Source organism: Pteropus medius, unplaced genomic scaffold (assembly GCF_902729225.1).
Source record: "Pteropus medius unplaced genomic scaffold, Ma_sr-lr_union100, whole genome shotgun sequence".
NCBI lineage: Eukaryota > Metazoa > Chordata > Mammalia > Chiroptera > Pteropodidae > Pteropus > Pteropus medius.
Window position 1 is genome coordinate 6,000,131 of NW_024343733.1, and position 143,332 is coordinate 6,143,462.

The window sequence follows — 143,332 nt, forward strand, 5'->3', positions numbered from 1 at the left end:
AGAGCTGGCCTCACCCCGCCGTAGCCGCCGAGAGCCCAGGATGTACTGGTGGAAGGGGCCTGCCTGCACCCGGGGAGGTGCCCACCCCGGACCCCCACCCCTGCACTGTGAAAGACTCACAACTCCTGCAACTGGAAAAGGGGGTGCCCGCCGACAAGGAGGCCACAGTGCCAAGCCCGCAGAGGTCATGCAAGGCGCCAAGTGCCATGTGCCCAGCCACTGCTGGCTGGGCGGGCCAGGGAGCCGGCCAGCAGATCCCACACAGCATGTCTGCCCTGGGGCAAAGCCTCTTGCTGCCCTCCTTAGCTCTGTGCCCGTCCCAGCTCGCCTCAGCCCTGTTATCTCAGAACCAATAAAAATATTTCCAAGAGAGAGGCAGTCGTGGGGGCCTTTCCTTCTTGCGCTGGTTAGATGACACGTTTCCTGAGTACCAACTGCACGCCCAGAACTGTCTGGACATTCCGGCATTGAACATTCATTTATTGAGAATCTTTTAGATATCCAGCTATTTCCTCACTCATCTCAGAAGCCAGAACCTGGTGCCTCTAACTGAAAGGGAGACTGGGGGATGTAGTGTTTTTGCTGGGTACGCAGCTGCCACAAAGTCAAGTTCTCCAGTAAGCTCCTCACTTAATATCGTTGATAGGTCTGAGACTTTAAGCAAAACGTGTAACGAAATCAATTTTACCATAGGGTAATTGACATAAACGGGAGTTAGATTCCTACAGCATCTTGTGGAACAAAACGACGTTATTCCAGGATCTGCTGTAGAAGAAAAGGAGAATGGATATTGGGTAAGCATCCAGCAGGGTCTGCCCCACTTCCTGTCTTCTGGAGCTCTCATAGTGGTCAGGGAAACAGACATGAAATAATCACATCATTATATGGTTACAATTGTGATAACTGCTATTAGGGGAAAGTGCAGGGACTTTCAGGTAGGGTATGATAAGGAGGCCTGCCCTCCTTCTGAGGAGATCAGGGAGGCTTTCCCGAGGAAGTGATGACAAGGTTTTTGCCCCGGAGGAAATCCCAGTGTGTATGCAGAGACAGATGTAGAAACAGCTGCCATCGTCCCCAGCAAGCGGAAAGCAGGGAAGCAGGATAGCTGAGTAGTTAGACCTGGGTCTATCTGGTGTGTGACTTTGGGTGAACATCAGTTTCCTCAGTGTAATATAGGGACAACAAAGGATGTTAAAGTCCACAGTAAGTGCTCTGAGGGCATTGCATTGCACACCTTCAGGATCTACTATTCACATAACTGCAGTGGAATTGTGCCATGTGCCAATATTAAATAAGCCATCATAATCATGATAATTGATTCTGATAAGTGAAGAGTTAAAGGAATCTAAAGGAGAAGTCTGCGGGTGAATGTTGTCAAGAATCTTTGACAGGCATGGGACATAATTGTACAGGTGAGTGGGGTGGACCCAGGTACTCCAAGGCAGCGGTTCTCAAACTTTAGTGTGTGAAAGAATCACCTGGAGGATTTGTTAAGCCACAGATCTGGGCCCCACTCTGGTGATTCTGATTCAGTGTTTGAGGTGGGGTCCCTGAATTTGCATCTCTAACAAGCTCCCAGGGATGCTGATGCTGCCAGTCCCTGGACCACAACTGAATAACACTGCTGCAAATCCCAGCCAGGTGGGCAGCAGATATGCTTCCAGGCATCTGAGGGAGGCTGAAGACTAAAGGCTGGAAGTGGGAAGTGGGTAGAGAATCCTGTGCCCACGTGTTACGGCCCAGGGATGATCCTTGTTCTCAGACATGGCAGGGAATGTAGGAAAGACTGTGGACCTGGCCAGAGGCCTGGGTAATCCCCATGTCCCTGTGGCCAGCGGGGCTGGGAGCTCCAAATTCACTCTAATAATCCAATTCGGAGACTAAGCCCTTGGCTCCATGCCCTGCGAGGCAGTCCTACAGCCAGCCTTAACTGCTCCTGTGCCCACGTAGCTCTGCCCAGAGACCCCAGATCTGCACTGTTTCAGAAATGCAATGGCCTCAGAGTGTCAGAGGAGCCTTTTGTGGAAAGAGGGCTTCTGTGGGCATCTCTGTCAGCTGACAGGATGAGCCCCTGGGGTGCTACAGGGTAGAGTTAGGGTGTCAGCTAGGATGCTTCTGTTTCCAGCGTCATGGCCTCCTAAATTCATAGACACAGAGGCTGTGGGAAAGTGACTTGACAATATAGTCAGGCCACTGTTCAGAGGAACCATTATGCTCAGGACAAGGGAAGGCTCACGGGCTGGACTTCTGTCTCTATGCTGAAACTAAAACTCCTTCCCTTGAACTTGTCTTCTATTTAGGGGTACCTAATGTGCATGCGACCGATATTTATTGATCACCTACTATGTGCTGGGTCTTGTACCAGAGTTCCTATCTTCAAGGAGCTCAAACTCTAGGAATGAAAATGGATAGGGAAACACAGGTATAATGTAGCGATGGAAGTGCTCCTTACCAGGTTACTTAGGAGATAAGCCTAGGAGAAGTGAGGATACGTAAAAGGCACCCAATCGAATCTGGCTAGGTGGGGGTGGTTTGGAAGGGACAGATTTGCTAGGACCTGAAGAATCAGCCGTGCTTAGTTAGAGGAGGTGAGGGGAAGAGTGTCTCTGGTCGATGGAGCAGCATAAACAAAGGCCCAGAGGTAAGGGAGAGCCTGGCTCCTTTGGGAAGTGAAGTAGAATCCCATCTGCCTGGTGTCCTGATCTGGAGGGAGGGGTGGAGAGAGAAATGACACTCATTGGAGAGGCAGGGCCCGATCCCACTGCAGACCCTGGAGCATGCAGAGGCTCAGGTGGGACCTCTGAGGGGCTGCCTTGTTGTGTGAGCCAGGCCCATGGCAGCAGAAACCTCGATGCCTATAAAAGGCTCGACTTTGTGGCAGATAGGTCCAGAGTGTGGAGCAAATCACAGGGCAGCTGAAGGCAGGTGTGAAGCATCCCTGTAGCGATGTGGTTACGAGCATGGCTCTGATCAGACAAGAACAGACATTCTGCGCCCTTGATAGAACATACCCCTTGGGGTCCTGCTGAAAGGATTGACCTTGAGTCCGATCCGGCCTCTAGATCTAGCGGCCAATTGGTGGGAAATTCAGAGGGCAGAGGATCATGTTGAGTTGTATTATGTGTATTTCATCAGCAAAATCCAGACTGGGAAACTCTACAAGTCAAAAAGCTCCAGTTCGTCAACAGAGAAATTACAAGGAAAAGAAAGAGATGGAGGGAGGACTTGTCGATTTAAAGAGACTTAAAAGGTATCGAGTTAAAAAGAAAATGGGCCTGACTAGATGGCAGTGTCTAGGGATGTGTGCTCAGGCAAAAGAAAACATAAATACAAGTAAATTATTTCTAAAAAAGTCCAAATAGCAGTTGCTTTCAGAGAGCAGGAGGGAGGGCACTGTGGTTGAGAGGAGGGACAGATAGATAGGGGCTTCCAGGATGTCAGGCAAAATTCTACTTCTTGACCCAGGTGGTGGTTACAAGGGTGTTTGCCTCATAATAATTCACTAACTTGTACATTTGTTCTGTATACTTTTCTGTTTGTCCTATTCGACAATAAAAATGTTAAAAAAAAAAAAAGTGAACTCAGGAGCCAGCTACCTGGATTCAGATCTCAGCTCTGTCACTTAGCTGTGTCATTTTGAGTAAGTTTTAATACCCTCTGGGCCTCAGTTTCCTCATCTGTAGAATGGGGATGATGGTATAGGTTGTCATGAAGATTAAACAAGTTAGTGTACTCAGAGCCCTTAGAACAGTGCCTGGCACGCCATAAGCATTATCAAAGTTTTTGCAATAATTATCATTGTGTTGTTGTTTCCTGTTTCCATACGCCTCTCTCATGCTTCTGTGATTCCCCTCTCAGAGAACAGGGAAAGGAGAGCCAACTATGGCATTCTTTAATGGCTGTGGTAAGTGACAAGATAATCACAGCTTAAATCTGGCTCCATAACCACAGAAAGACTATCTGCACAGCCTGGTCCTGCAAGGTGACCCCGATCCTGTTGGCTGTGCCTGTGGCTCAGGCTGCAGGGCCAGAATATCCTGTCTCACTTTTGGAGGTGCCTGCCACCTACTCTTGTTCTCTTACTGACGCCTGCCTGTCCTAGAGAGAGGACAAAGGGGCTGAGTATCATGATGAAGGCATGGGCTTTGGAGGAACCATGATCCTGGGTTCTAACCACAGCTCTGCCACTTAAGGGAGTTAAGGGATGTATGTGTTAAGGGATTCCCTCTTCCTCTTTGAGCCTCATTATCCCTTATTAATGATAACAATTGCACCTCCCAGGTGGGGTGTTGTGAAGAAATAATCCATTCATGATGCTTAGTAGAGGGCCCGGCTCAAGGCCTTCAAGCATCCCATTCCCTCTGCCTGCATTTGTTGAATCTCTAGATCCTTCTCATTTCTTGGGGCTGGGCTTAAACGTCTCCTTGACTTTTCCACTGGGGAAGGAAGGAAGTCACTACCACATGTCATTTATATTCTTTACAGCATACATGAAAGTTATGATGTGACATATTTATTACATTATATTATGATATATTTTTATCTGCTTATTGTTCAATGCCCCCTGCCCTCACTAGAATGTAAACTCTGTATTGGCAAAGACCATTTCTACCTTGTTCACTACAATGTGTCTTCAGTGTCTAGTAGGTACTCAGAAATGATTTATTGAATAAGAAAATAAAATCCACGAATATATAAATGAATATATTTGTTCACTTTTCTATCGTGTGTCTTCCCTGGCTGGTGTGTGAGGGACATAAGTGCAGGGATCTTGTCTGACTTGTTCCCTGCTGTCTCCTGAACCCCTTGTGCTTGGCCGAGTGAGTACTGCACGGTCAGTAAATACTTGCCAAATGGATGTGAGCCTGGGAGTGCAGAGGATGGCAACCATTTGTGACTGCTGGCCTCAGGTGCAGGAAGGGCTCCAGGCCCCATCCCTGTTGGTTTCCTGACTTTAGGTCTCACTCTGCTCTAATGTTGGGTCTTTGGGGACAGTTTTCTTGTGCTGCAAGGGCCTCGAAGTCACAGGCGGTGCCATGGAATGGGAAAGAAAGAGTTGATGGTTGGACAGACACAGAGTCCAGTCCTTGATCAATCATTACCAATCTCTGGGCCCTTGAGCCAGTTGGTGAAGCTTCAATTTTCTGACCTGTACAAAGGGAGAGGATAATCAGAGCAACGACAACAACAACAACAACAACAACAACAACAACAACAACAACAACATCAACGAACAACATAGCTGCTTGAAAGGATAACTGTGATCAGATCAGGTAACAGACAGAAAAGCTCATGAGTTGAACAGTCCCATATACATGCGTGTTGTCACTAGTATTGGTAGCTAAAATATTAGAAATGATCACTAAGAACCAAGTCCTAGGGTAGAACTAGAGTTCTGGAGACATACTGCTGGGTTTCTGTCAACGTTCATTCTCCCCATCTTCCTTAGTAATAAAACTCTTGATTTCGATGACATTTATCTTTTTAAAAAATCATTTATTTATTTATTTATTCATTCATTCATTCATTCATTCATTCATTCATTTATTTATTTATTTTTGATGACATTTAGAATCAAGACTACATTTCATTCTCTCTGACAGCTAGCTGTAGCCTTGTGCCTAAGTTCTGGCTAATGAACAGAAACGGTGTGTGCAATTTCTAGTAAGCGTCCTTAAAAGGAGAGCCAGGCTTCCCTTGCCTCTCTTCCTTCTTCTTGTTAGCTGGAATGTGGCCTTGTGGCTTGGAGCTTGAGCAACCATCTTGGACCATGAGGGAGAAGTCAGCACTGAGAATGGCGGAACAATCAATAGGAGGAGCTTGGGTCCCTGACTCCTCTGGAAGCCACCCAAAAGCCCTGGAATGCCTCACTCTAGACTCCTTTACGAGAGAGAGAGAGAGAGAGAGAGAGAGAGAGAGAGAGACTCCTATGTCATTATTACTTTGAATTTTTCCTGCCCTTGCAACCAAATTTAAATATAACGGATATACACTCCAAAAAGGAAGAGTTCACCCAGGCTAGATATGTTTTATTTTTAATTAACAATCGCTTGTATAACAGTTATGTTGCTGGTATTCTAGTAAGCCTTTCTGAATATTAACTTGTTAATTCTCATAACTCTATGAGTAGGAACTACTATTATTCCCACTTTACAGGTAAGTCTTGGAAACTTCATGGGAAAGAGGAGGGAAACAGTTCTTGAAATGTTCTCTTTTCAGTTCCTGCCTCTGTTAATTCTTTCATTCAACAAATATTAGATGAACACAGATTATATGCCGGGTGCTCTGCTGAGTGTTAGGGACAGGGACAAAAACACAGATTCGATGGCTGGTCTTATGAAGCTTACAATCTAAGCTGGGCTGTCCGATATGGTATCCACTATCCACGTGTGGCTGTTTTCGTTTAAATTCATTAAAATTCAATAAAAATTTAGTTCCCTCGACATACCAGCCACGTTTCACACGTTCATTAGCCACATATGGCTGGTGGTTACTATACTAGATGGTGCAGATATGATGTATTCATCGTGGTAGATCATTCTGGTCTAAAGGCCATTTGCAATCCTGTGGGCAAGCACTGGCTATCTTCTTTCTTCTTCTTCCCTAATTTGCCCAGCTCTTAGGAAGAGAATGGAAAAAAATAGAGCAGCTGCTTTATTTACTTATGAGGTCTTGTTTGGCATTGCGTTAAGTTCTTTTTATTCACCATTTCACCCCATCTTTACAACCACCCTTTTTTACAGATGAAGAGACTGAATTCCAGAGAGATGTGACTTACCAACCTTACACCTATAGTAGATAATCAAATCTATTCTTGGCACTCTTGATCTTATAAATGTGTCCTTAACGCAATGAAAAGAGTCCGGGAGATCATAAGAACAGCTAACATATATGGAGTGCTTACAATGGCTGTGTGGGACGCTCTCCAGAAGTTTGCTTTATATAATCTTCATTCCAACCCTCGGAGGCTCTCAGCACCTCCTTTACAGGTGAAGAAACAAGTGCAGAAGGGAAGTGACTTGCCCAAGGCCATCCAAATGGGAAGGTGCTTGGTTTTTCTGTCGTTGTCCTAGGTAACCCTAGGCCTAGCTGGCTTCTTTCCTGTGACTCATATCCTCCTGGGGGAAGTGAAGAAAAGCCAAGTCCATTTTCCCTCTGGTGAAGTTGGAGACTCAGCCAGGTTTCTCTTGGTTCAAGTTGCCCATTTGGGGCCAGGACTAGGCAATACCTTGCTATACCACCCTGTCTCTCTGGGTTGCTCTCCCCTGCTGTCTAACCACTAGAGGCCCTGGTTGAGGAAACTTGGCTTTGAGACCAGACCACCCACTTTCAAGTCCAAGGGCTGGCAGGGCAGGCTGAGCAGAAGGCAGGGCTGGCCTCCTCCACCCCCTCTCTGTGTTTACCTTTTGAACTTTTATTGTGAGCTTATCTTTAAGGGGGAAAATATTCCATAAACTTAAAATAGGCAAGACTTAATTAATAGCATGCTTTGTTCTTCTGATCCATATCTGTACAGGAAGACACACCCCTTTTCAGTTTGTAGGTCAAGGTGAAACTGCCTCTGGGGGCTCAAATAGCTGCTCATTTTCCGCTTTTGAACTCTGGTTCCCTTTGGCTTTTCCCTCTCCTGGTTGAAGGGTTTTTCCCAACTCCTTAGCCTGAGCACTTCACCAAGGCCTTTGCAAACTGCCAGTATTACATGTTATAATTATTTCTTCTCGTATAATTAATAGTCACTGTGCACCGAGGACCTACTATGGGCCAGGCACTCTATTAAGGGCTCCTAACACCCTTCTATGGTGGGTGTTAGAATTATTTCCATTTTATAGATGAGAAAACTGAGAGGAGAAATGACTTTCCCAAAGCCATACAGCTCTAAAAAGTGGAGCTAGGCTTTGAATCTGGGGCTCTGTGCCTCTAAACATCCATGACTAATATTTAGTGAGCACTTAGCTGTGGGCTCAAAAGTCTCACAATGCTAGCTCTGAAAACATATCATTTTAATCTTCCTTGTTTAAAATATATCTTTTTATTTCTCATAATCCTGGAAGGTATGTACGTACAATTCTCTCCATTTCATGGATTAGGAAACAGGCTCAGAAAGCTGAATTCATTTACTCGAAGTCACACAGTGATTAATGGTGGAGCTATGATTTGCACCAAGCTGTGTCTGATAGGTAGCCTGGCTCAGGGGAAAAGTAGTAGATTAGAAGTCAATAAAAACAGATTTTGGCTCTTCATTGTGTGGGCAAATTACTTAACCTTCTGAACCTTAGCTTCTCATCTGCAGAATGAGAACACTATTTGCCCAACTTCTTGAGGTGGTTGCGAGAATCAAATGGCTGGGAACCAACAGCTATCGAGAACCTGCTCAACTAGGGTCTGAATTTACATGCCTTATCCCACAAACAGAAAAAAATAATTTGTGTTCATTTTGAAACAACCTCATTTAATCCTTAAACTGTGAAAGGTCTGATCTTTAAAACTTTTTAAAACAGTTTTTAAATTAATTTATTTTAAATTATAGTTGACGTACAATATTATATTAGTTTTAGGGGTACAACATTGTGATTCAACATTTGTATATAAAATACCTTACGAAGTGATCACCACATTAAGTCTAGTAACCATCTGTCACTATTCAATAGTTATTACAATATTATTGATTCTCTTCCCTGTGCTGTACATTACAACCTGTGACTTATTTTATAACTGGAAGTTTATACTTCTTAACCTCTTCCTTTTCTATCTAACCCCCACCCCTCTCCCCTCTGGCAACCATCAGTTTGTTATCTGTATCTAAGGTAAGGTGGATGATCTTATTTGCATTTTAGGAGAGAAGTGGTTAGAGAGAAGTCACAAAGCTGGGAAGCCACTGAGAAGGGAACTGAACCCAGATCTGTCTGACCCCCAAATCTTCATTCCTGTCACTCCACAGAGGGAAAATCCTCCATCCTGAAAGGGTACTGAAGAGTTTGAAGTAAATTTATTTTTAGAGTAGTTTTAGGTTCACAATAAACTGAGTGGAAGGTACATAGTGTTCCCATATTAACCCCTGCACACACACACCGACTGCCCCTACTATCTACAACCCTTGCCAGAGTGGGACACTTGTAACAATCGATGGACCTATACTGATATATCATTATCACCCAAAGTCCAGTTTACGTTAGGGTTCACTTGGTGTTGTACATTCTATGGGTTTGGGCAAATGTATAATGACATGTACTCTCCTTTACATTATCACGCAGTATTTTCACGGTCCTAAAAATCCTGTGTTCTGTCTGTTCCTCTCTCCCTGCATAACCCCTGGCAACCACTGACCTTACTGTCCCTATAGTTTTGCCTTTTCCAGAGTGTCATATAGTTGTAATCATACAGCATATAGCCTTTTCAGATTGGCTTCTTTCATTTAGTAAGTAATATGCATTTATGTTTCCTCCACGTCTTTTCATGGCTCGATAGCTCATTTCTTTTTTTTTTCAGCACTGAATAATATTCCATTGTCTGGAATGTACCACAGATTATTTATCCATTCACCCGAAGAGCATCTTGGTTGCTTCCAAGTTTTGACAATTATGAATAAAGCTGCTGTAAACACTTGGGTGCAGGTTTTTGTGTGGACGGAAGTGTTCAACTCCTTTGAGTAAATACCGAGGAGTTTGACTGCCAGATCTCATGGTAAGAGTATGTTTGGTTCTGTAAGCAGCTGCCAAGTTGTCTTCCAAAATGGCTATAACATTCCCACAGGCAATGTATGAGAGTTTCTTTTGCTCCAGATATTTGAAGTAATTTTTGCGTAAAACCAGCCCCAGCTGAAGGAGGTGGAAATGTAGCTACTCAAAGTGTCCTTGGGTTCTCAGAGATGACCTTCCACAGCAGGCAGGGGAAATTGGATGCTGGAACCCACTGTCCAGAGAGAAATGGCCTGGGGACTGACACCCTTCTCAGCTTTCCCAGTGCTCAGACTTCCTGCTTTGTGGTCTGCCAGCCCCAAGAGCAGGCCTGGGGCTATTTGGGGACTCCTGTAGGTCAGTGTCTTAGGATATAATCTTGTTTTGGGGTCAGGCCCTACAGTCTGGCTTGGCAGCTGAAACCCTAACTCCTTTGCCTCCTGCCTCCACCCCCATCCCAGCTCTGAGTCCTGCTCTTGATATGCCTTCAGCTGTGAGAGAAACTTGACTCCCTCCCCAGACCCCAGTCACTCCTTGCCCCTGGAAGATTGCCCCTGAGCTAGACCTTTCTGATGAGAACCCATTCTGTAGGCACTAACTTCTGCTGGCAGGAACAATGACTTCCATTTGAAAAATGCTGGCCCCTATCCCTCTGGGTTTCAGTTTTCTCAATTATAAATGGGGAGAGTGAGTTATGGGGCTCTCATAGGGTGTAAGACTCTCATGAGATAAGGCCACACAGTGAGAAAGCGCTGGAGCGGGGATTGGAACCTAGGCAGTGTAACTCAGATCCCATGCTCATCCTGCCTCCAAGGTCTCAGAACTTGCATTTTACCTAAGAGGTAGCCTTATTTACAAGCAGATGAATCTCAAAAATGGGGCCAGGCTCCTCAGTACAAGGGTAGCTCAGGCAAGAATGGAAGCTGAAAAGTCCAGTTGGGGCTGGCCAGGAATCTTGTTCACCTCCAGTGACCAAGGATCTGGGGGACTGAGAGAAGGCTTAAGGTTAAGGTTTAATCCGTATTTGTGATAGTTTTCTCCTGGACTAGGCTGCCTTGAGGATAAAATAAATGTGAGCTCCTGGAGGCAGTGTGGTATGTGGCTAGAACGCTGGCTCTGTAGGTCAAGTGCCTTGGTGGGTGGGGGGAGGAAGCCCCCATCACCTCTGCTCTGAGGGCTATTCAAGCTCTGACTTGTTAGGTTCCTCCAAAGATGACAGTTTTCAGAGAGAAGAAAGTGAGATTAGAAACCCAAATGCAGGGCCCCAGAGAGGCCTTGGGAGGGGAAACATGTCTGCGGGAGGGGAAACACGTCTGCAGGGGAGGGGGGAGGGAGCAAGTCCAGGTCCTTGCAAAATAGGCAGTGGTGGGGGAGTAGTGGGACCAGGAGGGGCCAGTCCAAAAGTTACTCCTGTGAGGTCTGACCTTGGGACTGGGGAAGGAAGTCTCGTGCTGTTAAACTCCCTACCAATGCTATTTCGGTACCCCATTTTGTTCCTTTTTAGCAATTATCACTGTTCTAACTAAACAATAAATTGAGTAGTGGGACTGATTCTCATGCAAGATGCCCGGTTTGTTTTTTCCTTGCGGCTCAGGGCTCACTGCCTGGCACCTAGTAGGGAGGGTTGTCATTTAAAACGCAAAAAGCCCAGTTAAATTTGAATTTTAGACAATATATAAGTATGTCCCATTTGTTTATCTGAAATTCAAATTTAACCGGGCGTCCTATATTTTTTTTCTGCTAGAATGACGACCCTGGTAGTAGGGGCTCTATAAGTATTTCCGGGACAGATAAATGGTTTTTTGCTTTGGCTGTTCCTTAATCTTGCAGTGTGAGTGACTCTTTGGACAACACTCCACCCTTTTCTCTGGCCTGTTTCTCTATCTGAAAAGCAGGAGTTCAGGTAGCGACCACAGCGCATGGATAGCCAATGTAGGAGAGCCCCGCGTGAACTGCCAAAGAGCGGACAGGGAGCTTGGGTTCTGCCTGTGCGAGACAGACTGAACCTCCAGCCTGCACGGCGGGGGAAGCCCCAGCCCACCCCGCCCCCTCCGCCGCTGGGGCTGGCCAGAGGCCGTCGCCATGGAGACACGGGTAATCTGGAACCCCTCCCCCACAAAGCCACGCGTTTCCGCTGCGTTGGAGCATTCTGATTGGATAGCCTTCCGGACGCTACCACCAGCCTCGAGGCCGCTAAGGGGCGGGGGAGGGTTTTTGCCCTCGTGGGACTCTTGTCCTGAAGACTTGTGCATGTGGCCTCTCTAGAGGAGGATGTGTTCTCTGCCTCACGCGGGGAAAAAGACTGAGTCTCAGGTCGGAAGAGTGTCCACTGCTTCTATTAGAGTTTATGTTCATGCTCCCTGAGAAAGAGGGGGCGGGAAAGTCGGCCACGCCTCCTCTAGAGCCTATTCGGTCCCAAGATCTGGAGCACCGGAAGTGCTGGCGACGTGTCGGTGCGCCCTACCCTAAACGTTCCTCCTTAGGCCACCTTTCCTATTCAGCTGAGGGATTCCGGGGCCGCCTGGGCACTGCACCCCGCCACTTCCGTATTGAACCGCCACTTCAACCGAACTCCCAACCTCCGCGCGCTCCCTCTTGTGCCTGATGGTTGGGCCGGCGCCGGGCAGTAGCCACGCCCTCCCCCAAGCCTGGCAGCCAATGGGCAGGCATCTCCCGGCAAGGTATTGGGTATTAATGAGGGACGAACGCTGATTGGCTGCAGCGTCGTGGCCGGGGCTGGGCGGCGGGGTAGGTTGTTCCAGAGGTGGGAGGCGGCACCCGTGGCTGTGAAGGAGGCCTGAGAGCGACATGTCCCCGGCAGCTGAGGCAGAGCGGCCCGTGGCGCTGTTTCTCTGAGTCCAGGGCGGCCTGGCGGCCGGCTGAGGAAGAGGGTCGGCGGAGGCTGCCCCCGCTGTAGTGGCCGCCATGCTGGGGGCCCGGGCAGCTGAGGGAGTCGCCGTGGCGCTTCTGAGGCTGCTGCTGCTGCTGCTGCTGTCGGCGCTCCGGGGGCCGGGGCTCGGCGTGGTCGGCACGGCGGGGGCTGGGCTGTCGGACAGCGTTATTTGGGCGGTCAACGCGGGCGGCGAGGCGCATGTGGACGTGCACGGGATTCACTTCCGCAAGGACCCTTTGGAAGGCCGGGTGGGCCGAGGTGAGAGACCCTCACGGAGCCGCGGGATCCCAGGCCTGCCGCGCCGGGCGCCGCCGGCCAAAGGCTGCGGGCCCTTAGCCTGCCTTGACCCTGGGGCCACGTCTCTGGAGCGAAGTTTCTTTCCGCAGTTTCCTCAGGGACCCGGTCACACCTCAGAGCCTGGCACTGACTGGAAGCTACCAAGAACCATTGAGGCAGAGAGTTGGCGAGAAGTTATATTTGGACCTCGCGTCCTGCATTTTCTTAACCCATAGCGTCTACTTGAGCTGGGGAAAAAAGTAAAGACAAGGGCGGCCTGTTGTCACCTCGAAGCCTCACGGTTGTAGGTTATCCGTGTCCCTGGCCCGGGTGGTTCTTCTCTCCGATCAAGTCAGTTCCTGGTAGATTCCTGCCGACCCAGACATCGGCTGCTTTCCTTACTCCTTTTGCAGGAGTGGGTCTTGATTCTTAGCCAGAATAGAAAGGAATCTTCGAAGAGGATGGGCCAGGAAAGTTTGATTGCAGCCTCCTCTCTCGCCCCCCTTTGGAGCGACGAATATATATGCTTAAAAGTAAAAGCTGCAGGCCGCCCCCAGAGGGTGGTTATATTGAAGCCATCCTGTGCTGGAGGCTGATGGTGTGTCTGCTGGGTCAGCCAGTGTAAATTCTGAATATTCCGTGTGTAGAACCTACCCTAAGTGGTCCAGAGAGGTATGATTCCAGCTTATGGGAAAAATGCTTTTGACTGAACTGACTGAGCAACAGTGGAGTGGTTTTCACAGAACTGCACAGTTCTCCAAGTTAGTGGGAGACTTGCCAGTGGAACTGGTTAAAAATGCAAACCCCAGACCTAGGAAATTAAACCCAGGTTTCTGTACCAGGTTTCATCCCCAGACCACTCTTTGGGAAATCTCCTCTAGACTCTTTCTTCTGTAAGTAGGATTGGAAACCAGGTTTAAGAAGAAGTTCTTTGCTTCACGTGTTGGAAGAAGATTTATGCTGTATGCTAAGTTCAGAGGCTGCCAAATTGGCAACACGCCATCTCCAGAAAACTAGGAGAGAGACTTTCTCGCACTCTTTCCACAATGCCCAGATTTGGCTCTTGCCTTCACTAAAGAGTTTAACTTAGATCTTCGAAGTTAATTGCAGTGTCCTGGAGTTTGTTATTTGAGGGAGTTTATGACTTCCATACGTGTGAGAGTCTTGGGACACAGGGCTTTCTGAAGTTCTATGTTTGTCTTGGAATTTATTTAGCCCTGGCATGTAAGTGTCAGAAGCTAGCCTGGGTTCAGCCGAGTCAGAGCCCTAGTCTTCAGCTTTAAAAGCCCCAAAGCCAGACTTCATAGCAGGAGGCATTGCTGTCTCCATCCTGGACCCTTCCTTTTTCTTCCTGGGTGTGGGCAGTGCAGAAGGAGCCTAGAGAGGAAACTAGAGACCGTTTGTGGACTTTGCCTCTTGAGATGGCTGTGGTGAGGACTGTGCAGATGGTTCCTTTCACTTAACAGATACCAGGCTTTACATAGGTTGCATTATCCTTTTAGTTCCATTGTGCAGAGAAGGCAGTTAAGACCACACAGGTTTAGTCTCTAGCTACTCCTCTTATTCAGAAATCCTTGTTTAAATATGCTGGTGCAGGTGGCGTTTTTTTTGTGTTTTAGTGTGGTCGTGTTTTGGTGTGGTCGCCAGTCAGAGTTTACTGTAGCAAGTAGAATTTCGTGAGACCTACCAAAGCTTATGTGCAGTGGAGTCCTATCTCGACCTTGGCCTTTGGGACGCTCACTCTGTCAGTTTGGTTTGGAATTGTAGTAGAATTAAGGCATGGATAAAGAGTTGAAGATGGTTGTTTTCCTGCAGCTTGGACCAACCTATTGCAACTTTGTACTTTTGGGTGCCTGAGAGTAGCATTTTGCTGGCATTAGGTCTGGGGCTGAGATGTGATTAAGCTTCCACTCTCAGGAGTCAGGTCTAGGTCTCTGGTTTCTTCTGTGCTAAGGAGTGGCACCACCCAAGGAAGTGCAGCTGTTCACACTGCTCTGACACTGTTTGGATAAGGGTGTGCCAACTAGTTGGAGACCCTTGCCTCATGTAGCTATTCACACTGATTTCAGAAGGAGCTGTATGTCTTATATCTTTTCCCATGTGCTGTGGTACTGTTTCCAGCAAGATGAAGAAAGTTCATTTTATGTTGAATGAATTCAGGTATTTCTTGCTACATTAATCCAGATAAGGGTTTGGCCTTTTGAACTCGCATGTTTCTTTTTAGTGTTTTTGTAGTCCAGCATTTGTATATCTGTGAGTGGCCCAGGGCACCTAGTGGCTTTTGCTTTCAAAGGCATTTTGTAATGTTTATATAATTTCATATCTGTCTTGAGGATAGTTAGTGTTAATAGGAGATATTGACAACCTGGGAAAGGCTTTTTCAACCTGTGTGCTTCAACAGATGGAAGTACCATTACAGAAAGTGATTCAGAAGTGCTCAATTTGGGATTTTGGCATGCTGCACATTCCAGGTTCTTTTTAACTTGCTCATTCTGGGTTCCTCTTTACTCTGAAGAGGAAAAGACATGGTTTTTTTGGCCTGAGGGCTTGATTTTAGGAGACGCTATTTCTTTTTCATAGAAAGATACCTGCTATTCATTTGTATTACCTTGAAGAATTCGCTTTACCTCTCTGAGTCTTATTTTCCTTCTTAATAAAACTTATGCTTTAGAAATTAGTGACATGGATCTGAAAACTCTCCTGCCAGGTTAAAGTGTCTCTGTCTTTTTCTTTGCTTGATGACCTTTTACAGGGAATTAAAAGTAAGGCAGAACATGGCTCTGGAGGGGAAAAAAGCTGACTAGAGGCCTGAGCCTATCAGGTTACTAATTCCATAGGCCTAAGGAAGACCCTTTTGGGGCAGCCATCCTTTTAGCTGAGGAAGGATTTGGCCTTGATGAGATGAATTTGAAAGATAGGATGCCTCTGATTTGCTTAGGGCCACAGAATTTGTTTAGAATTCTGTTCCAGTATTGTCACCTATGCTGTCACCTAAGATGCAGGCTTCATTTGCAAGCCCGTCAAGTAGCAGAAGTTCACAGAGACTTTAGGTAAGCAATATCCCCATTTTACAGGTGAGAAAACACCTAGAGAGAATAACTTGTTTTGAGTCACACAGTAGGTAGCAGAACCAAGATTCATCTCCACACCTGTCTTACTCTAAAACTTGGGCTGAATTTTTCAAGTAGCCTGGCTATTTCATTTTCTAGGACTAAGTAGTGGTAGACATAATGTAGGCCCTTTGGCCCCCTTCCTTTCTGACTTAACTGTCTGAGCTATATTGTGCCAACTTCAGCACTGTGCTGTGTACACTTCACTGTATTTTAGAGAAGTCTGATTAGCTGTGAATATATAAAGGCAAAGGAGGGAAGAGAAAATTCTTTATGCGGCTGTATATCTTGGGACTTGGGCAAATTCAACTTTGCATGTGGTAAATTCTTGGGAAAGCCACTGGGGCTTTAAAGGCAAATATTTAAAGGTAATCCTGAGGTTGTTAAGTACTTTTTGTTCACGTGGCTGAATGTTCTTAGTTGCGGGACTGAGACTGCCAGAGATTACATTACTGTCAGTTTCTCACATTTTCCACTTGGCAAGAAAAAAAAAAAAAGATTCCCTACACATGCACAAATTTTTTTGCGTGTATCTAAAAAGCAAATCTAGTTAATGTTCCAAATTTGTAAGGATCACAGCCCTCACGGAAGAAGGAAATTCTTAGAACTCAGTTGGAAGAAAAATAGCAGTCTTTTAATTTTCATGGGTTTATGCCCAGTGTGATAGTTTGAGCCTGGGAAAGAGCTGGGGCATGTTAGCAGTACATCCTTTGTAGTGCTTGCTGCCCAGCTCCCCTTCTTTGATTTCTTGAGGAGAAATAGGAAGAAAAAAGTCTGAAGACAAAAGTGCAGTGAGTTTCTTGTTGCATTGTCTCATCAGTCCATCTGATCTCCTCTACTTTTCACTTACAGGAACTGTTAACAGTTATGTTTATTTTTTTTAGGGCTTGACCTTAGCCACTGTTACTCTTTAATCTCCCTTGGAGATACAAGATCCTTTCCCTTGGTGTTTTGATGATTCAGAAGTTAAAGCTCCAGGGATGGCCACTCTTAGACATCTCCCAAAGGATCTAGGTGCCAAATGTCTTCTAGGTCACTGTGTGGGAAATCTTGAAATCTTAATTCCAGGCTGGAGGAGAGACTACGCCTGTGTACCAAGATCACTGTTTGCAAAGTAGATTTACGGAGTACTGGGAAGCCTCTTTGTGTTTTCAGGATAAAGGAATCAGGCTACTCTCTGAAGGAGGAAGCATAACTCTTCATCTCTGCAGCTAGAATGTGGTATCTTATATTTGAGGAAAGACCCCAGTTTTGTCAGTTATGTTGGGGAAGAAAACCATACACTGTCTTGTCTCTTACCAAGACTGGGGGAGGGGTGGGAGCAGTAGAGATTTTCAGCTATTCTGATAAAGACCCAGCACAAGTATCTTTACTTTTACCCTGCTGTATTCCTTGTCAGTCTGAGATGGGAAAGCTGGCTCCCTCAGGACTTGGGCATCTTAAGCCAGAGGTGCCAATAGGACTCTTGGCAGATTTTCTTTCCTTGCTAGGGTGGCTCTAGCCCTGTGGAGAGAAGAGCATGGCTTCCCTGCTTTATAGACACCTACTTTGTTGCCATTTGTTCATTCAATAAGTCATATTGAGGTCCTGCTTAACATGCCAGGGACAGTGTTAGGTGTGGGGAAAATACAGTAGGAACTTTTTTTCTTCTTTTGGTTTAACTGAGGGAGTATTCAAGGGAGCAGGTTGCACTGAGTTTTGCGTGTCTGTGAGAAGTAAGGTCCTTGGACCCAAAGGAAATTAGAGAGCATCACACCCTTATTTTTATGAGCATGTTTCTTTTTACCAGCCTTGGAACTTTTTGAATGAAATTATAAAAAGCAACTAAAGCTGTTAATCTTATTTGTGGTAAAGACAATGAAGAATGACTTTCCTAACAGATATCCTGTTTTTTAGACTCTGAGCTTTGCTGAATGAGAAAATATTCTTTTGAACTTAATCGTCTCGTAGAGTTCCTGGCCATCCCCCTTGTTTTATGAGGTCTCTCTGAAGCTTTTCCTTGCAGGGAACCAGGCAGCTGTAGCATAGTGCTTTGTTCTAATAAGGAGTTAGACTCGTTCTTTTCTTATAACTCTCCGTACAGTTGAGGAAAAGTCATTTTAACATTTTAAAAAGTTCCGCCAAGAGGGTTATAGGAGCTGTTGGTGATTAGCGTTTACTTTCTCTCGTTTTACTCTGACTTGGTAATGGCTGTGTGATTCTTGCCTTTGTGTCTGGTCTGTTTGGAGCCAGGTGCAGAGGGGGTGGCCCCTTTCACTGGGAGGGTTATTAGTGTTGTGCTGGAAATGCCTCTGGCGATTCTAGGGTCTCTGGTGGTCTTTTATGTTTTGCCTCTGATGTGGTTTCTCTTTGTCTTTTGTCCCCAGCCTCTGACTATGGCATGAAACTGCCAATCCTGCGTTCCAACCCTGAGGACCAGATCCTATATCAAACAGAGCGGTACAATGAGGAGACCTTTGGCTACGAAGTGCCCATCAAAGATGAGGGAGACTATGTGTTGGTGTTGAAATTTGCCGAGGTCTACTTTGCACAGTCCCAGCAGAAGGTGAGGCCAGATCAGGCTGCCGCTTGACCAGTGGAACATTGCCACTCTGCTCTGGGCCAGAGAGTATACAAACCTACCCGGAAGGGAGGAACAGATGAGCTTTGAGGAAAAGCTAGATTCCTTTTGCCCCTAGGGAATTTATGTCCTATTGCCCATGAGGCTGCACTTGCCATGGGATTGGTGACAGAGGGTTATACCAGAATCCTAGTTCTTGGCAACTCACTGATTCTGTTAAGGCCCTCCTGGTTATCTCTCCCTACTTGCTTGTCAGCACCTTCTTGTTTTTAACCTTGTTCTTTTTGTGTCCTTTCTGTGAATTTCCTTCCCATGTTGAGTTTTTTGTTTGTTTTCTTTGTTAACTAAGGCCAGTTAGAGGCCTCCTTGACAGTGAAGAACGTGGCTTTGGTTCGGCTCAGATAAAAGACGCTAGCCACCCCAGAATATATCCAGCCCTGTTATTTCTTAAATTATTTTTGAACTTGAAGCCCAGGCAGGTGTATAATTTCCACCTGCTGAAGGAGTGTGAAGCTGATGGTTTTGACACGGTCTTCTTTTTTCATCTTCGAAGGTATTTGATGTGCGATTGAATGGCCACGTGGTGGTGAAGGACTTGGATATCTTTGATCGAGTTGGGCACAGCACAGCTCATGATGAAATCATCCCTATGAGCATCAGAAAGGGGAAGCTGAGCGTCCTAGGGGAGGTGTCCACCTTCACAGGGAAACTCTACATTGAGTTCGTCAAGGTAACGCTCCTCCTCTGCCCTCCTCACCAAGGAAGAGCTCACAAGAATGGTGCGGGGGAATTATCTGTTGCTGCGCCGGGCTCACCACTGTTTCTCATTCCCTAGGGTTACTATGACAATCCCAAAGTATGTGCACTCTACATCATGGCTGGGACAGTGGATGGTAAGTTGTGTTTTTGATCTGCTTTTTGACTTGGGCTGGAGAATGTGGTTGAACAAACCCTTGGGGGATACTTTAGCTGTTCACTATTTAGAAAACTACTGTTACTTAAAGCCATATTGTGGTGAATCCAGAGTCAGATGTCTGGGGATGAATGTGATGTGGGGTGGTGCTAGCTCTAAGCTTTGGAGCACTGTTTTTAAATCTTGCTACTGCTGTTTAATCAGCTGTTTGGTTTTGGACAAATTCCTTGAAATTCATTGTAAATTGTGATTAATAATGGTACCTATTGGTGTGCCCTGACCCTTTCTGTCATTTGGAATTGCCTAAAACTTGTACTTTTTCTGTTTTCTTTGACATTTATTTCCTGAGGGCAAAAGGAGGAATTCTTTAGTGTTTCGGTATGCTCTGAGAGATTCCAGCATTGCCAGACTACTCTGGACAAAAGTTCATTTATTAATGTCTCCTTGTGCTTATGATCCAGCCTCAGGGTATGTCTCTTTCTCAAGGTTGAGATTATCCCGGCTGCCGGCTTCCCGGGCTGCTTTTTGTAGAGAAAGCTTGTGTCTTAGTGACTTTTCTCCCCCATACCACCTCTGCCTTTTCCCAATTCATCCTGAATACACTGAGAATCTCATCCTATTGTCTTGAGGTCCCCCACCTGCTAATATGATGACATCCAGGAGGCTGTCTTGACACCAAATAGATTCGTAGCTCGAGTCCCTAAGGAAGAGGCAGAGCAGAGGGGAGGGTAGTGTGTGCTGAGAACCCAGAACTCTGGATCAGCTTTTCCTCAGCAGCTTTGTGAATCAAAGGGGAAGGACGGATTATGGAAGGGGGGAGGAGGGACTTGAAAAGGTTAAGTTTTGGGTGTTGGGTCATTGACCCCAGTTAGATCATAGCCTCTCTTTATTGTGGCTCATTTCCTGCTCTTAAGGATCTCACTTAAATGCTTGGGGGTCTTACTTAAAAGGTGTCCTCTTCCTTGTGTCAGATGTACCAAAGCTGCAGCCTCATCCAGGATTGGAGAAGAAAGAAGAGGAAGAAGAAGAAGAAGAATACGATGAAGGGTCTAATCTCAAAAGACAGACCAATAAGAACCGGGTGCAGTCAGGCCCCCGCACACCCAACCCCTATGCCTCGGACAACAGCAGCCTCATGTTCCCCATCCTGGTGGCCTTCGGAGTCTTCATTCCAACCCTCTTCTGCCTCTGCCGGTTGTGAGGACAAATTACCATCCTGAACAGGGTGGAGGGTGTGGGAAAGAAACCAAACGTGTTGGTTTGGTTTCTGTATTTTTCATGGTGATTAACACACACACACACACACACACACACACACACACAAATTAAAGGAGATAAAAAGAGGCAGAGTGAGTAGAGAGCAGCCCTTGTCCACCACCTGGTTCCAGACCCGCTTCAGTCCTAGTCCTCTCTTTGTGGCTGGCCCCCAGCCATCTCTTTCCTCTCTAGGGTACTTAGGGTAAACTGGGTCCTACCTGTTTAAGGATCCTCGTCTGTATACCTACTAGAAAGGACTCGGAAGTTGGAGCAGATGCCTTTTTTTAGGTTAGCAATTAACAGCAAGGAAATGTCATCTTATTACCTGAGAAGACCAGTACTGGGAGTTGGGTATGTTCTGAAGTTATATCCAGATGTGTTTCCAGATGTCCTGGGATGTCTGTGGTTTGTGTGTCTGTGAAGGTGTATAATCTGTGTGATAAAGATGAAAATGGAAGGGGGATTTTAAAAAAGAATGAAAATTAGATACTTCCTTACTTGGAAGCCTTTCTGGTTTTAGTCCAATGATGGTTTCACCTTAAGTGTTTGAGCTTTGTCATTGCTTGTCTCCCTGACATGTGCCAGTTTGAGGACTCTCTGGTATCCAGGACGATTAGTTTATGTCAGGTCCTCAAATTGCCTCTGACTTGTTACCACAACAAATCATTTTGATTTCAGTGCCTGTTGGGGACTTGATTTCTTCTCTCTCTTTCCCTGTCTGTCTGTCTGTCTGTCTTAATGTGGCTCATTTGAAATCTCTTCGCTCAACCATCCTACTAAATTATTGCCAAGAAGGGAAGAACACATGAGGACTTGGGGTTCCTTCTGCTTGAATGTCTTAATGTCTACCACCTCACCTTGAAGGTACCTCCCTCCCTGGATCTCTGAGCTGGCAGCCAGGAGGACCCAGCAGTTCTTGTACTGGCCCCTTTGTAGGGTCTTGCTGTCAGGGGTCAGGGATGCTTTCCAGCTCGCAGCAACAGAACACTTGATCTTAAGAGTCTCTTCTGGTCTTTGGATTAGAAAAGGCTTTTGTTAGCATAACTTAAGAACAACCTCAGAGACTTGAGCCCCACTAAGTGACTGACCACTGTTTAGAGTATCTAGTATCTGATGTTCATTCTTATGTCCTTGTCTGTCATGGTTCAACCAGTTTGGGGTTATGCCTAGAGTTGTCCAAGGAACTAGACTGATTGTCTGTATCTGGCCCAGTGACGCTGCTCATTGACCTTAATAGTATGCCCCTCTGACCTTTCGTTTTCCCGTCCAAGTAGCAGTCAGGTTCTTGGTGTGACAGGGCTGAAAGATTTCCTGTCAGCTATAGTCCTGGCAGCTCTGAAGCCAACCTTAGCATCTAAGTGTCTGTCTTGAATTCCCTGGAAACATTTCTGCAGGAAATTAAGCTTCCTTATTTCCCTCCTTTCTCATCACTGTCATTCTTTTCCCAGCTACTAGGAATTTTGTGGATGGAAGGCAGCAGGATTAGCTTCTGCTTGAAGGCTGGAGCAGGATAGAATCTCAGGCAAGGCCCATTTTATCAGAGTATGTTTAATTTTGAGTTTGTCTTTTGGATATGTTTTTAAAGAGCTCCATGTATTCGGACTGCTCATTATGACAAATTAAGTAGCCTTGGGCTCATGTTCTGGATTTTGGCTCTTAATGAGTTACTACAGGCCAGCATTTCATCCTATGAGAGTTGTAGCCCTTTATTTTTGCTGTGACTTAGGCCTCAGTATTAGGATATTGAGTCAGGCAGCTGAACGGCTGTGGCCTGAGGCTGTAATCAGAGGAACACTTTTTGGAGTGTTTCACAAAGCTCCCTGCTTTAAAGGATGATATCCTGTATCCTTGATTCTGGGACCACCTGCCTGGGGCAGTGGACATCCTGACTGTTAATTGGACTTCTAACAGTGGCTTCAGTCCCCATTCCATCACAACCCCCAAAGCCGTAGGCCACTGCCAGTAGTACAATTGACAAGACGAGGAAGGAAAACTTGCCGCCTCCATTCTGCCTTGTTTGTTAGTTTGCCTGGGTCTCTCTGGGGAAGGAGGGGTCCCCGCCTCCTCACCTCAACCCATCCCTTCAGTGACTCAGAGTCTCAGAAGGAAACTCTGGCTCCTTGGGCCATTTCCTAATGGTACTGTAAGCCAAGCAGCTTTGCTTCTGCCTCTGTTTCCAAGCCCACCCTTTTCCCCTGAGCTCAGGGGTAGGAACGGGCACTTTCCTCTTTGGTTGTGTCTCAAAGGAAGGAACATCTTTCTATGGCTCACAAAAGCTAAAGGGGAAATAAGGAAACAGGAAGAAGTATGGTGGGGGCTGGGGTAGAGGCCCCTGGAGCCAAGCCCACCCAGCTAAGAGCTGCCCAGGGCTGGTCACAGCTGGCTCATGATGCTGAACTTGAAAGCTTTTTTTTTGGCTCCGCCAAGATGATATAGGTACGTGAAGTTTAGTTTAAAGGGGTGGGATGGGGCACTCTTTATTTTAATTTTCGTATTGTGTGTGTCAAGAATTACTCTGTAGTTCATCTTTTGCTTTTTGCACTGTTTGTTCCCATGCCTGTATTTTGAGCTAGTGCTAGGACTGAGAGGCTGCACTGTAGGGAGTCTGACTGGGCTTGGGGAGGTGATGAGTGATGCTAGCTAGGGGTGGGGAAGGAGACATCTGGGCTCTTCTACTGGATCTATGCTCTGTCCTAGGTTTTTTAGATTCCCCTGAGCCCAGCTGGCCAAAGCCAAGAGCAGAAGGCCAAGGTGAAACTTCTTTCTGGGTGGGCCATGCCATGATGTCTGCTGCAGATGGGCAGAGAGGCTGCAGTGTAGCCAGCCAGCCTCTAATGGGACATTTTTAGACTCCACTCATGCTGACTGAATCATTGTGCCAGGAAATAATTTGTGGGACCTATGTCCCCTGAACCAGATCCATTTTTCTGAAGAATCTCCGTTATTGAGGAGAAGCTGCTCGGTGGATACCTTGAGTTGTGGTGACTTGAAAGATGGTCATCTTCAAGTGTCAGTGGTGTTAGACTCCCCAGGAGGACCACATGACCTGCAGGGCCACCCGTTGGTTTGAGAGTGTGATCTTATTCTCTTGTTCCCATTGTTTGCCTAGGAAATACTTGCCTGAAATTGGGGATCACATGAGAGGTCACTTTAAAAAAAGCGGGGTAAAGTTTGAGTTAAGTTTACTTTCCCTTTTCTGTGCCTGGGAACTGTTTAATCCAGTTTCAGAATTGTGATTTGACTTCTTTATACTTTTGGAGAAGCTTCTGTTTTAAGGAATTTCTCTTCCTTCTTATCCTTCATCTACCTTCTCCTAGGAAAGCCTGGCCGTAGCTTCTAGAATCTCAGTTGAACGTCAGAAAACAGCAGCAGTATTTTTCCTTTCCTAGCACTTATATTACTTTCCTTAGAAATCGGCTCACCCTGGGAAGCCCAGGGAAAGAATCAGCAGGTTCTCTACCCTCCCTGGGGTTTGGGGAAGGACCCACCCCGGTCAGCACAGTGCCTTTTCCTCTCCTGCTCTGAGCCAGGGTGGGCATTCCCTCTAAATTCAGGTCCGGGCATGGGTCTTTCAGTCCCTGCCATGGGGCTGCTTCCCCATCCCTTCTTCCCCCTCCCCTTTGCTGGCCGGCTCTGACCTAATTCAAGTGTCTTCTTGCCTTGAGGAGCCTTAATGGCATCAAGTGGCAACATGTAATATTGTCCTCCAGGCCTCTCCAAAAGGACCCAGGAGAGCAGATGAGCTTTCCAAAGTGAGAGACTTAATAGGTTCCCCTGTTTAAAAAAAGGGGGAGATATGCTTTGGGCCTCGTCCTGCTGTGGCCCTGAGGGAAAGAAGCCTGGGATAAGGCTAAGTGACAGTGCAGAAGCAGAACCAGAAACACCACGGATCTGTGCAGAAATCTTAGAAGAAATCTGCTTCTCTTCTATGGAAAGATATAATTTAGAGATCAAAGAGCTCCAAGAAAATTGCAAAGAAGCCTTAATGTTCAAGCTTCCGAGGGCTCAGAGTAATTGTTCTGTTTCAGCCTGAGTTAGGACTCTGTCGGTATTGAGACCGCTCCCGGGGCGAGAGGGCTAGATTTCCTCATTTTGCTACAAGACTAGATTGGCACCAATGGGTCAGCTGCCCAGTGAGGGCAAGTCTCTTCTTTGTACACAGGTGGCTTGCTGCCGATTTGTTTGGCCTCCCCCAGCTGCCTTTTGGCTAGCCCGCTTTAGGGTGCCAAAGCATTTTGATAAGAACAGATGACTTGGGGACTGGCTGGGGTGGCAGGAAAAGAGCAGGATAGATCTCTTGGGACGGGTTCCCCCCCAGGAGTATAAAAGCAAGGAGCCAGGATCGTGCTGGCAGCCAGGGAAACAAGTAGTGCCTGTTAGTTGGCAGAGAGGGCCTTGGCACCTCTCGCATCCAGGCAGTCTTGTGAGATACGGGGGGCACACAGCACCAGGCAAAGCAAAACTCCATTCTCACCTCTATTTTGAGCTTCAGTGCTTTACTTCAGTACGAGAAAAAACAACAACAAACTGAAGTGTGCTTTCCGTCCTTTCAAAGGACAACTGTCGGGAAAGGAGAGCCGAGCTGCCAGGTGGGAGGGGAGAATTGGCAGGGAGAGACGGTACGGTAAAACCAGGAATGAGACATTCTTGACTCCTCTCTTCCCTGGTGTGTCATGATCCAGGGAATGAAAAGAAATTTGACCCTGGGTTAGTTTCCTCCGCTAAGTTCTCCCACGCTAGGACCAGCTGCCCATTCTGAGCTCAGGGCAGCCTCTCCAACCATTAACCTGGCTTGTCAGGGAGCCAACACTGCTACTCTAGATTGGGCCTGGTGGCTCTCTCTGTTCTGTACTAGGTACTAGAGAATAGTGTCAAGTTCTTCGTAGCCCGTTGTAGCTCCTACTTTAGATTTCCATCCTCTCCTTGCGGAAGTGAAACCAACTCTCTCTAGCTGCAACACACTTTTACAGTGGCACAGTGCGATGTGATTGAGGAGCTTTGAACCTGGCTGGCCCGGGAAAGCCAGTAGGGGTGGATAGAGCTGCCTTCTTTTCCGGGCTGTCTCCACCTGTCCTTACCCCTTCCATGCCCCACCCTATTCCCACCAAAAAAAAAAAATCAGGATGTTTTTCACTGTCCATTGCTTTGTGTTTTAATAAACAATTTGCAGTGACACTCTGTGTTGGGATTGAATCTGAACTTGATTGCAAAAGGATGAAGTGATGGGGTGTGAAAAGGGAGACCTAGGGGTTCACTTATCTGCATAGGGTGCTCCTGTGACCGGTCTAGGAGATTGTGTCCATTTAGTCCTGTGTCTCTTTTCTTTTTGGCGGGATGTTTGGTTAAGGGAATGAAGTTCTGCAAAACCCTGCCTGGCCAGTTCAACCAGCAGCACATTCAAGGAAAAACAAACAGTTGTTTTGTTTTGTTTCTACTTTCACTGGAACACCAGGCCATGACTGTCTAACTCCCAAGCACAACGAGCCTGTAGCTGCCTCTCTTCTCATCTTTCCCTCAGCTTCCACCGTAGCCCGTGGACAGACTAAGCCATTGGACAATTTTCTCTACTTTCTCCTTTTCTGGTATGTTGTCATTGCTGAGTATACATTGGGAAGAGGCAGAAAGAGCAGGAAGGATTTTTTTTTTCCCCTGTAACTTATCTGCCACGTTTTACCACTGAGGAAACTCAAAAGGCTTCGGTAATTTATAGAAGTCAGTAAATGGTCAAGCCAGGACTCAAACCCAGTCTATGCCTGCAGAGCCCATGTTCTTTCTAAGGCTATAAGAACATTACAGATATTCTTTATTGAATCTTCGAAATGTGTAGGCACAGTGCCGGGCACTTTTACAGATGTTATCTCTGTTTAATCTTAAGCAAACCAGTTGGTATTAGCTTTTAAGAGGTAAAGTGACTTGCCCAGGGCTACACAGCTAGCGAAAGGCAGGCAGAGCTGGAAGTTTATATGAGGATTCTTGCTCTTAATCATTATTCTCTATTGCCTTCCATTTCCCTAAAATGCTCTGTGACATGACTCCAGAGCCTACCTGCTGCATTCCTCCAAGCAGGATGGAGGCTGCTGGTTTGGGGAGCGAGAGGGAGAATTTGGCCTACCTCCCTCAGTTACCCCTTGAAGGGCAGAATTCAGCGCTCAGCTCTAAGAATGAGGCCAGTGTTGATGGAGTTGGTTCTCAGGGCCCAAATAAGCCAGGAGGCCCACAGAGCCTCTTTTCTTAGTTTGAGACCACCCATTACTGGAGTTCTTTACTAATTCAGATTTAGCTGTTACTATTTCAAGTAGCATTGCATGAGCTGCCAAATGGGGAAGAGACCTGAAGAAGCCCTGCTCTAGGGAGTTGCAGGCAGGGAAATTGTCTGACAGAAGATCTTGTGCCAAGTGCCGGGGGTTGGGTTAAACCACTCCTTGGGTCCAGATATTAATCTCGCTAAGGAAATCAGGCTCCCGGTTGGCTGGAGCCAATGTGTCGGACCTTACTGCATACTTGGTACCCCACCCTCCTTCATCCCCCATAGAGGAAGAGAGATGAGTTTTTCCAACGTTTACTGGAAATCTTGCTGCTTTAGCAGTGGGGAGGGGTCAAGGCAGAAAGGAGGTAGAGCGGGGAGGGTATGGAGCAGGCTGGCCTCTGCGCTCTGGCAACCTGAGATGGTAGACACCTCACTGCAACGCTCTGGCCCAAGAGTTGAATGAGTTCTGTTTGCTGTTAGCCTCTTATGTTAGTTAAAAATAACCCCATTTGCTTTTTGGCTTGGGCCTTGTACAAGGACACGCTCTCCTGGTTTTCCTCACTGTTTCCACTTGAATTTATCTGTTGATTCTTCAAGGTCTGGTCCCCAGCTCATTTCCTCTCAGCTCTGACTTGAGTGTTTTTTTTCAGCCACTGCATTTTGCATTCTAACTCCATGGCTTCTACCTGCGCAGTGTGCCTGCCCTCATCAGACGGGTCCTGGAGAAAGAGGCCACTTAAGTATACTACCTTAGCGACCATTTATGAGATGCTGTCATAGTGCTTTTCGTTGCTGTTTTTCATCTCCCCTCATAATAACCCTAGGAAAGATGTGTGACTAGCTTGATTTATAAATGAGGAGACGGGCTTAGAAGGGATAAATGACCTGCCCAAAGTGACATAGCTGATAAGTGACAGAGTGAAGACTGGAACTCGGTCCTGTCTCACCACAGGCTAAATTCCTGGATGTGGAATTGTAGGCAAAGGGGTTAATACATTTGAATACATTTGTCATCATCCCTAGTAAAGGAAAGCCTTTGCTCTTACTGTCATGATGTACTCTTCTTAAAAAGGAAACTTTTGAATGTAGATAACTGATGAAGGTGATGGTTAACATGGAGGTTTATGATAATCTTTCTCTGAAAAAGAAAGTAACCTTTTAAGACAGTGATATGAAATGCATAAGTACATTTTAAAAAATTGTATGGATGCAAAATGTGAAAACTCATTCCTACTCCTCTAATCCCTAGAGAATAATACAGGTGACAGTTTGGTGTCTATTTTTTGTTTTAATTTCACGTGTGTGTGTGTGTGTATTAATTATGTGTATTGTGTGTGTGTGTGTGTATGCATGCTTTTATATATTTATATATTTAAACATGTATTTATTGTGCACATATCCAAGTGTTTCTTTAGCATTCTATTAAGGAATTACCATATCAAACAGTATATGCATTTAAAATTTTGAAAGTACTGCCCTTGACAAGGCTACATGAATTTTCACTCACCAGTCTTGTGCTATATGACTTTGGAATATGCCAGAAATTCTTTTTTGGAAACAGGTGAGTTATAAATAAATTCATTCTTTTTAAAAACAGCCCCCAGCCAGGGAAAGAAGTGACTTGGGTACTAGAGAAATTATATTAGTGCTCTGTCACAGACCACAGGGCATGCCCACAGTCCCGGCCAAGACTCACTGATTCAATGCACGACACCTTTAGGGAGGCAGGAAGAAGGAGGACTGGACACCCAAGTCTCGGCGGAAAAAGCCCTCTTGCTTATCTTGGCACCAGGTCTGGGCCCTACCTCCCTGGCCTAATTTGAAGCAGACTGCCTGGCTACCCTGAGACTGCCACTGTCACACATCTAACGGTGAGGGAAACAACCAGCTGAAGGAGAGAGACTCAGCATGGAGCTGGGGTACAAGGGAGGCCAGCCTTTCTGCTCCAGTCTTCCCGGGTCTAGCCCAGGGAAAGCTCGAGATTACCATTTAATGCAGTAAATCTCTATTAGTATTAGTATATGTACCATTTAATGCAGTAAATCTCTATTAGTATTAGTATATGTACTTTTCAAAAAACTTTTATGAGAGCCTTTTGACATACCTTAAACAGAATGGAGGTTACAGCCTTAATTTTTCCTACTCCTTTTTAAAAAGGGATGTGTATCTATTCTTTTTTGTGTTTTCTATTCTCCTAAAGACATAGTCTTTTAACCACAATTCATAGGTAGTGATTAGAGAGAGTACAGGCTCCAAAGTCCTTTATACAGCAATATTTACTTATTTATTTTTAACAGAAAAAGTGATCTAGTTTGTTTGCTTTTAATTTTAAGAGAAAATAAGGCTACTTTGGCTTAGTGTCTGCCTTCCAGAAATAGATCCTAGTTTTTTTTTTTAATATATATAAGTATACAAGCGTCCCATGATCATAAGCTCGTTGCGATAAAATAGTACAGAAGTAGTTCTAAAGAATGTCTTAAGTGAACCTATCCCCTTTTAGTCCCTTCCAATACTCTTTTCTCCAGAGGGAACCACGATTAACACTTTAGTGTATATCCACACCCCTTCCTTTGCAGTTACAATACATATCTATATATTCATATCCTTTATTTTAAACAAATGGGATTCTGTTTTTTCTCCTCCACTTAATGCCTTTGAGATCTCTCCATACTAGTACATATAGGTGGATCTCGTTCTTTTTAATAACTGCATAGGGAGGGGAAAAAAATAAAATGTTAAAAATAGATATGTTCCCAGGGTGGGGGGCGGGAAATAACTGCATAAGGCGAATGCAACTATGATTGTAGTTTTTCAGTGTTACAAATGTTGCTGCAGTAAACATCTTGCATACATGTAATCTAAGTTCCTGGATGTGCAATTGCAGGCAAAGGGGTTAATACATTTGAATACATTTGTTATCATCCCTAGAAAGAAAAAAGCTGAGGTCCGGGTAACTAGTCTTGGTTTCTGAGAACAAAGTTTCAGTGACCAAGTGAATGCGGGAAGTGGCTGCGTGCTAACCCCCACTCTTGGTGATTCACAATAAAGTACCATATTAAAAGTTCTGGAAATTCTTCAGCAACCACTCACTGCCGAGTGGTTTAAAAGAGTTGTTTGCAAAAGGGAAGACTAATTTTTGTTCACATCTATTAAAATTTTCCTTAGTAGTTTGGTAAGTGCCACCCAGTGGTAATCTCTCAAAGACAGGACAGCATTTAGATAGGAACTTGTCCACACATTGTCCCACCAGGCTGGCCAACAGGTGGAGTCAGGTTTGGATTTTGTCCAGGAACCAGGCTAGGCTTGTCAATCCCTCCTGAGCCCCTCCCATCAGGTGAAAGACTTGCAGCAAGGCCTGGTATAAGTCAAGTCTTGAGGCTGATCATGGGGAGAAGAGAGAGTTTCACTCTGGATGAGAGATGAAATCAGATCTAGCGGACAGACTTTGTATCAGTTGGGCCCTGGCCACCAACACAGAAGACTGTGGATCCAGAATCTCTAGAGAAGGAGCCACTTGGGGGGTGTAAGGGCAGCTTTTCCCCACCCCTACCCACCTTCTCCAGCTGGTGAAATTATGGTTAACTTCCAAGGTTCAGTGCAGAAGTTACCCCTGTGAAGCCTCTCCCTGATCTCCCAGACCACTCATGTGTACTCTGCTAGTACCTTTGCTGTACTTCTGTTACAGCAATCAGCACTCTGATTTGTCTTCTAGTTCATTCGTATTTATTGGATTAATCAAGAGGAAGAGCCACATAATGAATTATGTACTTTCCAGTCTTCCCCAACAAAGTGGGAGTTCCTCCATAGTGAGGTGCTGTTCAGGCTTTCCTTTGTTGAGCACCCACCATGTGTCAAGCATTAGCTAGACCACCCAATACAACAGTGAATAAGACAAACCCAATCCCTAACCTCATTCATATTATATCCCCAGCCCTATGTCTAGCTCAAAGCTTAGCACAGTAGGGTTTAGGAATGACAATCTAATTGGAAAACTGCCTTTGCATAGTAAGCACTGTTTTAACTTACCTTCCATGCTACAGATTAAAAAACATTTAGCATGCCTTTCCACAATTTATATAACAGAATCATTTGACCGTACGAGGTATTTTAAAAAGCATTTGGGGTGACTTGGGACCTGATGGCATGTCTAAGGGTACTTAGTTTCCAGACACTCCTAGGGCCCACCCACCACCGGGCTGGAACAAAGTTGGTGAAAAGGCGGCCCGATGCAGCCCCGCAGGTCCCGCCCCGGCCCGGCCCCGCCGGTGCCACCCGGGGCACGCCCCCGTTCTCCATAGTTACGGCGCTGTGGAGGCGGCGGCCATCTTGGCGGCGGAGCGATGAGCGGGTTGAACCCCGAGGCGGCGGCGGGGGGCTCGACGGTTGGGTCCCGGGGGCTGGTGGCTGGCAAGGAGAAGAAGAAGAAAGCAGGCGGCGGGGTCCTGAACCGGCTCAAGGCACGGCGGCAGGCGCCCCACCACGCGGTCGACGACGGCATCGGGGCAGTGGTCACGGAGCAGGAGCTCCTGGCTCTGGACACCATCCGGCCCGAGCACGTCCTGCGCCTCAGCCGGGTCACGGAGAGTGAGTGCGGGGCCCGCTGCGTCCTCCCCTCGCGCCGGACCCGGAGCCCCTTGCAGCCTCCAGCGGAGCCGGCCTTTCGCCGCTCAATCGGCCTGGGGTCCACCTAGCCACCCTTCCCTCTCCGGCCGGCCGGGCCGCGCTGCCCACTGCTCCGCCCGGTCGGGCCTGCGCTCTCCACCGTCACCTACACCTGGTTGGGAAGAGGTTCTTCTTGAGCTTGACTGCATTCCCTTGGGTCTGGCCCCCGGCCCCACCGGGCTTCCCCTTGGCCGGCCCCAGCTGGGCCCTCAGGCTGGGCCGTTCCCCTCTTCAGCTTCACTTCCTTGGGTAGGGGGCTCCTTAGCTTAACCGGATCCTCCAGACCCTGGTAAGTGGGCCCACTGCTCCCTCATCCTGGAAGCCCCCCAGCCATCAATGAAGTTCCAGTTCTGCCCCGTCCCCTCACCCTATCTACTCTCGGCTTCTGCAGCCCTCTGCCAGCCCAGACCCCTACCTGCTTCCTCTGCGTTTCCCTCTACTCTGGATCCTGACAGCCCCTCTCCCCTTTTGGCCCCAAGCTTTGCCCTTTTGTGAGCTGGTGGGCTCTTCCTTCCTCAAATACATTGCGGTGGCATTTCATGCACATTTCAAACTGTGCCACATTAAAAAAAAGTTTCATTTTATGTACAAAATCCAAAATGTGAATCCTGCTTTTGACACTTGTTCTAGTGAATTAAGAATTATATCACTGTTTCAGAAATGTGTTTCTGGCATAAAATAAAACCATTCTACTCTTTTCATTGATTTGAAGGAGGGCGGGAAGAAATATATTGCCCATCCCCTACCCTGGACCTCTTCCCTTTTTCAGTTGTTTTCCAAGCCAAGCCTTGACCTGACTTTTCTCTTGCTATTTACCCTCTGAGAGTTTGCAGTCACCTGTTTAGGCCCTGCGTGCCCTGCCCATCCCCCTTGCTCTCCAGATTTCTAGCCCTGAAGCACTAGTACTCCTTTGGTGGATCTGAGGCTACAATAGTGTTATCGCTGAATTGCTTTAGTCATCAGCCCAGGGCTGCTTGGGTGTACCTCAGGAAGCTGGTGGCAGCTCCAGTGATTTGGGGATGGGAATGGGGAGGGTCTTGGTCCAGACTGTATTAAAGGGAATTCTCATTTCCTAAAATAGTTTTCACTTGATTCTGGATGTTTTGATGTCCCCATTTTCCATCACTGTTTGGGTTGAGACTATCATTTTCATGCCTAGTATATCTTTAGAAGGTCTCGCTATTCGTTTTCATTGAAATATTATGAAAAAGCAGCTCTGTTCTGACCCAGTTTTCATTTGGGGCTCTAAAGGTACAGAAATGCTTATCACTTGTTCTTTCTAACCTGATGTTTCCTCCTAATAGCAAGGGTGAATTAGGCCATTCTAATGCCTGACGGAGAGGTGGGCACTCAGGTCCTGTGTAGGAGCTTGGGATTGGTGCTCTGCAGTTTACTGCAGAAAACCACAGGTCAGAGCTTGGTGACTTCTGGGTGTTGTTATTTTTCTTAAAGTCTGTTCCCTTCAGCAAGTTATTTTTGAGTACCCTCTAAAGGTGCAGAACCAATCTCAGCCTTTTAGAGAGTTACAGGATTATCAGTAGCTCTCAAGTTTGCCATCTTACCAGATAGCATGTGAAACATGAAACAACTAACACAAGTAGGCAAGATAAGATAAAGTGCCAGAATGAATTGTAGAGAAGATGCATGCTGTCAGGAATCATCACAGAAAGAAATCAGTGAAATTTTCTATGATTAGTCCTATTTTGATTCGTTGCTCAGGTTTTTGTGGGCTCTACTCCACTTCGGCCTAATGTGCTCACCAGCAAATCTGTCCTGCTGCCTGTGTAGGTATAGTCCACCTGATTTCAAACAGCCCACAAGCTAATGGTTCTTACATTTTTAAATAGTTGGGGTGGGGGGAGGGCGCGGATACTACCTTGCAACACATGGTTATGTAAAATTCGTATTTCAGTGTCCTTAAGTAGTTTTATTAGAATGAAGAGATGCTCAGTTGCTTTTGCACTAAGTGACGGTTCAGGAGTTGTGACAGACTGGCTCAAAGCCTAAATTATTTATGATCTGGTCCTTTACAGAGAAAGTTTGCTGACCTCTTCATTGTGATATGGTTGGCAAACAAGCACTCTATTAGTCATTAGATTAGGGTAAGTGTTTTTAAGTAGATTTCTAAAAAAAATTCTGCTCTTTTGTGACATCCAGGTTGATAGATCATGAAAGGTTTGTAGGTCATTTTTGACGTGTTTCCAAAGCAATCTTTTTAAACTGTAAAAGTGTCATCATAATCTTATCCGAACCAAGTCCATGCTTTTTTTCTTTCTTGGATCCCCTAGTTCTCTCCCCACAACCTTTGCTTATAACATAACAGGAAGTTTTTGTGTATATTTTAAGTGAATCGCATAAGAAAAAAAACCTGAGTTTGCTTCAAAACCTGAGAAAAATGTGAATGGTAGTTTCAGAGGATTATTTAACAGCATTGGTCTCTCTCTCTCTTTCTCTCTCATTTTCAGATTATTTATGTAAACCCGAAGACAACATCTACAGTATTGATTTCACCCGCTTCAAAATTCGAGATTTGGAGACAGGGACAGTGCTTTTTGAGATTGCCAAACCTTGTGTTTCAGGTAGGCCTCTATATTGTAGTGGTCACTTGATAATTGGAGCAAAAGGCCTTTGAAGCTTGAATTTTTGTGTGCCATTGCATCCTGTGTCATGGACTCCGGCATTTACATGATCTCCTGAAGCCTGGCCTGCTGAGCCTGCTGGTTTGAAACTGTGTTGAGAGGCTGATGTTTGTTGAGTATCTGCTTGTGCTAGTTACTGTGTTCCACAGCTTTCTGTTACATCCGCTCATGTAATCCTCACACCTCTGAGAGGATTTATTTTTCCCATTTTTCAGATAAGGAAACTGAAGCCCAGAATTTCCAAGTGACTCTCCTAAGGTTCTGTGCTCTTTCATCTTCCAGATTGCCCCCATTTAGGAAAGGAATCCTTGAAATTAAACTGTAACAAGGAAAGCTCATATGAGCTTTGAGTACAAAGGACACTCTGGAAGGGTGATACTGAGGATTCCAGTCCAGACCATGAAGCAGTTTCACTTCTCGTCTCACTCTTTCTTTTAAATAGTGTCTCATATTTCCCAGTAAGTTCTAGTTTGGATTTTTCATCTCCACCATTTTCTGGATGAACAGAAAGTCCAGGCCTATGAACTCATCTACTTGGGATTCCTTAAAGTAGCCTTGAATAGATGGTTCCTGTGCTTGTGATGCAGTTCCAGGGTGATTCATTTCTGGCTGGGAGACCACACTGTCTTTGGAGCACATCTCTGGAGAGTCAGCACCCCCTGGAGTTTGTATTGGAACACCAGCACAGATAACTCTTCAGAGTATCAGCTGCAGTCTGTATTAATAACTCTTTTTACAAGCTTTTCTCATTTGATTCGCTACTCGGAAAGAGGCTGTAAATTTGATAAGGCAGGTGTTAGTACCCCAGATAAGTCAAAGACTCTCCTGAGAAAGTCTCAGCTCAGGTTAATTACACAGCCAAGGCTAGAGCCCTGGTCTCTTTACCCCACCAAGTATTCTTTACGCTGCTCTACTCTCATACTGGCCAAGGCGCCTGAAGGCTCAATACAAACCTAGCTGATATTAGGAGGTCAGGGCCAGCTAGCTTCCTGGGTCCATGGAGTTCATATCTCTGAGCCACATGTCCAGTACTTAGGATGTTTCACCCCTGGTACTACTTCAGGTATATAGATTTGAATTTGACTGGTCTCAGGATAGTCATTTCAGTACAAAACTGAACTGTCTCAAGAAGGTCAGCTGCAGATACTCTAAAAATACTTTGATTTTCAGGCTCTCCAGTCTTTACCTTTAAGGATCTTGATTCACTTAGAATATGCTCACACCAAGTCACACACATTCAGCAGCGCTTGTTCTGATGAGTTGGAATCTCTGAGAAATTTTGGTGTGACTTTGAATCACATTGTTGGAGCCAGGGTTCTAGAGTTTGGGTACAAACCCTATTCAGTCTGGTTGCCCAGTTGCTCTTGGGCTTGTCAGAGGCAGAGATGTTCGATGCGGAAAAAGACTTCAAATCTCTGCTGGACATGGGATGGTTACTTGAGGAAACTAACTCTTTGTTCTCATTTTATAAATTCCTCATTTCTGGGTTCAAGAATGGACTAGACCGAGACCATCATACCCTTGTAGACCCTCATTCAGGTCCCACACCTTGCTTCACTGTGCATCGGCTTCACCTTCTTCCGGGTGGTCAGTGTTGGGCCTGCTGTGGCCTAGAATAGGCATAAAAGGCATTAGTCCAAGGAAATGTAGTACCCCAAGGTAGTAGGTCAGTGTCTTCCGTTTAAATAACAGAATTATTTCTCGGGGTTTGTCTTTGCTGCCTGTCAGAAATTTTTGTGTTCTCTGAAGGAGCCTTTTGACTAGTTTCAACTTTTGTCGTCTCATTCTTTTGGTTAGTGACTAGTAGTACATCAGATTGGTCAACAGGCCTTCATTCAGATGGACCTGGATTCAAATCTCTGTTCATTCCGTTTACTATTTTGGGGACTTTGGACATGTTACTTAACCTCCCTTACTTTGAGCTTTCTGATCTGTAAAATGGAGCTAATAGTAACACCTCACAGTGTGGTTGTGAGAATTCTATGTAGCGTTTAGCACAGGACCTGGCATATAGCAAGTGCACAGTATGTATCAGCCACACTGCTCTCGATGTTAGCACTGTTGTGCTGTTTGGGCTGGTGGTGCTGAGATGGTTCGCTCAAAATTCCGTGTGTGCTTTCAGACCAAGAGGAAGAGGAAGAGGAGGAAAGTGGAGATGTGGATATCAGTGCAGGACGTTTTGTCCGCTATCAGTTCACACCAGCATTTCTCCGCCTCCGGACGGTCGGGGCTACGTGAGTACCAGTATTGCCTGAGGGGAGAACTTTCTGCTTGTTTACAGAGGAGAATGTTCTCAGTTGGGTTGGCTTTAGCGGGCGGCAAAGTGAGGCTCACAGAGATTTATTTTGCAGGGTGGAGTTCACCGTGGGGGACAAACCTGTGTCAAACTTCCGGATGATTGAACGGCATTATTTCCGGGAACGATTGCTGAAAAACTTTGACTTTGATTTTGGTTTCTGCATCCCCAGCAGCAGGAACACTTGTGAACATATTTATGAGTTTCCCCAGCTTTCTGAGGATGTCAGTACGTATCCCCTGACTTGTTCAGCGCTGTACGTCTTTAGGGCTAAAAGGAATGAACCTTTAAATCCATCTGATCCAACAAACTCATTTTGCAGAGGAGAGAAATAGTGACATGATGCATCTCTAGTCATTCGATCTCAGGTTTCTCGTTTCCTATCGATCCTATCTGATATTTCAAACTCTGACTCTGCCTGTATGGGAGCATGGAAGGTTTTAATAATACTTTTTAGATGCCTATTGTGGGAAAGGGCGTGACTCAGGGAGCCGAGAAGAGGCCCATGACGATCCCTGGGACTCTGATTAGATGAAGCTCCTCTCCTGTCCACTGTTGGTCATGGTTCCCACCCCATTCTGGTCATCAGCTTCTGCTCTGCACTGTTTGTCAGCCGTTCATTTATTCCTTAATCCCAGCTAGGCGGGAAATGGGGGGCTAAATAGAATCATAAGTCTGAGGACCTCTTCCTGCTCATTCTCTGCAAGTAGAAGGTTCATTAGACAAACTGTTAGAATAGACCCAGCAGGAAATAGGGAGCTGTTACAGGTTTTGAGGCACAAAGAGTGACATGATTGAAGCAGTTATGGGGGAAGAACTAGAGAAGGCACCAGAGGGAGAAGGCTTATTAATTAGAGAGAAAGAACTGGAGTTTTCAGTTTCTACGACTTATTAATGGGCTTATTAATTAGAGAGAAAGAACTGGAGTTTTCAGTTTCTACGACTTTGGTTTAGCATCCTCTCAGGTTAGCATCTCAGGTTAACAACCTCTGTTAGTAATTAGAGAAAACTGTTCCAGAACAATGAGGATGTGAGTGGGATCCTGTGAATAGCAGTAGAATTTATTTAGTTGGGTTTTAGGGAAGAATCTACATATACTAATTAGTTTTCTCAGAATCCCAGGTCCTTAAAATTGGCCTGTTCTGACCACCAGGTACTCTTTATTCATGTGGCAATGTTGTTCCCAGGTAAAATGAGGATCGCTGAGAATGTGGGGCAGGGTGTTTATGATAGCATCTAATCTTAATTTGAACCCTGCTCCCCAGGATCGGCTGGAATATGTAGATACTTGCAAGAAAAGATTATGTATAGCATTTCAAGTTTTTACCCAAGGCAGTTCAACTTTTCTTCTTGAAACCAAGAGTGTGAAGGTCAACATTCTAGATACAAACCAAATAACTTTGGCCTGGGTGGGTTCAAAGAGCTTTAATCAGTTTTACAATTTTCTAAAAGGTGATGAAAAATAGCATTTCCTCCAGAGGAGTCAAAGTAACGTGTAATCATTAACTCAAAACTGATCAGAGATAGTGACTGTTTAATTCTCTTGACTTTCCAGCATGGTTCAAGAGGTCTGGGCAGTTGCTTGAACAAACATTTAAATCGGGATCCCAAGACAGGCAGACCCTTTTGCTGGATCATTTCTGAGTTAATACCTTGAGCCATGTCTGGTGAAGGCTCCTTGCCGTTTGTCCCCATGCACTCATGCACACCAAGTTTCTTTGGTTGCCAGGGTGCCTGTGGGCACTGGCACATTTAGGCACAGCTTTCTGGATTTGGACCAGAATGTCTAGGGATACGGACCAGAAACACTAAGTATATAAGGTGCTGTGGTCCATGTTAGCAAAAGTGTAAGCACGTTCTCCTGGGGTGCTATCTATCAACTCAGAATCCAGGCTGGAGGTGACCTGGAAGGCCTGTCAGAGTTGATTGCATCCTTGTGTTGAAGTGAGTATCATGTTGAGTTTCAGGGCCTCTGTTCCTCAGTTCTCCCCAGCTCTCAAGGGTTGGATCCCTCTGACCTTATTATTCTGGGAAAGGGTACTCACATTTTCTGGAAGGCCCAGCTTATGAATTTTAGAGGGGATACTAGGTTACCACCTAGCCCGTGGGACAGGCTCACACGTCTTCGCTTTTTTCTTTTCCCTGATTTGCAGTTCGTCTGATGATTGAAAATCCCTACGAGACCCGTTCTGACAGCTTCTACTTTGTTGACAACAAGCTGATAATGCACAACAAGGCTGATTATGCCTATAATGGAGGCCAGTAATGCAAGACTGGACAGGAGAGGTGCTTTGCTGAGGCCCAAGGTCCTGGCACATGGAGGTGGTCGAAGCTACTGTTAGAGAACACACATCTGGAACCTGGCCCCACTAAGCTGAGGCTGGGGTGGCAGCTTCCTGTGCTCAAAGAAAGGTGCCAAGCAGTGCTGTGTTTCCTCCCCCAGTATTTTTTCTTCCCTTGTATTACCTGCCCCTTAGGTCACAGAGGTACTATAGTAAAGTAAAAGATTAGGATAAGACTCTTGGAATCCAGATAAAAAAGAAAGTTTATTCTCATGTAGTCATAGCTGCCTCCTGGTTGTCCTGACAAGCGCGGGTCTCGGTGGCAGAGCCATGCCTGGGTGAGAAAGCTCTGGCTGGCTTGCCTGCCAGCTAGCAGCTCTTCTTTAGGTTCCTGGGTGCTGTGGGAAGCTGCAGGGACAGCCTCTTCCAGGCATCAGTTCTCACTTCTGGTGTTGCCATCAGCACAATCTGACCTCAGCCTGTGCATCATTGTAAACTAATTGGAAAGAAACTCGAAAGTGGTTGGAGAGGAATGGTGCCGAGACCTGAGGCACTAGAGATGGAGACTGTTGCCAAACGGAAAGATCCATTTTATGGAGAGGCCTGCTTATCTGTCTGACTTCCAGGATCCTCAGCTAGTCTTTCTGGGGAGCCAGCAAGGTTTCAGCCTGGCAGTGCCTTCCTGTTGTTGTTCTGGAGGAAAGATATAAGCTTGGCTTGCTTCTCTAGACTCTTCACCTTTGAATATCTCCCAAAATAGGATGTGTCAGTTTTGTTCTTGCAACAGTAGTATCTCTCAAGGCCATAGCAAGCCTCATTGTGTTTTTTTAATTTCTAGGCTGCTTCTTGGGAGGTTTTATAAAATGTCAGTGGTGTTCCCAGCGTATGTGATGTGCAGTTAGACTTCTGGTAGTGCTAATCAGGCTCCAGAGGTGAATCTGGCTCATCTTGGGGCCAGGCGTAGTTACGAACCAGCAGCTACTTAAAGGAGGCATTCAATTTTCTCTACATAGCATAGCCTAGATGATTGGCTTCTGATGGGATTTGTCTCCAAAACTCTTTGTAGAGTTCTTATTTAGAATTTTCCTATCCACCTTTACTGAAATAGTTTCTGGCACTGTCCTGGCAGGTCAGATCTAAGTAATGCATATCTAATCCTTCAGACTGCTAGTTGGAATTGCTTTGGGTGTTAGGCCCCTCAGCCTGTTTCACTTGTTCCAGTCAGAAAGCTGTGTTCTCAGAAAAACTTCCTTGCATATCCTGCTACTTTTGTTCTCAGGCCCTTCCTTATTGGATAGAGTCTCACCTCATTTGCTCTGGGTGGTGTCTGACTGTGTGAGTGGCTTTATGTGCTAAGCCTAAAGTCCGTAAGATTGTTGCTGTGGCCAGGATTTAGCATTGATAAGAAGATGGCAGTAGGAAGGAGCCAGGTATATGGTAATAGTCACTGCATGCATCACAGTAACTGGCTGGATAGCCATTTCCCAAGGCACTTGGGAGGAAGGCTGCATGGGGCCAGGGAAAGAAGAGCCAGCACTCAGCCACAGTCCCTCCTGTGCATCACTAACCAGTGTTGCTCCTGGTTTGGATTCTAGAACGTGAGTGGCCCTGAACCTTGGCGCTCAGTGCTTTGTACCAGGCCAGAGTCTGGGCTGTGCCGGATATGGACAGCTTTTTTACTGAGAAAGCCCTAGGTTAGCCCTGTGTGCCAGCACTGGATCCGGCCACTGAGGGAATAAAGAGACTGGCAGACCGGGGGAATCTCAGAACTGGAGCTAGTTACAAATTCAGGTGCCTTATGTGGGGCTCTGTCCCATATGCTGCTGAGGAAAGCTGCATTGCCTTCTTTCCCTCCCCATCTGCAGACAGGTATCAGCACTGCCTCTTGTCCTTCTGTTTCTCATTGTGGCTCCTCCGAGACGTTCGCGTATTGCTATGGAGCTTCAGAATCATTCCTCTCAGTGACAGAAGCCCTATCTAGAAAGTTTCTACTATTTGCTATTTAATTACCCTCTAGGTTGTGGTTTCTGAAGCTGCTCAGAGCTGTGCTCTGTAGAGTTTGTCTTGGAAATGTGTCCCAGGGCAGATTGCATCTGTCTACTGTGGGCCCTTATCAGCAGTGTTAGCTTTTGCGAGGAGGAGGACCTCTGAGAAGGGCAGAGGAGGCAGGCCTCTGGCATGGATAGTGCTGTGTCCTCTTTCCTATTAGTTTGCCTTAGTCTCACTGGAGACCATTTTGAGGCCAAGTGCTCAAACTGTACCCAGCAAGACAGGGTTTGCCATCTTCTTTTACTGAAGGTCTGGTGGTCTGTTTCCAAGACTCTGAATTCTTGTGTCTAGCTACTCAGGAAATCTGGGGAAGCATTACCACTTTGAGGTGTTAACTAGGGTAAGTTTGAAATTCGAGCTTTTATACCTGCATTGGAGAGAGAATTAGAAAGTCATAACTTTCTCTGTAAATAGCTGAACCAATCAGAAGTTGAGTCAGGAGGCCATGTTATTAAGGAATCTACACTGTTGATAGCTGTTATCTTGTGGGTGATATAATAGGAGGGAAAAAACCTCCCTGTTTGGGAGATGATGCCTTCTGTTCAGAGCAGGCATCTGAGAGGGAACATGTCCCAGTGGACTGGCAGGCCCACCTGGCGCCAGGGGGCCTGCTTCCTGCACCCTTCCTCTCCTGTCTTGCCCTTGTCCCTCTGCCTTGTAATCTGGGAGAGAGTCTCTCTTTTCCTGGGAAGCCTTTCGGCTAAGATGCCCTTCGAGCTTCTCCAAAGAAGATCCTGGTTTTTTTAATTCTATATTCTAAAGAGTAAATAGAGGAAATAACTAACTGTAGTTCTGGGCTGAAGTAGGCTCTCCTTGCGTGTTAGCTCAGAACTGTCTTGTGAAGGCAGTTTCCAGGAGTATGTGGGACTTGTTGCGGATACCTGTAGTCTGGGCCTTCTAATTCCCAAATAGGGGCAGTGATTTGGGGATGTTGAGGCTAACCGTAGACTGGCGATTCTTGAAATGACAGTGACTGGGGAATCTTTGACTTACATTTTCGGTTGAAATGGAACTCATTTGTGGAGCAGATTTAATAGGCTCTGTCTAATGTACAAATAGAGTGAGTCTTGCCTTAGTTTGTCCTGCCCCCATGGTAGGCTCCCAGGGTACTCTTTTTTCCCTCTGTAAAGTCACTTTCTTCTGGTGGCCATTGTCACCATGATGTCAGTGAGGTTCGGGGAATGGGGACAATCTCCTAAAAACCACACCACAGACTCCTTGCCAGTGCACGAGGATTCCTGATACAGAGGGTGCTGCTGTACCTGGTGTGGGAGCCTAATCGTCAGACCATCACGTTATTCACATGCTGTGTTACAGAACATCTTAGCCACAGGAAGGATCTGGTGGAGGTGGATCTACCCTTTGTTTTACAAAGGATCATGTCAAGTCATTGAAGTTGTGAAAGTCTATTTTTTCCCTTGTAAATCTATTTTTCACAGAATATAAGAAACATCAATGACCCGATCTATCCTTCCTCCTCTTTCCCCTTCACTCGAGATCCTCATTCCAGTTTGTATTATCTTTGTGTCCAAAGTAAACTAGGTGATTTATTTGTATAAAATGTTATTTTGCCACAAGAGACAGAAATAAAAGATTTTCACAGTCTGTGTACCCTCTCTTGTATTCTGACTGGGCCCCTTGTGTTGCTGGGAGGAGCAGGTATGGGGTGAGGGGTGGCCTTTTTATATATAGTTTGAGCATAGCTGGTTTATAGGGAGATTGGGGAATAGTTTTGGGCTTTAGGTTTAATTTTGCTTTATTTTGCCAGGGGCTTCTGAGAATTAAAAATTTATGTACACATTTAAAAGTTAGGTTTATTAAGGTGTGCTTTAACTACAGTAAAATTCACCTTGTTTAAAGGTACAGTTTGATTTTTCAACAAATGTAAATGTATTCGGTCTTATTCCCCCACTGCAATCATGATACAGGGCATTTCCATCACCCCAAGAAGTTCTCTCAAGTTCCTGGTGTTTGTAGCCAGTTCCCTCCCTTTACCCCAGCCCCTTGTAAATGTGATTTCTATCTGTTGGAAAACTCATGTACCTTTACTATAAGACATGGACATGTTTAAGGTCACAAATGATACAATTTTAAAATGTCTGGTTTAGATGGTCTGGGGTACCTGAAGCAATTATTGGCCTCTGCCCACAGATACTATTCACTATTTCCCCCTTTCCCCTGCTTTCCCCTCTTTTCTTCCACCCAGGGTTGGTGATGGAAAGGTGAAGAAGACCTCAGAGTATTTGTCAATCACAGTCATTCGTTTGTAAAGTACTGGGGATTAGAGGCTTGCTTTTAAGTTTGTAAGCATTTCATCTCTAATGAAAGGTAACATTAAGAACTTTGCTGTGTCTTTTGGCTGATCATCTCCAGGAAGTAGAACCTCTTGTCTGGAGACAATTCTTGGCATGTGGGTCAGTGCTAAGGACAGATACCAGGCAGAGTTACGGGGGGTTGGGGGGAAGGCAGCTGGAGGGATGTGGGAGTGTGTGGGACGGTGTAGATAGATGTCTGATTCACATTTGTGCTGAGGGAAAACTGTTGCCAGGCAAGTGAAATCTCCATAGCTTCTTGAACAGAGTGAAGGCATCCTGAGGAGGATGCTAAGGACCAAATGCATGGCATTAGGTGGCAGTGCCCCAGCTCCTAAGGGGCTCTGTCCCACAGTTGGGAGTGAGACAGATGGGACTATAGTGGCACAGGGAAGTAGCAGCGCTGCCCCACTTTCACAACCTCTGGGGGGGGGAAATCTCCCTCCCAGCAACCCAATTTCCTGGGCCTAAATATTGAGCACCAGAGCAAGACGACCCTTTGCCCTTCGTAGAGTTGACAGACGAGTGGAAGGCTGGAGAAGATTTCAGATGCTAAATAAACCGTGGGTTGGAGAGTGTGTGGGGAGAGACACTAGCCTTCCGGGTCAGGGCAGGCCTCAGTGCGTGAGATCTGAACGTAGAGGAGCAGATGGGACAGTGATCGCAAAGTCCCGGAGGCAGAAACAAGCTAGAGGTGTTAGAGAAAAGCTGCCAAGTGCGGCTGGAGCAAAAACAGCAGGGGAATGGTGGGCGTGAGGAGGGAGGAGATCATATAGAGCTTTTTAGGTTGCGAAATTGGATTTTGGTGGAGAGGGGCCCGCCATCGAAGAGTTTTAAGAACGGATGAGGACCGACCTCGGAGACCTCATGAACGCGGGAGAGTTTGGTTTTATCTCCAGGCTGGGAAGCGACGCGCAGGCCCCGTTCTCAAGGCCTGAGGGGCGGGGCTTGTGACCCGCGGAGCCCCGCCCCCTTCAGCCGGAATCTGAATCGCAGGCATCTTCCGTCCTCCATGGCTGCTGTGCTCCTCGCCTGGGCCTGCGGCCCGGTCCGTAGAGGTGAGTGCACCCCGGCTCCGCACAGCAGGGCCGCGGTGCGGGGCTGGCTGACCCGGCGGGCGTCCCCACGGCGGGGTCTCCCCTGCTACAGGTCAGGGATGGGCGGTGAGCGGCAGCTCCTCAGGGAGCGCGCGCGTGGCCTTTGCCCTAGTTTGTTTGCTCGCAGCCTGCAGTGACCCTTAGATCCTGTTTTGACATTCACCCCTAAGCCAGTTCAGAAGGCTACATCTCCATGTCCCTCCTTTTATTTCACCCCCAGAGAATTCAGGAAGATTCAGGGTGCAGAGGGGTAAAGGGGATCAAATATATGGTAGCTGAAGGAAACTGGACTCTGGATGGTAATCACACACAATAGAATATATAGATTCTTTCTCCAGAGCCAGGGCTGAAATTGAACCCACACTCTGCACCTGTAAGCTTGGTCAAGACAGCCCGTGTCGGCCTCAGTTGGCCCATGTGTAAAACGGCCACAATAATATATTACTATTCCCATAGAGTTGTAAGGATTAAATCCTAAGGTGTGTAAAACACTTAGTACTATGCCTGGTAGGTAACATCTCAGCAATGTTAGTTAACTCTTATCATTTCTTTCCACCTGGAGCAGCTATGACAGCTAGGCCTTGTACTAAGTGCTACAGTTAGTATTTCTAATTCACCCACCCCCAGATGGTACTGTCGATTTCCACATTTTGTATTACTGGAGTCTCAGTGCAGTTAAGATCTATGCCTAAGGGCACAGAGCTGTGCTCTTACTATTGGCATTGATTGATGACTGAGTGGGCTAGTGTAGACAAAGTGTTTAGCAAGCATAATAAGCATTTAGTGCGGCAGTTCTCAGCAGCAGCACTGTTGATGTTTTGAACTGATAATTTTTATTTATTTAAGTTTATTGGGGTAACATTGGTTAATATAATTATATAATTTTCAGGTGTACATTATAATTTGACATCTATATATTCTATTGTGTGTGATTACCATCCAGAGTCCAGTTTCCTTCAGCTACCATATATTTGATCCCCTTTACCCTGTCTACCCCTTCCCTCCTCTTCCACCCCCTACCCTCTGGTAACCACTATAGACTGATAATTCTTTGTCATGGGGTCTGTCCTGTGCATTAAAGGATGTTTAGCAGCATCCATGGTCTCTACCCACTCCATACCAATACTGTTCCCACCTTCAGCTGTGACAACCAAAAATGTCTCCAAACATTGCCAAATGTTCCTTGGTGAGCAAAATCATCCCTGGTGGAGAATCACTGAGTTAATGGATCACATTATTATTATTTATTATTACTACTGCTACTACTACTACTACTACTACTACTACTACTACTACTACTACTACTACTGCTGCTACAACACAAAACCTCTTGCTGGCAGCTCTCTGTCGTCAATTACATACTGTCTACCAGTCTGTGAAACTTCCGGAGACACACCAGATACTGCGTCAGACATGTCGGGACTTTGCCGAGAAGGAGCTGGTTCCCATCGCAGCCCAGGTGGACAAGGAACACCTCTTCCCAGCAGCTCAGGTGAGAGTACCAACCTCAAAAGCCCATAATAGAGGTTTGTCTTTGGCTCCTGGATGAATGGTGACAGTTACAGCCAGACACACACTGAGCCTCTAGTGAAAGAACCCTTAGACGGGTCCTGGGACCCAGAAAATTCTCAGAGGTCTTTCTTGTCTAGCACAAGGCCTATAGCTTTTAGTATTTAACTTTTAGAATCACAGTAATAATGGTGGCTGGTTGATATGCTTACTGTGTGCCAGACATTGTGCTAATAATAATAGCCCACGCTTACAGCATGCTTACCGCGTGCTAGGCACTGTTCTTAGTGCTTGAGAAGTAGCAGCTCATCTGTTTCTCACAACAGTCCTGTGATGGGAAGGTGCTGTTGTTACATACCCTGTTGTACAGTTGATGGGAGTCAGATTGGCAAGAGGTTTAAATAATGTGCCCAAGGTCGTGGAGCCAGTGAACTGCAGAGCTAGGGCTTGAACCTGAGTCTGTCTTCTGAGATCACAGTCAGTATGCTCCCTCTCGAGCCATCGTGTTCTTCCATCTGCCTCAGTCCACCTGTAATTAAAGGTTTAAGATGTTTCTGCTGTATCCCCTGGACTGCCAGATGTCTGGCACATGGTGTAAATACTCAATAGATATTTGTCGAATAAATAACTGGTGACACAGTAAACCTTTTTGGCCTCTTACTTGTTTTCTAGTCTGAGGAATTCAAGAGTTGTGGTCACCATTTATATGTCTTCTAGGCTCTGTGACCACTTTTCCTAGTTAGTTAGTGTTGTGTCTTGATGGTATATTGGGCTCTGTGTCTGGACTGTGGGAATACCCACGGAGCTCAAAGCCAAGTAGGCAAATGGCCTTCTGGGCACCAAAATCAGTTGGGCGACTTTTAGGTGTTAAGCACATGACGTGTGTCATCTCATTTAAGCCTAAGAACATCCTCATTTGCGAATCTGATCTCCATTTTGCCTCATGGGATGCTTACTGGGATTAAAGTGAAATAATGTATGTCAAATTCATGGCGCCTGGTAACTGTTAATACAATTATTGTTATTTTCATTAGGGTTGAGAATGAGGCACAGGGAGGTTAAATGATTTCCCCGGGTTTACTGGTCTGTGGAGCTAGAATTGACACCCCAAGTCTGCTGGCTCTACAACCCATCTCCATCCACTATCCATGTGGTTGTCCCAGCAGCCCAGGTGGCAGGAAGGGGAGTCCTCCGTACCAGCACGCACTGCTCGAGTAACTTCATCTGGCACTTTCCTTGTCTTTCAGTGCCATCAACTGAGATGTGAAAAAAACTCAGTACCTTTGTGAGTAGAGGATAGCAATAAGCAAACAGGCCATTGAGAAACAATAACAGTTTAGAGGTGCTTTGCCCACAGCAGTTGTCCTAGAGATGGTTGTGTTGGGGATTTTCCTGCCAAATGACAGATCACCTACTTTTTGTATATTATTCTATTTCCTCGAATTATTATTAATATTACAGACATAGATTTGCTGTGGGTAAGAAGGCTGGCAGTAGAAGCAGGTTTTTTTTCTTTTAATTAAATGTATTGGGGTAACATTGGTTAATAATCATAAATTTCAGATATACAACTTTATAATACAACATCTATATATTCCACTGTATGCTCACTACCCAAAGTCCAATCTTCTGTCACCATATATTTGACCGCCTTTACCCACTCTGTCCTCCTCCCACCCCCCATTTCCCTTCTGATAACCGCCATCCTGTTGTCTGTATCTATGAGTTTGTTTGTTTTGTTTGTTTGTTTGTCGCCTTTTGTTTTGTGTCCCACATATGAGTGAAGTCATACGGTTCTTATCCTTTTCTGTCTGACTTATTTTACTTAGCATAATATTCTCAAGATCCATCTGTGTTGTTGCAAATGGCAATATTTCATCCTTTCTTATGGCTGAGTAATATTCCATTTTATATATGTACCACATTTTATATATGTACCACATCTTCTTTATCCAGTCATCTAAGGACACTTTGATTGTTTCCATCTCTCGGCCACCATGAACAGTTCTGCAAATAGGGGTACAAATGTTTTCAAATGTTGGGGGTAGATACCCAGAAGAGGGATTGCTGGGTCCTGTGGTAGCTCTATTCTTAATTTTTTGAGGAACCCTCATACTGTTTTCCACAGCGGCTGCACCAAGTTACATTCCCACCAGCAGTGTGCAAGCGTTCCTTCTTGTCCAACCTCTCCAACACTTGTTGTTTCTTGTCTTATTAATAATAGCTATTCTAACAGGTGTGAAGTGGTATCTCATGGACGTTTTGGTTTGCATTTCCCTAATAGCTAGTGATGTTGGGCATCTGTCTTTTCATAGACCTATTGGCCATCTGTATGTCTTCCTTGGAAAACTGTCCATTCAGGTTCTTTGCCCGTTTTTAAATTGGTTTGTTTTTTTATTGTTGTGTTGTATGAGATCTTTATATAGTTTAGATTATTGGCCCCTTATCAGAGGTATTATTTGCAAATATCTCCCATTCAGTTGGTTGCTTTTTTTGTTTTGTTGGGTCTGTCTCTTGCTTTGCAGAAGAAGCTTTTTAATTTGATGTAGTCCCATTCATTTATTTTTACTTTCCTTGCCTTTGGAATCAAGTTCACAAAAACCTTTTTGAGACCAGTGGGGTCCATAAGTTTAGTGCCTATATTTTTTCTTTCTCCTATGTATTTTATTGTTTCAGGTCTTATATTTAAGTCTTTAATACATTTTGAGTTAATTTTTGTGACAAGTAGCAGTCTAGTTTCATTCTTTTGCACGTGGTTTTCCAGTTTTCCCAGCACCATTTGTTGAAGAGGCTTTCCTTTCTCCACTGTATGTTATTGGCTCCTTTGTCAAAAATTAGTTGCCCTTATATGTGTGGATCTGTTTCTCAGTTTTATTCCATTGGGTTGTGTGTCTGTTTTTCTGCCAATACCATACTGCTTGATTACTGTAGCTTGTAGTATAGTTTGAAGTCAAGGAGTGTGATGCCAAAAAAGCAGACTTTTTACCATCCTCCTGTTAACTAATCTTCTGGTTTGATAATTTCCTACTTGCTTTATAGGGATGGGGTATTTCCAATATCCTCGTAAATATCCTCTCAGATAAAGACTTCTGAGCCACTCCCTGGCTTATAGTAGGTGCTTGATTAATGATATCTAATATTTTTTCCTAAAGAATTCCCTCCCTCCAAAAAAAAAAAAAAAGTGGATTTATGGAGGAAGGGTCGGGGGAGAATTGAGAGGAGGGTGGGCTAAGAATTAAGTGGCAGCCTAGTGCCACTTGCTTACTTGGATGGTTTTATAACTTAAATTGAACTTTAGTCTTTCTAGGGCCAAACCGAAAAATGAAAGGAATGATTAGGAATTTACAAATCTGTTTTGTTATAAAGGAAAATAGAAAATAGAATGGTATTTCCAACCAATTTTGGACTCAGCCTGGAATATGTGTCTATTTATATGTATAAAACGGAACCCAGTTTTTTCTTAGTGAATATTTTGTGTAACTTTAATATGTCAGGTGCAAAGCCTGCTCTTCCTTCTTTTCCCCTACCTCAGGTGACAGGTAGGCTAGGTGTCCTCGTTAGCCACATAAAAACGTCTCATGTCCTACCCCTTTTTTTTTCCTTATACCCCCTGGCTCCTGTTAATTCCATCCTGGAAATGTCTCCTGAATGCCACGCCCTCTCATTTCTCCCCACTGGAAGTCAGCTCTCTGTCCCAGGAGCATTCCATCCATAGTCTGTAATTCTCTAGCTGTGCTTATCGCATTATCGTGTCCATCTTATATCACAGTTACTTCAAAGGGTCAGCTTCCTGAAGGCAGGGGCTGGGGTCTTGTTCATACTCGTATTTCCCTGTTCAACAGGACACCATGCTTGACATTTAACAAATGTTTGCCGAATTTTATTGAATTGAACCAGATGGTCCACCCATCAAGTGATCTTGAATGTCCTTATTGTCCTAGCATGTAGCACACACTAGCACAAAGTGGGGTCGACTAGAGGTGGCTAACGGGGTTTCTTTACCTGAATTAGCAGCAAATCTTTAATAAGCTAGGAAGTGTTCTTCTTCCTTTCATTATTTTATTGTTATTATTTTTCTTTTTTCTTTTTTACAGGTAACAGGTCTATGTTTATTCTTTTTTAAAATTGGAAATGTTCTTCTTTAAAGGGAGTTAGTTTGACACTAGTGAGTACAGGCATACTCAGGATAGATTTGATTTGTTTTGAAAATCCGAGTTTTAGAAGCGATTCGAAGCATTGTTTTTCTAGGAAGGACCCTCTAAACGTTTCCCAGATATGAAGGCAGCGAGTACTGAAGGCTTGCTCTGTTTGTCACAACTAAGAAAAGGATCTTGCCCGTTTTCACATTTTCTCTTGGGAATTTGGAGACCACTAGATTTGGCCTAGTCAGTGATGTTGCCTCTTTTCAAGTTGCAGGTCTGGGTTTCTGGTCCACAGACACAAGGGGGGACCGAGAGTGACCATTGTGGATAGCTCTAAGAGGTGCCCCGTGAGATAGTTCTCAAGGTCAGGCCTCTTGCTAAAGTACTAGGGAGCCTGGCTGTCGTTAGCCATTGTCATCAGCCTGCTTAGATCAGAAATGATTCATTCAACTAGACACGTTTTTTTTTCTCCCCCCACCTTTTTTCATTTTGTTTTTGGTTTCTTCTTTTTGATTATATTGTCTCTTCTTTCCAAGGCCACCCTCTCTCTGTCCCTCACTGCTGGTCTCTTTCAGGATTTTTCAGGATACATTTCAGTGAATGTACATTGCCACTATTATCGATTATTGTTTCTATCTCCGATTTGTTTTCTAGAATGTTCCTGTGACTGGCCATGGCATATTGCCAGAAATCTAGAGATGTATTTCAGAGTGAGAAAGGTTGGGAGAAACAGTCCCAGCCGTCACTGATACACTTGGATGAGCGTGATTGTATACAAGCTCAGGGGTGGGGGAAGGAGTTCATGCCCAAGTAGAGCAGCCCCATCATTTGAGGGCAGCACCCCATCTCGTGAAATTTGCTGGTTCAGTCCTCAAGTGACAGTGAGTGGAAATGCTGTCGCTGCCCCTGATGGAGATAAACGTTTTAAAAGAAAATGCCGATGGCGAGAACCAAGTGGGAGATGAGTGGGGAATGAGGCGTGCTAGTGAGGTCATGTGGTGCATGACCTCATGTGACTTCCTACAACTGTTTTTTCCAGCACAGTGAGAACTGTCAAGACAGACAGAGGCAAATGGTATTCTTCCCTAGAGAGGAGAGTGCAAGACTTCTGGCTTTCTTGTGGCCTAGACGTGGCCCAGACTTGGCCTGACTCCGTGGGTCCTGTCAGTGGGTCCATCTCCACATGAGTTCTCCCATCCGTAAAAGGAAGATGGGTCATCCTTGTTCTGCCTGAGATCTTTTGGTTCCTTTTTTGTTTCTTGGCCTGAAATGGAGTCACAGGACGATCGACTAGTCTGTCATTTATTCCAAGGTTAGATACTGGAGAGCTAGAGGAGAAAGAGGTGTGTCTTAGTGTCCAGGGAAGTCAGATGGTGCTTGTAGGGTGACATAATTGGAGTGTCTTTTTTTTTTTTTTCTTAGCTCAGTCTGTTTTGCTGGTAGACCAGCGAAAGCCTTTCAGCAAGGTTCTTGCCTAGACCTGAGCACGAATCATAGGATACCTGAATATTTCAATACCTGGTAGCATATGGCCCAGGCTGCTAACCCAGCACCAGCATTCTCTACTAAAACATTATTTTCACCCTAGGACAGGTTAGTTAGTTGCCATAAGTATTGGTTTGAACAGGGTTTTGTTCGAAAGGGGCCATGCTTGTGCTGGCACAGGGCTCTGTAAGTCCCCAGATCTCATTGAGAGCACAGTGCTGCATACAACACACTCTGCTTTCGACTCCCCCACCCTCTAGTAGGTTCCTGCCCACTGAGATGATGCAGTATTTCTGAGCAGGATCACCCCCCGCTTCTTCTAGGTGTGTGGGAACCACAAGATGTTTGTCTCCTTAGCGATTCTCGAAATGACACATCCCCAGTAGCCCTGAGTCCCATGTGTCACTGTGTACTAGTTTCCTATTGCAGTTGTAACAAATTACTACAGAGCCAGTGGCTCAAAACAGTACACATTTGTTTTCGACAGATTCTGGAGGTCAGAAATCCATAGCAGGTCTCGCTGAGCTGAAATCCAGGTGTTGGCGGGGCCGTGTTTCTTCTGGTGGCACCCGGAGAGTCCCAGCTCCTCGCTCTTTCCAGCTGCTGGAGGCCACCTGCACTCCCCGGCTCGTGACCCCCGTCCAGCCAGTGTTTGTGTCATTCTGACCTCTTCTCTCATCGTCACCTCTCCCTCTCTGACTCTCCTGTCTCCCTCTTTCCCTTATAAGGCCCCTTGTGATGACATTGGGCCCCCTGGATAACCCACAGTAATCCCTTCATGTCACATCTTTAATCTCATCAGCAAAGTCTCTTTTGCCCGATGAGGAGACATCTTCGCAGGTCCCGGGGATTAGGACGCAGACATCTTTGGGGCTGTCATTCTGCTGCCCACCTGCCGGCCGTCTCCTTCCCCTCTAACTGCGGCCCAGTGTCTGCCTTGGGGGCTGTGGGGCTCGATCGGCACTTGTGGGGTCAGTAGCTCAGCGCCACCAGGCAAACAAGTCTCTGCCCCACTCGTGTTGTACAACTGGAGACTCTGAGGTAAGGTCGTTCCCCCTGGGAACAGTTCAAGGCAGAATCTAATGAGCAGTTTCCTAGAAGGACACACAGCTGGTTGCGGAAGTGCTGCAGTCCTGGGTACCACCTGTCTGCCACACGCTTGTCCAAATGAGACCTCGTCAGCCACTAAATGATAATAAATCCCATTCGCTGACCCCTCTACTCGTGCCAAGCACTGGGCTTAGCATTTTATCTATATTGTCTCAGGTCTTAATTCTGTGAGGTAGGTAGTATTTGGGGAAGAGGTACAAAACTTTTTAAACCACAGAAGCCATATTAATTGGATAAAAATGAGAAAATATTATAAACATTCTTATTAGCTGCTTCTTTTAAGTCAGAACAGTAAAAACATCATGTTTGCTGGGATCAAATACATAAAAGGGCTAATGAAAACCAACGGCCCCTTCTCCCCCAGCCCTGCTCCCCTAGTTGGTTTTAGTTGTTTCTTCTGGAAGCTAGGTTGGTTCTGTTCTGGGCCACATTTCTCAGGTGGAAAGCAGGCTTACAGAGGTTAAGGAATTTGTCTTAGTTCAGAAGGGCAGGGCTGGGCTATGTGCTGAGCTGGTTAAAATCCTGGAGTCATTGCCTGGTTTCAACCACAGCCATACCACTGATAAGATTCTGGGCTCTGGTTTCTCCACCTGTGACATGAAGTTGACTCATAGCATCTTTCTCATACAGACACTCAAATGAAAGAGTACACACAAAGAGCACTTACGCAGAGTTTGGCATAACGTAGGAACTTGGTAATTCACCGTTACTATTGCTGTTATTTCAAACCAGAAATCCCAAGCTCTTACCATACATTTATTCTCTCACTTGGGAATATAACAGGGAGCAAAAACACACAGTCTCTGCCCTCATGGTCAGGAAGAAAGACCTTAGTCAAAAGGAGCACAGCGATAGGTGTGACATTCCTGCTGCAGAAGCACTGCCGAGGAGAGGCACAGGGGCTGCGAGACTGTGTGATTGTAGGATTTGACTTAGTGAGGGCAGAGGTGGCAGCCCCAGGAAGTGGTGCTTGAGCTGAGATCTGAAGAGGAGGAGGAGATAATACCTAGTTGATTAAGGGCCTTGCTGGCAGTCACTGGCATGTGCAAAGGCCCTGTGGTGGGGTGTGGCGTGCTTAAGGGACTGAAAGAGGTCACTGTGGCACTCTGCTGTTATGCTTCTAACCTCGGAGGCCCCTGAAGGCTTCCTGCGCCTTCTGCCTGCTCACTGGTTGTGGCTGCGGACAGAGGTGAGCCAGTGCAGTGTGGGAGCAGGATGGCTTGAACGAATGGTGCTGCCATGCATACCTCAGCTGAGGCTGAGTCTTCAGTGTCTGTACTCGGGGATCATGGGCTGAGTGGGTGGGGCCACAGGATCTGAGTTTTTGCAGACACTGGCTCGGGCAGGAGGGTTTGGGGTTGGAGACGGTGGGCCCTGGCTCCCAGCTGCCGTTGCCATGACATCCTTCTCTGGGGCCAGGTGAAGAAGATGGGCAAGCTTGGGCTTCTGGCCATCAATATACCTGAGGAGTTGAGTGGTGCCGGCCTCGATTATCTGGCGTACGTCATCGCCATGGAGGAGATCAGCCGGGGCTGTGCCTCCACTGGAGCCATCATGAGTGTCAACAACGTAGGTTCCCCCTCCTGGGCTCCTGAGCCCCTGGGACACACCGGTGGAGGAGAGTCTTCTGTGGGTGGGCAGTTACTCAACCACGTGTCCCAGCATCTGGGGCAAAGCCAGTTTTTGGCTCCCAGACCCTGACCTCTTCTGGACTTGGTCCTTCGAGGGCTCTGAGAGAGGAGGCCTTGGGGTGGGGTCCACTGGCAGGCAAGTGTGTCCAGGCTCCAAGGTCTCCAGCCACTCCCCTCTGTCCTCCACAGTCCCTCTACTTGGGGCCCATCTTGAAGTTTGGCTCCAAGGAACAGAAGCAGCAGTGGATCACACCTTTTACCAGCGGTGACAAAATTGGCTGCTTTGCCCTCAGCGAACCAGGTATCACAGTGAGTCAGTGGTCTCCCCATCCCCTCACGTCAGAGTCAGGGTGACAGATCAGACTGGAGCTGGGCTGCCCCAGGGGAGAGCCAGGAGCCAGGGCCTGTGCTGGTTTGGGTCAGCTGCTCATAATTTATGGGCTTTCAGTGTGAGCAGCTGGGGGTGGGTCTGGCAAAGAGCACTTGGTCGCCTCAGCTGAGCTGGGCAGGGCACTTGGCCTTCGGGTTTTGGCCTGAAGCTGCCAAGCTGCTGCACTGCCTCCCTTTGCTCTGAGAGCTTTAGGAGCTGGCATTACCCTGGAGCTTTCTCCCCGGGGGCCAGACCCTGACTCTTTGGAGCCTGGTTGTGCTCACCAGCTGGGAGTTGAGGCTGGGTTACCTGCTGAGTTGACAGCAGTACCCTGGGTGGGGGTGGGGGTGGAGGTGGCGCTGGATTCTGAGTCTGTGTGTGGGGCAGGGAATGGCAGTGACGCAGGAGCCGCCTCCACCACTGCCCAGGAGGATGGTGACTCGTGGGTCCTGAATGGCACCAAAGCCTGGATCACTAATTCCTGGGAGGCCTCAGCCACCGTGCTTTTTGCCAGCACCAACAGAGCCTTGCACAACAAGGTAGGGACCCCAGAGAGAGGGCCAGTGAGACCTCTGTGCTGCAGTCATTTCATAGTTTCTAGATCTTAATCCTTGTGGCCTGATGGATCCGTGTCTGCTCTGGGGCACCTCGGGGCATTTGCTTTTCCTCCCCGCCTGCTGTTGGCCTGGGGCTGGAGTCTGCACCTTCCCCAGAGGGGCCAGCAGAGGGTGTAAGGGCCAGAGGTCTTGAGGGAAGCAGAGGGAAGGGACTGGAGTTTGTGTCTGCTGTGGTTTGTGAAAGGGGTGTGGCCTAGGACAACATCTGGGTGAGTCACTGAATGGGTTTGTCTGCCCTTTCAGGGCATCAGTGCCTTCCTGGTTCCCATGCCGACACCTGGGCTCACACTGGGGAAGAAGGAAGACAAGCTGGGCATCCGGGCCTCGTCCACAGCCAACCTCATCTTTGAGGACTGTCGCATCCCCAAGAACAACCTGCTGGGGGAGCCGGGAATGGGCTTCAAGATAGCCATGGTGAGCCCAGCCCAGGGGCGGGGACCCCAGGGTGAGGTCCTGGGGCCCAGCTGGCCACCACTGACCGGGGCATTCTCCATAGCAAACCCTGGACATGGGCCGAATTGGCATTGCAGCCCAGGCTCTGGGCATCGCCCAGGCTGCCCTCGACTGTGCTGTGAACTATGCTATGAATCGCAAGGCCTTTGGGGCGCCCCTCACGAAGTTCCAGGGCATCCAGGTAAGGAGGCGGAGACTTCTGGAGCTTAGCCTGGATGCTGGAGAGAGGGAAGCTCCGGCAGACAAGCTTTTACTTTCTCCTGCGGTCACCTTTCTCCCGGGTCCTGTTCTTGGAGGGAGGGCGGAGCACGAGCGAGGGACGGGCAATGACTGACTGGTGGGCTGGGGCCTGGTTGTTGCAGTTCAAGTTGGCGGACATGGCCCTGGCCCTGGAGAGTGCCCGGCTGCTGACCTGGCGCGCCTCCATGTTGAAGGATAATGGAAAGCCTTTCATCAAGGTGCCTATTGGGAAGGGGGTCTCCCCAAGCATTGGCCCTTTGGTGGGCAGAGGGACTGAGGGAGAAGTCTGAGTGGGGTCCCAGTTCCTAGGGGCTGTGGACCTATTGCTCCAAGGGGAGGCTCTCCCGGGCCCTCCCCTGCTGAGGAGCCCTGTGCTAGGGGCTCCCCACTAAATAAAGCTTTTGACCTCACCATCCCCTGTGATTAGGAGGCAGCAATGGCCAAGCTGGCTGCATCAGAAGCTGCAACTGCCATCAGCCACCAGGTGAGTATTCCGGGTGCATGGACGTGGTACCTGTGCGGGGCCCCGAGGTAGAAGAGCAGAGTGCGTGCCAGCTGCCCCTCCCCACGCTGGTCCTTATGGGTAGCTGATCCTGCCCCCGTCTTTCTCCCTCCTGAGCCTCTGCTTTCCACCTTAGGCCATTCAGATCCTGGGTGGCATGGGCTACGTGACAGAGATGCCGGTCGAGCGGCACTACCGTGATGCCCGCATCACCGAGATTTACGAAGGCACCAGTGAGATCCAGAGGCTGGTCATCGCGTCGCACCTGCTCAAGAGCTACCAGAGCTGAGCCCTGAGGATTGGGTGGGGGCCCGAGTAACCAGGCCTCAAAGTAGCAGAAGTTGTGCCCTCTCAGGCCTTGTGAAGGCTGTGAGGCTCGGTCATTATTAGAAGCACCGTTAACCTCTTCCTTATAAAACATAAATGAGTGCAGGTGGGTGGTCTGATTCATACTTTGGGAACTGATTGTAAGTAATAAAGCAAACCCATCCCCCTAGCCTCGTGTCCTTGCCTGGGGGCTGCTGGGGAGGGAAGATTGTCCTTTAGTCTGCTTTCTGACAAACCCCACCCTGAGTGTGTGGCTGACTGTAGGAGGGTCCTTCTCTGTCCTGGGAGAACTCCAGCAGGAGGCAGGGTTGACACAGTTCAGGAAAATAAGGAGCTGGGACCAGTGGGCCTGGGTGACTGTCTAGGAGGGTGACCACTGAGCCTTCAGGCTGGAGGAAGGAGGAGGGCAGGGAGGAGCAAAGCTGTAGAGGGCCTGGTATGAGGAGGTGGAGACTTTAAAGCATCCTTTCCACGTATTATTTGGGTGCTGCCAGGGAGCTAGCACGGAGCCTGGTAGGGAGATGATAATGGTACCAACAGGGCTGGCTTGGGGCCAAGGTACCTCTCTGGAGCCGGAACCCACGTTCCGAGTCACTGCGGCCCAATGAGGTGAGTGAAGCTGCTGGAAGAGAAAACAAAAAAAGGGAGGCGGGGAAAAAGCAATGACAAGATTTCAAAGGAGTTGGGGACAGCCCCCTGCAGAGCAGGAAGGGTAGGTGGGCAACGGAAAGATGACCACCGCCAGACAAGGCGGGCCATCGCCACGTGCGGATTTATGTGCCCCGCCCAGCGTTTCCCCTCCGTTCCCTTCCCCGCCCCTGGAAGCAGCCTCGAGCCGCTGGCTCCACCCAGAGGCTCGCTCCCACGCTCCGGTGCACCTGTGGCCACCAGCGCCTGGCCTTGGGTGTTCTGGAGCTGAGCGTGGAGAGCCGAAGGTGCCCCCTGCAGGGCGGAGAGGAGCTCCTCACTGGATTGCCATCCACCACGAGCGGCCGGGGCACACAGGTGAGGTCCTCCTGCTAAAGAGACACCTTGGGGGCGGGGGCTGGTATCAGCTTCCTGCTGAGCTCTCGTCGTCAGGCTGCCTGGGCTGCAGGCCAAAGGCTGGGTGAACTGTGCCAACTCTTGCTCCAGGTAAGGCCTCCCCAACACCGTCTGTGGGCTTCTGGGGGCCCCTGTCCCCACTTTGGGTTCAGGTGCAAGCTGAAGGTGGGGGAGTGGGGTGGGTTTCAGGACTTTCCCCAGGAGCAGCCAGGTTTGACTCGTCCCACCTGGAAGCAGATGAGGGTCTCACTCCCTGAGTCACCGTCCCCCAGGAACAGCAGGGAAGTGGGTGTTCAGGTGGCCCCGTGACCCCTCCTGGCCCAGAGGAGGATGAGGAAACAGCACGGTGGTTGAAGTGGTTTTGGGGCCCTTCCCAGGTAGTGTGGAGGAGGAGGGGACTTTGAGGCTCAGAGGGGCACAGAGGGAGCCAAAATGAATCTTAGTTCCAGGTGGAGACAGCCAGGCTGGGAACCCAGCTCTCCCCGCTCAGGGCCTGGCTCCTCCTGGCTGGGTGTTCAGCCCTACCTGTCCTATCTGCTGAAAAGCGCCTGGGCCTTGAAGGGCGGAAGACAGCCAGCTGGGGCACTCTGTTCCTCCAGGGAGAATGTCTGGGTACAGGGGAGCAGGGAGCAGGCCAGTTTCCCAGCAGCAGTCTCAGCTGGGTTTCTGCTCCTCAGGTGAGCCTGGCTCAGACTGGAAAGAACCTCAGCCTCAGGTCCAGATTGTCCTCCATTTCATAGCTGAAATGCTCCAGGCTCTGAGCCAAGGTCCTCTGGAGTGCTTCAAGAGGCTCTCCGGTCAGAGGTCTGCCCCTGGGAGGAGAGTCAAAGCACAAACCCTCGGCTTTGGCAGGGAGCAGGCCTCTGTTACTTGAAGCTCCTCCAGCAGAGAACTAAATGCTGAACTCTGCCCCTAGGTCCATTTGAACCTGAACTATTTATCACGTCCCTTTACGTCCCTTTGCGTCCAGTATGTATTTCCTAAGAACAAAGACAGTCACGCAACAAAGAGATAGTTACCAAGGTTGGGAAGCTTACCCGGGGTAAACTGTCCATCCACAGACTTCACCGACAATTGGCCAGTTGTCTGTCTTTCATAGCATTTTTTTTTCAAGGTCCAGGATCATGCAGTGCATTTAATTGAGAGGTCTCAGTACAGTTTTATTGTTTTCCTCTCGAGGTCAGTTTTGCAGACTGAATTTGTTTGTCACGACATTGGCATTTTGAAGCATCCAGGCCGGTTATTTTGTAGACTGTCCCTCAGTCTAGATCTGTCTGATGGTTTCTTCATGGTTAGGTTCATGGTGTGTATTTTGAGCAGTGATAGTGTAGTGAAGCCCCTGTTTTATTCCTGACTTCAATAATTAGTATTTGATCTTTTTCTTAATAAATCTGAGGTTTATTAATTATTTTCGTCTTTCTAAAGAACAAGCTTTTGGCTTTTGACATGCAGCATTGTGTTTTTGTTTTCTTTATTTTTAAATTGAGGTATAAGTGACATACATTATATTAGTTTCAGGTGTACAACATAGTGATTCGATATTTGATTAAACAGGCATACCTTGCTTCATTGTGCTTCACAGATGTTGCCTTTTCTACAAATTGGAGGCATAGCTCTACCAGCAGAAAGATTACCACTCGCTTTATTGGCATAGTATTGTGAAATCACCACAATAAATCTAGTTAACATCCATCATCATGCATAGATTTTTTTTTTGTCTTGTGATACCTTTTAAGATTGACTCTCTTCAACTTTCAAATATGCAATACAGTTTTATTTTTGTCGCCATGCTATACATTACATTCCCAATATTGTTTTTAAAATTAATTTTATTTGATAGTTTCATTGTTTCTACTTCTTTGGATTTAATTTGCTGTTCTTTTTCCAACTTCCTGGGATGAATGTTGATTGACTTTTTCCGTCTTTTTTCTAATAAAGGAATTTAAAGTTTTGCATTTCCCTCCAAGCATGGCTTTAGCTTCGTTTTATAAATTTCGATATGTTGTATTTTCATTATCACTCAGTTTTCTGAGTTCCGTAATGCTTTCTCCTTTGACCTATCAGTTATTTAGAAGAGAATTATTTTATTAACATGGGGTTTCCTTGGTAATTTTTGCTATTGAGTTTTTAAAAATTGTAAAATACACATAACATGAAATTTACCATTTTAACCATTTTTCTCTAAAAAATGTAGAATCCGGTGACTTTTAGTACATTTACAGTGTTATGCAGCCACCACTACTATCTAGTTTCATTTTCATCAACTGAGAAGGGAGTTTGGCATCTATGAATTTGTTTTTCTTACCCTCGATGCACTTTTTTCTCCTGAGTTTCCTGTCTTTCTCTTGTTAGCAGAAGATCCTCACAGTCTAGATAGTAATAATTCCTGCTGGTTTTAGACATTGCAGGCTTCTTCTCCTGGTCTATGTTCTCTCTGTTAACTTCTCTCCAAAATAACCCTAGCCCCAAAGTAAACCTCTCATGCATTTAGCAGTTTCCGTTCCTTCTTCCCCTCAGCCCCTGGCGACCACCAGTCTATTGGGTTTATCTAGTCTGGACATTTCCTATAAAAGGAATCACACGTAGGTGGCTTTTTATGCCTGGCTTCTTCCATCTAGCATAATATTTTGGAGGTTCATCCATGTCGTATCATGTATCAGTACTTCGTTAATTCATTCCTTTTTATGCCTGAATAACATTTTCTCTTGTTTATCCATTTGGCTTGTTCTTTTTGGCTCTTTTGAATAATGCTGCTATGGGCGTCGGGTATAAGTTTTTGTGTGGTCATATGTTTTTCCTTCTACATACCTAGGAGTCTGGGTCTTAGAGTAACTATGTTTATCTTGATGAGGAATGCCTGCTTTTGTGGGGGTAGAGATTTTCCTGATACATAAAGGTTCATTCATTCTTTTTGTTTTCAGTCTTTGTTTGCTGGTAAGTGTGTCTCTTTAGGAAAACAACGTATCTCTGGATCTTCTCTTCCCTCTTACCCACATCTAAGGGTCTCAGTTTTGGAGAGTTTAACCCATTTGTATCTACCGTAAGCATTTTATATTTTATATTTCTGCCATCTTTTATATTTTCCACCTTCCGTTTTCTTTTGCGTTCCTTTTTCTCCCTTTTTGCCTTTGATTGCATACACTGAATTTTCCTGTTTTTTAAGTTTACGCCTTCTAATTTTATTCTGCTGGTTACCTCTAACTTAAACTGGTACTTATGTTTGATTTTTGTCTATCACTCTATTTAACTTATATTCACATCTTTTCCCAAGACAGGAAGAAAACCTTACCATGATCTCATTTTCTCGTCTCCCCTCCCCGTCCTTCACTTCCATTTCCCTCTCTCCAGCCATGTTCACGTCCAGCGTTTAGGTTCAGGGTTCTTACAGGTGTTTCCTCTCCCTCCCTTCTTAATTTCCTCCCACTCAGTCACAGTGAAAATACGAAGTTTATTTTCTCATCCCGTTTCCCATGTATCTCCACATTCTGCTGGATTTATTTACGTCCTTACTGAAGTACTTTATCCAAGATTGTTTCCTCGAGGTCCTTTGTATGGTAAATGTTCTGAGGGCCCAGAATATCTTCTTACTTCTGGTGTCACTGTCAAGAAGTCTGACACTGACCCGACTTTCTCTTTTTCCGTTGTAGGCAAACTGCTCGTTAGAAGGCTTGAAATGGTTTTTCTCTTTACCTTTGCTTTTCTTAAGTTCTACCCGTAACATGCCCAGAGGTAGGATTTTCATCATTTAGCCTGCTTAGCATTCAATGAGTCTTTGCTTTTATCTTTAATTTTGCAATGTCCTTGGATGTTATTTCTTGAAATATTTTTGCCTTTTCGTGCATTTTTTTCCTTCTAGACACTATTGCATGGATGTCGACGTTCAACTTCCGGCATCCGTATGTCTTTTTTTATTCTATTCTCCCATCTCTTTGTTTCCCAGTGACTTCTGGGAGATTTTCTCAACTCGAATCTTCTATTTTACTATTTTTTTCCCCTTCAGTTGTCCTGTTATGCTATTTATTTCATCTATTGTGTTATTTCAACTATTGTATTTGTCCCAATTCAGTATTTTCACTTGGCTCTTCGCTGTAGCTGCCTGTCCCTGCTTCATGTGACCACTGTCCTTGTCTCATTTCTTTGTCATGCATATTTTGAGTTCTCCACCTGTTTCATTAATTCTGGGTCATCTTGTATAGCTTTTTGTCTCTCTCTGTGGTCCCACTCACATGTCTGGTTATTTTTGCCTATGAAGCCATGTTTCCCAGAGAGTATCAGCGATTGCGATCGAGTGTATATTTGCTCCTGTTGGTAAGAGGAAGAGAGATTTGCTGCAGGGGATAAAATGAGCTCAGAGATGACGTAGCCACACTTGAGGAGCTTCGGCCACAGTAGGAGGCTGGCCTCAGAGCTCGACCTCAGTTTCCGCATTCTCACTAAGTGATCCTCTCTGTACCTCACTTGAGCAGAAAGATTTCCCTCGCGCGCACACACTCCCCCAAGAGTCGCCCAACACCAGAGAAAAGAGAGGTTGCTTGTGGGTTAGCCGGCTGTCTACACATATACCTCTTTTTTGAAAATCGTGGTAAAATATGCATGACACAAAATTTATTATTTTAACTATTTTTAAATGTATGGTTCAGTGACATTAAGTATGCTCCCAGTGGTGGGCAACCATACTGCCATGCATCTCCAGAACTTTCTCTTCTTCCCAAACTGAAACTCTCTACCCATTTAACAATAAGTCTCCATTCCTCCCTCTCCCCAGGCCCCGGAAAGCACCATTCTGCTTCCCGTCTCTGTGAATTTGACTGCTCTGGGAACCTCGTGTAAGTGGATCATACAGTATTTGTCCTTTTGTGACTGACTCATTTCACTTGGCGTAATAACCTCAATTCATCCATGTTGCTGGATGTGTCAGAACATTTTTTTAAGGATCGAATAATATTTCATTTTATACACACACACATACACACACACACTCCATATTTTTTTTATTCATCCATTGATGGATTTTTGGATTGTTTCTACTTTTTGGCTGTTGTGAATAATGCTGCTATGAACATGGATGTACAAATATGTTTGAATCTCTGTTTTCAGTTCTTTTGGATATATACTCAAGTGAAATTGTTGGATTATATAGTAATTCTGTTTTTAATTTTTTGAGGAATCACCATACTGTTTTCCATAGTAACTGCACCATTTTACATTCCTACCAGAAATGCACAAGGGTTCCAATTTCTCTACAGCCTTGTCAACACTTACTAATTTCTGGTTTTTTTGATAATAGCCCCCCTAATAGGTGCGAAGTGGTATATCATTGTGGTTTTGATTTGCATTTCATGAATGACTTCGGATGTTGGGCATCTTTTTATATGTTTATTAGTCATTTGTATATCTTTGGAGAAATGTCTATTCAAGTCCTTTGCTTATTTTTGAATTGGGCTGCGTTTTTTTTTTGTTGTTGTTTTTTTTAATTGAGTTGTAGGAGTACTATGTATAATCTGGGTATTAATCCCTTATCAGATATGTGATTTGTAAATCTTTTTTTCCATTCTGTGTGTGCCCTTTTTCCTCTGTCGATAGTGTCCTTTGGTGTACAAAAGTTTTAAATTTTGATGAAGTCCAGTTGATCTATTTTTTTCTTTGGCTACCTGTGCTTTTGGTGTCATATCCAAGAAATCATTGCCAAATCCAATGTTGTGAAGCTTACCCCAGTGTTTTCTTAGAAAGACTTTGATCTATTTTGAGTTCATTTTTGTATCTAGTGTGAAAGATCCGACTTCATTCTTCTGCATGTGAATATTTAGTTTTCCCAGCACCATCTGTTGAAGATGGTCCTCTTCCCATAGAATGGCCTTGACGGCCTCGTTCTGCTCCTGTTCTTATCCAGTCTTCACACAGATGTTTCTTAGCAGTGCTGGCTCGGTGCTCTCTTTCCTTCAGAGGTGAAGGGGCAGCTTCTCACCTACCTAGAGCAATGCGGCAGAAAGATAAGAGTGGAGCCCAAGGTCTTCCCTCAGTCCGTGTTTCTGCTGCAAGCAAGGAGTTAATGCAGAAGGCCTGATTTATGATGTACCATTATCAGATGTTAGAATGTGTAATGTAAAACATTATAATTTCTGTGCATCTGGCATCTGTTTTGGACTCCTCTAAGTTTTAGTTACCATGGCTGGTCACATAGCAGGAATGTGTCTTTATGACCATCTTCTTATAAAAGTTCTGGGTTCCAAGACCTGAGTGGCTTTCCCTGGGCAGAGACATCTCACATCTCTGTGTTTTGCAGAGGAAACCACAGAGGGCCCTGGAAAACTGTTCCAAAAGGAGTGATCCGCAGGCTGCTGAGGAATGATGGTTGATTCACCTCTCATCACAGCCATCTTCCTCTTACCCCTTAACTGGATCTGGCTTTCCCTGGAGTCTGCCATGGTGGCGAGATGGCAGCTAAAGGAGCCTACTGTGCTCGGTCTGTGGGTCTGTGGTCTGTTTCAGCATGGACATCAGGGCCCTTCTGGCTCTGGCTGTTTTGACCTGCCCTTTGCTAAGACTTCCCGCTGTCATAGGCCACGGGGTGATTGCAGGCAACGGAAACAGTAGGGACCCTAAAAACCTTCCTTCCTCCTGCCTTGTTCCCTGCTGGGCCCCATCCCCTTGCTGCTGTGTGGATGCAGTTGTGATTGCAATTTGTATATTTAAAGGGTTTTTTGTTTTATTTTATATTCAACCTAATTTTATTCATACTTGCCTAGGGATGGAGAAGAGATCATTCAGTAAAAACATACAGTAAAAACAAATTATGTCTTATCACATACAACTTTTAAACTACAATAACGATGTGCCTTATTTCCATGCACATAAGTCTAACATTACAGTTTTTTTTTTTTAAATAAACGTAAGACTTCTAGGAGCATTTTATAATAAAATAATTTCTAATTTTTCTTTGTAGATAGATCAAGTACCTCCAAAATACAAATTCCTCTACACAGTGAGCGCTTTACTTAAAATGAATACTAAATAAATTACGTGGACATCCTTAGGATAAGCTGACATTCCATATTCAGCAAAGTAGGCAACAAACCATAGTGCCAAATGGAAAAAGTATATTTACAAATAAGTTTCAAAAACTAAGTTAATTTTTATAATTAAATACAGAAAAGGTACTGATTTGCTAAAATAAATAAGGCGTGATATAGTCACACTTCACTATAAAGAATGCATGCCAGAACATTTATAAATGGTGAGTGAATCTTATTAAGAATGGTTTACTACAATAAACGCTGGCTACATAGAAGTGCCTGTCGTGAAGCACTATGTGTGGTATATGTTTTGCCACGTATTTTTGGTACTTCGAGGTAGATAACACACGTGGACCAAATTTGGCATTCATTTTCAGTTGCTGCTGGAATCATGTTTTAAGAAATGTGTACAGAATGAAAAACTTGAAAACACGAATGAAAAATGTTTTAGGAAAAAATAGATATTTTTATGCAATTATGTACAGTCTCACTTGTCAAGGTAAGATTTCCGTTTCCTGTAAAACAGATGATTGTTCTATGAGGGAATGTTTTTGTCTTAGTGGATTTCTTTTGTCTTCTCCTGTATTTTAATATATTATATATTAAAGATGTTGGCTGGTGTAAAAATAAAAAGCATTTCATCTAAAAAAAAAATCTGTGCAACACTAGCAGATGAGCTGCCCTTGACCTCTCTGGACTTTGCCTGTGCATACCTTTTTTCTGCTGATCCTGTGATGGAACTTGGTATCAGATCGTGTGACTCCTTCGAGTGAAGCACCAAAGTAGAGGGTCCTCGTAGAATCCCTGTTACATCTGCTTGTAGCCCTGCCTCTCCTCTGCTCTGGGCTGCTGCGGTTCCTTCCACATTTGGTCACAACCACCTCTCTCCCTAGAATTTTCTTCCCATCATCGCTTTAGTTCTTTAAATCTGAATGCTTTCCTTTAACCTCGATGGCATCAATAGTTTGGCTGAGGAAAGGAACAAGTAGCCTATGCTACTTTACCATCTGCAGGAAACCAGAAATCATTTTTTACAATTGTTTGTTGCTAATATAGTTGACGTTTTCTATTTCTATATGTTTATATAGTTATGTTGAAGAACTTCATTAGCTTTTCTGAGTAGACAATCTATTGAAAGAACTAAGAATCATTACTTCAAATCATTTTTCTCTTGTCATATTGCATGGGCACTAACAGTGGCCACCCTCGCTTTACTGAGAATGTGTCAAATGTTTCACTGTTAAGTATGATATCTATTTGTTGTATGTTTCTGGAATATGCCCTTTAGCAAGTTAAGAAAATTTCTATCCGCTCCTAGTTTATTAAGAGATGTTTTCCTTTTAACAAGAAATAGATTGCCGATTTTTAAAACATTTTGAAGGGATGGTTTTTGTCTCGTCTGCAAATGTGTGGAATTAAATTCTTTTCTAATGTTTATCCATGCCGTTATGGGATAAAATTTATGGCTGTGATTTATTATTATTTTAATGTAATGCAACATTTAGTTTGTTAATATTTAATTAGGATTTTTGCATTGCTAAGTAAGATTGATCTATAAAGTTTTTATTTTGTATTCTGTTCTAGTGTCAAGGTTATGCCAGCCTTGAAGAAGAATTAGGCTATTTCCAACTTTTTTGTGCTCTGGAATAGTTTATTTAGCAATAAAAGTTTTTTTTTAGAATTCACAATAAAACCGTCTGTGCCTGATACCTTATTTTTCCATAAAAATATGAGCTATAACCAGTAAGGCCTACACATTCGAAGTGTACAGCTTTGTGAGTTTTTCCACATGATTATGCTTGCATAACCATCACCCACTTAAGAATACAGAACATTTCCAGCAACTCCACAAGGTCCCCTTGTGCCCCCAAGGTAAACAGTGTTCTCATTTCTGTCACCATAGATTAGTTTCTCCTGCATTCAGACTTCGTATAATACAATGATATAACATGAACTCTTTTGAGTCACTTTTTTCCCTCAACATGATGTCTGTGAGATTCATCCATGATATCGAATTGTAGTCAGTAGTTCATTCTTTCTTCCTAGCTGTATATTCATTTTATGACTATGCCACAATTTATTTACCCATTCTACTGTTGATGGATTTGGGGGTTGTTTCCAGTTTTTGCATATCACAAATGAAGCTGAGAGGAACATTCTTGCCCATGTCTTTCGGTGGCCACAAGCCCTTAGTTTTGTTGGGTGCCTGCCAGGGGATGGAATCGCTGGTCACGGGGTGTGCATCTGCTTAGTAGTTACTGCCCAACGTTTCTTCACGGCGCTTGTCCCAATTTACCTTCCCACCTGCAACAAGAGAGTTCCGGTTGCTCCACATCCTCACTGGCACCTGTTATGAGGTGCCTTTTTTAAGGATGGGGCAGATATATATCTAGATATCTAGATATCTATACACACAAAAAAAAATGGGAAAGAAACAGATATCCCACATACTCCCTGTCCCCACACAAGCACAGCCACCTCTGCTATAAACATCCCCTACTGGAGGGTACATTGGTTACAGTGGATGAACTCACACCGACACATCATTGTCACCCAAAGTCTGTAGTTTGCATTAGGGTTCACTCTTGGTGTTCATTCTATGGGTTTGGACAAATGTATAACGACATGTATCTACCTTTATAGTATCATACAGAATATTTTCACTCAGGGCAGATTTTTAACTTCTTTTTCAATTTGTTCTAGGCTTATTGGTCCATTCTGTTCTTTTTTTTTTTTTTTTTTTTTCCTGCCTCTAGGATCAATTTTGTTAATTTATGGCTTCCTAGAAAACACCATGTATGTAGATTAATCAATATAACTGTTCTAGGTTTTGGTATGTAATGTCTTGGTTTTATATTTTTTTCTTAAAGTATGCACAGATTAAATAGGATTGCAAGGCTGTAACAAAACCCTCAGCCCCTTGCCTCACCCTTCTCACTTCCTCAGACTCTTCCAGTATTTATATGTTTATGCTTTTTAAAAATAAATTAACGCCGATGTTTATTTACACTGTTCTATTTCTTGACATTGGTTAACAAAATCCAATAAGTTTCAGCCGTACACTTTTAACAGTAAGGCATATATATATTTTACACTGTGTGTTTACTTCCCATAGTTAGATTTCTTTCTGTCAACACATATTTGACCCCCTTTACCACGTCCACCTGCCCGCTCCCTCTTGATTTATAATTTTCGGATTCTGTATGTTCACGTCCCAGTCGTAAAGGTTGAAATCGCAGCATTCTTTCCCTGGCCCGTCCTCGCACCTCCCCGCCCTCCATGTTCTCAGTCTAGTTGTGTCACAGTTTATGGCTTAGTCAGTATTCCGTGTCGACCTTATGATCATGTCACTGTTGTCACAGCTGAGCCAAGTAGTGATTTCTCTTTTAATTTTTTTTTACAATGTTCTTTTTTCCTAGAGTTAGTCATGGCCTCGCTTTCTGTTTGCTTCGTTCTATGTATCTATCGCTGATTTTTCCAATCTCTCCAAAAGAGTGGGGAAAAACGCTTCTGATTATATTTTTGACATGTTCACATGTGTCACATGTCCTCTAAGTTCCGTGTTTCTCCTGGTGCCATCAGAAGGCCTCCTCTGTTGGTCCAGGACCTTCAAGAAGCAGCATCCCAAAGATGGGATTAAATGTACAAGGATTTTTGCAGGGAAATACCTGGGTGAGAGAAAATGAGGGAGCCAGTTCAGGCTGGCAGAGCCTTCAGACCGAGATGTAATTACACCAGAGAAGGAGAACAGAAGACCAGGTCGGGCGGGAGCATCTCAGGCTGCTTTTTAGCCTAAGGCAGTTTCTGCAAAGCTGTCAGGGACTCCTCAAGCCTGAGGTGGCTGTCAAAGGCCTCCTGGGTCTCCCAGGAACCAGCCTGCCTCAGTATTCCTGTTGTCGTGTGTCCTTGCCTGGGAGAGGTCCATGGGGGGCATGGCCTCAGCACAAACTGGAAGGTGGATTTCAGAGCTCAGCAGCTGGGGCGCTCGGTCATTTATACCCCCAGAAACTGGAGTCGGGGAGTTGCGTTTTCAGTTCTGCTTCTCCACGGAAGTTTGCGGAGCAGCAGTTGTGTGGTCGCTGTGTGGGCTTTCTTCTCCGGGGAAGCTCAGAAGGAAGAAGCCAGTGAGGCGAACCACAGCTCCCTTTGCTGAAGCTGATGTTGGGATTGGACATGTGCTCTCCTCACCCTCCTCCGCCGTCTGTTCTACATTCATCTTCCCCCAGCAATCGCCTTGGCATGTGTGGGTGGCCTGCCTGGTAGATGGCACAGACCTTCATTTTCAGAGGGTTGAACACTATCTAAGAGACTGTCCTCAGCCTGAGGTTGCCACACATGTCTGTTCACAGTTGCAGTGGGGGAAGGGGAAGCTTCCAGGTGGTCACCTGGGTTCCAAATATATTATTTCTTGTCCCCGTTGTGTAGAAACAGCCTCCTCCTGCTGATCAGTTACCTCTATCGACACGGTGATTCCCTTTTCCTCCTGCTGGTCCTCGGGCAGAGGTGTCCACACTGCCCGGGCAGCAGCTGGAACTTGAACTGCGGTAGGAATCTTCCTGGTCATCCCTCTAGTGACTGGGACCTCCACCCCTGCAGAACCCAGAACTGTGGCTTGGGAAGCACAAAGTGGCAAGTGGAGCAGCTCAAGAGCCATGTATTTTTCCTATGAGGACTCAGAACTAGATAGAGTCTCTGATTGAAGGAAAAACTGGATCCTGGGCCGTCTCTCTCAATGCCAATGGTGCCTCTAGCTCTCTGAGCTCCAGGCAAAGGAGAAGGCGGGTAAGTAAGGAAGTCTCTGTACCGTGGCCCGTACAAAGCGGACTGCCCGCAAATGGACAGGAGGAAAAGCACCGAGGAAGCAACCGCTACAAAAGCTGCTCTCAAGAGTGCGCCCTCTACTGGAGGCGTGAGGAAACCTAATCATTACAGGCCTGGTCCCATGGCACCCTGTGAAGTCAGTCGTTATCCGAAGTCCGCTGAACTTCTGATCTGCAAACTTCCCTTCCAGCATCTGGTGCAAGAAGTTGCTCAGGACTTCAAAGCAGATCTGCATTTCCAGACTGCAGCCGTCCGTGCCTTGTAGGAGGCAAGTGAGGCCCATCTGGTTGGCCTTTTTGAAGACACTAACCTGTGTGTTATCCATGCCAAACATGTGACAATTATGCCAAAAGGCATCCATCTAGCATGCCGCATAGGTGGAGAATGTGCTTAAGAATCTACTATGATGACAAACATTTCATTCTTTAAAAAAAATTTTTCCCCCCTGTAATTGGCAGTTCTGAATGTTAGATATTTTTTCCCATGGAGTCAAAAGGCACCTAAGTATATGATTGCAAATGGAAAAATTGGGGACAGAAATCAGGTATTGGCAGTTTTTCCGTTTTCACTTGTGAATTTTTAATATGAATGGGGGGACATAAAGCATTAACGCAAGTCAGTGTTTCAGTGAACAAGTTTCAGCAGTTCAACTCTATGACAATTATAAATAAACCTGTGAAATTTTTCTGGACAATGCTAGCATTTGGATTTTTAAAAAACGAGTAAATTTCTTATTGATGGCAAAAAACAAAAGCCCTGCATCCTGATGGCTAGCACCTGTCATCTGAGAGTGTTTCCTCAGCTGGCTTTTCAGCCGTGCCTTTAGAAGGCCGTTCCAGCTCTCTACGCAGCTGCTTCTGGATGGCACGGTACGTGCCATGGCCGGGGGCAATCACGGCCATGTGCTGTGCTGTGTGGGACTCCATACCTGGTTATCATGCCTTCTGTAAGCCCCTGGGTGGCGGTGCTGGCTAAGGCTCTGTAGGCATCCGGAGGCCTGAGGATGAACCCCTGGACATTCCAGGATGAAAAGGGATCAATGTTGACTTGCTGCCAGGGGGCCAGCTGCTCTTCTCAAGGACTAGTGCCATACTGGGAGTTCAGTGTTGGTCTTGGTTGCTGACTGGTTGGACCTTCTGAGGCAGCAGCAGCTGGATTAGTCTTGATAAGTGGGAGTCCACATCGTCGAGTCCAGAGTCCTGTGACCTCTGCCACTATGTCATTTCATTTATGTACCTGTCGTGCCAGTTCTGGGGGCGCCGAGGGTGAATGCTGGCTAATGTTGACTTGCTGAGTCAATTCGCTTGGTCGTTCAGTGCCCGTTACTTGGTGGATAGAAGGTGTGGGAGTGTGTGTATGTGTTCATTTCAGAGGTTTTCATTTGGCCTTCCCACTATGATAGCACTCACTTCCCACCCAGCGACCCGACATAGAGGTCACTTCAACTGCCAAGTAGATCGATGCCAGTTGTACATGCAGGGACTGGAGCAGTGGCCGGTAGGTGAGTTCACAGATCCGGTGCCCCTGCTGTGAGCTGGACTTCAGCTAGGACTCCATTTGGTACCTGACCCTGTGAGACCTCCTCTAACGTGGGGGACTGCGATGACACGTTGGGTCTCTGGATAGCAGTGTCAACTCAGACCCTGTGTCCAGTCGTCCTTGAAATGTCTGGTTGTTCCCTTTTGCCCCCAGGATACAGTCATGGAAGCAAATGACCATACTTCCCTGGGGAAGGACTGAAGGGGATTCTCATGGTTGTAAACTTGCTGGGATGTGACGGGGTCTTTCTTCCCTTCTAGGGAGCTGGCCACTTTTTCAATCGGTGGGTCCTAGACCTGAAAGTTGGCTCAGGTCAGATGATACACATAAAAGTCCCTTCGAAGGGATCAACTGTGTGGCTCAGGTCCCTTCAGTTATCTCAGCGGAAGCTGAAAGTATAGATGTGATTAGGAAAGGTCTGTGGCTGAGCCGACATGTGTCCCTACAACATACATGGGTGACCCACAGGTTCTTGAGACTTTTACACCGCCGCCGGCTTGGACTGCAAGAGACGGAGAGAATACAATGAAAGAAGGCTGTGGGGCCCCTTTCAAAGTCTGCAGGCAGGAAACACTGATAAAACTGCTCAGCTGTAAACATGCTACAGCTTCGGGAAAAGGAAGAATGAGTCAGGCGGTGGAGCCATGAGCCCAGAGGGCAGAACTTCAAGCCACAGAGGGTTATTCCCAGGCCTCAAAACCTAATGGAGTTGGCCCGGCTAGATTTCAAAGTCCCTTGGAACCGTGACTCCTTTTTCCTTCCATTTTCTTCCCTTTCGAATGTCTATGCGTGTCATCCTATACCTGTCCCACCATTGCATTTTGGGAAAAGATAACTGGTTTTCTCATTCCACGGGTCCACAGATGTAGAGAAACTGTGCCCCAGGATGGATTCTACTTAGAACCAGACTCATAGCTGATGTAAATGTTGTAGATGATGAGATTTGGGACCTTTAAGCTGCCAAGATTTAGAGGAGATTTTGGACTTTGAGTTGATGCTGTAATGGGGTGGAGACTTGGAGGACCTTCAGATGGGATGGATGTATTTTGCATGTGGATGGACCCGAGAGATGACTATGGCAGGCAGCATAACGGTCCCCCCAGATATGTCCACATCCTAATTCTTGGAACCTGTGAACGTGTTACCTTAATGGATAAAGGGACTTCGCGGATGTGATTAAGGGTATGGACCTGGAGAAGAGGAGCACGTCTTGAATTATCCAGGTGTGTCCAACTTAACAATGTAAATCCTTAAAAGTAGAAGGCCTTTCCAGGCTGCAGATGGAGAGAGGGAGATGTGACAATGGAAAAATGGTCAGAGTTGCAACATCACTGGCTTTGAAGATGGAGGAAAAGGAACATGAGTGAAGGGACGTGGCAGCCTCTAGAAGTTAGAAAAGGCAAGGATCGTCCCCTAGAACTTTGAGAAAGGAACACAGCCCTAATGACACCATGATTCTAGCCCAGTGAGGCTACTGTTGCACTTCTAACCTCCAGAACTATAAGATAATACGTTCATATTGTCTTAAGCAGCTAATTTGGTAATTTGTGGCGGCAAAAAGAGATAAATAATAGAAGCATCATATCTCAACCACCTTGCAACTCCAGTCTCCTTTGACAGTCTCTGACCTTGCTGGCCTCTTACAGTCATTGTGCTCTCCTGGCTTCTTGCAGTGAGGTGCCACCTCTGGACCACATGACAGGTAGCAAGTCCAGCTCTGTGACTGCCCCTTTACTGTCAGCCCTGGCCCGCAGAGGAGAGCCACCACCGAACTGCTTAGCAGTGCTTGCCCCTCTCTTCAGTGTGTTCCTGATGACCTTGCAGAATGGGGTGTCCTCAGGTCCTCCTGAAGAACATTATCCTCTGGCGGGTCTTCTGGCCTTACACAAAACATCCAGCATGCCCACTTCACTTAGCCTCTGTATTCGTCTACTCGATTATTTCTAGTTTTTTTTTCTAGGATTCTGAGAGCTACCAGAAGAATAAGTTTGTCCCATCTCCTGGGTCCTTTCTTGGGTGTTAAGTCCCATATCCCAAGAAAGTGCCCCCCTAAGTCAATGAATTATTGCATATCTGACCTCACAGTCCAGTCTCCTTGATCAAGCACCTTCCAAGTCCACCCCAGGACCGCCCCCTGGCTCCTGCTGGTACATGCCAGCTAGTTCTTTAGTTGTCATAGGAGGCATAAATCTCAAATGGTCCCCAAGATTTCCATTCCTGCTGCACATGCTCTGTAGAGTCCCCTTGAATGGGGGCAGGGCGTGTGACTGTGATGGGATAGCACTGCACAATTAGGTTACATTATCTGGCATAGGTGAAGGGATTCGGTAGATGCAATTACGGTCTCATGTCAGTTTATTTTGAATTAGTCAAAAGGGAGTTTATCCAGGGTGAGCCTTACCTAATCAGGTGAGACATTTAAAAGAAGCTGCGGAGTTCACAGATGCTCCTTTGGTGGCTTTGAAGAAGTGAGCTGCCTCGTTGTGGGAGGAGGGCCTGTGGGAGGAGGGCCTGTGAAAGGGCAAAGTGTCAAGGAGCTGAGAGGGGCCCAGCTGTCAGCCAGCAAGAAAGCAGGGACCTCAGTTGTATAACCGTGAAGAACTGAATTCTGCCAATAACCACGTGAGCTTGGAAGAGAGCTCTGAGTCTTAGATGCGACCGCGGCACTGGCCCATGTGTTGATTGCAGCTTTGCGAGACCTTGAGGAGAGGATCCAGCTAAGCTGTGCCCAGACTCCTGAGCCATGGGGACTGTGAGATAATAAATGGGTACATTTTAGAGCCACTAAATCTGTGGTACTTTGGTACACAGCAGTAGAAAACCGACACAGGTCCAGCATGTCCCCACTTGGGTTATGTGGCCTGGTAGCCAGGAGAGGAGGTGAGGGCAGCTCCTGAGGGGGCACCTGTCGCCTACTGGGGAGAGGTTTCTGCAGCATCTTCCAACTCAGCAACCGTGCTCGTGTTCCCGTGGAGGATGAGCCACCGGAGTCTGGGGGTGGAGGGTGCAGAATCCACATCTTTGGAGTGTCCATCCCGACCACAGCTCTGTTTTCAGGATATCAGGATTTTCTCGCCATGCCTTCGCCTCTGTGGACCAGACCTGCCTTGCCCGAGCAGTCTCTGGAGCTCTGATTCCCTCATTTAAGTCTTTAGCTTGTCATTCAATGGTGTCTGCCCTTCCTGATACAGGTGATAAAGAGTGTCTTTAGAAACAATAATCATAAGATGTGATAAGGTGTTAGCTAACACTAAGGTGGTATTCATATCGCAGTATAAATGTGTTAGATCAACACATTGGACACCTTGAACTCACACAATGTTATACGTCAATTATATCTCATAGTGTTTTGTTTATACACTATGCTATACCCAGGTAGGCACTCTGCTGTTCATACTTAGCCATTAACTGTTAACAGTCTGTTTCTCACTGTCTTTCTACAGGGCATCAGTACCATTTTACAATGTTATTAATAATCATAATAGCCACATCTGCTATTTTTGTAGACACCATCCCCTGACATTTCAAACTTCTACCTGTTATTTTTCAAATGCCTGAATCATCACCCCCCATATCATTCCCCAGGTCATCACTGGTGAGGTCTTTAGCAGTTGAGCCACCACAGTGCCAGGATCTGTCCATGCCACCTGCCAGCCAGGACTGTATCCTCTTCCCCCAGTGGGCAGCTGGTGAGACAGTTCCAAATCCCTGTCTTAGTGCCTGGTTTCTCAGGCCACTCCTGGTTCCACCTGTGTTTGTCTCGGTCCTCTGAGAAGCAGACACCAAAATGGGATTAAACGTGCGAATGTATTAAGAGAAATAAATCTCTGATGGAAAATAGCAGCCGGGAGCTGGAGAAGGCTGGGAGAGCCATTGGACTCTAAGTGAAGGAGAGAAGTTTAGAAACATCCTAGACTTCCACGTGGTCTAAGGGAGGTTCAGCAAAGCCTTCAAGAGGTTTTCCAGCCAAACTCAGCCATCAAAGGAGTCCCATGCCTCCCGGGCACGGGTTTCCTTAGTATTCCTGTTGCACTTGGTTATCGACAGGGAGCAACTTGTGGGAGGCGTGGCCTTGGTGCAAACTCCACTATGGCTTTTAAAGGGGAGTGGCTGAGGCTCTTGGGCAATTGTGTTCCCTGTACTTGGAGGTCTGAGAGCTGCATTTTCATGGTCCCACACCTCCATCTTCATGTCACTACCCACAATGCCATTCTGGAACTTTGCACCTTTCCTATGTTAGATTCCTCATTTCTTGGATCCTGGGTGTTTTTTTATTACCTAGTTTTGGTAGAGTATTTCCTGTAGTAGCTTCCTGAGAAAAGGTAAATGGGAGGCAATTTTTAAAAACATCTTGCATATCTTAAATATTTTAATTCTAGCCTTTATTAAATCTTTATAGTTTGGCAGAGTGAAGAATTTTAGTTTGGAATTTTTTTTTTCCCGGAATTTTGAAGGCATCGATTGTCTTTTAGCTTCCGACGTTACCATTTAGAAGTCCAGAGCCATTCTGATTCTTGAATCTTTGTAGGCAACCTGTATTTTCTCTCTGAGAGCTTGAGCATCCTCTCCTTGTCACCAGTGTTCTGAGATTTCAATGTAATGTGCCTTGGTGGGGGCCATTTGTCATCCATTTAGCTAGGTGCTTGGTGAGCTCTCTTAATCTGGAGATTCATGTTCTTTCCTTCTTGGAAGTATTACATTATTTCTTTGATCATTTTATTCCTTTTCATTTTCTTTATAAAATTCCATGAGTCTGATGTTGGTTCTTGGTTGAACCTTTAATTTTCTTCTCTCTTGTTTTCCTACTTTGTCTCTCTGTCCTCTTTGGGGGTCTTCGATTTCATTTTCTATTTGTTCATTTGACAAATATTCATCGAGCACCTATTCTAGGTGCTGGAGATACAGCAATGAAGAAGACAAAACTCTTGCTGTTTTTAGTTTCTAGTTTTCATATTTACTTCTAGTCATATTGTGCAGTAGTCAGAGAAAATGGCCAGTTGTTTCTACTTTTCAGCATATGAGGTTGTGTGAGGCTCTAATTCATGATCAGTTTTTATCGATATTCCATGAGAACTAAAATGGTTATGTTTTCTATGACAGTCAATAGAGATAAATAAGATCGATCTAATAAATATTGGTAATTTGATTCAGATTCATATTACTAGGGTTTATTACGTTACCTACTACATTTGCCTTATCCTGAGAGCAAGCCATAAGAGTGAGCAATACTAAGGGGGAAATCACGGGTGAGAAAAAACAATTCCTTTTCTCACAGTCCTTATAGGCTAGTGGTGGTGGTTTTGGGGAAGACAACCAGCTCGAATGGCATAAGTACTATGTGAGAAAGAAACAGAGTTCTCTGAGAGCATAAAGTAAAGGCATTTGAGCTAAAATGATGGATTATAGAAGGCTTCCCTGACAAGGTGCCAGTTAAGCTGAGATCTGAAGGATGAGTTTGCATTAATGAGACAAAGAGCCTAGAAGTGAATAGTCCAGGTCTGAGAAACAGCTTGTACAAATGCCCTGTGGTGGGAGAGGAGCATGGTCTTTAGGGATTGGAAGGATGTCTAGAGAGCAGAGAGATGGTATGAGAAGAGCTGGAGAGGCAGGGAGGGCCACGCAGTCATGGCCTTGAGGGCCACGTAACAGATTTCTGCCTTATCCTGAGGCAGTAGGAAGCCCTTGGCCCACTCTGCTCAGAGGGGTGGTCCAGAGTATTTCCATTTTGAAAAGATCATTCTCTATCTGTGGTGTGCAAAGCAGGTGATGAGAGGTGAAAAGGGAGGGTTGGTCAGAGTGAGTTAGGAGGCTCCTGCAAAAATCTAAGGGTGAGATGGTAGTGTCTTGGATCAGGATGGAGACAGGTGATGGAGAGAAATAGATGGATCCCACATGTATTTAGGAGGTTAAAAGGACTGGAGTCAGTGATGGATGGACTGGTCCTAGGGGTAGAGGGACTTGTTTAACTGGATGGATGGTGGTGTCATTCATGCAGAGGAGGGTCACCATTGTTAGAGGTGGTGATGGGGGGAACACAAGATTTGTCTTAGGCAGGATGAGCATTTTCTTTCTATACACATTTTTTTTCCTACTCGCCTTGTCAAAGACTGAAAGATTATGTAGTTCTTCAACTACATTGTTATTTCTATCAATTCTCGTCTTGCATTTTTGCTTCTATGATTAGATATGTTTGACAGTAAATGGTCATAAGGTCAGATTTTAATATTTTTACTTTCAATTCTTGAAGTAGTAACTAAAAACATTGCCGTCACGCGTTCAAAATTATGGATGGTCCCTATGTATGACCCCAAGGCACATTCCCCTCTCTAAAAGTAACCCTGACTCACAGTTTGGGTTGGATAATGAAATATTCAATGAGAGTTATGGTCTTTACTTTTATGAAACTTTTTTTTACCAGAATTCTGCTTTTTATCAGAAGTCAGCTTGGTTGGATATGAATATCATGTCCTTGCTTTCCTTTCATATGTATTTTCTTGGTACATCTTGGCTTTAACTTCTACTTTGGAACTTTCTGAGTCACTTATAAGTGGTTGTATTTATCTTTTTGGTCAAGTCTGAATTTTTCTTATAAGGAAATTTATCCCACTTTCATTAATGCCAGATTTTTTATCTTAACTTTCACCTTTTTTATATCGTCCCCTTTTTTATGCGTCCTCCTTGTTTTCTTTGGTTTTCATCGCGTGCTGTAATGTCTTCTTCCCCTGGGTCATTTGGAAAATTCAGACATTTTTAGTTCTTCTAGTTGCTATCTTTAGCTTTAAATAATATCCTTAGGCCTATATTCCCAGTTTCTCATCTTCAAAAATGGAACAGGATATTGACTTCTCCCAGAAAGAAGAAGTAACCACGCATTTTTGCTTCCTGCTCTGCCTTCCACTTCGCACTTTAGCTGGTGTGTCCCTGAGTTTCTGCTCTAGATTATTATTTCATCATGTGTCATCTACACCAGGAATGATGACAAATGACATCATTTTATGACCTTAATTCCCTTCGGTGGGAGAGAGCAGAAAGTGGGTGTTTCGCTGCTCCTCACCACAGGACTGGCCTGAGCTGCCTCTTCTTGGAGCAGAGGGGGTCAGGGGTGAGCTGGACAGCCCTGTCCAGTCCCGGGGAAGCACAGGCGAAGAGCCTGGCGTGCGGCCCGGAGTCTGTGGTCAACAGCAGGGTTTTCTTGGGGACACGGACCCCACCTGGTTGGTGTACACTCGGTGACCCAGTGGTTCTTTCTTGCCTCCAGGCCTTGCACTGGCTATTCTCACTGCCTGGCAAAATTTTCTTTTAATAAAGTTTTATTCCTTAATGCAGGCCCAAATTAAAAAACTCAGACAAAGCAAAAGTACCCACAGTGAAGCCAGTCTGTTTCCTACCCTGCTTTCCTGCAGAGCAGTGACTGTTGCCCACCTTATGGCTTCCCAGAGACATCTGTGCAAGGACAACGGTCTCTGTCCATATCACTTTCTTATAAATAGGCCGGACTGTTCTGTACCTTGCTTTCCCCCCTTAACACTGTACCTCAAAGATCACCTGCTCTTAGTACTTGTAGATCTGCCTTGTGCTTCTTAACAGCTCTCTGGTATTTGTTTTTATGGATATTACCATGATTTAAATCTACTGATTTGAGGACATCTTTGTCAGTTCTTGTATACTACAATGATTACTGCATAGAACGTCCTTGGCAAATAATAACATTATATGCGTTAGCTTTTATTGTCCTTCTAATTCTCAGAACAAGCCTCGGTGGCAGGTGCTGTTACTCCTCTGGAATCCCTAGTAGATGTGACTCAGACCTCCTTGTTCTATCTTCTATGTTTCTTAACATCTTTTTTCTATTTCCATCTCTGTCTCTACGTTCTGGATAATTTTCTCAGCTCTCTGCAGGTTTAGTAATTCAGTCTCCATTTATTTAGCCCATTTAAAATTCTTCTGTTGGTTTTTTAGAATCTGTAATTTTATTTTCGTATCTAAAGGATTTTAAGGATAATTAGAAGCACAAGCTTATACAATTAATTATGCAGTTGATTAAAGCAATACTTAGAGCAGGGGTCCCCAGCCTCTGGGCTGCAGACCGGTACTGGGCCTGTTAGGAACCAGGCCGCATAGCAAGAGGTGAGTGGCGGGCAAGCGAGCGAAGCTTCATCTGTATTTGCAGCCGCTCCCCAGCACTAACATCACTGCCTCGGCTCCACCTCAGATCATCAGACATTAAAACGTTGAGGACTTAGGAGAATCATGAGCAAATTCATCCCTGCACACCCTAAAACATGGATTTCTGAATAACTGTTTTTTCTCACACTCCTGTTTTCTGCTGATTTCTTTTAATATTAAGTATCGTGTTAGTTTTAGTTTTTTTGGTCAGTGCCCTTTATCAAATTGATTTTTATGACGAGTGGCTGTTAGATTTTGTTAATTGCTTTTTTGTATCTTTTTTTCCCCCTTTATTTTAGTCTATTGATATGAATGACATTGATCTGTGAAAGTTATGTCAAACTTGAATTCATGGAATAAACCCCACTTGCTCATGACATAGTATCCTTTTTATTCGTTGTAGGGTTCGGTTTGCTAAAATTGTAAGAACTTTTGTGTTTAAGTCCATGAGGGATTTTGGCCTGTGGTTTTCTTGTAATGTCTTTCTAGTTTTGGTATCAGAGAAATGCTGCCCTCAGAGGAAGTATTTCCTGCTCTTCATGTTTCTGGAATTCTGTAGAATTAGAAACATTTCCTTCTTAAATATTTGGTAGAATTCATTATTGACAATACCTAGGCCTGCAGGTTCTTTGTGGGAAGATTTTCAACTATAAATACAATTAAATAGATACAGGGCTATTCAGGTTATCTGTTACCACTTCATTGAGCTTTGGTAGTTTCTGTCTTTAAGGAATTTTTCCATTTCAGTTTCCAAATTTATTGGCATAAAGTTGTTCATAATACTCTACTAATATCTTTTTAATATCTATAGGATCTGTGGGGCTGTTCCTACTCTAATTCCTGATGTTGATCATTTGTATCTTTCCCTTCCTAATCAGTTTGATTAAATATTTATGAATTTTATTGATCCTCTCAAAGAATCAGCTATTGGTTGAATTTCTTCTCTATTATATTTATATATTTGATTTCATGGATATTGCTGCTTTTATCTTCATTTCCTCTTGTGCTTACTTTGGGTTTAATTTGATCTTCCTATTCTAGTTTAGTAAGACAGAAAATTAGGTGGTTTACATGAGCCTTTTCATTTCGAATACGAGCATTTAATGTTATAAATTCCCTCTAAGCACTGCTTTTGCAGTGCCCCATGTTTCACATGTCATGTTTTCATTTTCTTTCCATTCAAAATGTTTTTTTTCCCCTAGTTTTTCCTGTGATTTCCAACCCCCTGCCCCTACCTGCTTGATCCATGGGTTATTTAAAAGTAAGTTATTTAGTCTCCAAATATTTGAAGATTTTCAAGATCTTTGATATTGATTTTCAATTTTTGTTGTGGTAGAAGACATACTTGGCATTATTTCAGTCCTTTTTCATTGATTGACTTATTTTATGGCCGGAACATGGTCTCTCTTGGTAAATGTTCTTTGTGTGCTTGAAAGGAATACGTGTTCTATTGTTGGATGGAGCGTTCTATAAATGTTAATTAGGTCAGGGTGGCTGTGTTGTTTAAATCTTCTATGTCCTTACCTGTTTTCTATTTCCATGATCAATGAATTAGAGGAATATTGAAATTTCAACTATAATTGTGTATTATTTTTCTTTTATTTCTATCAGTTTTTGCTATATGTATTTTGAGGTTCTATTAGTAACATAAACATTTAGGATTAATATGTACTTCTGATAAATTAACCAATTTATTATTATGATCCAGTTTATTCTTGGTTATAATCCTTGTTCTGAAATCTATTTTGATATTAACATAGCCACTCCAGTTTTCTTATGATTAGCATGTTAGCATGATGTATATTTTTCTTGTGATGTCATTATCTGGCTTTGATAGCAGAGTAATGCTGGCCTCACTGAATAAGATAAGAAATGTTCCCTCTTCAATTTCTGGAAGAGTTTGAGGAGGATTGGTGTTAATTCTTGTTTGGTAGATTTCACTGCTAAAGCCATCTGGTCTAGAACTTTTCTTTGTTGAGAGCTTTTTGATTACTGATTCAATATCTTGTTATAGGTCTATTGGGGTTTTCTCTTTCTTCTTGAGTCAGTTTAGGGAATTTGTATGTTTTAAGGAATTTGTCTATGTCTTCTAGATTTTATTTGTTGGCATATGGTTAGTATTCTCTTGTAATACTTTTTTTTGATACTTTTTATTTCTGTAAGGTCATTAATAATATCCCTACTTTAGTTTTCAATTTTAATTACTTGTAACTTATTTTTTTTCATTTTTAGTCAGCTAAAGGTTTGTATATTTCACTGATCTTTTCAAAGAACCAGTTTTGGTTTCATTGATTTTCTCTGTTTCCTATTTTCTTTATATCCTCTCTAATCTTTATTATTTCTTCCCTTATGCTAGTTTTGGGTTTAGCTTGCTCTTTTTCTAATTCTTTATTATTGATTTTAGATTATTCTTCTTTTTTAACATAGGCATTTATAGTGATAAATTTCCCTTGAGTACTGCTTTTATTGCTTCCCATAAGTTTTTTGTAACTTTCAAACATCTTCATTTTTGAAAGTTACTCTCTTAGAATTCTTAGAAAATTTAGAAATCCTTGGAATTCTGGTCTAGGACTTTTCCTTGATTCTGTTAGTTCTTTAAAGATGTTACTCCTCTGTCTCCTGGCTTTCATTGTTTCTGATGAGAAGTCTGTCGTCATTCTCACCTTTGTTTTGTATTTCTCCCATCCCCTACTCCTTCCTGGCTACTTATAATTTTTTAAAATTTATATTCATTTAAGCTAAAACAAACGGGAAAACAGTTCACCCATTTCTCCTACCCCCATCCCCTGCCTCTGGCAACTACCAGTCTTTTCTCTATATCTATGAGCTTTTCCAAAAAATTTCGTTTTAGAGTCTATGTATAAGAGAGATCATGCAGGATTTGTCTTTCTCTGACTTGTTTCATTAGCATAATGCCCTCCAGGTCCATCCATGTTGTCACAAATGGCAAGATTTCATTCTTTTTTTTTTTTTTTTTTTTTTTTTTTTAATGGCTGAATAATATCTATTATATATATCACAATTTCTTTATCCATTTATCCATCAGTGAACACTTAGGTTATTTCCATATCCTGGCTATTGTAAATAATGGTGCAATGAACATGAGGGTGCATATATCTTTTCAAGTTAGTGTTTTTGTTTTCTTTGAATAAATACACAGAAATGGAATTTCTGAGTCCTATGGTGGTTCTCTCTTTAACTTTTTGAGGGATCTCCATACTTTTTTCCCAAGTGGCTGCACCAATTGTACATTCCCACCAACAGTATACAAGGGTTCCCTTTTCCTCACATCCTCACCAACACTTGTTATTTCTAATCTTATTGATAATAGCCATTCTAACAGGTGTGAGGTGATATCTCCTTGTAGTTTTGATTTGCATTTCCATGATAATTAATGATACAGAGCGTTTTTCATGTACCTGTTGGCCATCTGGATGTCTTCTTTGGAAAAATGTGTATTCAGATCTGTCCATTTTTAAAATCAGATTGTCTGGCTTTTTGCTATTGAGTTGTATGAGTTCTTTATATATTTCGAATGTTATATATGATTTATAAATACTTCTCCCATTCAATACGTTTCCTTTTCATTTCATTGATGGTTTCCTTTGTTGTGCAAAGCTTTTTAGTTTGATGTAGTTCTATTTGTTTATTTTTACTTTTGTTGCTTTTGATGTCAGATTAAAAAAATCATCGCCAGGACTTAAGTCAAGAAGCTGACCCACTGTGTTTTATGGTTTCAGGTCTTATATTAAGTTTTTAATCCATTTTGAATTAATTTTTGTGTATGGTGTAATATAATGATCTAGTTTTCCTCACATCATTTATTGAAGAGATTGTTCTTATTGTATATTCTTGGCTCCTTTGTTGTAAATTGATTAACCATATATATGTGGATTTATTTCTGGACTCTCTATTCTGTTCCATTGATCTATGTGTTTGTTTTTATGCAAATACCATACTGTTTTAATTATTATAGCTTTGTAGTATAGTGTGGAATCAGGGAATGCGATGCCTCTAGCTTTATCCTTTCTCATAACTGCTTTGGCTGTTTGAGGTCTTTTATGGTTCCATATAAATTTTAGAATTGTTTGTTCTACTTTTGTGGAAAACGACATTGGAATTTTCATAGGGATTGCATTGAATCTGTATATTGCTTTGGGTAGTATAAACATAAACAATATTCTTTCAGTACAAGACATGGTTCCATAGTGTAGCAGTTAGCACGTCCACTTTACATGCAGAAGGTCCTGGGTTCACACCCCAGTGGAGACATAGTCTATGTTCTACGGCCATGCCACCCTGAACAAGCCTGATGTCTGATCTTGGAAGCTAAGCAGAGTCAGGCCTGGTTAGCACTCAGGTGCTGTAGGCATAAATAATAATAATAATAATAAATATATATATTCTTTCAATCCATTAGCACAGAATATTTTTTCATTTATTTGTGTCGTCTTTAATTTCTTTCATTAATATATTGTAGGTTTCACCTCCTTGGTTAAATTTATTCCTAGGTATTTTATTCTTTTTGATGCAATTGTAAATGGAATTTTCTTAATTTCTCCTTCTAATAGTTCATTATTGGTATATAGAAACACAACAGATTTTTGTGTATTGATTTTGTATCTTGCAAATTTTATTTGCTGCTTTCAAGATTTTCTATTTTTAGTTCCCAGCAGTTTGACTATGAAATTTCTGGGCGTGGTTTTCTTTGTATTTGTTCTGCTTGGGGTTTGCTGTGATTCTTGAACTTTTCCAGAATTTGAAAAAATTTGGTTATTACTTTTTCCAAAATAAAAATTTTCTGCCTGATTCTTTCTCTCCCCTCATTTTGGGACTACAGTTATGTATATGATAGACTGTTTAATGTTATCCCACAAATCAATAAGGCTCTGATCATTTTCTTCAGATTAGATGTCTACTGCTCTATTTCAGAGCTTGAGAAACTGGACAACCCCAGGTCCAATCTGTTTATCCCCATGCATTTACTGTGGCTGCTTTTACACTGCACATAACGGAGACCTCTGACCCATAAAGTCAAAAGTATTTACCATCTGATCCTTTACAGAAAAGACTTATAACCTCCACTTTTTCAAACTTAATCATTCTTTAACCTCTCATCTTCAATATGCTATTAATCTCATCTATTGAATTTACTTCAGGTATTCTATTTTTCAGTTCTAGAATTTTTATTTAATTTTTTCGTTACTATTTCTCTGCTGACAGTCCTTATTTGTTCATTATAAGCATTTCTCCTTTACATTCTTGGGTGTGATTATAATAGTTGCTTTAGAAAATCTTGAATATTAATTCCAATATCTGGGTCATTTCAAAGTCAGTTTCCATTAAATACCTTTTGAGTATGGATCCCATTTTTTTTATATGATAGTAATTTGAATTATATCTTGGATATTGTGAATAATACATTGTAAAAATTCTGAGGAATTTTTTTAAGCAAGCAGTTCATTTGGCTGAACTCAGACTTAAAGCATCAATTGCCCTGTGGTGGGCAGTGCTGAAATTCTCTTTGGTTCCTCTAGCTGAAGTCTGCCCTGTAGTGTGTCTTTAAGGGTCACAGATTTGGGCAGAGCTTATACACAGAAGGTGGAGCTCCCTCCCCCTTCCTGGGGTTTATTCTCTCACTTTTGAGGTGCTGGGTTCCTTCTGAACTCTTTCCTTTGGTTATTGAAGCCAGTAAGATTGCAGGTTTCTGTCAGTTTTAAGTACTTTACATGGTGCCAAATGGGGCCTGTTTTCGGGCAAAAAGACATAAAATTGAGAATTCACTCAGTGCCATTCCCTTCCAACTGTCAACTCCCTTTCAGTTTTCTCCTGTTTGGTTGCTCTTCACTGCCTTAACATTGTTGTTTTCTGTATTTTGTTGAGAATTTATAGTTGTCATTTGTGGGAGGATTGGTGAATAGAAGTGCCTCTACCATTAGCAGAAGAACCCTCTCCATTGCTTTTCAAAAGATATCTATATTTTTAAGTTATTTTTAGCAGGAAGGTTGGTTCGATTTACAGCCCACCATTACTGGAGATCAGAACAGCAGTTGACAGTTGTTTTCATGGTTTACTGTTTTAATGACAGCGGTGGGGGATTCATAATTTTAGCACTGAAATCTGGTTGTTTCGAGTACCTCGAAGAGATTCCATTTGTTTGGTCCTGGCTTGCTGGGAGGCATGCATCCTGGTCCCTCTCTCCTAGGGACTCCTGATTTGTGTGAGGCAGTACTCTTTTAGTGAGTGGTAGGCCTCATTGCTATAGCCTTACTGGGACAAAGGTCTCTGCCTGGCTCTCTGGGCAGCTGAGTCAGCACAAGGCTCAAGCAGCCAAACTCCAGCCCTTCTCTGTCTCCTAATAGGGGTGGCGACCCCCACTTCCAACAGAACATTGTTCACACGGTCCTTCCCTGTTACAGAAACTCCCTAACTTTTGTGTAAGCCAGACAAGTCCTATCTACAAAACCTGAGTGTGATTACCTTCTGATAACCTGGGCAATGAGCTCAGGCTCTGGAGGCAGGAGGCTTGGGCCAAATTGGCTGACCTTGAAACGTTGCTTTCTAGTCTACAAATGGATAATAAAATCTGCCTTACCTATATCATATCCTATGAGGTTTTACTAAAAATCTGGGATGATCGACCACCATTTTGACCCACAGTGTAGAATATACACCCGATTCGGGAGGACCAGGGCAGAGGCTATTGCAACAAATCTTTATTTGCTATGAGCAGCAGTTGGATTTTAAATGTTCTGGAGTTCGTTGGCCAGCGAGTTATCCCAGAGTGTCTAATGACTTATCTGTGTTTCCAAGGGTTAGGTCTACCTGTAATTCTGGGTTGGGGAGGAGGTATATAACGCTTAAGCTGATAGGCCGGTGTTTGAGCTTATTCTGCCACTTACCAGTTGGTGATCTCAGGGGCTTGGTGAGTTCTGTGAAATTGGTGATGGTAGAAGCACCTCCCTCGAAGGACTGTTGTGAGGGGTTACCTATGTCTGGCTGTCACTCGCTCGCTGAGGCTCTCACCATCACCTTTCCCTGTGTTGGATTTGACCCCGTCTTAGCCCTCTGAGCTCTCTTTGGATCACGGTTACATTCCTTCTCCTTCCTTCATGTCCTCCTCAGATTTGCTAGGCCTGGGGGTTGTGTCCTCAGCCACATTGTCGAGAGTAAGTTTGGATAGGGCCAGGCTGAGGACAACCGTCAGGGCTATCCCCCGCAGTTACGATCAGGCCGTTCCTCTGCTCATTCGAGATAGCGTCTTTCAAGCAGCTATTAATCTACTTCATCAGTGGTACCTTGGCCCAAGGGATATAGAATCCTCAGAATGCTGTCAGAATGCTGTGTTCAAGTCCACTCTTGCCCTTGGCCTGGCTCCTGTCCCTCTCCTGTCTTGTGGACCAACCTGAGCCAAGTAGCTTAGAATGACACTACTCTCTATTTTTAAATAGGCTGGGAGTTTAGCCCATTCAGTCTTTGGATCCAACTGTGTTCAAGAACAACCTAAAGACTGAGGACTAACACAGGCCCTCCGATGACTGATAAGGTAGCTTCTCGGTGTAGCAGTGACCTTTTCACTCAAAACACGCAGCAGAGCTCTGAAGTACACCAAAGTAAAAGAGGGCAGAGGAAAAGATCAGAAGTATAGAAAAAAAATATCATTTGTTTGCAGAATTGTGTTAGAAGTCGATACTCTTGGCGTTAAGCAACCAACATGTTAAGGATCTAATTCGTGGAACCTATTCCAGTTGAGTAACTGCAAGAGCAAGCTCAGGACCTCCTGCAGGCTCAGGCTTCTGTTGTGAGCATTCTGCTCAGTCTGGGTTGCAAACCCACCTTAATTGGCCTAAATGACCTGTTAAGAAAGGCTGAGAGAAGGCGCTAAGGACTCTGGGAGGCTGCTCCTTAAACCCGACCAGGGTGCACGCACTGGCTGGGGCCTTCTCAGCAGAACTGAGGCGGTAGACGGACTGCCCAGATGTCCCAGGACACACCGATGTGGGAAACATCTACACGCACTTGACCATCATCCCCGCTTTGTACTAAGTTCTTCAGCGTGTTACAGCAAGATGTCAAGACCCTGGGCTGGGTTCAGCGTCTGGTGAAGAGCCAGTTGTCTCTGCAGAATCCACTTGTTTGGAAAGTCTAGACTGAGATTCAGTGCCAGCCCTCTCCCTTCACCCCTCAAACATGGAGCGATAGATAACCAGTTTCCTCAGTGATGACCTGAAGTGTTGTAGAAGCTGTGGTCGTTTGAATAATACAGATGTATTTGTTTAAATCTGATTATTTTAATTGTATTCTAAGTCCATGAAGACTGGTAAATAGTGTATGGAATACATGAACTCAATAGGCCAGAATTTTAGTAGTACTTAATATTTAATACTTTAAAATAAGGTACCTTTATCCCCATTTCAGATTAAGAAATTAAGGCTCAGAGGGGCTCTGTCACTAACCCAAGGTCACATGTGGCTATGTGAGGGATAAGTGCTAACAGATGCTTTCACACACACGTGATGGGAGCAATTTTCCTACCTCTCACTGTTGAGACCATCTTGTACATTCCCCAAGGCTTTAAATACCATTTCTGTGTTTAAGACTCCCAGTTTTTTTAGTTTTAGCTGCTCTACTGGCTAAAAAAGAACTCTTCTCCTCTATTATCTCAGTTTTGGCAATTAATTGTTCATTAAGAGCCACGGAGTGTCTTCGTCCCACCCTCTGCGTCCAGCGTGGCAGCACGTTCCGTCAGTTCTTCTCATCCCCTAGCCCAGGCCATCTCCCTGCTCCAGGGCCACAGCGGCAAGGGGGAGGGGAATAGAGGGGTGGGACTGCTGGATAAACAGCTCAGAGGGACCATGGTGAGAGCTGGATGGCGGTAGGGAGACCCACTAGGTGACAATCAGTGCAGGCCCCAAGTGCACCAGTGACCGTTGAGAGAGCCAGGGCAGTGGAAGGTGACAGTGAGGGGTAAGGAAGGTGGGGTGAGTGGGGCCCAGGTGTTTCTCTATCTGCAGAGCCGCTGGGTAGGCTGGGGCTCCTGGCCCAGCCTGCTGACAGCCTTGGGGAAGGCAGCACTGTCTGCTACCTTCAAGCTGGCAAGGACATGACTCATTCCGATAATACTTTGTCACCTTAGAGGCCAGGACTGTGCCTTCCTGTACTAGCAAGTCCTTAACCTTCATTTTGAAATCAGGTTTCTGCTTCATCTATGAAGGTTATAACTTAGGCGCACATGCTGCACCCCGGAAAATCCAGGGGGCTGAGTCACATGCTTGAAGCAAGTCTGTAGGCAAGGCAAAGGAACTGGCACCGAGACCCGAGGCTGGAATGCTGGCAAGTGGCCACCTTGCTGCCCTCTCTCCATCTCTTTGTCTTCTGGACACCCACTTCCTGTCTTGCATTCTTCACGAGGCAGAAGCCCGGGGCCCACAGCTTGGCAGATTTCCCGTTTCTCAGTTTAAGTCTTGTTTCCTCTCCCCTAACCGACTCGTATTCCTTTGTCTTCGTGGATCTAGTGAGAATCCCCGACTCCATGGGAGCTGGAGCCAGCTCTCAGAGGCCTCTATTTCAGGACCCCTCAGGCCTCCATTCACCTGAGAACCCGTGGCAAATTTTACAGATGGTACCCAATAGGGGACAGACTTATTGGAACTTAAGAAACTGACTAGGAAAAGTTCAAACAAAAGGAACCACAGACTAAAGCTGAGTCTGCCACATGAATTTTTAATAGCTGGAGTGTCAAAGAGCTCTGAGGCGATCACTGTTATAAAGCGCCCGCGAACTGCTGGCTCCAGGTAGCAAGACTTCCTTCCGAACCGTGTTCTGTTGAGGTCAGTGTGCTCGGTGCTTCTTTCAGTTGTCAATCACACATTTGGTCAAGTGCTGGCCTTTGTCCTTCAGGAGCAGGGGCCACCAATGGTCCAGACCCTGCTCTCAACCTTTTCTGCTAGGCGCATCCAGGCCTGAGAAACAGCATTCCTAGCTTTGCTATTTACAGCAAGGGCCAGGGTCGTGAACAGAAAGCTCTGGTGGCACTCGAGGTCAGTGCTTGCATCGCTGAGTAACCTGGTGTGTGGGGGGGGCCCGTGTCGCATGTGCTAAAGCAACCCTTTCATTAGGTCACCAGGGCAGGGTCAGGACAGTTGGTTTTGTTCACTGGAGCACCCAGGGCCTGACCCAGCTTAAGCGGCAACCTGACCGACCTCAAATGGATGGGAAAAGGAAGTAGAAACACGTTGTGACGACGTAGTCACAAGAAGTGGGAAGTGTGCTGTTCTGGGAGAGGCTCCATTTACAAGAAGTGTCTTGCAAATAGAAAGCCGTCTATACATTGCAGAGACATGGAAATACTTTCTAGATCTAAAATGCTCTTACCTTGCTTGTCCCTTCCAGAAGAGGGAAGAGGCCCGAGTCCCATTCCCAGATTTGTGGCAAAGCTGACACCTGCGTTAAAGCCTTTGTTCTTGGTGATTTCACCGTTGGGAACTGCCAAAGAAATGTGACTTAGTGAAGGGCAGAGGTTTTCCGGGCCAGTACGCACTGGAAGAGCAGAAGCAGAAGGGACTGGTTTCCCTCAGCTTGCGCCGTCCGCCCTGCCTCTGTGCAGAAGTGCACAGTTGACATTCCTGCTGGGCGCACTTCGTGTACATACAGAAGTGCTGCATTCCGAGGCTCTGACGTAAATGTTAGGCTTCACAAAACCCCAGTGTCTGCATGCAACACCAGATCTGGCTGGCAATGAGCGCTGCCATGCAGACACGGCAGATTCTGTTTTCAACACTTTATTGGCAAAACAGAACTGCCTTCCTTCCCTCCGCCTTTACAGAGAACTGGTCCTTTTGTTTTTCTTGAGGCTAACGTCACTTACCTGCTGAACTAGCCAAGGCCTCTGCTGGCGGGCTACAAAGGCCCCGCCCCAATCCTCCCAGTTCCAGTTTGAACTGTTCCTACACAGGAAGCTATATAGCTCTTATCCAGAAAAAGCTAGAATAACACTAATGGAACATGCAAGGCATTGGATAAACTTTGGTGTCAATATCCTCATTAGCTCAGGTTAGAAGTTACTGTGAGTTTTGACATGCAGTCTCTTTGGGGGAAGAACCTCAGACCATTGAGGAAGGGGGTCCCTGCCAGAACTCTGTACACGCCTTGCCTAATGCAAAAGACCTCCTAGAAAAACCAAACTCAGAGTATCTGAGAAACCAGGAAAAGAGGAGGAGGACACAGTATATCAGGCAGGGGGAGGGGGAGATGGGGGGGAGAAAATGAGAGCATGCGCTTTAGCTGCGGTCCCCACCCCCAATCCAAAGGGTACTGCTTCCAGAACAGGATATTCTAGTATTCATTTAAAATGAGTATTTGCAGTTCCTTTGCAAAAGTTTAAGGGCTTTGAAGACTAGCAACTGGAATGCAAATTACATTCAGGGGTCTGTGTGTGGGCATTCTACCTCCCTGAACCGGCATGGAAGTGAGCTTAACAAAAAATTACATTCCTTCTGTCTGGAACTTGGCATTAGAAAAACTGGAATGACCAACTGCCAGGATAGTATTTCTAACAGTCGTTGGCACTTGCCCGTAATCAGAGTCATTTTGGAGGACTCCCCCGCCTCCAACCCGGTGCTGCAGGCATCCCCAGGGCCAAGAAGGGAGAAGGACAAAGGAGCAGGGAGTGCACAGCCCCCTTGGGTCACCACATCTGGAGGCCGTTTGAGTGCCGTGGACGACAGAGACTTCAGTTCTTTTCCACCTGTACGACTGACCCAGAGCTGCAGTGGACCCTGCCTGGGGACGGACAGTCTTCCCATCTGTCTTCTGGAACAGGCGGAACAGGTAGGAGCTCTGTTTGGTACCAACAACAGAAAGTGAAGATGAGGTGACAAAGGCTAGAAAGGAGTCATTTATTAAAAAAAACAACAAAACAAAAAACAAAATAGCCCCCAGCAGGATTTGAGGACACAACAGAGGAACGCACCATCCTGACCGCTTCACCATGAGAGCTCTATACACTGTGCCTTCGAGTGTGGCAACCACAGCACACGTGACCACACAGGTCAAGACAGGCGGGTCACCCGCTCATGGGAGAAAGAAGCCAGGGCACGGGCCCTCTGCCAACCTCTGCTGTCGGGTGTGCAGGCCAGTTCTAGGCTTCTGTGCCTCCCAGCAGTGGGCAAGTTCTTAGCGGGTGGAGGCCGCTTGGACAGGGCCAGTGGAGATCACTCACACTCGTTACTGCCAGAGGCTGGCTCTCCAGCACGGCCCATGGCCCACGTCAGGCCCTAAGGGCCCAGAGCAGCTCGCTCTTTCCGCAATTCCTGGAATGTAGGGCGTATCTCAGAGGGGCACCTGACATTTGTTCCCAATACCCAGTTGTCACCACAGGTAAACCAAGACTATAATCACAACAGCAAGGACAATTGTTTTTTCCTTTTTTTTCTTAAAGGAGTGAGGGCATGGAAAATACAGCACATCAATGAAACAAAATGCCAAAAAAAAAAAAAATACAAAAAAATAGAAAATAGAAATATGTATTTACAAGTAGTACATTACTATGATCAGAAAGCACAAAGACATCTGCTGCTATAATACATGCATCGGTTCAGAAGAAAGTACTAAAATCCTGCAAGGGAGAAGCCTGTAAAAACAAAAAAAGGGCCAAAAAGTTTTACCTTTTCATCCCTAATTTGCTACACTGATCAAAACCAAATGGGAGTCCCCTAAAGTCCATGAGTATATCAGTACAAATACTATACTGGTTTTTAACTGCACGTTCGGTTGTGGAGGGAAAGACAGCAGCTTATCCATATACAAGAAAGCCAGAGTAAACGGCTCTACATGCTAACAATTACAGCAAGCCCCTGTCTGCTACACAGCATGATCTTAGCAGATTTTAATTTTTGTTTATTCATATATATATGTGCGCGCGCGTATGTATAAAAACCGTGCCCTCGTTCACTGCCAACACAACATCTGGGTGGACATGAACTCTTACGGTTCTTATGTGTATGCTGTAAGAAGTCACTCAATGTCTGTGGATTTAATAAGTCACTTCACACCACAGAAAATATTTAATAAATCCAAAAAAAGGAAAGAAGAATATAACGACAGAAGAGCTTCTGTCTCAGTTCTCTGAAACTGAGTCCTCCATAGGAAACTGGTCCCAAAGTTCTGGTGGGTTCGCTGAAGAACCTTCGGTTTGCTCATGTTTTCATCCTTTTAGTGTTGAAAGGTACAGAACGACTCCTTGCTGTTGTCAGTTTTAAACAGTCACATCTCCATCCCCCACAGTAAGAGTCCGGTGCAGATCCATAAAAACGGGGGAGGAAGGAGTGCTGGGAGGGCCTGTCACGTCAGGAAGGGCTCCACCTCTATGTCAGGAAGAGAAGGAACCAAGCAGGGCTCCAGCACCTCGCTCCCTGCAAACGCAAAATCCAGTCCCACATCAGTTCCTTAAACAGGTACATCTCTGAGTACCAGGCCAACTCTAAGAGGAAACAAAACCACGCGTTGACAGAAAAGGACTAAGATGGCCATTCTGGTCACTCTGTGATCCATCATACTTCCAGGAACCGGGAGCTGCTGGACTTGGAGTGGAATGGCTCAGACCACATCCGCCGTAAGTCACCCTGGGAAAGAAGGAACTTTACTAAGTTACAGGTTTAAACACGAGGCACACATACCTACAAGTCTGTTCTGATTCCTGATCTCAGATTGCTTTGGTGGAGAATCAATATTCAAAGGGTTCACTGAAAAGTAACCCGCCATTCTTTGAAGAAGTCACTAGAAGAATTCTTATAGGCCCCTTTGGCATGGAAGGGCTTTTTACCAACTGTATCCTAGATTAAGTTCTAGTATATAGTTAAGTATGAGTCAGATGATCTAGATAAATTAACTTCTGTGTCTGTTCATCTGTAAAATAGGGATAACAGAAATCTTGTAAATAAGATAATGCTCTAAATCTAGTTTTTAATCATATCCTAATTCTAAAATTTGTGTATTCACTTTAGATTCCACATATGAGTGAGATTGTATGGTATTTGTCTTTCTGACTTGTTTCACTTAACATAATACCCTCTAGGTCCACCCATGTTGCAAATGGCAAGACTTGTTTTTTGCTGAATAATATTCATGTGTGTGTGTATACCACTTCTTTATTCATCTATTGATGGACACCTAGGTTGCTTTCATATCTTGGTTATTTCTAGAAATGCTCCAATGACGATAGAGGTGCATGTATCTTTTCAAATTAATGTTTTGGTTTTCTTCAGATAAATGCACAGAAGTGAAATTGCTAGATCGTATGGCAGCTCTATTTTTAATTTTTTGAGGAATCTCCATACTGTTTTCCGCAGTGGCTGCACTAATTACATTCCCACCAACAGTGTAGGAGGGTTCCCATTTTTCCACATTCTTGCCAGCACTTGGTATTTATTGATGACAGCCATTCTGATAGCTTTGAGGTGATATTGTGGTTTAATATGTATTTCCTTGATTAGTGATGTTGAACATCTTTTCATATGTCTGTTGGCGATCTCTATGACCTCTTGGAAGAAATGTCTATTTAGGTCTGCCCAATTTTTAAGGATTGTTTATTTGGTGTTAAGTTGTATGAGTTTTTTATATATTTCGGATATTAACCCCTTATCAAATGTTATCACTGGTGAATATCTTCTCCCATTCAGTAGGCTGTCTGTTCGTTTTGTTGATGGCTTCCTTCACTGTACAAAAACTTTAGTTTGTAGTCATATCTGGTTTTTTTGTTTGTTTCCCTTGCTTGAGGAGATACATCAAAAAAGATACTGCTAAGAGTGATGTCAAAGAATTTACTGCCTGTTTCTTCTAGGAGTTTTGTGGTTTCATGTCTAACATTTAAATCTTTAATATATTTGAGTTTATTTTTGTTTTTGGTTTAAGAAAGTGGTCCAATTTCTTCTTTTGCATTTATTTGTCCAGTTTTGCCAATACCACTTATTGAAGAGACTGTTTTTGTCCCACTATATATTCCTGCCTCCTTTGTTGTTGACTCACAGACCATATCAGTGGGAATTTATTTCTGAGCTCCGTATTCCGTTGATACATACATACATATATACAGAATTTTTTTTATTTTAATGCTAGTACCATCCTGTTTTGATTATTGTACCTTTGTAGTGCATAGTTCAATATCAGGGAGCATGATATTGCCCACTCTATTCTTTATCAAGATTTCTTTAGCTATTCAAGGTTTTTTGTGATTCCATATAAATTTTAGAATTAATTCTAATTCTGAGAATAATGCCTTTGACACTTTGATAGGGACTGCATTGAATCTGCATATTTAGATAATAAGGACATTTTAACAATATTAATCCTTCCAATTTGTGAGCATGGTATATCCTTGCATTTATTTGTATCTTGTTCAATTTTTTCTTCAATGTTTTATGGTTTTCAGAGTACAAGTCTTTCACTTCTTTGGTTAAATTTATTCCTAGGTATTTTATACTTTTTGATGCAAATGTAAATGGGACTTAATTTCTTCTGATCATGTTACTGGTGTATAGAAATGCAACGGATTTCTTATCCTGCAAACCTTACTAAAGTCATTTATTCTAAGTTTTTTGGTGGAGTCTTTAGAGTTTATTATATATAGTATCAAGGCACTTGTAAGTAATAATTTTATTTCTTCCTTTCCAATTTGGATGCCTATTAATTCTTTAGTTTTGTCTGACTGCCGTGGTTAGGGCTTCCAATACCATGTTGAATAGAAGTAGTGACAGTGGGCATCTTGTCCTGATCTTAGAAAGCCTTTCACCACTGAGTATATTAGCCTTGTTTTCTGATTTCTCCCTTTATGTCCATTAAACGTTACTTTATATATTTAGGTTCTCCTATGTTGAGTGCATAGTTATGATTGTTATATCCTCTTCTCGGATTGACTCCTTTATAATCATTTAATGTTGTCTTTTTTTACATTTTTTGTTTTAAAGTCGATTTTGTCTAATACAAATATTGCTCCTCCAGCTTTTTATTTCTACTTGCACGGAATCTTTTTTCATCCCTTCACTTTCAGTCTATGTCTTTTGATTTGAAGTCTCTTGTAAGCAGCATGTTTCTAAATCCATTCAGTAACCCTGTGTTCTTTTTATTGGACCATTTAATCCATATAAAGTAATTATTGATAGGTATGTAGTTATTGCCATTTTGTTGTTTTTATAGTTGTCCCCTATTCCTTTCTTCATCTCTTCCCTTGCTGTCTGTTTTTAGTGTTTTGTTTAGGGTCCTTTTTCTGTGTTCTATGTATCTTTTGTAGGTTTTTGGTTTGTGGTTACCATGAGGTTTATGTATGTCACTCTTTTTATCTTTAGCAGTCTATTTTAAGCTGACAGGTGTTTAAGTTTGAATATATTCTACAAAGACTATATTTTTACTCCCCTCTCCATGCTTTATGTTCTTGATGTCATATTTTAGATGTTTGTGTTGTGTATCTTCTACTACTTATTATAGTTTGAGTTCGATACTCTGCTGTATTTATTGAATAGTTGGCTTTACCTGTGAGGTTTTCCTGACTCATATTTTGTTATTTTGGGTTGTGGCCTTTCCTTTTCTAATTAAAGGCCCTTTAACATCCCTTGTAAAGCTTATTTAATGGTGATGAAGTCTTAGTTTTTGCCTGTCCAGGAAACTTTTCTATCTCTTTCAATTCCGAATGATAACCTTGCTGAGTAAATTATTCTAGGTTGTAGGTTCCTTTTCTTCAGCACTTTAAAGAAGTCCTGCCACTCGCTGCTGGCCTGTAAAGCTGCTGAGAAATCAGCTGATAGCCTCATAGGGTTTCCTTCGTAACTCGTTTTTCTCTTGCTTTGAGATTCTCAACTTTTGCCATTTTAAGTAGACTACACCTTGGTGTGGGTCTCTTTGGGTTCATCTTGTTTGGAAGGCTCTGTGCTTCCTGGATCTGGATGTCTGTTTCTTTCCCCAGGTTGAGAAAAATTTTTAGCTACTATTTCTTTAAAGTTTCTGTTCTTTTCTCCTCCTTCTGGGGTCCTTATAATGCAAATATTTAAGCAATTGATGTTATCCCAGAGGTTCCTTAAATTATCCTCATTTAAAAAAAAAAATTTCTGCCGCATTGATTACCACTAGTCTTTCCTCTGCGTTAATCTCAGGATGATTTCCTCTAACATGTTTTTTTCAGGTCTGCTTGGTTCTTTCTCTTCATTGAAGTCCTCCCAAAGTTCTCTATTCTACTCTCAAGTTTGGTGAAGATCCTTATGATTGTTTCTTTGAATTCTTTATCAGGCAAATTATTTCCATTTCCACAGGTATTTTTTCTTATTCACTTGAGAGAGAGTCTTCTCTTTTCATTTTGTTTGGCTTTCTATGTTTGTATGAATCCTTCTAGTCTCAGTAAAGTGGCTTTATGTAGAAGCAGGCCCTGTGTGGACTATATGCACGGTGGTTTTGGCAGGGGGTGCTGGCCTATTGAGCCAGGAGGGGAGGCCAGGTGTGTGTAACAATGCGTTGCAGTTCCCTTTGTTAAGGCAGAAATGGGCTTGAGCAATGTGTCTGGGAACACACTGTCAAGACTGTGCAGGCAGGCCTAACACGCGCCCCACTCCGTGAAGGTGGGGTGGGGGATGTAAACAATGGCATTCACTGGCCCCTCAGACTCCAGAGAACTCCCGCTGCTCTCCAGTCCTCCCTAGCGTCTCTTGTGGTTTGTACCGTAAGTGGTCCCATGTAGGAAAGACCTCTGTGCAGGCTTTATGTGCCAGGCAGCCACTTGGAGCCGAGCAGGCACTTATGGCACTAGCCTGCAGGGGAGGCCAGGTGGGTGTAGTGACGCCATGTTGTTTCTCCTTGCTCCTATTTCTAAACTTTAATGCAGAGCATTAAAAGAGCTGTTAGGTAGCAACAAGGTGCTGCTTTTAAGAGCAAGAAGCCTCTGCACCTGGGCTCTAGGGATTTCAGTTAACTTTCCAAGAGCAGGTGGTGTAGTGATCTAACTCAACATAGCATTTTCTGCCAGTGGCTGCAAGAATCTGGAAAAGGTTGCTAATATCAGGTTAGTAAAACAAAAGAATAAAATCCTACTGTTAAGAGCTCAGGAGCTTAAGCAGAAACACCTCCAGCAAGTAGAATACACAGCCAAGTCCAGGATCAAAGCCAAGTTATTGCTTTCACAGGTTTGTAACTGCTTCTCTCACCTTTAAATAGGCCATTGTGAGGAGTGGCAATAAAGTAAATGGCACCAAATAGAGAAGGGCAGGCTGGGCTGCTCGGTGAATGCGAGATGCCACAGTAGCAGTGAGGAGACCTATAAGGAGAGAGAACCTCTGTTACCTGGATGCATATTGGCAGTCTTGAAACTGTATAGATCTAACATGACATATTTCATCCAACATTTAGGTATGAAATACCCAGATTGAGAAGTTAAAGAAACATGGAACAGCACAGCTTAAAAGAACCTAGAATTGCAAGGACCGGTGACTGGCCCAAGATTCACCTCGTGCTCAGGTTCGAGCCCTTACTTCAGCACTCAGTGTGCCTGGTCTCCCTGTCTCCTGTGATGTCGGACTTGGAGGCAAAAGACCTGGGTTTAAGTTCCAACTCTGCTACTTCTAAGACCTGTGTAACCTTGGTTTAGGCGTTTTACCTCTTGGAGCCTGCGGCTAACACCATTTGTCCTGTCCCTCAGAGTTTCTGGACTGAAACGAACCCATGAATATGAAAGTGCTGAGGCGGCGGCACAGAGGTGTTCCTTTTGGCTCACTCTGCTGTAGCCATCATAGGTACAGGCACGTTACCGCTATTCCGAGCCCAATGACAACCATCTCTTCCTGTCTGCCTAGAAATGAGCTTACCAGAGAAAAACTAACTTAGGGAGAGTCAGAACAAATAAAGAGAAATATGTCTTAAAAGCAGGAAATAAACATGAATTCATTAAACTCAAGTTGAAGATTTAATTAAGCCCACAGACTGACCCATGATCATTATGTGGTGAGCGTTCTTGACTCTGAGACCTAACCCCACTCTTACTGCAGTGTTCTTCAGACATAGTGGTGGACAGGGAAGTGGGCTGCCAGTACAGAGAGCATCTATCATCTCATGGCCTTATTTTTTTTTTTTCTCTGTGGTTGTTTATAACAGCAACCAGTTCTTGCTCTCCTTCCAGCCAGTATCTGCAGCTAGAAGGTCTAATTCCAGGGGGCGGAGGACAGCCAAAGAGGGGATCACATGTAGCTTCTGGTTCTTGCTTACCTACAAAATATCCAATGAGGGTGCAGTGAAAGTAGGAGACCTTCTGCATGCGTCCAGAGATGTTGGCGGGTCCAGAGGCACCACAGGAGTCACCATTGGCTTGTTTTTTGTAGTTGTCATAACGAAGAACAAAGCACAACAGGAGTCCGGGCATCACAATGTCTCCAATGCCCAACATAGAGAAGTGACTGCCAGTGGAGCTGAAATGTAGTGTCATATGTCAGAGATGCCACACTCTACAATCCCATTTCTCTTCCTCCTGTGCAAAGTCTGTCGGCTTTTTAAGAAGCCAAGGACCTTATCTGAGCAGTAGATGGAAATTTCTACTGGTTGAACAATACTATTTTTTTTAATGAGTTTAGAGATTAAAAGCCACAAGCATATTGGTAATAGAGGTCCTCAACTCAGCCCCTCAGTGCACCTATTAGGCGACTGCAAGTGATCTGCTTAAGCACGGTTATCTTCAGAAATGTCAAGCAATTCACTATTTGTCACACAGTCACCACTGAGACTTCAAATAAGCACGTGACTACTATCAGACATGGGAGATTAAAGCAGCACATTAATTTTTCCAAGACTGCATTATCAGGGACTGTATAATTTTAGCATTAGGACATCTTTTTACAAATGTCTTATAAGTAAAAAGATCCAGAATCTCCTAATTCCTTCCAGCCAATTTTAAAATATGGTAATAGTAATGCATGATTGTTTGATAACAATCAATAATAAAAAGCACCTGGATCACTTAGTGATAAATCTTTGTAAGTCAAGTCAATATTCTCTTCCTCATTCGTAAGATGGAGATGCTGACTCACAGCCTTTTCCAGTCTGAGATTAGAATGTTGATGACAAGACAGACTAATCAAAAAACAGAGGCCCAGTGTGTTCAATGTCATGCGATGAGGTGTAACACACCAGGCCTACCTTGGGAACACGAGTTTTCCAGGCAGAGACAGGCGAGGAACATCACGCCCAACATTGGGCCCCAGGTGGAGCTTCCGGGAAAGAACATCAAGGGGATTGTCAGCCGGCTGCGTGGCCACCTTCACCATGACGTTGCTATTGAAGATGTAGGCGGAGAAAAACACCTGCCGAGGGGAGAGTCACCTTTAACAGACGGAGCTGGAAGCAACCTGATTTCAGCGTCAGCCCTCTCTGTCCTTAAGAGCAGAGCCTCAGAATACTGCAACATCATGTTTTTTCGACTGCATGCTTTGAGCGGAAAGAAAAGCTTTGCTTCCGGGCAAAGAACCTTGTCTGCCTGCTCCCTCTTCCACCTTAACAGCCACATACAGACTATCTACTGTAACACATCGTAAGAAACAAAGGCTTGGACAGTTAGCTGCGTGCTCATCTTTTAACACTTACAGCTCAGGGCTGGAGGAAGTGGTCTCAGAGGGGAGGCGCTCTGGCCAGCCAGACTTTGGATACTCAGATTCCAATTAAACACAAAGGACAGCAGTGGCATTAGGGAAACCCAAACTTACCCAGAAGACATCATAGATTAGAAGCCCTGAGAGAAGCAGGCAGGAGACCTTGAGGCTGGGCAGGCGGACAAAGGCGATCATGGCAACACAGAGACCCATGGCCAGCGCTGGGGAGGAGACAGCAATCAGTGTGGAGTATAGGCTCATCTGCTCTTTCCACAAGCTATTCAGCTCATAAACATAACAAAGTTGTGAGTCCTCTCAAACCTCAAGAAGCCCAAATCCTCAGTCTAAGCCATGTACACTCTATTGTGTCAAGTGCCCACTTTACCCATTTTGACCTGCCGGTATTTGGGGAAATCCCTTTTCTCACACTACAGTTGTGTTCAACTGTACAAGACCCAAGAGATTCTCTATTTTGATAGAGCTCCAAGCCAGGCTCAGTTTGGGACCTCCTAGTTGTTCCCTGCCTCCCCTCATTACTGTGGATGCATCATTCTTGCTCCTTTAAAGTTAACTCACACCTTAGATCACATCCTCTTTCATTTATTCAGGGACACTTCCAGCAATTCATTTTTCTCTATCCTTGCCTTTAAAAAACAAACAAAAAACCAGCTTTCAAAATGTGACATACGATGCATTTTTTCTCTCAACTAAAATGTAACGTCCTTGCGGGCATGTTCCCCTGGAGGCTAGAAGAGGCCTGGCAGATGAATGGTCTCTCCCTGTCTTCAGCTCTTTCTCCATTCTTCTGAAAATACAGGACTGATCAGGCCATGCAGCTGCTTACAAACTTCCTGTGGGTTCTTGCTGAAGTGGGATGAAAGTGGAATAACTTGGCCAGGCACTGGCAGGAAGGGACAGGAGGCCGTTCTCCACTGTGTAGCCCCTGCCTTCAGCGTGTGCTTCCTGTGGCTGTTCTGCAGCCACTCAAATATGATCACACTTCTCAACACCTACTGTTTTTTTACGCTCTGCACTGCAGGCCCTGCCCTGGGTTTCTTCTCCTGGGAAATGCATCCTCTTTCTTAAAGAGACAGGTCAAAAAGCTCTTCCTCAAGGAGTCTTTCTTGACCTAGTCAGATTAAGTTGTTCTTTTTCCTTTGTGATGCAACAGAACTTTAAATCTCTCCTTTATCCATTCTTTAATAGTGTGATTACTTATGTACAAGTAGTTTATTTCCTAAATGAGGTGCTCATAGTAGACAGAAACCATGGCTTATTCTTTCTGTGGATCCCCAACACCTAACAGAGCAGACATTCAATAAATATTTGCTGAATGAATGAAAAATTGTTCTATCAACTTCACATTTCAAATTATTCTAAAGTAAAGCCACATTACAGATATATACCATTTTAACAAAATTACTTGATTGTCAATATATGTAACAAAGTGGCCAAATACAGGCATAGCTCAGAGATATTATGGGTGTGTTTCCACCATAATAAAACGAGTATCACAATAAAGTAAATCACATTCCTTTTGCTGGTGTGGGGGGTCTTGCCTTCAATTAGTCAAAAAATGCAACATCTGTGAAGCTCAATAAAGCAAAGCATAATAAAACAAGGTCTGCCTGCACAGCAGTTTGGCACGCCCTGGACGTACCAATTCAACTAATATTTCATGAGTTCCTACTGTGGGCATGGTGTTGCATAAACGAAAGAGGAGAAAAATAATTCCCATCCCTACAACAGAGAAGAGTTGGAAAGACAGCAGTAAAATTAGGAAGAACAAATTCTTTATTCCTCCTGTCATTTTTGTTACCGAGCATCCACTGAGCTCGAGTATTTTGGTAAGATGTGGTAAAGACATAATTCCTGACTTTATAATAATCTAGGATGCTCATTTTGCTAGGGTCTTAATTTTTTAAATCAATTTATAAAAACATAACCAAACTGGTAAAGTATATGCAAATTCATGTCATTTCAAATGAACTGTATTAATTAGTTAGGGTCAATTAGGCTTTGCAAAGATTGAAACATTTCAAGGTACAAAGGGATGACTGAAATATGACGGTTAAGGCATTAAGTAAGAGTTATATTTAAAGCTCATGATATAATCAGACCACACCCAGTTTTATATAACGGAACTGCCCATTATAATCTTAGGAAAAAAATATTTGGCTCTACTGTGAATAAAGAAACAGACACTGGCAGGTATAAGCTAAGCTGGCTCCAAGAACAACAGTGGTCAGTGGAGGGTGGGAAGTCCCTGGGAACTGATGACCAGAGAACAGGTCAAATCCATGTTTGGGCAGAAGTGCTGGGTGGGTGACAGGAGAGGGTGGCGAGAGGTAATCTGTTCGGGAACTTCCAAATGAATACATGGAGTGCAAAACATCACAGGAACAAAGTAAAAAATGAAGGCCTAAGGTGGACAGAGACAGGAGTGTGTGGGCAGTGAGGGTCAGAGGACCAACTGATGACAGTGAAGAGGCAAAAGGGCAGGCGTCCGAGGTTAAATGTATATGCGCACCTCACACGTGCAGGTGACGGGTCCATTCCAGGCTTTTCTATTTACCATACATTCACTTGATCCTAAAACAGCTGGAGCCTTTACAGGTCACATAGTCTAAACATCCACTTACTGCTTTGTCACTTATGCTAATCCTACCCCACCTGGGTTGAAACCAAACATGGATAAGACAGAACTGCTCATTGACAGAATTTTCCATAATTCTAGACAATGTCACTCTATCCCAAATCTTCCGGACATGAAAGATGAACCCAGAAATGAAACCCTGGGTTCATTTTCAATTTATCACAGTCTTTCAGTGTGTACGCTCAGTGTGCAGCAGCCATTTTGGGTGCTACTCTATTATTACTGTACACCTTGGTCACAACTTCCCTACACTTCCCAGTTTGCTGTGTGTCTTTTCCCACTTTCTTCCACTTACTCTTCACCACCATTATAAAAAAGATCAGTTCACATCATTTCCTGCCTTAAGGTCACTAGGTTGCCTACTCTGTGATGGATCAAGTCTATTATAAAGTCACACATCCTTGGGCACGACTCACAGAACAGTGCTGTGCCACATGGGCTTGGCCTCAGAATCTCCGTTTGTTCCATGCCATCCAAGTCTGTACGTGAAGTTCTATGTATGAAGATGCAGAATGCACCTCTTTTAACTATCTCAGAGAAGATTTTTAATATAAGTCTGCTGAACGAATATCACTCCTACCCCCAAATGAATATTGCCACAGCTATCCCCGAAACACACTCAATACTCATTTAGTCTGCCTCTCTTTTTCATTCAAGTAACCATGAAAAATCTTACCCTCTCCTAAGGGCATTTTCCAAGCCAAAACAAAGACAGGAGATTACCTTCCCTCACTCCATGTTGCTTGAGAAACTCCCAAGACTCTCTCTAATAGCTTTACCAACAAACTTAGCCTTTGGTTAAATGTAAATTAAGCAACAGTGTTAGGGAAGTAAATTATTAATCTTAGCCATTTAGCTATAATTACTTTCAATATATTATTGATATAATTTCTGTATCACCTTGTCTTCCATAACCAGTAAGGCCAGGGACGAAGGCAATGATAGCAAACTGAGCTAAAATGTTCTTGAAAAGGATTACGTAACCTGTAAGCTCTTAAGCAGCGCTGGCTTCTAAGATAAAGGATCTCTGGATAGCTAAGCCCCATGTGGACTAAGTGCCAGAGTCTAGCATTTTAAAACAAGAAAAATCAATTGCTAGATTTCTGGCACTGAACATTTTCTAATCGTAGCTTAGTAGCAAGTGCTATACAATGAGGGGCTGAACTAGACTATCTGTCAAGACTCTTCTAGTCCCTGAACAGGTCAGGGGATGCAGACTGTGAAACTGCTTCAATGATCCTTAAACACCAGGTGTGTGTGCACAGATTTATTGGCTTCTAGCTAACATACCACACCACCTGTTGGTCAAATTCATTCAAGCTTTCTCAAATTTAAAAGATTAATTTGCCAGATGAAACAGTAGATTAAAAAGAGCTCTACATTTAGCTCAAGAAAACTCTTAAGTTCCTTCTTAATATTAACGCTTCTTAGTATAACCCTGAAAATATAAAATATACTTCATGCCTAGCCCTAAAACAACCACATTTATCATTTTGTTTTCACTCTAATTTCAAAGAACAGGCTTTAATTAAAAAACACTAATTTAAATACTACCAAATTATCACTGCCAGCAAGATGATTTCTGATTCTGTAGAGAAATCTGGAAAGACAATTCCCATGTCAGAAAAGAACATCATTTCAGAACTTTTTAAAGATCGTGGCTAGAAATATACATTTTCTGTAATAGCAGAAAACAAGTTAAACACATCAATCACTAATCTAAGAAAAAATTTAAAAGCTCAAAGGCTCTTTTTTATTTTGAAGGAAAACTATTCTTGGTCACAAACTAGCATGAAGAAGAGATCCCTGGGTAAGTAAATATTGGGAAATAGCAATGATGATAGAAAATGATGAAAAAGTCTACTAGTTAGGGCCAGATAGGGTTTATGGGAGCCTCAACTGAACACTCAAAAAAAATTTCAACTATTAAGTGAATTTCACAATGGAAATGTATTTCTGACAGTGGTCCCTGGGGAAATAGTTTATCTTTTATGGCCAATTTTCTATCGACTCTAGAGGAAAAGAATTCCATGGTGGAATGCCCCCTTCAGCACATCTTACGAAAAGCTGCTCACCCTGTTCTCCCTTTAGTGAGTCTAACAAGCATATTCCCACCCGCTTCCTGTAGAAGTACAACAGAGAAAGTTCTGCCGACTTGCTCTAAAATGTTTCAGATGGCTGTGTAAATCAGTTTATCTTGAAAAGAATGTCATCTTCCTTTGTGCCAACCATTTCTTTCTTAGTGACATATTACTAGTAAATGAGTATTTTTCTGTTTTATGCAATGCTCTGGTGGGGTAGAGATGATAGTATAAACAAAGAACAGATTGCCTGCCGTTTTGAGAGATATTTGATCTTTTTTGGGTCGGCAGTTTGGTAAGCTTAAAACCCTTAGCAAAGCCTATAAATGGTATGTGTGTCTGGACACATGAACAGAGTTCCATGAAAGCAGAGCCACTACTAGTAGGATAACAGAACCTCAGACCACCCAGGGGCTGAGAGACTTCACGGTACTTTAAGCATCACTTGTCATCATATTGGACTCTGAGGCTGCTAGCATCAAGACCTATCAGTCCACGTTAGGTGACCACTGCTTTATATTTAGTCAAAGCAGTAACAGCTGGAGCTTTCACTGTCTCACTTCACGTAACATTTGTGTAGGTGGAGTTAAGTGCACTCGACTTATACATGTACTACTTTTAGTTAAATCATTCTTCTGCAGAAATCAAGAGTTAATCTCAGGAACAGTCAAATGCACACATATCCCACTTTATCACTCTTAATACCAAGTATATATAAGACAGGCATTACCCTTCTACTGTGAGCCAGGCAAGCTACGTGTGTGACTTTGGATGTAATGTCTTTTTCTCAACTTACTCTTTATGCACCTCCAGAAGCACTGAAATAGCAAACACCAATCCATAAGAATAGTGAAAGCACTGATACTAGACTTGCAAAATTTAGCAGTTCTGACAACCACGTAAAAATTCTAATAGTGTACTTCAGAATGCTTATATGCACAGTGGGCACTCAGGTGCTGAAGCAAATGATCACAGTAAACGTTTTCTGAAGGCAATGTATATTGTTAAAAAGAGACCAAGGTTGTCAGAAATCAGCAAAGGTGAATCGCTGCATGGACCAGGCACTGGTGATTTTGACTCTGCCTTCCCATTCAAGTACGTATGTAAGTCTAGAGGGAAACACTCTGTAACGTCAAGAAAATGCTTTTGAGTTTCAATACTTGGTATATGATAGGCACTCAAGAAGAAAAAAGCACTGAACAACTATGACAAAAAATATAAGACATATACAAATAAATGACATATTTAAACAATTATAAATATGTTTAACACTTTCAAGATCATCAAACAGTAAAATTCAGTTGTTCTTTAGATGTACAGTTCTATGGATTCTAACACATGCACAGATTTGTAGAGCCACCATGACACTCAGCATACGGCACTATGAAGGTGCTTTCTTCATAGTCACACCTTCCCCACATAACTGCTGGCAACCACTGATCTTTTCATTATAATTTTATCTTAAGCCAAAAATATATTTAAAAATATCATGTGTTTTCTATGCTTTTTCTGTAATTATCACCTTTGATTAAAACAACATACGCCATATATAATTTTATGGAGCTCGCAATTCACTCTATAGTTGGTTCCCTGATAATATTCGGCTTCTTAGAGTTTTTCCACTAATTAATTTGGTACACAGAAATTTCAAATCCTTATACTGGTTAAAGTAACTTATGAGAAAAAAAAATCCCTTGAAACAGAAGGCTAAGTTTTTAGTTTTCGTTAGGGTTTAAAATTTCTTCTTCCTTAAGACTGTATTAACTTATTCTGGAACATGGAAAAAAATACAGTTTAAAATGCTTTTTTTGTTAAATTCTATACAATTTGACCATAAGCAGGGCATCCTTGGTTTTGCATTGTCCAGAAGAGGCAAATTCACAGAGACAGAAACTAGATTAATGAATGACTGGGCCTTGGTTGGTTGGGGGGAATGGGGAAGTGATGGCTAATGGTATGAGTTTTAGACGGTGCGTGATGAAAATGCTCTAAAATTTATTGTTAGTGATAGGTGCACAACTCTATTTAGTGAATGTATTAAAAACTAATGAATTATATACTTTAAATAGGTAAACTGTACAATATGTGAATTATAGCTCAAAACAACTCATTACTCAATGATACATACCATGTATCAAAAATAAACCCAATGATACATATTGGATACCTAAAATTCGATGATAATCAGAGGTAGTACTACTAACAGTAAAGGAAGAGAGGACAAACTTAACTATCTATAAACTATATTAGAATTTCAGCTTGTCACATGTTACTCACCATCCATGAGAAGCCAGTGGCCAGTGAGAACCCAGATGAGGACGAGCATGACAGACAAGGAGAATGATAGTAGCTCGGCAGCAGTGAAACGCCCACAGCAACCAAAAGAAATCCTGGAAAACACATGACATTAATGGGCTAATGGGCAATAAATTTTATTCAATAACCAAACTCTCCTCTTGTTCTTCATGATTAGTGATCATTAGGGCCAGATTAGAATAACAGGTAATACCCAGATACCTGGAAATCCAAAATACCCTATCCTCTTTGGAGTAAACTACAAAGAACTCAGAGGATAATACTTCTATACCCATTGATAATGCTTTTTTCCCCAAATTACCAACATGGGTGTTTAGAAGTTTAAAGAGATAATATCAATCTTTGAAGATTCTAAGCATAGGAGAAATTCTATTCTTATGAAAAAAAGATGAAGAAGTTAATCATTTAGCAAAGGCGAATATTTGTAAAATAGTAAATCTATGTGGTTATCACTAATTCCTGGGAAAATCAGCTGCCCCAAGTGACTGGTTTCCTAAGTTCGTATAGCATCTCCATTAGCATTTTGTTTCCATGGAGCAACAGTTTTAGGAGTTAAGATGTGAACATTGGGATTAAGCCTAAGTGACTAGCCTATATTGTATGTCACCAAAGATGAAAGGCAAAGAATGTCTGAGTCAGTCACAGTTTTCATATTCCATTATCTCAACAGTAAAGGAATGAAAGCACTGCTTCAAAAGAAAACTTCTCATCTTTTGATAATCTGAGCAGGAAGCATATTATAATGATTCTACTCTCCTAAGATTTGTCTGTTTCCTCTGCTATGAAAAGGTGAAAAAGGAAGTACTATCTTCCACTTTTCTGGCATTGTGTGATCCAGTCAATACCAGAAACGTAGACTTCGAATCCTGCCTTCAAATATGAGAGAAAAACATATACAAGTTCATAATTTGGAGGAAAATCCCACGTCCTTACTTGTTCTGAGGTGAACAGGGTCTTGTTAAATACTGGCACATCGGGAGAAGAAGAAAAGCAAAAGCTATCGTTGCAAGAACTATAGAAAGAAAATGTATGGTTAAATTTTGTTGAGTTTTTTTACATTATAAGAAAAATGGCATGACTTATAGAAGCTTAATCATTCCCAAAATACTTCTGTCAACAGGTGGATACAATAAAATTAACTAGAGAAGAAAAATATCTTCCTTTAGCATTGCACAGATAACTCCAAAAAAAAAAAAAAAGTACTTGATTTGAAGTAGGTAGGTTTTCTCATTCTCTTCCATCTCAATCAGAAAAGACAAATAGCACCCAGGAGATGATCTCCTAATGAGTCTAGCATTTTTTCATGTTATACATTTCCATCATTGCTTAGTTTAAGAACTGATCAGGGAGCTGACAGTTAAATTACCTTGACTAGTTACCAGTGTTTCTATCTGCAGAAACATTGGCAAAGGCTGCCAATGACCACTCTGCTAAACCAGACCTATAGGTAACCTGTTAGACAAGGAGCCACAGCCAAAGTGATCCTGCTCTGCTGTTGCAAAGCTCACACATTTTCAAACCTCTGGCCTTTTGTTCAGACCATGTTGGCAGGTTTGAATTGAGGACATGTCAAATAGGTCAAAGAAAGGATGAGGAGAAGTAAAACCAGACTTATGAAGAAAAACTTGCATGTCGTGGTGCATAAATCTTATTTTTTCAATGATGATTTAAAAGAGGTGAAAAAAGTTCCTTTTATGTTAATGTTAAGAATAGGCAGAAATTCATTTACCTGCTGTACATATTGTAAAAACTACTTGAACTGAGTCAAAGAAGAAGAACATTACTAGGAGAGAGACAGACGCTCCAATTGGAAGGAACAGGGCCTGGGTAGAGTCAATAGTTTGGATACCTGAAAGAGAGAAAAGGGGACATATTAACAACTGAGATAACAGGCTCTGTGCCATGCACTTTAGATGCCATTAACTCATTAAAATGCAGACAGTTCTAGGGATTAGTACTGAGATATAGATTATCTAGGCCCTCTTGATTCTTTCCTTCCCAATGAGATTATGAGCTCCTTGCTCTTCAATATGCCTTCATTATAGTAGTTGCTCAAAAAATATTTGTTGAATGGAACTACTATTTCCTGGTGCTAACCATCTGGATGACAGGGTGCTAAAAACAAATGAAATCAAGAACACTTGAAGGTAGTAAAAATTTAGTCAATTTGAGTACATTGGTGGTCTTGTGTACAGGCTTGGTAAAAGTAGTAGTTTAAACCCACTGACTAAAATAATTTCTCCTCATTTGTAGATTTAATGTATTCATGTTCATTCTTTCCCCACTGTCAATAATTGCTGAGGGCTGACTTTGGGGATGGGAGGAAGAGAACAAAACATGTGAAAACAGCAAATCAGAAAAATTATTTTATGGGAACATTTTAAGGAACAAACAGGATTTAGCACAGTGGTTCTCAGTTCTTGGCTTCTCATAAGAATCACCTGGGGACCTTAAAAAAAATTACAGTGCCCAGGCCTAACCCCAGATCAATTAAACTGAAATCTCTGGGGGTTAGCAGACCCAGATAAAAACTCTCCACAAAATTTTGTTTTGCATCCAGTGTTGAGAAACATTAATAGAATATTTGGTGGAAAAGGTAAACATGACAGAATCTGAATACCACTGAATGAAAAGAAAAAAATTAATTTTGTCTTGAATGCTACTACTTCCAAATTAACCCTGCTGAGAGATCATTAAGTGCACGAGAGGAACTAAAGAAGAAATTTTCACTGGTCTTTTATTTTTATTTTTTTTGGCCAATACCATACTGTTTTGATTACTGTAGCTCTGTAGTATAATTTGAAGTCAGGGAGTGTGATACCTCTGGCTTTGTTCTTTTTTCTAAGGATTGCTTTGACCATTTGGGACCTTTTGATACCAAACCAATGGAACAGAATTGAGCGCCCAGAAACCCATATGTATACGGGTAACTAATTTTCGACAAAGGAGCCAAAAATATGCAGTGGAGAAAGGAAAGCCTCTTTGACTAATAATGTTGGAATAACTGGAAAGTCATATGCAAAAGAATGAAACTAGACAGCAAAAGAAACCAACAAAAGGGCAACAAACTGAATGGGAGAAGATATTTGTAAACAATATCTACGGTAAGGGGCTAATATCCACAATATATAAAAAACTCACCCAACTCAGTAACAAAAACAAATAATTCAATTAAAAAATTGGCAGACCTAAACTTTCCCCAAGAAGACATATAAATGGCCAACAGACATATGAAAAGATGCTCATCTTCACTAGCTATAAGGGAAATGCAAATCAAAACCACAATGAAATGCCACCTCACACCTGTCAGAATGGCTGTTATCAATAAAACAAGAAATAAGTGTTGGAGAAGATGGGGAGAAAAGGGAACCCTCACACACTGCTGGTGGAGATGTACAGCCAGTATGGAAAACAGTATGGAGGTTCCTCAAGAGATTAAGAATAGAGCTACCAGAGGACCTAGCAATCTCTGTTCCAGGTATCTACCTGAAAATTTTGAATAATATTTATTCATAAAGATATATGTACCCCTACGTTCCCTGCAGCATTATTCACAGTAGCCAAGGCATGGAAACAACCGAAGTGTCCTTCGACGGACAGTTGGATAAAGACGTGGTATATATGTACAGTGGAGTACCACTCAACCATGAGAAAAGATGAAATATCACCATTTGTAACAACATGGATAGATCTTGAGATTATCATGCTAAGCAAAATAAATGAGACAGAAAAAGATAAGAATCATATGATTTCACTCATGGGATATAAAACAAGAAGCAACAAATGAACAAACAAAACCAACAAATTCAGACATAAACGACAATATGGTGGTTACCAGAGGGGAAGGGGGATGGAGAGAAGATGAAGAGAATAAAGGGGGTAAAATACATGGTGATGGAAAGAGACTAGACCTTGGGTGGTGAGCACACAATGCAACATACGGGTGATGTATTATAGAATTGTACTCTTCAAATTTAATTATTAACCAATGTTACCCTAATAAATTTAATTTAAAAAAGAAGTGTGCATATAACCTACAAGAAAGAAATATTAGTAGTAAAAGTCTCTTCATTAACTTAAGGCTATGAATATTATGCAACCAGAATGAACATAACTAGACACAAAGTGTTGCAATCATCAACCAACATTTAAGAATTACTCTTTGGTATTTAAATCTACCTGTCCCCAAGAAAGCTAGAGATTTTGGTGAAATAAAATATTAACTATTTCTACAAAACAAAATTGCTTCTTATTGGCTAGGTAGATGAGTCAAATAATTCACTTAGGCATAGGGCAATACAATTTAGGAACAATGATCTATGTGTCAAGATATATGATCTGGAGAAGAGGTCTATCCTGAGTTGCAGTCAAACCCATTTGGCTTGGTGGCATGGATCATTTTAGGGGAGTGTATCTTAAAAGTGTCTTACAGACATTTATAAAACAAAACACTCTGAAATCTCTAACTAAATTTCATCTAAAGAGTTCTGTTTTGTTTTTTAATCGACGGCTCTATAACAATAGTTCAAGGAAGAACTAGAGAAAACTACAGAATTTCAGGTGCCCTTCACAACAGAAAATAACGGTTTCTCAAATGATTGTTATGTGGTAAGAAAAATCTTTTAAAAAGTCTATAAATCTTAAAACAATCCCACTCTTCTGTCAGAGAAAGCATCATATAGTCTACAGATTATATTGGTTTAAAATATAAACAGAAAAATTAAATGGCTCGTTAGAACAAAGACTGTTTAGTAAGTTAGGCCTGAGAAATATTTGTTTATAATAAATCTAAATTTTAAAAATTCATTCTGCAATTGAAATGCAAAACCGAATACAAAGAACAATTCTAGAATATTAGAATGCACAAAACTTGTTTTTTGAAAGCGCAGGTTTTATTTAAACAAAGAAGTATTAGACACTCCTTCCATTATTTTTTTTAAATTATGGTGACACTGATTAACAAAATCCACTAAGTTCCAAGTGTACAACTGAACAGTAAGTCATATTATATATATTGCATGTGTGTTCACTGCCCATAGTTCCTTCCATTGGTTTTATAGAAAGATGCCCAAGATAGCGTACCAAACGGCAATGTTACAGGGCAAGTTAGATTTCCTTTAGTTGCTGACAATGTGCTACCTAGAACAGTATGTACTTCAATACTGCACTTCCTGAAGGTCTGCAGAAAGTGGTCCTGAAGGGAAGGAGCTAATTAGAAATTTTAGCCAAAATCCAGTGACTTCAAAACAAAACAGAACAGCTCTAACTGAGAAGACTTATGTGCAGTTGCACTATCTTTAAAGCCAAATTAACATAAGAAATAGGCATGATGACTGAATTAAAAATTATGTAGAGACATTATTTTTAGCATTCAGTGAACAGGGCTACAGGCTAAGTATCTGGTTATGAAAGAGACATTGAGCAATACACCAATATATCCTTGATAATTGTTATGAAAATTACTAATTTTGTAACTCCAGGAGAGAAGCTTGCTTTTAAACAAATATTTACTGAACATCTATTATACAATAGGCAATGTGAGGGATTAAAAAAAAAATCACTGCCAGATCTCACAGTTTAGAGACAAGGTGGAGAGATTAAGATGCATATCTCTATTAATGAAGAGAATTTCAACTGTTCATTACCATCAATCTGTGTAATTCAAATAAATTATATAGGAAACCTCAGATAAGAACTTCAAAAAGTCAGATAAGAAGGGTAAGGGCTTTTTTAAAACCCACTTAATACTAATAAATAAAGACTGACGTGCTGGGCAGGAAATCTCTATATATAGGCTTCTTGAGGCTGATGAAATGATGAGACAGGAGTTAGAACAAGATTAGAGAAAATGAGAGAAGACCTTGAGGGAACTCCCCCACTCCCACTTTCTTTCTAACTCTTTTTATTGTAAAATGTCACACATTCAGGAAAGCACATGAAACAAAAATGTAGAGCTCAGTGAATCACATAGACAATACCACCCAGTCAAGAAACAGAACGGAAGTCTTTCTTGGGCCCCTCCTAGTCGCTACTCTCTTTCCCACAAAGGGAATGACTGTCTGCCTTTTAGTATACTTTCTTCTTTGCTTTACTTTATATGTTTTCTACCCAAGCATGCACCTTAAAATATTAATAAGTATTTACTTTGTTTTTGAAACTTATGATATAAATTGAGCTACATAGCATGCATTTTGTCTGGCTTTTTTTTGCTCAATATTGTGAGAAACACCCATGCTCTTGGTTATGCATAGCTTTAGTTCACTCATTTTCATGTCTTTTCCACAAATTCCTTGATTCTTATTTATTCTGGGAGTAGGCAATTGCAACCTTTAAGAAATCTACTATTCACTTTTTCCTTCATCAGTTCAGGACACTCTTGTCAAAACCTTAACACTAAATTCATAACTTCCTTTTCTTAGAGCTTTCCCCCCAATTCTTCTACATTGTTGACCATTTAGGACTTCAATCTCTCTAGCATCTACACAGTCTCTTGCATTTCTCTGTTCACCTTTCAGGCTATTATTTCTTTGATTTTTGATAAATGCATCCCATTTGCCATGCCATCTCTTCAATCTGGAATGGCTCATATTCCATAATCAAGTACTGGCCACCTCTGCAATGGCCAATTCTTTCATTATGTTCCTGATTATGTGGGTGTGGATGTGTTCCATCCTCATCTGTGCTTACTTACCCCTTTGGTCTCCACAGCCCAGATTGGGCGCTGAAGAAATTATTTGTTGAGGATAATTTAGTACAATACAGGAGGTAGATTCAAGAAAATGACCATTTAAACAACCATCTACTATTCTTTAGATGCTGATTAATAACGAGAAATTAAAAAACTTATGTTACCAGGTAACTTCCTTCTACTATATGGACTGACTTAACCATTTATTTATTTGAGGATAAAACTGTACTTAGACACACACTATCAATTTCTCTTAAGTTTCTGTAATGCAATGTATGACAGATTTATAATCTGGTTTAAGTACATCGTTTGCATACATGCTATATAACACAGGATTTTTAAAGGAGTTTCAAGAGTATAAAGTGATTTGGCTTAAAATGTTGATAGATGGTAAGTTGCTATGTAATAATTTAACCTGAAAATCAGATACTGACACTGCGTTTTACCTGGTTCCTAGTAAGTTACTGGTATGGTATTTTATCTCATATAAGGATCTATGTCATAAGTTTAAGAAAAGACTTATTTAAGTGATTTTTACTTACTGTATGTATCATACCCACTTTATACTGCTGGGGACAATGAAACATTTCACTGGGTGAAAACTGGGCAAGTATAATTTGATTGGTAAGATATTATAGTACCTAGAGAAACTGAAATAGATATTTAGTGATCTCCAATGTAACTTCCAAGATCCTCCATGGATATGCTATATAATTTTATATTAGCTCCCTAAAATTTCATCCCTTTTAGGTGGTGACTTTAACCTGTCCTATAAGTCATGCTCATCCTTCCCTCTGTGCCTTTTATTATATGTTCTTCCCACCTGAAGTGATGATTTCATCAATTCCACTGTCAAGTTTCAAGTCAAACGCACCTTCTCTAAGAGTCCCTTTCTAACTTGACCTACTGTTGCTCATCCTGACTTGCCTTTCTCTTTACTCTTTGTACACTGATGTCAAAATGACTTCATCTCTAGTGCTTACTCTGACCCACTGATAGCAGATGCTTGTTCAAAATTCTGAGGCTACGGTAAGAGTCCATGAGAAAAAGTATCTGCTCTAGGTATAGGATGGGAAGGAGTATTTGCTATCAGTCTTAGCACTTTATGAGCACCTTGGAAAGTATTTTGGCCACAGAACCCACATGACAGCTTGGGAACCAGCTCTTATACTTTTGCATCTTTCAAAATAGCTAATAGAATACCGAGTGCATGGTAGGTAACAATTATCAATCTCTTAATATTAACAAATCAACTTTCCTTATTTCTAATTTGATTCTCTTTTTATAATAAGCATCACCAATTTTCTATAACTACTGAGATACAATTGATAAAATTTACCCATTTTAAGTCTATAATTCAGTAACTTTTTCCTCTTTTTTTGGGGGGGAGGGGGGAGGTAAATTTAGCAAGTGTGAAACCATCACCATAATCTAGTTTTAGAGCATTTTCATCACCTCAAGAAGATTCCCCGATGCTAGTTTACAGTTAATTCTTCTTTCCATCCCTAGGCCCAGGCAACCATTAGTTTACTTTCTATTTCTATGTATTTGCTTTTTTGAAAATTTCATATGAATGAATTCACACAATATGTAGTCTTTCCTGTCTGACTTCTTAACACAATGTTTTCAGGTTCATCCATGTTGTAGCATGTACTTCATTCTTTTTAATGCTGAATAACATTCCATTGTATGGAAAGACCAGGCTTTGTTTATCCAAGAGCTTATGGATCTTTTAGTTATTTCTACTTTTTGGATATTATGAATAATGTTGCTGAACATTTGCCTTAGAGTACACTTCTTCAATTTTTTAAAACAAGTATTCTTATACAATCTTAAATGTCAGAAAAGATATTCACAATGCTTAGTTTTACAAGTACTTCAAGTAGATTAAATCTTTAAGAGTCACCAAATGAATTTATAATCAATACCTAAAAAATTATCAGCCTCGCCAAAGTTTTTAATGAATTCATAAACAGAGTGATACTAATCTGCTTATATTTAAGATAAAGAAACTCAGCAGCAAGCCTTTAGGCATGAGTTAAAAGCAAGAAATCAGTTCAGATTCAAAACTTAAGAATCTTAACAAATCATACCAAACAGATTAGATTTTATTATACCAAAGATAAATCTTGAACCCAGAGAATTAACTGGAGCTATAGAAAGAATCAAAACAGCTACATGTATGAACGTTAACTGACGTAAAGTTCCTTACTATTATTGGTGCTGTTGCCATTGAAAGACCCAGAAGAATTGTTATTGTCTTTCTCCTTATCTTGATTTTCAAAGTCCATATTAAGGGACCTGTGGAAAAAAATTGCATAGATAAGCTTTAGTTTTGCTTAACAAAGAAAAGCCAGTAACAAAAGAATATTTTAAATCCTAAGGCACCAGGAAAGATCTCTTTTGAACAACTCAACAAAAATAGTTCTTGCCACATTTTAAAAATCAGTCTACATTCCTTCCAATATGTCAGAGTTCAAGAGTTTTCCTGACTGCAAATAAAAGCATTCCACTGTGGCTGAATCTTCTAGCACATTCTTAACTACTTCCTTATGTGATAAATACCTGGGAGGAGAAATGCTGGGTCAAAGAGCATGTGCAATTTTGAGACTTTTACATACGACACAAGTGCTTCCAAAATGGTTAGACCAGTTTACTCTGCTAGCAGTGCATGAGAGTACTTGTTTTTCTATACCTTGTCACCTTTCATTCGACAACAAACATTTGAGTTTCCACTATATCTGAGGCTGTCCTAGGTACTGGAGGGACATAGTGAGTGTAGCAGGCTAGGCTCTCGTGGATTTTACATTGAAAGAGTGGAGAGACTGACGATAAACAAGAACAGTTAAATATATGGTATATCAAAGGTAAGAGCTAAGGGGAAAAGGCAGAGAATGGAGAGGTTAGGTTTGAAATTTTCAATGAGGTGGGCAGGGAAGGCCTCACTGCTATGACTTCTGAGTCAAGACCTAAGGAAGAAGTCATTGTCAATATGAGAGACTAAAAATGCTATCTCTGTTCCAAAGCAGAATTCCTTAACTTTGAATAATTTTGTGTACATGAATTTCTCACTTATTTATTTCTTTGTTCAAGTCCACGGCCCTTATTCTATGTTCCTTTAAAGAAGGGGTTTTTGTGTGTGTGTCCAAAGAACTTCCTGCGATGATGGAAATGTTCTGTATCTGCACTGGCCAATATGACAGACACTAGCCACGTGAACACTTGAAATGAATTCTATGTATTACTTAATTTTAATTAATTTATTTAAATGTAAATAATTTGAGAGCTAAAACTATAAAACTCTTAGATGAAAACTTAAGGGTAAATCTTTGTGACCCTGGACCGGGCAGTAGGTTCTTATGGGGGAAAATAATATTACTCATATACCTGATAAGGATCTTGCATCTAGAATATATAAAGATATCTTACAACTCCATGATAAAAAGACAACCCGATTAAAAAACAGGCAAAGGATCTGAATATTTCTCCAAAGTAGATATGCAAATGATCAATAAAAAAGTGAAAAAATTCTTAATATCAGGAAAATACAAATCAAAACCACCATGAGATACCACTTCACACCCACTAGGGTGGCTATAATCAAAAAGCCAGATAGCCAAGTGATAGCAAGGATGGAAAAATGGAACCTTCATACACTGCTGGTGGGAACGTAAACTGGTACAGCCACTTTGGAAAACAGTCTGGCAATTATCAATTTTCTAGCTATTCAGTTTATCTATTTCTGTGAGTGAGCTTTGGCTGACTGTGTCTCTCAAAGAACTTGTCCATTTCATCCAAGTCATCAAATTTACTGGCATAAAGTTGTTCACAGCAGTCCCTTATTATCCTTTTAAAATCTGTAGACTCTAGTAACATCACCTCTCTGATGATGTGCCTTGGAGTAGTTTTCTTCATGTTTCTTGTGCCTGGAGATTATAGAGCCTCTTAGATCTGTGGTTTATAGATTTCTTCACATATGGAAAAATTTTGGCCATTCTTTCTTCAAGTATTTTTCTCTCCTCCCTTCTCTCTTTCAGTGACTCCAATTACGCATAAATTAGGCCACTGGACATTACTGTTTGATGTCCAATGATAGTTCAATGGTACTCTTTCATTAAAAATTTTCTCTATTTCATTTTGGATCATTTCTATTGTGCCTTCAAGTTCATAAATCTCTTTTCTGCAATGTCTAACTGCTGTTAATCCCATCCAGTGTATTTTTGATCTCGGACATTATTGTTTTCATCTCCAGAAGTTTGATTTGGTAGTTTAAAATATCTACCTAACTTTTTATATATTTGCAATACAATTATACTATCTGTTCTGATGTACTGCTCTGCTAATTTTAACACCTGTGTCAGCTCTGCGTTGGTTTTGATTGATTATTCTCATCACTGGTTAAGTTTTTCTTCCTCTTGGCTACCTGGTAATCTTTGCTGGTATGCCAGACATTATGAGTTTTACCTGTCTCAATATTTTTATAGTCTTATTAGCTGCTTGATATTTTTATAGTCCTATAAATCTTCTTGAGCTTTGTTCTGGGATGCTGTTACCTGGAAATAGTTTAATTTGTTCAGGGCTTGCTTTTATGATTTATTAGGCAGGTCTGAAGCAGTGTTCAGTGCATGGTAATTTTTCTCTGCCACTGAGGCAGGACCTTTCTGAGTACCCTACCCAATGCCACATGAATCATAAGGTTTTTCCAATCTGGCTAGTGGGAACAGGTACTTTTCCCTCTATTCTTTTCACATTCTTTCCTCAGCCTTAGGTTAATCTCCTCACATGTGTGCACTGATCAACGCTGATGAACGCTCAAAGGGCCCATCTGCAGATCTCTGGGGTTTCTCTCTTTGTAAGCTCTCTTCTCTTTCATATTCTGATTTATTAACTCTAGTTGCCTCAATCTCTCTGGACCCTCAGCTCCATCTCCTCGACTCAGGGAATCTATCTCCCTATACCACAACCTAAAAATTATCTTTAAGTTTATTTTTGACAAAAGTTGTATACAGATGGTTCCCGACTTTATGATGGTTTGACTTACAAGTTTTCAACTTTATAATGGTGCAAAAGTGACACATAGTAGAAACCAGCTATTCTCAAGCCTCATCAGAAGAAATTGATGACCCTGTCGCTGTCACATTCCCATCATCTAGCAATTCATTTTTGTTCAATGCTTCAAACATTCTTAAGGCCCAGTGTACTTTCAGCTGTGTATGTTAACGGCACATACAGCCATTCCTCTCTCCTGAACTCAAGTGTTTTGCCAGTAATAAGCTGCCTAAGAAATTCTAAAGCAGCCTCACATTGTAATTCCTGGGTCTATTTGCTCATCAGGACAGCCCCTTTTTATGGCTTTCATTTCTCCCTCCAATTAGTGTTCTCTCCCTCCCTCAATGCTTTCCTGTAGGTCTGTCCAATTCTTTGGGGGACATACTGTTTAGATGAGTAATTATGCTATTTTTTCTGAGCAGCTGGAAAGATTAAAGAGAGACAGGTGTTGGCTTTAAGTAATATAGGAAGTATAGCAACGCTCAGCTAAGGGATGGCAAACATAAGGGCTCCTAAATCAAGGATTTATTTTGGCTTTTAGAATCTAGTTTTATTTGGTATAGTTTTCCTCTCTGTACTTAGAAATGTGAAAACCTGGTTAGAAATAACCAGTTCACTTTACAAATCTTTTATCCTGTATTTTATGATCGGCTTCTCTTACAGAGTTTTCCATTTCAAAAATAGCACCAACATTGGATCCAGGTGTTTAGGCCATTAAGCTTGACTCCCCTCTCTCACACACACTATATCCATTCCATCAGCAATCTTGTCCTAAATCCACTGATACCTCACTCCACACTATTAGCCTCTCTAGTTAAAGCCATCTTCGTTTCTTGCCTGTACTAGGGTAAAAGTTTCCCAGGTTTCCCTATTCTACTTTTCCCTCATACCCAACGATCTATTTCCCATAAGATCCCAGAACAATTTTTCTAAAACACAAACCAAATCATATCACTCCCTGTTCTCGACTCTCTATTGAAGGTTGATTTTTCCAACTGCACATGAACATTCTCCAGGATTGATCATACGCTAGGCTATAAAACAAGTCTCGACAAATTTAAAAGGATTGGAATCATAAAAAGTTATGTCTGTGACCACAATGGAATTGAATTAGGTTGCTGAAATTCCTTTCAACAAGAGAGAATTCTGAAATATCCCCAAATATTAGGAAAGTAAGCAACGCGCTTAGAACCCACGGGTTGGAGCATCTGAGATCTTGCTCGCTGGTATATGTTGTCAGTTTGGCTCAAATAAACTCTTATAAAAATTAAAACAAACAAAAAACCCAAGGGTCAAAGAAAAAAATCACCAGGGAATTTAGAAAATATCTTGAGTGAAATAAAAATATTGAGCTTCCACCTTAAGGAACTAGAAAAAAGCAGCATAAACTAAACCCAAAGCAAGCAGAAGGAAGGAAATAATAAAGATTAGAGTGGAGATCAATGAAAACAGAAAAAAGAAAAAAATCAATGAAACCAAAAGTTAGTTCTTTGAAAAGATCAACAAAATTGATAAACCTTTAGCTAGACTGACCCTGGAGGGGTGGGGCAGAAGACACAAAGACTAAAATAAAAAAATGTAAGAAGGACCATCACTACTGACCGATAGAAATTAAATGGATTATAAGGGAACAGTATGAACAAACTGATGCCAACAAATGAGACAACTGAGAAGAAATGGACAAATCCCAGAAAGATACAAATTACTGAAACTGATTCAAGAAGAAATAGAATATCCAAGTAGACTATAAGAAGAAATAGAATTAGTAATTAAAAATTGTCCCACATGCAACCATAAGAGAGCTAGAATGGCTACATCAGATAAAGTAAGACTTTTAAGACAAAAACTGTTACCAAAGATATTTTATCTCAGTCAATCCATCAGGAAAATATAAGTTATAAACATACATAAAGTGAAAAGACAAATCCACAGGCTGAGAGAAGCTCTTTGCGAGCATTTATCTGATAAAGAACTTGTATCCACAATATATAGAGAACTCTCAAAAGTCAACAATAAAAAGACAACCTAATTTTAAAATGAGCAAAAGATGTGAACAGACACTTCACTGAAGAAGTCACACAGGTGGTAAAATAAGCACAAGAAAAGATGCTCAACATCATTAGTCACTGAGGAAATGCAAATCAAAACCACAAGATATCATTCATCAGAATAGTAGAATAGCTATAATATAAAAGACAGATAATAACAACAGAAACTGAAATTCTCATACATTGCTGGTAGGAATGTAAAATGCTGCAGCTGCTTTGAAAAACAGTGGCAGTTCCTCAAAATGTTAAACACACAGTTAGTTACCTTATGAGCTAGTAATTCCATTCTTAGGTATCTACCCAAGGGATATGAAAACTTATGTCCACATAAAAACTTGTACATGAAGGTTCATAGCAGCCAAAATGTGGAAACCATCTAAATGTCTATCAAATGATGCATGGATAAACAAAAGAGTATTATTTGGTGATGAAAAGAAATAAAATCAATAGACTAGTGATTATCAGAGAGTAGGGGGTAGGGGTGAGGTAGAAGAGGTCAAATATGTGGTGACAGAAAGAAAAAACAAACTATGGGAAGTAAATACACAGTGTAAATATATATATATGCCTAACTGTTAAAATGTACAGCTCAAACTTATTGGATTTCATTAACCAATGTCACCATAATAAATAAATAAAAATTAAAATAAAAAAGAAAAATACTGACACACGCTATAATATAAACTTAAAAAAAATGCTAAGTGGAAGATGCCAGTCACAAAAGGTCACATGTTGTATGAGTCCACTTATATGAAATGTCCAGAATAGGTGAATCTATAGAGAAAGTTAAAAAGTAGTGTTTACCTAAGATGAGAGAGGGGGAAGGGGAATGACTGCTAATGGGTACAAGATTTCTTTTGGGATGATGAAAATGTTCTAAACCTGGATTACGGTGATGGTTACACAACTTAGTAAGTTTACTAAAACCACTGAATTGTACACTTTACATAGGAGAACTTGATGGTATACACATCCATAAAAAAAAAAAACCCTATCAATACTTAAAAAGTTAAAAAAAAAAAACCCTACCAATACTTAAAAAGTGTGTGGAGGTGGAGAGTAAAAGCGGTCAAGCAAGCAGGAGAGAAAAAACCCAAAACAATGTTTATAAATCACATGATTGAGAGAACCTGTATCTAGAATATCTGAAGAACTGTTACAACTTTGTATAGAACAAACATCCCAATTTGAAATTGGGCAAAAATCTGAGTGGATATTTCACCAAAGAAGAAAATTCACATGGTCAATAAGCACATAAAAAGATGTTCAATTATCTTTTCAACATACTAACCCCAGTTACAGGGAAAATGCAACAAAAGCCATGAGATAGTTCACGTCTTAATACTAGAATGGCTATAATAAAAAGACAGAAAATAATGTGTTTAAAAAAGTTCTTCCCTGCTACTAAACTGTATGTTTAAAAATGGTTAAAAGAACTCATATGACTCAATAACAAATAAAGCAACTGATCCAATCAAAAAATGGGCAGAGGACCTGAACAGACACTTCTCCCTAGAGGACATACAAATGGCCAAGAAATATATGAAAAGATGCTCAACATCGCTAGCTAATAGGGAAATGTAAATCAAAACCACAATGAGATACTGTCTCACGGCTGTTAGAATAGCTATAATCAACAAGAAAAGTAAGAACAAATGTTGGAGAGGATGCAGAGAAAAAGGAACCCTCATACATTGCTGGTGGGAGCAAATTGGTACAGCCACTATGGAAAACAGTATGGAGGTTCCTCAAAAAACTAAGAATTGATCTACCATATGATCCAGCAATCCCTCTACTGGGTATTTACCCCCAAAGACTTGAAAACTTATATCTGTAAAGATATTTGTACACCAATGTTCATAGCAGCATTATTCACAGTGGCCAGGACATGGAAGCAACTGAAGTGTCCTGTGATAGATGATTGGCTAAAGAAGCTGTGGTACATATATATATATATACACAACGGAATATTACTCAGCTATAAGAGATGAAATACTGCCATTTGTGACAACATGAATGGATCTCGAGATAAACATGCTAAGAGAAATAAGCCAGACAGAAAAAGTTGAAAATCACATGATATCACTTACATGTGGGATATAAACCTAAAAGAAACAAAGGAACAGGACAAACAGACAGACTCATGGACATGGACATGGACTATAGACTAGTGGTTACCAGAGGGTAGGGAGTGGGGAAGTGGGGAGGTAGACAGGGTAAAGGGGCTCAAATATAAGGGGGTAGGAGAAGGGTGAACTGGGTAAAGGGGATTAAATATATGGTAGCTGAAGGAAACTGGACTTTGGGTGGTAAACACACAAAAGAATATACAGATGTCAACTTACAATGTACATCTGGAAATTATATAATTGTATTAACCAATGTTACCCCAATAAATTTAATTAAAAAATTGGTTAAAATGGTAAATATTATGTCATGCATATTTTACCACATACAAAAAAAGCCCTCACCAGTACTCAAAAAAAAAAGTAATGAACAAAGCAGGAAAAAAACAACAAAAAAAAATCTTCCCACAAAGAAAAGTCCGACTTTAGATGGCTTCACTGGTGAGTTCTAGCATACAGTTAAAGAAATAACCACAATTTCACATAATCTTTTCCAAAAAACAGAGGGAGGAAACACTTCCAAATGTGTTTAAAGAGGGCAATTTAAGTGTATAATTAAAGGCATCATGATTTACTTTTTACAGAAAAATGTGTTTATTAAAGTATAAAAGACATAATGCACTGAATAAGAAGTCTTGAAAACTGGGTTCCAATCCAGACTTTATTACCAATGAGTCATGTGATCTTTGTCAAGTTATCTCATCTTAGGCTTTAGTTTCCTCATTTGTAAAATAAGGAAGTTCACCAGAGTAATCTTTTCCATTGATATAATTCTGTGGTACATTTATAACATAAAATTTTGTTTAATACCTGCCTGACGCTAAATTGGTATAACCCTTCTGTAAAACAATATGGCAACATGTAGTTAAAAGCCAGTTCATACTATCTGGCGAAGCATTTCAAGTTTTGAATATTTAACCTAAGGATATAATTCAAGTAAAACAAAAGAACACATAAAAAGATGGTCACTTTAACAACCCACATGTCCAACAAGAGTGGAATAAGATAGTAACACAAAGGAATATCAAATTACTAAAAATTAGTACAAAAATGATGTGGAAAATATTTTTGTTAGGTGAAAATAATCAAAATATAAATGATTTAAACTATGAAAATGTACACAATATATAAGTATATGCCAAGACAAAAAGTTCTATGTACTAATGAAAGTACAGCAGGTCCTCAAATAACATTTAGTTATAACTTTGATGAGATGCTGTAGGAACTTAATTCTTGTTCATCAATTAGCCTATGGTAAAACTGGTTTTGCAGAATTTACTGATGATGTTAAATGAGGACTTACTGTATAGTATTAAGAATTTTTTAAAGTTCTTAAAAAATTACCAGGTCTTTTGAAATGCTGACATATTATATACACAAACAGAAAAAATTAGAAACTTTTCCAAAAGATACAGATACAAAATATCAAGATTATACTGATAAGGTTCTAAGGTGCTCTGGCTTGATTAATGTGTCCTAAGAATCATTATGAACTTAGAGCTCTCAATAAGTCTTAATGATTAAAATTTTTATCAGTTGATATTGGAATTACCAATAGTATTTTATTTGTTCTTCTACTCAGTATTGAGATAAAGCCTGAAAGTCTGTGATTTTACCAAGTACCCATTAAAATCCAGACATAATTTACTGGATAGTTCAAAATCTGTATGCCTAACTTCCATTTATGACCATCATTTCAAGTTCTCAATTTAAAATTTCTCATGTGGCTTTCATTTGTAAGTGTATCAGCCACAAAACTACAGTTCCTTTCAAGAACAGGTAGCAAAAAAGAAGGGAGTGAACAATCTGTTTCCTAATTTTCCTTCCTATTCCTATGGCTGCTTGCTAGGATGGAAACTCAAGAGGATCCGTTCTCAGTATTCCCAATGTCAGCAGAGAAAATACTTGGTAAATGCTAATGTCTACGATTCTAATGATAGTAGGTTGAACCATAAAAAATTATTTCTATAGGTCAAAAACATCAACTATAGGCAGCTACATATGACTCAACCTATGTCAATGCCCCTGTAGTAAGAAAAACTTTTTGTTCCCTGTGAGACTGCAGAATCACTATCAAGGATTCTCTCACTAACGTTCCCAAAGAGTGTGCTTATGTGAGACATTATTTTTAGAACCAGAATTTAAGCAATTTTGTGTTTGCATGTTTGTAATAAAATGCCAAAGTCATAAGTAAAACCAAGAAGTATTTGAACAGCAGCCAAATTAAAGAAAATAAATATCAGAATTATCCCATTCAAACTCAATTCCTGTCAAAGTCAGGTTTCTCTTCACAGAGCAATAAGTTTTGGTGCTAACACTTTCCAAGTAGTGTTTCTTCCACCACCAACTGAAATGAATACCACTTTGAGAGCATCTTACCTGAAACTACCATAGACTATAAGTAGAATGGAAATCAGAAATGTAGACACTTGACTGGAATCCACCAGGGAATAGGCCCTAGAGAAATAAAGGGGGGAAAAAATTAAATCACATGGCAGCAATTCCTCATGGAGTTTACAATTCAATGAAGATCTACAAACCCCACAGCTCTGATTTTATCTTAATAAGAAAAAAGGTATAAATTAACATTAACGAAATAACAATTAAAATGAGATTTGCTGGTTTAAGATAAAGAATATGTTCATAGCTATTATTAGTTAACATTCACGGATGTTAAATGATATCAATGTAAAAACCTCATCTGTGTATGATATACAATAGGTGCTTATAACATACTCCCAATTTAAAAAGAAAATATCTACCAGTTCTATCAACCAATGATAAAAAGTCTGTGATCAAACTTTTATCAGTTTACACTTGAATTACCAATAGTATTTTACTGGTTTTAGTCAGTGATGAGATAAAGCCTGTATCTCTCTCCTGAATTCCATTTCCATTTTTATAACTTCCTGTTGGTTCTTTCCATCTGGATGTCTTACAGGAAATTCTTCAAAGTCAACAGGTCTAAAACTAAAGTTATTATTCTTCCCTTCATATCAGATCTTCTCAAGGAACGGTACATGATCCTCTCAGTTGTCAAAGCTAGAAATGTCTTGCATTCCTGACACCCCGCTTCTCTCACTTCCCACATGAGGACAGCGAGTCCTATAATTTCCACATCCCCGACTCCCCTACTTCTCTTAATCCTACTCCAATTCCTTAGCTCTCTTCTGTGGCTCAACTACCAGAAATCTTGTTGGCAAGTGTCTCTCTGGGAGTTCACCCTCCATGCTATCCATTCTTATTTGTTAGGATTTTCCTAAATTTCCTTTTTTCATTTCAGCAAATATTTAATGATGCCTCCGTGCCAGACACTGCTAGCCACTGGGGACATAATAACAAATAAGACTGTCTTGGTCTCTCTCTGAATGTCTTTTCTAAATGAATAAAAAAATTAATTTCATTCTAAAGGAATTAAAAAGCAAAAAGTCAACATAAGCAAGTGAATATAATCATGGAAAATGTTATAAAGGGGAGAAAGACAAGTATGAGAATATATGATAGGTGATCTTATCCAAGAATTGGGAGTAGGGGTGCTTTTCTTAAGGAGGCAGATGAATGAGACACACAATAACTCGGACTTGGTGATTGTTTATGGGAGCTAGGGGAGGATTCCCAGGTTTCTGCTGAGCAGCTGGTGGACGGCTGAACCATTTAGCAAAAAAGGCAACATAGGAGGAGCCAGGTTTTGGATGTGTTGAGGAGACTTTGGCTATCTCGGTCTAGAGACAGGAAGCAGCTCTAACCTGTTATATATATTGGGAGCTCATCACCTTCTATGTGGTACTTCCTAGCAGCAGTAAGAAGAGGACCCAGGATAAAAGCCTAAGAAACCTCCAAAATTTAAAGATCAGGTAGAAGGAGAAGCTGCAAAGAAAACCAAAATGAAACAAAGAGGAAGAAAACCCAGGGTAGCAGGGTGAGTGATGAGTGTTTCAAAGAAGCAGCAGGACTGAATGGTGTCTGAATTTAAACTCCTGATCTACCTGTTACTAGTAGCTGGGACTAGTTACTTAACCTCTCTAAGTTTCAACTCTTCATGAGTAAAATGAAGGTAAATGATAACACCTACTTCAAAGAGTTGTTAAAGAATAAAATGAGAATTCACATGAAGAGTCAAACACTGGTAAGTACTCAATGTTCACTGTATTAGGAAGGAGAGGTCACCTGTGTTGAAGACTGCTGAGGTCAAGTAAGATGAAAACTATAGTGCCCATTTTTTGAATTTATTTAATGTGTAGTCACTGGTGACCTTATCGAAAAGTTTTAGCGGAGTGATGAGGATGGGAGTTAGATTGGAACTGGCTGAGAAGTTAAAGTTAAGGAAATAGATATAGATAACTTTTTGAAAAGTATAGGGAAGAGAAAAGTAGTTGGAGGGGAATATAATTAAGGATAAAGGAGGTCTCACATGTTTTTAAAGATAGGAGATACTCAACCTTTTTTGTATGCTGACTAGAAATTAACCCAGTGAAGCAAGAAAGGCAGAGAATATAGAAGTTTCTATTAATCTTTCTAAAAAAAACAGGATACATAATGAAATGTCAAGATAAGGTGCTGTGGTCTATAATGTCATTTTTGGTCTTAATAGAGATATATAACAAGTATTTACGGGTGAAATAATATGACTTAAAGTTTGCTTTAAAATATTCAGAGAGTGGAAGAACATAAGAGGGATAGTTGTAAAAAAGAAGGCAATATTATTTTTAATTATTGAAGCTGGAATGATAGGTCCATGGGAGTTTATTATACTCTTCTGCTTTTGTTATTTTGAAAACTTACACAATAAAGTTTTTTTTAAAAAGCAAGACCATTTACACTGCAAAATCTTTGAGATGGTAAGGCAATTAAAAGCACAAGAAGCAGATGAATACTGGAATGTATGTTCTGGGTCATGAATTCTGTCTCACAACACCCCACAGCCATCCTGTCCTGAAGCTTCAGGCAGTGCAGGGAATGGGAAGGCAGGAGACAGGGCGGCCATGCTAGCTTCTCCACTAGTCCCTGTCCAGCATGCGGCTGTGGTGGGCTGGTGTGTCCTTTTGGACAACCAGATGACATAGACAGGGCTTACTCACAAAGAGATACCTGAGACACTATATTTCATACACTAGGAAAATTAATCCAATCAATTTATCTTTATGTTTCTTGCTCTGATACATTCTTTGCACATATCTTTCAAAAATCTGAAAACAAATGACCTCTCTTTAGAAATATTTTCTTAAAATTAAAAAAAAATTTTTTGGAATGGGTCATATATTCAAAAATCAACAGTATGTAAAAAAGGTACACGTTGAGAAGTCTCACTCCCATCTAGTACCACACTCCACCCCATCTTCTTTAAATAACCAACTCTTATTAGTTTCTTTATAGCCTTCTGGAATATATAAGCATATGTAATTTCTCACCATTTCTTATATAAAAGGTAGAATATTAAATGCACAGCTCCGTACTCCCTTCCCCCCTTTTACAATATAGCCTAGAGATTTTCCTCTATCAATATGTGGGGAACTTTCTTTTCTTTTAATTTTTCTTTAAATATCTACATAGTATTCCCCTGTGTGGATACACCAGGGTTTTGTTTTGTTTTTTAACAAATCATTTTTAGGTGGCTCCTGGTTGTTTCTGAAATTCTGTTACAATTCTGTAATAAAGAGGCTTATAAATTTACCTGCATTGCACACACATGAAATGACACATCCGTGTGGAATAAAGTTCTTAAAATTGAGATTGCTGCATTGGAGAGAAAATGCACTTGCAATTTGACAGATGTTGCCAAACTGCCCTCTGGAGAGGTTAAATCATTTTGGACTCTCACCAGTAATGGATTAGAATTCTTGTTTTCCAAAGTCTTGTCAACAGTGAGCAATGTCTACTTTTAAATTTTTACCAATCTGACAGATGAAAATTGGTATCTCAATATGGTTTCCATTTGCATTAATTTTCTGATGTAATTAAAATTTTTTAATTAAAAGTGAGATTGAGCAGCTTTTCGTATGATTAAGGGCTAGTAGGCATTTTAAAAAGCAATTAAAATTTTTTTCCCAGACTCTAGAGCTATAAAAAAGCATAAGCAGCCTTTTTTTCCCCCTGAGGAACTTTTGCTGGTGTTTTACTTGAATGACTTGGCTTTTCTGTACCCTTTGTATTCTGAAGCATATTGTCATTACCTAAAAGGTAGATTAAATTTCCCAAACTCAGTGTGTCTTAAAGGTCTGATACTAGCGTTTATTCCTTTTGCAACATCGCTCAAATCAATGGAGTCTCTCTGGAGATTCATGGCTTAAGACTTCTAGAAGTCTGAGCTGAATTTTTGTGAAACCAGCTCCTCCTCTAGCCTGAGTGGCCGATCATATTGTAGCACTGACTTTCCTCAGTCTGTTTTTCAAGGTGAGGCTTGACTATGTGCAAAATACCTTATGAACAGGCTGATCGGGCTAGCAGGTCTCCTCTCCTGGCAATAAGCAGGTTACTGACTGCAGAACTAAATGCATGGTTTCAGGAAAAATGATGTTTAACAGTTTCTTTTGACTAAACAGGTTTTTTTTGGTTTTATTTTTCAAATATATGCAAAATTTGGCTAAAGCTGTCTAATATACTCCATGGTATTTTATAATTTATAATAATTTTTAAAAAGTTTTTACAATATTCCAAACTGTACCGAATATCACATAATTAGAAGTCGGAACTTATTTCATGGTATTACCTGAAATTTCATATATTTTTAATTCTAACAGTACAGAGATTTTACCCCCCAAAAAAGCGCCTTTTAACAAAAAGAACTTAAAAATACAGAACATGGATTAAAATTAATTTTAGTTGATTTGCATTTTTAAAAACCTATCAATTTTCTTTTAAAAATTAAAAAAATAATTAATGTTCATTGTAAAAATTCAAATAGTAAGTATATAAAACAAAAGTGCAAGTGCCTCCTCCCTCTGCATTCCTGGTCCCTAGGAGCAAACACTTTACAATGTAGTGTATGCATCCTTCCATATAATTCGTGTGTACAGAACACATCTAAAAATGGAAACGTGCCTGTTCTTCTATAACTTGCTCTTCTCTTAAACTCAACTATGTATCAGGTGCTATTCTTTTCTATTGCCTTACCTTATTGACCTTTTGCTATCAAATTAAGACATGGGAAACTTGACAATATATAGAATGCACTCTTCTTTTTACTAAGAGAAATCTTCTAGGTTCAATGAACACAACTTTTAACCACATGAACATTGTCTAGTAATTCTCATTTTTGTATTAACAACAGCAGTATCTACCGATGTTTTACCATTTTTTCATCTAACTTAACCTTCTGAATTAGGAGGGCAGATTTGTGTTTTTTAACCTCAGTAGAAACAAATGGATGCCTTTGCTCATGCCTCTCTTTTTAGTCAATTTAAGATGTAGTGAAAAAAGGAACATTTCTATTGCCTTTTTAGCAAAGGCAAACCATAGAATCCCACAGGTAAAGATAACAACCACAACATGATACTGAAAATTCAAAACTATGAAAATAAGATGAGGAAGAACCGCATTTTAAACTTTGGCATATGTACCCTAATAACTCCTACCTAGCCTAGAGGAATTATAATAACATTGATATCGTATATATTACATTTTAAATATGTATAGAAATCATTTTTGGAAAATAACATCTGCTTAACAAATGTGAACATATTAGCACATTTTGTTACTAACACTGAACGTGATAGACTATTTTGCTATCCTAAAACAACTTTACGATGAAGTTTTCCTATGGGAAAAATTTACCAGGAAACTTTCTGCCAGGGAACTTAAATTCTCTAAGTTTAGGGATTCCTTGGCATAGATGTATTTTATGAATCAGTTATGTTGATTTCAATAGAGGCTGCCTGTGTCAAGTTCAAGTAGAAATATGTATGCTTTACTATTAAGTCTTTTAAAAGCCCAGGAGACAGAAGGAACTATTATAAGCTGGTGATAAGCCTAGGATGTATTTAGAAACACACGTTTTCCTCTCACACTAGCTATCTTAACTAGCCAATAAATCATGCGCAGGCTCATGCTGTATCTTAACTTGAAAAAAAGACAATTATAAAAACAGCAAAAGTAAAGTCTGAATCGAATATGAACTCAAATGATTTATATAGAGCTATGCTATCCACTATGGCAGCCACTAGCCTCATGTGCCTATTTAAATTAAATTAAAAATTCAGTTCCTCACAGTTGCACTAGTTAAATTTCAAGTGCCCAATAGCTGGTGGCTACTGTAGTGGATGGCCAGATAAAGAACTTTTCCATCACTGCATAAAGTTCTAGTGACTGCACTGATATACTTCTGTAGATAGTAGCAGACCTTTGAACAAAGTAGGTTTGAACTGTGTACCCATGTATATGCAATTTTTTTCAGTAAATATATAGCCAGCCCTCTGTAGCTGTGGATTGCAAATCTGCGGGTCAAAAACAGTACGTATTTTCAATCCGTGGTTGGGAACCCACCACATATTATTGTTTTATGTACGCACTGTTCTACTGCGTGCATAAAGGACTTGGGCATTTATGGATTTTGCTATCTACAGGGGGTACCAGAACCAATCCCCCACAGATGCTGAGGAACAACTTAAGTTTTTGGGGAATCTAAAGTTATATATGGATTTTTGACTGCACGGGGGAGGGGTCGAGTAAATATTTAAAAACTAGAGTTCTGAGATTTTATTGGTGGCAACGGCAACAACATTTAAGATTTTACTGAACATTTAATTCTTATAACCATTCTATGAAGTAAGTCCTACATGTCCACAACCCCTTATTCAAAAAAATACCTTGAGAACTGATATTCCTGAATTCAGAATTTTTTGGATTTTATAAAACAAAACACCCCCAACTGGAGTCAGGAGCAGTACTCTATAATCAAATATTAATATTTCTATAGTGAAACACATGAATAGTCACACTAAGATAAAGATTATGTCAGGTTTTGCCAGGTTTTGCTTCCAAATGAGTAACAGAAATAACTCCGGGTTTTTCAGAATTTTGTGTTTGGGGACTGTGGACCTCTGTGATTATCACCATTTCTGAGATGAGGAGCCAGGTACAGTTTTGAACAAGGTGAATCCAACTCCAGAGTCTTCCAAAATGACTTCATCATCTGCCCCAAGCTAGCTGACAAACTCAAGAACTCTCCTATCTTTAATTATACCATCACCAGCCGTTGGATCTTCCCTGGGCAAGCCTTTCCATCTTTCTTGTCTCTAGAAAATTCTCTTTTGGCCTGCCTAGATGAATCTGAAGGCCCAACTTTTATTTTCAAGATTCTAGGTTTTTACATTGTCTTTTTCCTCCAAAAAACTAGAAATATTACTATAAATATCCTATCACAGATAACTGTCTTTCATTTGGCTGATCACTGGCATGTTATAGGTAAATTAGCACTGACAAAGATGACACTGTTTCCAGGCTATTGAAAACTTATCACTTTTCTTCTTTTAATCACCCAATATTTACAGGTTTAAAAGTGGTTTATGTAAAGCCTACATTATACCAGCAGAGAGAGATGAAGGTAATCTCTGGTTGGTTTAATCAACCCAGGGGCAATTCTTCTCTTGGGTCACTTATTAAAAAATTTGTCCAGCCGCAGGGTCTAACCCACGAGCTTTTTTTTTTTTCCCCCTTTGTCAAACGGGTTGCTTTGTCCAATATTTGTTTATGCCCTTGGTCTCCTGAAGTAGGCTCACTTTTCAACTACTTTACAAGCCCATAAAAATAAGCATAAGGCTATTTCAAAAATATCTGAAGGTTTTCACTGCTAATAATGATGGTAAGAAGGCCTTGCCCATATTTCTCTCTAATATGCTCTTTGCTCACACAAAGAACTGAAGATTCATCAGCACTTTAGAAGTACAAAGAAATCCTAGAATTTTACTACAGAAATTAAGGTTTGTGCTCTGGGGTAACAATAGAATAAGGTAGGCAGGGAGGGAAAAGTATCTTAAGGAAAAAAGGGTGGACAGTCTGGCCAATTTTAGGAAATCAAAGCCCAGTGTTTATTTCACAGCCTCTCCCTATCCTACACTTCAGACTCTACTAAAGCCATCAACAGAAACGGATCCTCTCTCAGGCTCTCCTGTTTCCAGTTATTCTGGGCACACTTAAAAACAGGAACTAGTCTCCACTCTAAAATAAAAGAATTCTTACTAAAGTGCAAAAAGAAGCTAAATACACGCATTTGAGACATGCCAAAATCAGGTTAGCCAAATGTACTAAAAACAGACTTGAAGACTTTGCTAAGTGATATATTTGTATAGGTCAGCTGTTGAAATATTTTATATGGTCATTATGAAAACCTAACTTCTTTAACTACATTCCCCTAGGCCTTAACAGAACGAGGACAAAGAGCTACCAGAAATTTCTCTCATATACAAGATTATATTCTGCATCCTAAGATTTTTAGAACCATGCTGGATTTTAGTAACTGCTTTAAAATCAAACATCTATTTCTAGCTGCTTTACCAGCAAGTGCTTATAACACATATCCTGCTAAAAATCATGCCAAACTAAGACACAGAGAGTACTGTTCTATAACGTGTTCTATGTGTCAGCCTTCCAGCTATACAATGAAAGCATTCTTGTCCACCCAACAAACCAAGCAACTACTGTCCAGCCCTGCACAGACATTGCCCTAGACCAGCATTTGGCAAACTTTCTGGTCTTGAGACTATTTACACTCTTAAAACAGAGGACCGACCCCTAAGAGTTTTTGTTCCTTTGGGTTATAACTATGATATTTATATTAGAAATCAAAATATTTATTCACTAATTCATTTAAATACAATAAAACCATTACAATAACTTTTTAAGGAAAAGATAACTATTTTCCAAAATAGAAGAATTTAGTGAGACAAGGGGCATTCTTTTACATTTTAGCAAACCTCTGTTACGTCTGGCTTAAATAAAGATAGCCAGATTCTGATATCTGCTTTTTCAATTCATTCAATCTGTTGCCATATGTGCTTTGGTTGAACTCTACCAGGGGAAAAAAAATATAGCCTTACGCAGATGGGTAGTTGGAGAAAGGAAGGGTATTTTAGTAACCTTTTCAGATAACTGAGGATATTCTTCTTTGATACTACACTAAAATTCAACATGTAATTTCTTGAAAGCCAGTTGCAATGCAGAATCTGAAACTGTATCAGTGATTTTTAAAAACTACATTACATTAAAATCCAATTGACTATGCTATACTTAGAATGGCTCTTTTATCTGTGATTTTGCAATGGCACACACTGATTATTTGGAAGATATTGGTTCACTGAATTATGTAGCTATTCCAGATGTCACATTTCATTATACAATATTTGGAAAATCCACATTTGTTAATATCATTCCTGAGGCTAATGACAACAAATCCAAATTTTCCAAAATTCTAATTTTCACTTTAATTACTCAAATTTTATCATTGGCAAAACATTTTTTCTTGACTGACTTTACTCTTATTTACTCCGTTTTGAGAAACTATCTGCCAAACATCCAAGTGTTAATAACTCTAGTTTGTCCACTAGTCATTCTTCAAGTAAAAATGGTATTCCAAGACAAAAGTAGCTAGTCCAGCTAGCATCTCAAATGACTGCACGAGCGATTTTCTCAAGAAAACCAATGGTACCTTAGCAGGTGCTTAAAGAGAACCTTCCATTTTATCATTAAAATGTGTGCTCAAGGGTTGAGATTTAATAAAATTAATTTTCACTGCTTTTCTAAGTGCAACTGTCCACCCACCCCCACCCCCGCCTTTGAATGGTGGTGAAGAATACAATGATTACTAGAACAGTTTGGTGCCACTGCCTTGATTCAGGTTACAGTACACCCTGCTTTTCACCATAAGAAAATGTCAAAATGAAAAAGCAAATAACTTCAGCAGCATTATGAAAATAGTTTGACTGTGACCCCCTGAAAGGATATGAGGAACCCCCAGGGATCCCCTGGCCACACTTTGAGAACTGCTGCCTTATACATTTACTCATAAGCCCCGGCTATACAAACGGCTAGCATTTTCTTGCATGCAATTCTAACATATCACAAACACTAAGAGGTAATTACGATTTTTTTTGCTATGCAAGATTTTGGGATTCAAATATAATATGAAGAAAATTATTTTTATTCCAGGCCTAAGAAATGCTGCACTCTTTCCCTTCATGGTAGAATATGGTGAAATAGAAATTTTAATTTTTATCTAAAATATTTGTCTAGTAAAATGTCCACAATAACTCTTCTACATTGTCTAAGGGAAAAAACAAATACATAAGCTTAAAAATGGAATAGAGATCTTATCAAATAAAATTTTAACAACAAATTTAATCTTTAGGTATAAGATACAAAATGTGAGACAGAAGGTTACAATCTGGTAAGAAAGACATCATACATACGAGGTGGCAGAATGTAATGTTTTAATAGAGAAATAAAGTGTCACAGAAGTGCTATGGGTTGCCTCATATCAGGAGTGGGCAAATTATGTCTGACTGCTATTCCAAGAAACACAGCCGAGCTCATTCATTCAGGTATTGTCTGTCTACGGCTGCTTCTAATGCTTCAATGGCAAAGCTGAGTAGCTGTGAGAGAGACAATATAGCTCACAAAGCCCAAAATATTTACTATTTAGACCTATACAGAAAAGGTTTGCTGACTTTAGCTGCTGCTACACAAGGGCGCCTGGCCAAGAGGGCCAGCGAGTAATAAAATACAACCTGCCCTTTCCTCCCAGGGATGCCTCTCCATACTAGGCACACAGCTTGGTGAGCAGAGTCTTGTGTCCCAGGGGTGGATGCAGCTACGTGGTAGGAAGGGCACCTTTTCCTTTCACAAAGGTAACATTTATGGCCAGGGAAGCACTATTTCTTATTTTGCACAGAGGGGTATGTGTGTGTATAGGCTGGCAATAGTCATGAACATCTCTGAGTCATCATGAAGATGGGGTGGATTTCTAATATCAAAATATTTTTGGATTAGAAAGGAAGAATCTTCATTCTTTATATCCCTCCATTAGCACCAAATACTTTAGGAAAGAACATATATATGGGATGCACCATATGTTAATACTTTACATTTTACCAAGCAAATTGAGTGAAAAATTAACTACTTCCATCAGCGATAGAAAATCTGATGACGGAGCAAATTCCTATGAAAAGAAGGTATTAAGTTTCCAAAGAAGTAAAGGTGATCTGGAGTCATTTTGTTTTCAGACATATTTTAGTTGCCTATGACAGATAAAAAGAATTGGCAGGGGGGTTGATAAAACAGAAAGAAGACTCCATACTGAAGGCTTCCATGGCAATATGCTTGAATTCTTTCCTGTGAATTACTCTCTTAGATAGGTCATCACATAACAATTTCAAAAGCATGTGCATTTTTTGGTGATTTGAGCATACGACCAGCATAACACAACTGTGACTCCTGTGTTAAAACACCAGCAGCCAGATATAGCCCTATACTGGCTGTACCAGAAATATTTATAAGGCAAGGGAAAAACTAGGCAATTGGTTTCCTCAAAGTAGATATAGGTATAAGCTAGAATAAAGTGCTTTTGCGTATTTTCATTTGACCAAGGGACTCATTTTCAGAAAAGAAAATTATAATGCAGATTTTGAAGACATTTTTGTATCGCTATCCAAGTTTGCTTTAGAACTTAAAATAAATAAATTTCCTTAAAAACTTGCAAAAATTTGTGTTAACATTCTGGTCAGGATTACTGTTTCATAAAGTAACTGCTTCTGAATGTCTAATGTTCTCTCAGGATATATGCCCGTAAAACTTAGGCCTAGGTACACACCTCGAACAATTGAAAGCAGGGACTTGAATAGTTACTTGTATACTTAGGTTCACAGCATTATTCACAACAGACTAATGGTGGAAGCAACCAAATTGTCCATCAATGGATGAATGGATAAACAAAATGTGGTATACACATGAAAATGAATTTTATGCAGCTTTAAAAAAGAAAATTCTGATAGATGTTTACATGAACTCTGAAAACATTATGCTAAATGAAATAAGCCAGACACAAAAGGACAGATAGTGTATGATTTTGCTTATATAAGGGAACTAGAATACGCAACTCATAGAGACAGGAAGTAGAACAGAGATGGCTAAGGCTGGGAGGAGGTGGAATGAGATGTTATTATTTAATGGGTACAAAAGTTTCTGTTTAGGATGATGAAAAAGGTCTGGAAATGGATAGTGGTGATGGCTGCAGAACTTATGTGAATATACTTAATGCCACTGAATTGTATACTTACAAATGGTAAATTTTATGTTTCTTTTACCAGAATAAAAATATTTTTTTTAAACCAAGGGCATTGTTTTTAAAAACATTTAAAAACTGATTTTCACTGCATCAGTCTCATTAAAAGATTATTCTCTGCCATTTAATGCTGATAATAGCTTTAGGAATAATTCTAGAAAAAAGTCTTAAAAGTATCCATACAATCCCTAAATCTGGACTTTAAGAAGAAACTTTCCAATAACTTACAAAAATGGATGCTACAGGTTCACAGTTATTTCCTGGTAGCTAACCTCTCCACAAATCCATTCTGTGGACAAGCAAAAAGGAGTCTGACGATTTAAGCCACAGTGCTTCTATTCTATCAAGATAAACCATAGTAGTTCAAAAGGAATGTCCCAGAACCAGGAAAATTTCTAACACAGACAATTTGAACAACGAATCTCTACTGCCCATGGGGTACATCCACCTGCATAAATTATGGTCACCCCAAATTCAACACATCTAAAACCAAACAGATCATCCCATTATCTTGCAATATTTAATGTCTGCTACAAGTTCTAACTGGTATAACTGCTTCTGGTCACTGTTCCATCCTATCTTATACATCACTGCATACATGACTATATTTAAATTAATACTCTGCTAGGTTCTGGCATTCCAAGATAAAGACCCAGCCCCTACCACCCATCAAGAATGGTCTAATGAAGAGACAAAGAAGTAAACAAGCTACCAAATTAAGCCATGGCATGGACAGGTGTAGGAGTTCAGCTTGGAGGCCTACATGAGAGTGTGGCCTACTAGGAGATTACAAATACTACTCAAGCAGGTTCAGTTGAGCTAAAGAGGAGAGAGCAAGAGACTCAAGAGATGGGAGGGAGAACCATATGTGGGAGAGACAGAGAAGAATGTCAGTGGATGTTGGGTGGGGGCAGTGAAAGGAAGGCCAGAAAAGTTTAATAAGGCTAGGTCATAAAGGGCTATCAAACCTTCTAGAGATTCGGGCTGTATGTGTTGTCTCCATTGGTAATTTCTTGACACAAACTGGCTTCTGTCCTCAATATTCCATGGAACATGTTCTCCCTAAGATCAGCAACAATCTTGTTCTTACTTCATCTGATAAACACTTCAGTCAATATCTACGTAATGTGCCCCCTCTGGCTCCTTGCAGGATCTGACAACAGCGGCCACTTCCTTTTCTTGAAACAATTTTATCCCAGCTTCTACAATATTCTCCTGGATTTCTTCCTATCCCTCTGGCTCTCAATGCTCTTAGTCTCCTCCTCTGGCCATCATGGCTCTGTCTTCAGTTCTCACATGGTCTCTGGGTGATATTGTCCATTGTCACGTCTTCAATTACCATCAATAAAAGCTGATGACTCCCTTCTTTAAGTAATAACGACAGTCCTTTATTGAGTAGTCATGTGCTGTGTTAAGTGCTATACATTATCTCCCTTTTTACAGATGAAGAAACTGAAACATAGCGAGGTGAATCAACCTTTTTCTTTTTACTAGTCATTGCGTTTTGTATAATTCACCCACTATGAAAAGATTTAAAAGAATGTTATAGGAAGAAGCAAGTTGAAGACCAATGTATCACATAATCCCACTTTTTATTAAAAATGGGACTATTTAACATTTCTGTATTTGAATTTTTTAAAAACACAAATTTTTAAAATTTGTGTTTAGGATCCTAGTGGATATGTTAAGAAAAAGACAAAGAATTATTTGTGATTTCTGACTTGGCTATATTTTTTATTTTTAATCAAAAGCTAAAAGCTTATGTTATACAGTTAAATTTAAGATCCCATCTGTAATAGATTTTCAAAGAGTCGAATTTAAAGATAAAGGTTTTCTTAAACTTTTAAAAGCACCCACATTACAATTGTGTATGTACTTTAAGATTGATTGTCTATGGCCATGACACCCTTGAACACACCTGATCTTGTCTGATCTCGGAAGCTAAGTAGAGTTGGGCTTGGTTAGTACTTAAATGGGAGACTACCTAGAAAGACTAGGTGCTGTAGGCGTAAAAAAAAAAAAAAAAAAAAAAAAAAGACTTATTTAGTTACATAATCACATCAAATGAGATCTTGATTCAGTGCTAAACACTACTTGCCGGTAAATGTTATTTTTCTGGTTACTGACATTTTACACATAGGAGACAGGAGCAAACTCCCATACCCTAATTCACTTGAAAAAGCAGCTATAAAAAGTTTAAGTGGCTACTATAACACATTTTTAGAAAGTATATTTGCAGATAGGGCTGAACAAACTCTAAAGGGTAAACAGACCCTTCAGTCCCTTTCCCATAGTATGTCCTTCCCTGTACAACACTACCTTAAATCAGTCACATTTAGTAACACAGGTGGAACATCTTATTTACTAGAGTCTTAAACTCATTTTAAAAAAGACCCAAGGAAAGGGCAGTTTGATCCAGAAAATTTTTCACTGAATTTTAACTTGTTAAATCCAAAATAATAAAGTTTTATTAAAGTAACAATTGAAAAATTGTACTGTAATCAAGCCAATTAGTTATTTAGGTTGAAAAAAAAAAAAAAGACTGTAATACACTGAAAAAGGAGTTGTCAGAAGTCCCCAATTCAGTGAACTGAATTTGCAATAAAATAGACCTGAAATATTCAGGAAAAATATCTTCTGTTACAAAATTTTTGGAAAATCAACCAGGTAGAAATATTCAGTGTAGATGGAAGGGTCAGAAGAGACTGGAATCAGAGACCAAACAGTTCTCTTACAGGCACAGGATGATAAAGCCTAGACTAGTTAAGTGGAAACAGGAGGTAATACAGTTACAAACTGTATTTTGAAAGAACCAATTAGACCTAGTGATACACTTAGCAATGGGAATAAAGGAGGGACAAGGGTCAAAATTTCTACAAGTATGACAAACACTGACCTGACCACTTAGCCTGATGACAATGGTGGTGGGCACCTGACTGGGCACCATAATCCTGACTCAGGCACCTCAATATATGTAGCAGAGGCAGCTGGAAGTCACAACCCAAGGCAGAACCCTCTGGACACAGACCACCTTCACATGGCCCAATGCTTACCTAATCAACAAGCCCAAACAGCACCAGCAAGCAGCAAGACCCAGACATTCCACTTCCCTAATGTGAAACTGAGATGTTCTGCTATCTTTTAACTTTAAAAGCCCTATTTCACTTTTCTTTCCCTTAAATCTCATCTCCCAGAGCCTGGACTCTATGCTGGACTGCCTTGACTCTTAGATAGTAAAATGTTTCCACGCTCAGCATTTAATCTTTGGTTTCATTCTTCCCAAACAGCTGGCACACTGGAAATTAGGAGTTACTACAGGGAGAGCTTACACCTGAGAAAAAAAGATCATTTGAGGATGCCACAAAGAGGAGTTAAATGCTGAGAACATATGCTGAGCAAACTGGGGCAGTGAGATGTTAAGAAATTTGCCCAAAGTTACACAGAGAGAAAGCATCAAAAACAGAATGTGAACATAGTATGACTCCAAAGGTCCACACTTCTAAGCATTATACCATATTACCTCTCAACACAAGCATAAGAGCATGAGAGTTGAGAATGGGCCATTTGCTTTCACCAAGAAAGATTACAGGTGATTTTCTACAGCAGTTTCAATAAAATGATGAGTGAGTAGAGAGAAAATGCAAGTAGTGAGTTCCTATCATTGCCCGAGAAGGCCTAGCACTAGAAAATTGGAATGAAATTAAATAGTAACGTGAAAGATAAACAGGGTGAATTTGTTTATATAAAGAAAGGGGAGAATTACACCGCTCAGAATACAGGAAAAATACAAGTTCTCAGAGAAGGAAAGATTAAGGATAACCAGAGGAGATTTAACAAATTTCAATGATTATGTGGGTAAAATTTTAGCGAACTGAAGTTAGCTTTAAAGAAATAACACCTTCTCTACTGAGACCAGAAAGGTCAGATAAGAAATAAGGGCTGAAGTAGAGATGAGGTTTACGAAAGTACTCATGCCAGAAAGTCTCAATCTTCTCCATAAAATAGGATGCAGAGTTGGTTACTCAGAATGAAGTGAAGAAGGTATGACAGATTCGAAGAAAAGAGCAGGTTTAGAAGCATCTTAAGTTGAAATTTCCTTAAAGCTTGGTTTCAAGAAAAATGAATCATCTACTTTATAAAATTCATGTTACAAAATAATTTATATTGAGTTAATACACAAAAGGGCACACTTGAATTCCTTTTAAAGAATAATGAGTAAGTGCTATGGAAACAGCCAGGCAAAAATGCCAAAGAAAGATATCGAGTTGGATGAAGTAAACTGTGGAAGGTTTCTCAGAAGACTGAAAAATGGGACATATTTCAAGCAGAAGAGATGACATATATAATGGTAAGAAGATGGAAATGCACCAAATTAGCTTGACTTGAGGAGGATAAACACCTAATAAAATGAGAACTGGGTTAATGAAACATGTGGAGTAGACAGAGAAGTGCTTTGTGAGGTGGTATAGTACAGTACTTTTAAGACTGGTTCTGCAGTCAGACATCCTGGGTTCAAATCCTGACTGTCTTTTGCCAACTGTGTAATCATGGGAGAAATTACTTAAACCTTACCAGTTGTCAATGTCATCATTTGTAAAATGAGGATGATAATAACATCTCTCTCACAAAAGTAAGCTCTTAATGAAGTTACCTAGTAGATGGAGTGTTAATAACAAGTTTACTGTTCATGAGAATCACTATGAATTCTTCAGCTAGGGGATGGTGAAATGAGAAGAGTAAGGACAATTATTATAATGACTCTATAGGGGTTAATAGCTAATATTTACTAAAGATTTGGCTTATTCTGAATAATTTTGTTATTTCTAATTACCATCCTAGGAAATAATTAACTTTTATTATCCCTAATTTACATATACAAGGAACAAAAAACTGAAGAGGTGACATATCTTGCTCAACTTTACAAAGTTAGTATGTGACAGAGCCTGGATTCAAATCCAGTTTGAGTCAAGAAGCTCTCAAATTCTCTGTTTACTATGAATAACCACCATTTGGATTTCCCAAGTAAATGATGCCCTCTGTAAGTGAAAATAATCAAGGACTGACTGCAGACACAATTATTTGTCATTTTCCAGCTGATAAATCAAGGTCAGCCCTAGGCCCCCATTTTTTCCAGAGGCCCAAAACTGTGTAAAGTGACTGTAGTGGTTTGGGGCTGCTTTCAGTAGAGAAGTGGGGGAAGAAACGTTAAGGTTGAGGTTAAACTCTTCTGTATCTTCCACTGGAGTATGTGTTCCCATTGGGCTACTTTGTCCCGGCATCCTTCACTTCTACCTGTACTACTACTTTGTAGTGCTAATGTTTTGTTTCAATTTTATTCCCTCCATTTATTCAGTTGGATTTTATCTGAATTACATATTGAGGAAAAGGCATACCTACACTATATAAACATTTGGCATCTATGCTCCCAATTAGGGAGCCCCGAATATGTAAAGCAATTACTAACAGAACTAAAGGGAGAAACAGACTAAAACACTATCATAGTAGGGGACCTAAATACCCCACTGTCAGATATGGACAGATCATGCAAACAAAACATCAATAAGGAAATAACATCCTTAAATGATACATTAGACCAACTGGACATAATTGACATTTACAGAGCCTTCCATCCCAAAACAGCTGCTTATACATTCTTCTCTAGTACACATGGAACATTCTCAAGGATTGTCCACATACTAGGACACAGAGATAGCCTCAACAAAAAAAGGTATAGGAAGGAAAAAGGGAAGATAAATAGGGTGAACAGTGGGAGAGAAATGAGAAAATGATAGAAAACACCAGATGACTCATTTGCTTTTTAAAAAATTTATTAGGGTAACACTGGTTAATAAAATTATATATGTCTCGAGTAAAAAAAAAAAATTTGGCAAACTTCAGTATCACTCAAAAAGAAAAAGAAACCCCTCTTAAACAGCATTTCCCAAAGCAGAAAAAAAAAAAGGTTTAAAATCAATGATTTAAGCTTCCACCTTAAGAAACTAGAAAAAGAGCAAATTAAACTCAAAGCAAGAAGGAAGGAAGGAAATAATACAGAGTAGAAACTGATGAAACTGAAAACTACAAAATTTCTTTCTGTAGAAATCAACAAGTTAATTCTAAAAATTTTATGAAAGAAAGGAACTAGAATAGCCAAATGATACTGGGGGAAACAAAGTAGTAGGATTCACATGAACTGATTTCAGACTCACTATAAAAGTACAGTATTCACAGTGTGGTACTGGTGAAGAATATGC

The 143,332-nt window shown here is 42.1% G+C and overlaps 5 protein-coding genes and 1 pseudogene across 11 annotated transcripts in view; 5 read left to right on the top strand and 1 right to left on the bottom strand.

Annotated features, from left to right (window-relative positions):
- The window catches only part of CABP1 (calcium binding protein 1), a 21,111-nt gene extending 20,708 nt beyond the window's left edge, over positions 1-403 (top strand). Inside the window, exon 6 of one of the 4 annotated variants that reach the window (XM_039868329.1) lies at positions 1-371. This exon is cut by the window's left edge and continues 83 nt beyond it. The gene's annotated coding sequence lies outside the window, so the exon portion shown is untranslated. The other 3 variants (XM_039868331.1, XM_039868332.1, XM_039868330.1) reach the window with 3 other exon arrangements.
- An 11,807-nt stretch (positions 404-12,210) lies between these two features.
- On the top strand, positions 12,211-28,209 carry MLEC (malectin). Of its 2 annotated transcripts, none has more exons than XM_039868335.1 (5): positions 12,211-12,355; positions 18,320-18,498; positions 19,067-19,243; positions 19,349-19,406; positions 20,398-28,209. In XM_039868335.1, exons 2-5 carry the CDS (start codon positions 18,334-18,336, stop codon positions 20,625-20,627), a joined length of 630 nt encoding a protein of 209 aa, XP_039724269.1. In that variant the 5' UTR covers positions 12,211-12,355; positions 18,320-18,333; the 3' UTR covers positions 20,628-28,209. The 2 variants fall into 2 exon arrangements, with proteins under 2 accessions (XP_039724269.1, XP_039724268.1); XM_039868334.1 differs by lacking the exon at positions 12,211-12,355 and adding an exon at positions 12,431-12,825.
- Positions 28,210-31,232: 3,023 nt separating this feature from the next.
- On the top strand, positions 31,233-42,463 carry UNC119B (unc-119 lipid binding chaperone B). Its single transcript, XM_039868351.1, has 5 exons — positions 31,233-31,514; positions 34,058-34,171; positions 36,354-36,465; positions 36,583-36,755; positions 38,681-42,463. The coding sequence occupies exons 1-5, from the start codon at positions 31,271-31,273 to the stop codon at positions 38,791-38,793; spliced, it is 756 nt and encodes a 251-aa protein (XP_039724285.1). The 5' UTR covers positions 31,233-31,270; the 3' UTR covers positions 38,794-42,463.
- Positions 42,464-44,069: 1,606 nt separating this feature from the next.
- Positions 44,070-56,822, top strand: ACADS (acyl-CoA dehydrogenase short chain). Its single transcript, XM_039868340.1, has 10 exons — positions 44,070-44,228; positions 45,608-45,759; positions 53,933-54,082; positions 54,334-54,445; positions 54,902-55,053; positions 55,375-55,545; positions 55,628-55,765; positions 55,947-56,042; positions 56,252-56,308; positions 56,463-56,822. Exons 1-10 carry the CDS (start codon positions 44,183-44,185, stop codon positions 56,613-56,615), a joined length of 1,227 nt encoding a protein of 408 aa, XP_039724274.1. The 5' UTR covers positions 44,070-44,182; the 3' UTR covers positions 56,616-56,822.
- Positions 56,823-61,416: 4,594 nt separating this feature from the next.
- Positions 61,417-70,354, top strand: LOC120606713 (histone H3.3A-like; annotated as a pseudogene).
- A 20,755-nt stretch (positions 70,355-91,109) lies between these two features.
- SPPL3 (signal peptide peptidase like 3) overlaps positions 91,110-143,332 on the bottom strand; it is a 101,074-nt gene continuing 48,851 nt past the window's right edge. The window contains exons 1-11 of one of the 3 annotated variants that reach the window (XM_039868342.1): positions 138,047-138,096; positions 125,189-125,266; positions 115,799-115,887; positions 108,628-108,747; positions 107,832-107,910; positions 106,860-106,972; positions 99,960-100,066; positions 99,397-99,560; positions 98,473-98,672; positions 97,419-97,528; positions 91,745-92,858 (exon numbers count right to left, since the gene is read on the bottom strand). In XM_039868342.1, coding sequence (XP_039724276.1) covers positions 92,787-92,858; positions 97,419-97,528; positions 98,473-98,672; positions 99,397-99,560; positions 99,960-100,066; positions 106,860-106,972; positions 107,832-107,910; positions 108,628-108,747; positions 115,799-115,887; positions 125,189-125,266; positions 138,047-138,081 — 1,167 coding nt within the window. In that variant the 5' untranslated portion in view covers positions 138,082-138,096 and the 3' untranslated portion in view covers positions 91,745-92,786. Of the gene's footprint in view, positions 92,859-97,418; positions 97,529-98,472; positions 98,673-99,396; positions 99,561-99,959; positions 100,067-106,859; positions 106,973-107,831; positions 107,911-108,627; positions 108,748-115,798; positions 115,888-125,188; positions 125,267-138,046; positions 138,097-143,332 lie in introns of those variants that run through there. The other 2 variants (XM_039868341.1, XM_039868343.1) reach the window with 2 other exon arrangements.

Coding starts and splice junctions, on each gene's coding strand:
- MLEC (XM_039868334.1), top strand. CDS start 12,600: ATGCTGGGGGCCCGGGCAGCTGAGGGAGTCGCCGTGGCGCTTCTGAGG. Junction 18,499..19,066: donor TTGCACAGTCCCAGCAGAAG/GTGAGGCCAGAT, acceptor TCATCTTCGAAG/GTATTTGATGTGCGATTGAA. Junction 19,407..20,397: donor CATGGCTGGGACAGTGGATG/GTAAGTTGTGTT, acceptor TCCTTGTGTCAG/ATGTACCAAAGCTGCAGCCT.
- UNC119B (XM_039868351.1), top strand. CDS start 31,271: ATGAGCGGGTTGAACCCCGAGGCGGCGGCGGGGGGCTCGACGGTTGGG. Junction 36,466..36,582: donor CTCCGGACGGTCGGGGCTAC/GTGAGTACCAGT, acceptor TTTATTTTGCAG/GGTGGAGTTCACCGTGGGGG. Junction 36,756..38,680: donor CCAGCTTTCTGAGGATGTCA/GTACGTATCCCC, acceptor CCTGATTTGCAG/TTCGTCTGATGATTGAAAAT.
- ACADS (XM_039868340.1), top strand. CDS start 44,183: ATGGCTGCTGTGCTCCTCGCCTGGGCCTGCGGCCCGGTCCGTAGAG. Junction 56,043..56,251: donor ATGGAAAGCCTTTCATCAAG/GTGCCTATTGGG, acceptor CCCTGTGATTAG/GAGGCAGCAATGGCCAAGCT. Junction 56,309..56,462: donor CAACTGCCATCAGCCACCAG/GTGAGTATTCCG, acceptor TTTCCACCTTAG/GCCATTCAGATCCTGGGTGG.